The sequence below is a fragment of the Lemur catta genome, chromosome 5 (genome assembly GCF_020740605.2).
Source record: "Lemur catta isolate mLemCat1 chromosome 5, mLemCat1.pri, whole genome shotgun sequence".
NCBI classification, from domain to species: Eukaryota; Metazoa; Chordata; class Mammalia; order Primates; family Lemuridae; genus Lemur; species Lemur catta.
Window position 1 is genome coordinate 48,736,185 of NC_059132.1, and position 121,896 is coordinate 48,858,080.

A 121,896-nucleotide genomic window follows, 5' to 3' on the forward strand; every position below is an offset into this window, starting at 1 on the left:
ATTTTCATCAGCTTCATGAAGAATCCTACCTCCTTTGCCAGACTTGCCCTGTCAGTATGCAGTCTATTTGTCCTGGCATGGTGTCACTGAGTGTTTGTAACACCAGACTGTCACTGGAGATTTTGGGTATCTGGGACAGATGTTTGACTGGAGGAAGATTTTATACATGGCCAATCCACTAGGTAACATTTTCATGCTGTGTGTATTTTTGCTATTTTGTGCAACTAACTCTGTAACTTCAGGAGCCCAGATGATGAGTAAGTACCAAGATGGGGGGGCTCCTTGAATCTGTCATTCCATTTAATTCAATGGAGGGTGTGCACTGTGCACCACTCCAGGCATGTGTGAGGACTTTGACAGTGGCATTCCCCTCACCTGCAGCACACGCTTCCTCCTTTGTGGAAGGAACTGTACACACTGACCAACCCCCCCACACCCCCTCACACTCACACGCATATATAGCAACACCACCTGCCTTGTTCCTTCTAATCATTCCGTGGTAACCGTGAAAGTTTATTTCCAAAAACAGTGGGGACAAACTCAAACTTAATCCATGTGAGAAAGTAGAATCTTGGTCAGGGCACAAGTTCAGACGTGAATGACATCATGAATGAATGGGCCCTGTTCTCTCACCTGACAAATTGGTGGGGTGGGAGGGTCACATTGGGGAGAAAATGAACTCATGCTTTCTCCCAGTTCTTGCTTCCATACTTCAGCCTCTGGCTGTCTTGAGTCAAGGACTGCCTCAGGCTAGACCAAGTTCCCAGGTTATGCCACGTTAGACAGCTGTGCCTGAGCCTCTTACCACGCTGGGCACCACAGTGAGCGAGGAAAGACAGGAGGGCTGTGGCCCAAGCGCTCAAGGATCTTACAACCCAGTTGTGGTGACAATAAAGAACGTTACAGCAGAATGCAGGAGGATCACTTACGAGCATGTTGGTGGCAGGCCACACAGGGTGGGGCAGCAGACCTCCCTCACACAGGTCCCCAGAACCTGAGAGCTCCGTGGAGGCTGGGTTCTGGGCTGGCCCCACCTTCCAAACTTCAACTGCAGCACCTGCTTTTATCACGCTTATGTGTTAGATGCTATTGAAGATGATTTGAAGAAAAGATCGTTTTCAAAGATGAAAAACCAGTGACTTACAGCAGAGGTCAGCAAACTGCAGCCTGGGGGCCGGATCTGGCCCGTCACTTATTTTAGTAAATGAATTTTCATTGGAACCTGCTCGCTACTCTCCTTCATTTACCTACTGTCTCTGGCTGCTTTGTGCTACAATAGCAGAGTTGAGTTATTGCAACAGAAACTGTTATGGCCCACAAAGCCTAAGATATTTATTGTCTGATCTTTTATAGAAAAAAGTTGCCGACCCCTGATTTACAGGAAAGACATCTGAACTTGGACAAGCTCAAATATCTGTGCTTCCGTAGAGGTGGCGAGTTATGGTTTAAAGAGAAGGCAAGCCCAATGGCCAAAACCTTCCAACCATCACCCAATGTTCACCCTGAAAATTTCATTCTTTCAGTCATCAATTAAAGTGCAAATATTGATACCTGCTGTCTACCTGCTCCAGGAATGCTGGGGACAGGGCCCCTCTCCTGTTCGTGTTCCACCTGCACCCTTGCTCATACATGGTTTGCTGTGGGGTAATGAAGTTTACTTTCAGGGACCTTTCAAGGCCTGGTACCTAATTTTGTGTTTTTTTTTAAAGAGGGCTCCAAAAAAAAATGGGATCTGCTCCCAGTTCTGTTTAATATGTTCAAGACAGTGCCTGTCCCTGCCCAGCATGGCCCTCTCCCCTTAGGCCTCGTGAATTGGAAAACAATGAGCTGTCCACCGCCCCCTCCACTGGTACCCACTCCCTCCTGGCCAGGGCCTCCTGTCACTTTGACACTTGCAGCTAGCTGGGTGTGATGGTTAACTTTATGTGTCAACTTGGCTAGGCCACAGTACCCAGATATTTAATCAAAAATTATTATATTCTAGATATTTCTATGAGGGTGTTGTTGGATGAGATTAGCATTGAAGGCAGTGACTTTGAGTAAAGCAGATCACCTTCCTCAGTGTGGAAAAGACTGACCTCCCCCGAGCAAGAAAGAATTCCCTTTAGATAAACTTCTCTGTGTACACACACCCTAGTGACTCTGTTTCTCTGGAGACCCTGATAATGTGGTGGGTAAGTCAGGCCAGGCCCTCCTGTCCACCCACACAGGTTCAGACCGGGGCGGACGTGAGCGGTCCCGGGACAGTCTCCAGGTTGGCATTCCAGGGCCAGGCACCTTCAGGTGAGTGAGCAGCTGCCTTGTTGCTGTTCGTAAAAGGAACGCTTTGATCCCCACTTGGGCCCCTTGTGCCTGTTCTCTACCAATAAGAGAGAGGACGGGGCGAGCAGTCGGTACCCCTAAGCCTTGATCACAGTAACTTCAAGCAGGATCTGCAATTCACTCAGACAAGGCTGTGAAGGAGAGCGGCCTGTAATATTCTTCCCAGAGATATTTGGATTTCAAAAGGGAGCAAGGTATACTGGGTTTCCTTGTGGTTTTATTTTTACTTTTTACACTTTTGTGAACGTTCCATACATATTCTTCACTTGGTAGGTACTATTTTTGTATTGGAAAAATAAAATTTAAATATAAACTTACTGCGGTCTCACCACTTCCTCCCCACCTAAAAATCACTGTCCTTTCCCCCTTGTGTTCGACACTGAGTTGACTGGCGTTCTACTCCAAAGCTGGAGTTTGCCCTCCTTGCTTTTGCAGAGTCCTAGATTCACATATGGACCGTTCAACCCGCCTTCCTCGGTGCCTTCCGTGCTGGGTGGGCCGAGCGGCTTGAGCAGGGCCCGGCCCTGGTCTGGTCCTAACTAGTTGTGGGTACTCAGCCAAGTCGTTCAATCTCTCTGTGCCTTGGGCTTTGCTGGTTGGTTTTGGTTTTTGTGTTTTTAAGTAAAACAGGACAAACAATAGATTAAATGAGCTAGCATGTGAGGGTAGACCTGGCTCCTGGGAGGCCCTCAGTGCGGATCAGCTGAGGAGGGAACAGCTTGGGTGCCGGGAGGTGGAAGAAACTTCTATTAACAGGCCATGGACCAGTAAAAGAAAAAAAAAGAAAGAAACTTCTGTCTATTGGTTTGTATTTTCAGAGTGAAGGGGAAGTGGCCAGGCTGTCAAGTGGAGACAAGGAAAGGAGATGTGAAGAAAAAGAAGAGGGAAGTCAAAGGGGTGGAGGGGGCTGTTTGGGGTCCATAAAGCCCTAGTGGCACCAGGCTGGGTCTTGCAATATTCTCCAGCGCCACAGCACAGGGGCAGAGAGAAGGACTCAGGTGAGTGCGGGCTGCAGCCCCCCCAGCTGGCGAGATGGAAACCATCAGAACCCGGGACATGAGCCACACAGCGGGCGAAGTGACAAGCAGAAGAAGCAGATGGCAGGAATGCGGCACCCTGCTTGCTTCTGCAGGAGGCAGTCAGATTGGTACATGGCCAGAATGACCCACCCACCAGCTTAGGGTACAAGGAAGACAGCATCACTTCTATTTTTCACATTGAAACTGGCTCAGGCTACGACACACCAGATTAGCAGGAAGTTCAACATCTCAGGCTTGTGGCTTTCCACCAGCCTCTTTGCATTGTCCCCAAAACCCCACTGTGCTTATTAGTGTCTCCAAGGCTAGTCCCATCCAGTCACACACAGCAGAACTCAGACGAATGAGCCTGGGGCCAAAGAAAACCACAGCTACCCCCAGAAGGAGGCTGCTCCGGAATTAGCTGCCCTGCCAGGCATTGAGAATTGCAAGAGCTACGATCAAGCACTCTTCTTGTCTGATTCAAAAAGATTATTGGCGCCAGTGTGGGTCTCATGACTTAGTGATTCTTCAAGGCTGCAAAATTCCACTCTTCCAAGGACATCTCTCCCCAGGAGGCTCCACGCCCCCAAGGTCCCACTCACAGGCACGCACTCCACCCAACACTACACCAGAGTCATCTTCCCCCCATCACAACCTGGGCCACCCCACGGAGCCCACGTCACCAGGCCAGACTCCCCCTAATCTCTGCTGCCTGAGGGAGACCTCGGAGCTTCCTCTGTCTGCAGACCTGCCTCAGCAGGCGGGAGGGGGCAGCTCGGACTGTGGAAATCGGAGGACACCCGCTCCCAAAAGGGAGTAGATTGCAGTCTCCATTCCTTTTTTGCTCAAAGGAAGTTCCTGATCTCCCTACACTTTAGTGACCAGAGAGAGGGGCATTCTCACAAAGTCACCAAAAAGACTTTCTCCTGCTCCCTAGGGCAAAGTTTGCTGCACAATTACATGAACAAAGGGTTCACGAGATTCTGCCCTAGACAGAGAAAATCTAACTTGCTCTCTCCATCTAGGCAGAGAAACAATTAGTAATGGCAGCTTCTTTCCATAAAAATAACTAATTAATTAAAAATTGATTCAAGATACTGCTGCTGTTGCTTTAGCCAAGCAGAAGCAGACAGGTTAGAGAGAACCTTTTTTTCAAAAACTGGATCACCGAGGACCCTGGTCTCCATTCCTTCATCTGCCAGATATTTCTGGTGCGCCTGCCATGTGCCGGGCACTGGGGATGCGGCAGTGAGCAAAGAAGCCAAGTCCTGCTCTTGTGAAACTTGTAAGCTCATAAGCTACCTTAGGTTGCGAGGAGCTGGAGGAGGAATAACAGGGATCGGGATGTGGGGAGGAGGGGGAGAGTGCGATTTTAGGTAGGAGGGTCTGGAAAGGCTGCTGTTGCAAGACGACTTTGAGGCATCAGGAATTGCCTGGCACGGCTGAGGAGCCAGGCGGCCGGTGCAGACTGAGCCAGGGAGGCCGCACAGGTGAGGCAGAGCATGGGCTGGCGCAGAAACTTGGACCGTGCTCTGAGCGACATGGGGAGCTCCGAAGGGTCTCCGGCAGAGGAGCCGCACGGTCTTTCTTCCATTTTTATAGGACCATGCAGGCTCCCGGCTCCTGTGGGGGGAAAGGGACAATGAGGGAGAGAAGGTGGAAGCAGCGAGACCTGGTAGGGGATTTTTTTCAATGGTCCGGGATGATGTTCCCTTGAATTAGGCTGATGGCAGGGCCCCGGTGAGAAACGGTAAAACACAGAAGTCAGTAGAATTTGCCAAGGGATTAGATGTGGATGTGAGGAAAAGAGCAATTAGAAGCCATTAGAAGAAGAATGAAAAAAAAAATAATTGCAGTTTACCAAGATGAAGAAAATCAGAGAAGGGCTGGTTAGGGTGGGGAGCTGGGAAGTAATCACAAGTTTGCTGTTGAAGATGTTTGTTTTGAGATGCCTTTAGACTCTCAGTGGTGGAGTCCAGTCTGGAATTCAGGGGGCGAGGCGGGGGGAGTTTGGAGCAGTCAGTGCGTAGAGGGCGCGTGCGACAAGGGACGGGATGAGACGGCTCAGGGGGAGATGCGGACAGAGAAGAGGGTGAGGAGTGAGTGGGGCACTCCAGTGTTCACAGCTCACAGATAAGAGGAGGAACCAGCCTCGGGCCAGAACGAATGGCCTGAGAACTGGAGGGAGAAAGCCAGGAGAGAGGGGGGTCTTGGAAGTCAGCACCAACGTCAACTACAGTTGGGTCAAAAGGAGGCTGAGACTTGACCGTTGGAGTTGGCAACGTGAATGTCCTTTCTGGCCTTGACCAAGCAGTTTGGGTGGAGTGTTGCTGGCAAAAACCTGCTTGGGAATAGACTCAAGAGATAATTGGAAAACAGAAAGTGAGGACAAGCACAGAAAACTGTTTGGAAGAGGCTTGCCATTAAGGAGGGTGGAGAAGTGGGGAGGTAACTGGAGAGAAATGTGGGGTGTAAGGTAAAGTCTTCATTGCTGCTTTAAGATGGGTGACCTACCAGCAGGGCTGAGTGCTGAGGAGAATGAGCCAAGAAGAGAACACGGATGGTGCAAGACAGAGGGAAGCGTGAAGAACATCCTGGAGTTGGAGAGATAAGAATGTTTCCAGCGCATGAGAAGAGGTGATATTCTTAGATTGAGCGCAGAATAATTTCTCCACTGTGCCAGGAGAGACGAGCTGGAGAATGCTCAGGCTTGTAGTTCACAGATCATTATGCCTGGAAGTTTCTTTCCAACTGTTTGCCATAAGGTGGCAGTAGACGGCTTCGTATAAACCAAACAACCCTCCAAGTGCACCTTTGGGAAAATGGCAAAGCTCAAGTCAAACTTGAAGATTTTTTTTTAAAGACACGACCGTATTCTGAAGGACATGCTGCTGCCTCTCGTCCTTCTGGCCTCACCTGAAATATCATCTTCCCAGTCAGTCTTTCCCTGCCCAACTTCAGGAGGTGATACCTGTTCAGATTGTTAAAGGAGCCTCAAATGGCATTAATGAGGGATGAGATCAGGGGAGGGGGCCAGGCAATTACTTACCTGAGAGCCAGGAGGGGCAGAAAGTGCAATTTGGAGACAATTGCAGCACAACCTTTTGCATTTTTAAATTTATCAGAAGAGTCAGACTCTGAGGGATGTCTCTCTGCTCATGCCCTCGGTCTCAGCAATTCTAGAACTCACGTGGCATGGACATAATATGGGCGGGGGGTAAGTGTGGAGATAACGTAGGGGAGGAGATTAAGAGACAAGCCAGACTTCCTCTCTTCTGTGTCCCTCTGTTGCCCCACGATAATCCCCTTACTCCCAAGAGACAAAGTCTTTGGGGTTATTGACCTTAGAAAGAAAATCAGTCCCTTCAGTAACCTCCCTCCATCAGTAACAACTTACTTACCCAAACCATCCATCTGGAGCAAACCTAAATGGCCTTCCAGCACGGCATGATCAATACGGGTCATAACTATGCACAAATAGGAAAACACAGGTACAGGAAGTCACCCTGGTAGACTGTGTTAGAGATGGCAGTGATAGCTTCCAGTTCTGGATTTCTGTCCAGTCATCTGAGATCAGCACATGCCTGGTGTTTCCTAACACTGGTTCAGATACTAACCCAGGAGCAAGATAAAGCAGTGAAGAGGACTTCAATCCCAAAGACACCCGCTGGGAGTGACCTGGCAACAGCATGGCGCATGGCAAGCTCGTGCCTTCTGCGGCAATATCCTCTCTTATAACAGAGAGGCGAGGAAGAGAATGTGTGTATCTGCATGGAATTCCAACCATTGAATGATGATGTGGAACATGAGGAGAAAACATGTTTGTATCCTGGAGCCCATGGCCACAAAGGAAGGGGCCTTGGGCACAGTGAACATGTGGCCTTAACTTGGGGAACAGAGATTTCGAAAACCTCAGAGGAAAAAAAATGTTACTGTGACATGGCTGGAGATTCTAAAGATCAGTGCAACTCAAGGCAAATGGGAAGTTCTAAAAATGAAATTGTCATTTCACAATCACAGCATGAAGAGGGGTCAGCCCCCACTCCCAGCATTTCCTTCTGTGTGAAGGAACAGCCAGAAGAGAAATTCCCTTTTCCCCTGCACACCTCCTGGGAACAGAACTGGTTGATGGATCAGTTGGAGAAGGAGCTGAGGATTCCCAGCCTGCGGAAAGCTTCGCTGTGCCACACAGAACGGGGCCTGAGGGAGGGCATTTCCTGTCTGTGCCACTAACGTAGGATGAGTCTACCCCAGTCTGGACCCCTCCTGCTTAGGCTGTGTTTCCTTAAAGATTTATCATTAGTCGTGAGCTCTCCATCTGCCTGACTCCTCCTCAGAATTGGTTCTAAATTTGGGTGGGGAACAGGGATGTCATAAATCATACTAATTGAGAAACAGTGGACTGCAAGATGGCACAGCTGCTGTGGAAAGCAGTTCGGCAGTTCCTCCAACAGTCAAACACAGCGTTACCACATGACCCAGTGATTCCATTCCTGGTGTATACCCATGAGAAATGGAAGCATGTCTACACAAAAACTTGAATACGAATGTTCATAGCAGCATTATTTTCATAATCAAAGAGCAGAAACAACACAAATGACCATCATCACACGAATGGATAAACAAAAGGTGACATATACATATAATTATTCATCCAGAAAAAGAGATAAGTACTGATACAAGCTATAATATGGATGAACCTTGAAAACACTATATTAAATGAAAGAAGCCAGTCACAAAAGACCACATATTATATGATTCCATTTATATGAAATGTGCAGAAGGGGTAAATGTATAAAGACAGAAAGTAATTAGCAAAAGGGTTCGGGGTTTCTTTTTGAGGTAATGACAGTGTTCTAACATTGACTGTGGTCGTGGTTGCACAACTGTAACCACAACTAAAAACCATTGAACTGTACGCTTTAAATAGATCGATTAAATGGCATGTGAATTTTTTAAAAAAGAATATTATTCAGTGATGAAAAGAGATGAAGTACTGATGCAATCCACACCATGGATGAACCTTGAAAATATGCTAAGTGGAAGAAGGCAGACACAAAAGGCCACATATTGTAGAATTCCATTTATAAGAAATGTCCACAATAAACAAATCCATAGAGACAGAAAGGAGGTTAATATCTGTCAAGGGCCAGGGGAAGGGGGAATGAGGAGTACTATGGACTGAATTGTGCTCCCCTCCCACCGAGAAATTCATAGATTGAAGCCCTAACCCACAAGGTGACAATATTTGTAGGTAAGGCCTATAAGGAGGTAATTAAGATTAAATGAGGCTAGAAGGGTGGGGCCCTGATACAACAGGATTAGTGCCCTTATAAGAAGAGATACCAGAGAGCTCTATCTGCACACACACAAAGAAGAGATCGCATGAGCACAAAGCAAGATGGCGGCCACCTACGAGCCAAGAGAAGAGGCCCTATAATGGAACCTACCTTGCTGGCACCTTGACCTTGGACTTCCAGCCTCCAGAACTGTGAGAAATAAATTTCTGTTATCTGAGCCACCCAGTCTATGGTATTTTGTTATGACAGCCTTAGTAGACTAATACAGAGAATGACTGCTAATGGGTATGGGGTTTCTTTTTGGAGTAATGAAAATGTTCTAAAATTGTGATAGTGGATGCACAACTCTGGGAAAATACTACAAGCTATCAAACTGTACATTTTAAATGGGTAAATCATGTGGAATGTGAATTATATCTCAATAAAGCAGGTTTATTTAAAAAAAAGAAAAGAAAAAGCAGTATTGTTTCACACCCAGATTTCTTTCAGAATTTACAAATAGTGAAACAAAGGTAAAGAGAGTACATGGCAGAGCTACCTATAAGATGTAAACAGGGGGGACTATAGATATCAGGAGGTTTGAGACTGCAAGTGACAATGACTTAACAATGAGGCTGTTTTCTCTCACATATTAAGAAGGTCACATGGGGGCCACTTCCAGGGTTAGGGCTGGTTTATTCAGAGTCTCAACAACATCGTCAGGAACCAAAGTTCTCCGCATTTGCTACAGCACCTTTTAGCATAAGAGATTCCACTCATGATCAAAAATGGCTACCAGAGTTCCAAGAATCACTTTTCACATAGCCACGTCCAGAGGTACAAAAATCCATGTTTTTTCTTATCTCATTTTAAGAGCAAAAAAAGCCATTCCCAGTAGACTGTCTCTCGTGTAACATTGGTCAGAACCGTGTCACGTGGCCATGCCTAAGCCAATCACTGGCAAGAGGAATGAGATCACATGACCAGCTTAGACCAGTGAGGCTTGCTCTCTAAGGCCAGGGAGGCTTTTCCCCCCAAGCGCATCTGTTCTGTAAACAAGGAAGAAAGAGCGAGAAATGGCTTTAGCTATGCAACCAGTGGCGTCTGCTAAGTGAGCCAACTCATCTGTAAGGGTCCTTGCGGCTCACGATTCGTCACTATGTGAAACACCAATGAAAAACCCTGGCTAAGCAGCACTCCTATTTCTACCGTAAACATGTCTCAGGCTTTGCCTATTTGTTTTTTAACACCAGCTCAGATCTTCTACCAAGAGTAGTAAGAGTCATTGGGACCCATTCAAGAGCCCAGCCCGGGAGAGATACTTGGCACCATACTAAAAAAGTTACCTGAACTCACTGTATTAGTTAGGATAACCTAGGACGTGTTGCAATAACAAACTAATCCTGAAATACCAGTGGCTGAACATGACAAATTTCTTCCTCATGTTGCAGTTCCAGTGTGGCTCAGCAGAGGGCTCTGCAGTCACTCAGGAGCCCAGGCTGACAGAGGCTCGGCCACCCTGTGATGCCACCGTGTCAGCACAGCTTCAGAGTGTGATAGGCATGGAGCCTTCCCACCTGCTCCTAAGTACCTCTGCCTGGACGTGACTTGTTGCTTCTGCTCAGAGCTCTTCGGCCAGGGCTAGTCTTACGGTCCTAACAGAGCGAGGCCTGGGAAGGCTCCCACAGGCCCAGAAAGTTAAGGGAAATCAGATACAATAAGCACATCTAGCCTCTATCATAGACACTTCTCAGATCATCAGAATCCGAACACTTACCTGAGCATTTCTAGGTTCTAGTTCTACATTGACATCTGACATTTGAATTATCAATTAATGATTTTATATTTATACCTGATGATTTCATGGATTTATTTTTTTAAAGTACTCCCTCAGTTTTACTTGCTTGGTTTTTAAGTCATGAACACACCACGTGAGTAGATTGCCAAAATAAGTGAGCACCAAACCACAAAATTTGGGCATCCACAAAGAGTCTGAGACTGTAATCAAATAATTGTATATTAAATAAACAGAAGCCGGCATATTCAATTTTAAATGCAATTATTATTTGGCTCCATGGTAATAAAGCATAAAGGGTGGAAGTCCGTATAAAATATTACAATTCATGTTAATTCTGGGCAGTGTTCTGACCCTATTTCTTTGACGCTGACTGGGTGTCCTGCAACACAATTCTTACGCTACCACCTAGAGTTAGAGCCGGACTGCACAGGCACAGTCTCCACTAGACTGCCCCCACAAAAGACACCAGCCACAAGTGGGGCTCCCAGATACCTGCACTTGTGGCTGACTGACACCACCCCTTCAGGTTCAAAAATTCACTAGGACAACTCACAGAACTCAGGAAAGTGCTATCCTTGTGATTACAGGTTTATTATAATGGCTATAAATTGGGAGCAGCCAAATGAAGAGATGTGTAGGATAAGGTCTGGTGGGGAGTGGGGAGTGGGGAGCACAGTTTCCAAACCCTCCCCCTGTGGAACCCAGGTGCTCCACCCGCCCAGCACAGCAGTATGTTCATCAACCAGGAAGCTCCACTGAGCCTCGGTGTCCAGAGATTTTATTGGGGTTTCATTACATAGGCATGATTGATTGAATCATTGACCATGTGGCTGCACTCAACCTCCAGCCCCCTTCTCTCCCTGGAGGTTGGGCTGGCCCCAGATTCCAACACTCTAGCACGGTCACCTCATTAGCATAACACAGTCACTCCTATCACTCATGAAATTACACATTTTTGAAGTTCTGTGCAAGGAACTGGAGACAAAAACCAGACATATTATTTATTATACCACACGAACAAAACCACATTTTCAGTTTTTCTCTTTGTACTCCATTAGTGCTACACTATTTCTAATCAGTACTGTTAATGACAGTTTTCCCAGCAGGCTCATAAACCCAGGACTTATATTATTGGAAGGATCTTAGAGATTCCCCTGCCTTACAGATAAGGAAACTAAGACTCACAGAAGTTACATTATTTGCTTGAAACCACAGCTAGTTGGTGAAAGAATTGGCATTAAATCCTGAGTCTTCTATTTGACCTGTATACCTCACAGTAAACTCTATCTCTTATGCCATGTAACTAACAACGAGTTTGGAGGGGTTTGACCCCTCCAATCCAGAAGTCTCTACAAATCCACCCCCAGAGGGCAAAGCTAAGCTTCTCCCAGTCACACTTGGTAGCAGCCCTCCATCCCCAGCCCTAACCGCCCTGCGAGCCAGTAACCAGGCACAGGGTGAGGATGAGATCCAGGCTCAGTTTCAAGGATGGTAGAAGGCTGGATTCAAAGTGGGTTCTTGGAGCCAAGGAATTGTGAGAGGAAGGAGGGAGCCCTCCATGCTGAGGCAGGGCAGGCCCAGGTCAGGAACACCCTACTTCTGATGCTCCAGCAGCCAAGCCAGCTCTGACTTCCACCCTGGTCCTTTCAAGGAAGTAGAGAGACCGCTGAGAGAAGAAATCTCAGTCCTCTCTCTATCCCTAGATACCACAGAATGACTTAAGTAGGCTTAGGACCAGCCTAAGTAAGGCCGGTATGATTACTGTGATATCAGAAAACCTCTCACCCTGAAAAAAAAATTCCTATACCATCATTTGCATTCTGAGATTTTCAATTCCTTTAAGATAAATCCTTTTATTTTATGATAATAGATAAGTTTCAAAATTTAAAAACCCAGCATAGGGTATACAAACTCTCACTAGAGTGTGATTGACTACTGATTAGGAGTTTTGTTTTGCATTTTCTTTTAAAGTTAGAAAGCATTACCGAGCACAAGGGCACTGAGTACATTAAGTGCATCCGAGCATTACACCCTGAGCTGATCACAGATAGCAACACTGAATGTGCTTGCATTTCCTTTCTAATCTCTTGCCCGTGCTTACGATGGAGATGCTGAGAGTGACGTAGTCTATGGGAGGGGAAGCAGAAAATGTATACCAACTGCAAATTGCCTAATGAGGTCTTTAATTGCCTAATAATAGAGAATCATCACCCAATTACCTAATAATCATGAATAACCAAGAATTCTCATGAATCATTGCTGTCTTCCCTGGAAGACCAATAAATATAGCTTCTAAAATGAAAATAAAACCCAATATAAAAATAACTTCAAAAATTAACTCACGTAAGCATAATGTGCTTTTTAAAAGCACAAACATACTGTGTTTATTCATCTAGGTCTTTCACCAATAGAAACCTTGTCGACTCATTAGATACCACTTGCTCTCTAAGGAATAAATAACTTTTTTTTCTAGAGAATTCTTTCCTCAGCTTTCCCCAAGCCCTAATCAAACAATTGCCGCAAAGTTCAGAATTTTTTAAAGACCCCTGAGGAAAGATGAAATGTATTAAAACCTAGTTGCTTTAAGCAAATGCATGGGGCGGTACATCCCCAATGCTGGTCTGCGAGCTAGGACCATGGCCTGGGGGCTTCAGACAGCGAGGTGCTGGGGCTCCAGTCTGGGGCACTCACTCTGATCCGCGAGATATGGCCAGGGCTCAGAGCACCACACCTCGAAGTACCTTGACACGCGGAGTGCCTTGAAGGGAAGGAGACTGGAGAGGCCTCAGAAGCAAGCAGTTCCCTCTGACCTTTCCCACCCTCCTTTCTCCTCCTTCCATGGCTCCCCAGCCTGGTCATGGGCACTAGAGCTCCTCTCCCCTGAGGCAAGCCATAAAACCCAGGAAGATCACTCTCTGACCGCCCTCCCCTGAGAGGAGGTCACAAGACTCTCTGTGACAGGTGTACCGCCCGCGCCCAGAGAGGAGTAAAGCTACACACAGAGGCCGAGCGAATCCAGACTTTCCGCGTTCCCCTTGGGTCATTGCCTGGACCCTTTGTGTCCCATCACATTCCTCCCCAGCTACCCACTTCTTTCATCAGACTTAGCATAAAAATACAGGTTTCCCTTGATTTTTCACTCTTCATTTCTGAAAGCTCCCGTGTCATGTAAAACTTTGATTAAATAGCTTTGTTATGCTTTTCTCTTGTTAATCTGTCTTTTATTGTCGGGGTGGGGGTGTCGGTGTGAACCTTGCAATGGCTGAAGGGAAAGATGTTACTTTTTTTCTCCCCTACGATGTCAAAATTGTTTAATGAAAGACCAACTGCCCTTCAAATTATGCATAGTTCATTTAATCAAAACTGACTTCTTTTCTTTACCTCTATTACCTCTATGCATTTTTTCCTAAAAATAGTAAACTCGTATGATGCTCAGCCATCCTTCAAAGGAAATGCCATGGAAAAGAGGATTCGGTAAGTCCCTGTATTGTAGCTAACCTCGGCACCAAAAGGGAAATTCAAAAGTTTTGAGCATGTTAGCCTTTAATTCGCAAACTGATGACTTCTTTCATTGCCAAATAAGTATTAAAAATGTTGGTACATCAAAAGAGTGATTATTTTAAAATGCTAATACTGACGATGGAAACAGAAGAGCAAAGACAAGTGCAGTGTCTCCCTTTTTATGTGCTGACATTCCCTAGTGAGGACAAATAGCTCCTTACAGTAATTCAGTAACACCACCAGGCATGAGTCAGAAGGGCAGAGGCGCTACGGAGTTGGAATGAAAAATGAAAATGCAGGCCCCTTGTTCAAAAAGCAGGGGGAAAAAAGGTTTTCCCTTTCTTCTGTGATCTCCCTCTCCTACCTGTCATGGTGGCTTTTATTTGTATATAATGTCACACTCCCTTGGGCACAAGCCCAGCCATGAATGCCCCTCACCTCCTGCACCCCCTCTCAAGCTCCCAGCAGGCTTGGCTGAGAACTGCTCCCAGGGAGGCCTGAGGTGGAAGGTGAAAGGAAACAGGACCATGTGTGAGCCGAGGCTCCTCTGTCCCATGGACTTCAGGGACAAAACACAAGTTCAACAATGAAATCATTAATTATTTCAAGCAGGCAACTGCAGAGCAGTGAGCCCCAAGCACAGGGCCCCCTTCTGAGCTGGCCCCCTGGGAGCACTCAAATTATAGGAATATGCTACATGGTACTGGGACATTGAGAACGTTGTCAAAACTGAAGCGGGAAGACACTGCTGAAAATCATTGTTCAAAAAAAGGGAACAAAACCCAGCTTTTTTGACCAAGGGAGGGCAAAACTCCTTCTGCAGAGGGAAAGATAGGAAAGATTTTTACCCTTGTGGGCCATGAGTTCTCAGTCCAGCTACTCAACTCTGCCCCTGCAGAGAGAGCACAGTCATGGATGATACCTGAATAATGGACATCACTGTGTGCCAATACAATTTGTTTACAATTTTATATGATTTATTTTAATCTTATATGATTTTAATTTTATATGATTTTCCTATGTCAGAAAATAGTATTCCTCTTTTGGTTTTTTTCCCAACCATTTAAAAATGTAAAAACCATTCTTACTTAGCTCACAGACTGAACAAAAACAAGTGGCCAGCTGGATTTACCAGCAGGTGGGAGCTTGCTCTAGACCATTGTAGACTCAGTAAGGAAAATTAAAGAAGACAACAATAATTCCTCACTCTATATGTGTCATTTCAGTGGCAAAATCAAGAGAAGCAACATTGGCAAATACTCAGAAAAAAGAGTGAGAATAAGGGGACACTAGGGGTTTACACCTGGTTCTATTATACACCAGCCAGGCAACCTTGGGCCTCAGTTTCCTCATCTGGAAAATACAGAGGGAGAAATGATCAGATAAACTCCAGAAGATTTTCTGGCTCTAAACACTGTAGGATGTAGAAAAATATTTAATACAGTCTTTTAAAAAAATGTTTTTAAAAGCATTCCTTTCACTCTTCCTTTCCAAGTGAAATCCTTCGGGGTTAAGCACATTACAAGGTCATACGTTGCCACATGCAAAAAATAAACTGGCGCACTCTCTTCTTGTCACCACAAACTGTTCCCTCCTTAAATTTTATTCATTTTTATGGTTAGTCCACATTGTGTCTATGTAGAAGGTGCTTATGTGAACCTCAGTTTTAGTACATAGTGCTTTGAAAACGCAGAGCTCATCTAAAAATTTGCATTCAGTCCCTTCAAAGTCAATAAACTTTAATTAAACAATACCAATAGCCAGGCACCAACCTCACACCTGTAATCCTGGCACTCTGAGAGGCCAAGGCAGAGGATCACTTGAGGCCAGGAGTTCAAGACCAGCCTGAGCAAGAACAAGACCCCATCGCTATAAAAAATAGAAAAATTATCCAGGCATGGTGGCATGCACCTGCAGTCCCAGCTACTTGGGAGGCTGAGGCAGGAGGATCACTCAAGCCCTGGAGCTTGAGGTTGCAGTGAGCTATGATGATGCCACTGTACTCTACCCTGGACAACAGAGCAAGACCCTATCTCAAAAACAAAACAACACCAACAAAACTGTGCAAGCAGTATGGCTGGCAATTATAATAGAATCTTAGTCTCTTTTTCCTTTATGTCTGGCAAATCTCTAACATAAAGTCCAATAAAATAATCATGATCTTTGTACAACCTCCCATCGTTTTTAATAACCATTCTTGTCCTCTATCTGTGATTTCTAAATCCAGTTGGTTTGTACTTTAACTGAGCATCCAAAGCACCTGAGAAATGTGTTAAAAATAGAGATTTCTAGGTCCTACCCCAGACCTTCAAACTGAGATCTCCAGAGATGGAGTCCCCAAGTCCACATGATTTAATAAGTCCCCCATGTGATTGTGATGCAGCCAGCTCAGGACAGGTTCCAGGACCAATGTCTGAAGTGGCACTAAATCACACAGTCCTCACCTTCAGAAACCCCACAACTATGCTGACTGTCCTGGATATTGATACACTGGGTCACAAAAGCATAATAACCAAAGATCATCCAGTATTTGCTAATGACCTACAGACTGTGGGATCAGAGCTATACTGGCCGGCCCGCCCACCTCCAGCCCCTGGCAGGGAATTCCAGTTCTACCGAGAGACGTGGAGCAGCAGGAGATGTAGGTGGAGAGGTGGTAGCTTGGCTTCTTCATCTTATTTGTTCCTCACAGATGCATTGAACCAGGAAACACACAGGATGAGCAGACATCCAGGTGACCATGTGTGTAGCTCATGCAAAGGTTTTCAGATGTGATGACAGAGTAGGGAGGGGCATACCTGGGTTTGCAACCTACCTGCATTCCAGCTGACTAACCAGTGACCTTGGGCAAGTCCCAGAGTCCTCCAAGTTCAGTTTCTTCAGCTGCAAAGCTGGGACGGGTGATGTCTGCCCTTGAGGGTGGTTGTGAAAGTCAAACACAGCAGCGTGTTAACCACTGTTCGGGGGCTGATGGAAGAAACCACTCTTGCTCTTGTAAGTGGACTGTTCCCAGGGAACCAGACCCCAGATGTCTACGAAGCGCCTCATTAATAGGAAGCACTCCACAAAGGGAAGCTACAGTATTTCAAGTCTCAGAGCCATCATAAGATGCACACTATTAACGGAGGAATTAGACGTGCTTCCGAAATCATTGAGAGGGCTGGAGGAGTGGACATAACTTTCAAAAATAATTCCCAGAACAACACCCCACAGCTGGCAGCCAAGAGAACGGGCATTTCTGCCACAGCCAGCGCCAGGGAGTCAGGGAAGATTGACAAAGATCAGGGTCACGCAACTTGGCAAGTATCCAGTGATAAGGAAGCTGCTTCCTCTGCAGCACTGGTCCAGTGCCTTCAACTCAAGAGCACCAGGAAATGCCCCCAAGAACTGGCGCTTCCAGAACCACACCAGCAAAGCGCTTGCCCTGCTGCCTGTTGGGACAGAGGAAACCGCTCCTGGGACTTGCTCACTTGCTCAAAGTCCTCAGCAACAGCAGCACGGGCCTCAGAAACAAGGACCCCACTCCCTTCGCCTACCCAACCATCAATGGGTTCAAGCGATTGGCCGAACCAGGGTCTCCTGTCGTCATAAACCTCTGCTGCAGTGAAACCTAGACACATGGTTTTAAGCCTCCTCCAATGTCTACAGTTCAGGAAAGCAAAGCGGGAGGGCGGAATGAGTGCCAGTCCACCTCACCCACCCACAGAGCTCATACAAAGAACCTCATGCTGTGCCGGGCACCTGGTAAGTGCTCAGTACCGCCACAGCCAGCACAAACAACATGAAAAACCGAGCATGTTTTCTTTGTTAGCTTAGGAAAGAATCAAATAAAAGGGGAAGGCCAACCTGTTTCTTTTCTCCAGGGTGGCTTTTGTCCGCAAACAGGAATGTCTCCCACTGTTATCTACCCAGCAATAACACAGATGGTTATTTGAAGTTGCTGGCTTGCAAAGTAGCTGAGAAAGTGAAATTCCTAGATAAAGCAAGCAAAAGAATGCTCTCTTCCACAAGACAGCTGCCTTTTATGGCTCTCGTAGCAGATTCATTGCAAAGCTTTTGTTTTCCCCTACAAATACATTGCTCCTTCTTGATGATTAATTAAGTCAGTAAAGCCCTAGAAATTTCAGAAAAGTTCCGAAAGGTTTTGCTTCTTGCTCTTTGTGAATGATTGTGAGACTCATAATGTTTGTTTCTTCAAGAGAGTGAGGAAACAAAAGGCATCCATCCGCCAACATCTGCCCTGCTTACCTCCAGGTTCAAGGGAGCGGTGGCAGGGGACTGCCCTGTTATGAAGCCTCCACTGCGATGTTTGGAGCACAGCCAGGAGGGGACACATTTGGGTGCTGGTCACTCCTCTTGCATGATCTAAGCAAGCTACTACCTTCGTAGGCCTCAATATCCTTCCCTCTAAAACAGGTGCTAAGCCTATTTTCTCTACCAATCTTCCATAGATATTCAGGCAAACTGTAAAACACGAGGATAGACCGTATACAAACCTCTTAACATTTTAAAGCAGGAAACTAATTTGCTTCCCTCCACCCTCCACTACAGCATGTTTTGTTTTGTTTTGTTTTGTTTTTTTGAGAAAGAGTCTCACTCTGTTGCCCGGGCTAGAGTGCTGTGGTGTCAGCCTAGCTCACAACAACTTCAAACTCCTGGGCTCAAGCGATCCTCCTGCCTCAGTCTCCTGAGTAGCTGGACTACAGGCATGTACCACCATGCCTGGCTATTTTTCTTTTTATATATTTTTAGTTGTCCAGCTAATTTCCTTCTATTTTTACTAGAGACAGGCTCTTGCTCTTGCTCAGGCTGGTCTAGCACTCCAGACCTCGAACGATCCTCCCATCTCAGCCTCCCAGAGTGCTAGGATTACAGGCGTGAGCCATGTGCCAGGCAAGCCCCCAGCATGTTTTTGTAGACCTATTCTTACTGCTTTTTTCATTCTACTAGGGAAAGTCTTACTATGGCTGGAAACCACACATTGCCATCTTTCTTTCTGACCTAAGGAAACACAATACCAGATGCTAAGAGTGCAGCGCCCACGTCCCACTGGGTGCTGGCAACAGGTGCTGAGGAGAGGAGCTAGTGCTGGTATCAGGATTGGATTTGGATCCTCTGCAACTGGCTGTGGGTGCTTATATGAGCTACCCAACCTCTCCAAGCCTTGGTTTTCCCATCCTTGTTGACAAAGGGGTTGACAAAGATAGTACCTGCTCAAGGGAGACCCTAGCCAAGGTTACAGCCCTTTGGGGGGCTGCAGGGAGGGAGGAGCCTGCACGCAATGAATGGTTGATGTGGGAGCGTGAAGGCCTGCTTCCTGCCCGCCCCAGCTGCAGACGACTCTCAAGGACCATCCCAGCCGCAGAATCCCTAGCCCCACAGAATCGGCCAAGGCCTTCGTCATGACTGCACTGTAGTTCAATTTCTCCCTCTTGTCCTGTTGCTTTCTCCATCCCATAGCTGCAGATCCTGAGAGCACTCCCCACAGACTTCCTGCATTTAAATCTCTGCCTCAGAGACTTTTCCCAGGGAACCTGACCTAAGATGCATATGCAAAGCGCCTCATTAATAGGAAGCCCTCAACCAAGGGAAGCTACCACATTTCATCAAGTCTAAGAAGCATAAGCATAAGACACCCATTACTTTATAGACCACCAAGAAAGAAAAAGTACCCAAGATGGCAAGTCTAACAGGGGACATCCAAATAGAGCTAGAACACCAACAAAAGAGTGTCCTCCCTGCACAACAGGACAGCAAGAAATTGTGCAGGGCTCAACCTTAGCACTGGGTGAAGGAAGGGGAAAAACTACCCTAATAATCTGAACTGAACTGTCTGTGAGCACAGAGTTGAAACTGAATGATCTTGGATCCGTAGCGGTCCGAGGACACTGGCAGAATCAAACACAGATACTCTCTGGAAAAACACAACTTCACTTCTTGCCAACAATGATCGTAAAACCTGTCCAGATTCCAGAGATGCTACAATGAGAAAGAAAGGTATGTGTATTTGAATCAACAACGTTCGGCATTATTCCGGTCAGCAAAGACACGAGCGTGTCCAACTGTCACCCACATACTCCACCATCATCAAAACTGGCCACGGAAGATGACCAGGTTTCCTGTGAACTCTGAAGCTTGTAAGTTCAAAGTAGAAATCACTGAGATAAAGGCACAACCCACGATGACTAGAAATAACATATTCCAATGAGACGGCTAATGGCAGAGAAGATCTCAGAGCAGGAATCGGGAGGGCTGGGCTCCCGTCCATGGTTACTCCTCTTTAGCTGTCTGAACTGAGACGACCCACTTAACTTCTCTGAGGTTCATTTTTCTCACATCATCCCATCAATGAGAGAAAAAAATAGCTGTCCTTCCTGCTCAAGTATTTTATTAGATGAGCAAGTACTTTGAAGAGTTAAATATACATTATTATTCAACAAAATATATTGAAGACTTCCTACTTATTTTAGATCCTAGAGATACAACACTTAAAATAAAACAAAATCCTTGCTCTATGGAGCTTACATTCTAGGGGATTCTAGTGTCGATACTATAAATTGTTTCTTCCTTTCATAGGAGAATTTGATAGAATCCTTGTACTAATGATGCCCAGAGAAAGTTCAGCCCCAAATGAGCAAGGCTTTGAATAACAAGAGTGCAAGGAGTGTGGTCCTTGCCTATTTCCACACCACCTGCACACCTGCAGCACCGACAGATAATAAACCGTTTGCTGCCTGAAGGTCACACAGGGATGGTGGGAATTGGGGAGAGGTGGAAGCTCTGAGCATGGAATTGCTCTAATTGGCCACATCCTGCCCACCTCCATCATCAGGGGCATGGCGTCCAGAGGCCCTTCCCCACTCCTGAGCCCCTCTTCCCTGTCCGGTCCCCTTAGGTCACAATCTCCTTTGAATCTGGACTGAAGCAAGGCAGGGATTCCTTTCAGATGATTGCAGCAGGGCAGCAGCAGTGTAGGGGTCAGGAGCAGAGGTTTCAAGTGCAGGCGCCTCTGCGCTGGAATCCCTTCCCTGAGACCCAGCAGCTCTGGTCGCCGGCAAGTTACTGAAACACTCTAAGTCTCCGTTTCTTCATTGCAACATGCGTGTGATAATAGCTCCTAGCTCACCGGGTGTGGTGGGGATTAAATGAACTAATGCATGTGGGGCACACTGTCCCTGACCTACCCAGTGCACACTGGGTGACAGCTGTTGTTGCTGTGGTTATTAATACCACCACCACCACCACCCCGCCAGTCTAGATGTGCATCCCAATAATGTTATGACAGTCTTTGGAATGTTCCCACAGCTGGAGAAGAATTTTCGTGGAACTGAAGTCGATGCTTCCTTGCGAAAGAACAGTGAGTAGCACTTCCACAGCCCGCTGAGAAATGACAAATTTGGAGGCTTCCCCTGTCCTGCTGCTCTGGGAGGGAGGAGGGTGTCAACCACTTACCTGCTCACACCTTCCTCCCATCCCATCCCATTAGGTGCCCATGTGATACCCAATTCTGCTCAACCCCCTTTTCTTACCCAGACCAGTAAGAGGATGGGCCATTAGCCAAAGAGAGACAGGTAGGAGACAGTGAGAATGTAAGGTGAGTGCCCCTGGGGACAGTAATCCCCTTCATCAGATAACCAATGTTTTGCCAACATTTCCCAATTCAGAAGGTTCAGTGTTCTGAAATTTAGACTTGTTTCTCCATTTTAACTTTTAATGTGGTTGCATCAAAGAAGCCTGTTTGGAACCAGAAAAACATGGTAAATTGTTTCATTTTGCAGACACATTACCCAGGAGCTGCTGACCTCCTAGACTTCTTTGAAAGTCTCAATTCTTCCCCTGTCAAAGCCACTTTTGCTAAATTAAAAAAAAAAATGGTTTTTTAAGATAGACCTTTTTAAAGAGCAGTTTCAGGTTCATGGCAAAATTAAGCAGAAAGCACAGAATTCCCACACACCCCTGCCCCTCCCACAGCCTCCCCCATTTTCAACATCCTGCCCAATAATCGCTTTTAATGATCACCTCTAATAAAATGAACCAGCTAAAGAGCCAGAAGCATTTGTTCATGAACCTCACAGAATAACTGCCTTATATATACAGTCACATTCTAACCTAGGGAAAAAAATTATATGAAATATATCTGTTCTTGATAAAATCATAATTAAACCAAGCTATAATTTTGCCTCCTTGGCTCCAAATTCTACTTTTTCTTCAAAAAATTAAACAAACTCTTCATAACTATAGACTTTGTGGGGGGAGGAGGGAGTTGTTTGTCTCTCAGATGGGTTGTCCACGGACGTCCTCCTAACACGGAGAAAACGCTTCCCTTTCCCCCTCCCCCTCCAGGAGGCGGCATCCGTCTCTAATTCTACCCCTTTCCCGTGGAGGCCTAAAGTTCTTCTCTTTCTGCTTTTTGGAGTTATTATCAGAACTACTAGGTCTGGCACTTCCTCTCCAGTAGACGACTGCTCAAAACCGTGTTTCCCAGGACTGCGCCCACAAATATTCTTTACATGGAATAGCCATATTTTTCTATAGTCTTTTTATTTGTTCACCCTTACTATCAACTTTCCAGTACTTCTCAAGTGTAGTTTTTTATCCACCCGATGATTGCCCTAACGTGTGTTTCTTTCAAATCCCCAGCACCAGGCCAGGCTGCTGTGTGGATTTCAGTGGAAACACAGTTGCTAGCGTGTGGGGGGGTGGGGCATGAAGAGAGGCTGGTTAATGGGTGCAAACACACAGATAGGAGGCCTAAGCGTGACTATAGTAAACAACAACGTAGTGTATATTTCAAAGTAGCTAAAGGAGAACACTTGAAATGTTTCCAATACATAGAAATGAAAAATACTCAAGGTGGTGGATCCCCCAGACACCTTCCTGTGATCATTACACATTTCATGCATGTAACAAAATATCACATGTACCCCATAAATATGTACAAATATTAACTATCAATAATAATAATAAACTCACCGTGGCTTTAAACTGCCTTACACAGAGAAGATTCCAGAACCCTTACAGATTGAAAAAAAAGTGAGACAGGAAACCATGCTGCCTTGTTAACAAGAAAGCCTCAGTTTTGAGTTCCTAACCTGAAGGCAGCTGGACTCGCCTCCCCTGTTCCCGTGGCACGGCCAAGCTCTCCCGGTTACCATGGCTGACCGTGGAGTCACAGCTGCCAACCTTGGGTGTGATCTGTTATGTTTAATTTGACAATATCTGACACCTAATCATACCTGGCCTTTTTTCAGAAGCCTCGCTTGACTCCCTAGGTAGACCAGCAGCTCCTGGAAGGAAGCTCTTTTCTTTTTCTCTGTTAATTACTGAGGTATAATTTTTTTTTTTTTTTTTTTTGAAAAGAGTCTCACTCTGTTGCCCGGGCTAGAGTGCCGTGGCATCAGCCTAGCTCACAGCAACCTCAAACTCCTGGGCTCAAGCGATCCTTCTGCCTCAGCCTCCCGAGTAGCTGGGATTACAAGCATGCGCCACCATGCCTGGCTAATTTTTCTACATATATTTTAGCTGTCATATGATTTCTTTCTATTTTTAGTAGAGATGGGGTCTCGCTCTTGCTCAGGCTGGTCTCGAACTACTGAGCTCAAACAATCCGCCGGCCTCGGCCTCCCAGAGTGCTAGGATTACAGGCGTGAGCCACTGCGCCCAGACCTACTGAGGTATAATTTGCATACAACAACATTCACCAATTTTAAGTGTATGCTTTGATAAGTTTTAACAAACTTATCCGCCATGTAACCAACACCACAATAATGATATGGAACACTCCCATCATCCCAAAAAGCAGTCCCCTCTGCCCACCCCCAACTGCTGGCAACCACATCTGCTTTTTGTCACTATAGCTTTGCTTTTTCTAAATGGAATCATATAGTATATCTTCTTTTATGGGTGGCTACTTTCCCTTAGCATGCTTTTGAGATTCATCCATGTTGCTGCAAGTATCAACAGTTCATTTCTGTTGAACTGAATAGATACATATATAATACTGAATAGATACATAACAATCTGTCTATCCATTCAGCAGCTGATGGACATTTGAGTTGTTTCTAGTTTGGGGCTACTAAGAATAAAGCCGCTATGAATATTTGTGAACAAGGGTAGATTTATGTTTTCTTTTATTTTTGGTAATCTAGGAGCAATCTAGGATTAGTCTAGGAGTAACATTGCTGGAGTATAGTGAGCATGTTTAACTTTAAAAAAACCTGCCAGTTTTCCACAATGTTGTACCATTATACAGTCCCACCAGCAATGTAAACAGCTCCTACTGTTTCATATTTTCACCAACACTTCGTATTATCAGACTTCTTAATTTCAGCCATTCTAGGAGGTGTAGTATTATTTCACTGTGGTTTCAATTTGTATTTCCCTTACTAACAATGCTGAATGTCTTTTCATGTGCTTATTTACCTACCACTTGTTTATGTTTTTGTGTGAAGTGTCTGCTCAAATCTTCTGTCCAGTTTGGAAGGTTATTTGAAGAGTTCTTTACATATTCTGGACACAAATCCTTTGTCTCATGTTTTGTGAATACTTTCTTCCATTCTGTGGCTTGCCTTTTAATTTTCTTAACATGTCTTTCAAACAGCAAAAGTTTTTTGATTTTGATGCAATCTAACTTATTGATTTTCTCTTTTAAAAAGGTTTGTTCTTTATGTGTCTTATTTAAGAAATCTTTGCCTAACCCAAGGTCACACAGTATTTCGGTTATGTCTTCGTTTAGAAATTTTATATTTTAGCTCTTATATATAAGTTCATGATTCAAGTTAATGTTTGTATATTGTATGAGGAACAATTTGAGGTTCATTGTATTCCATATGGATACCCTGTTGTTTCAGCACCATTTATTGAATGGATTGTCCTCTCCTCATTGGATTACTTGGCAGCTTGCCAAAAATGGATTGCTCCTATGTCCATGTATCTGTTTCTAGACTCTCTTCTGTTCCATTCATCTACCCATCCCTCCTTACACCAATACTGCTCTGTCTTCGTTACTGTGACTTCATAATAAATCTTGAAATCAGGTAATGTAAGTCTTTTAACTTTGTTCTTTTTTCTCTGTTCTCTTTTAGGTGCATTGCATTTCCACATAAATTTTTAAATAAGTTTGTCAATTTCTAAAAAAAAAAAAAAAACAAAAGCCTCTGGCATGCTACAATGTAGATGAAGCTGGAAGACATGGTAAATGAAATAAGCCAGACACAAAAGGACACATATTGTATGATTTCATTTACATGAGCTACTACTTTTCATCTCTGTGAATTTGACTATTATATATATTTATGTAAGTCGAATCATACAATGTGTGTCCTTTTATATCTAGCTTATTTCACTTAGCATAGTGTCTTCAAGCTTCATCTATTTTACATAGAAAACAGTATAGTGGTTCCTCAAAAAATTAAAAATATAATTACCATATGACCAGTAACTCCACTTTTGGGTATATATTCAGAAGAATAGAAAGCAGGGACTTGAACAGATATTTGTATATCTATGTTCATAGCAGCATTATTCACAATAGCTAAATGGTAGAAGCAACTCAAGCATTCATAAACCAATGAATGGATAAAGTGTGGTCTGTCCATACAATGGAATATTATTCAACCATTAAAAGGAAGGAAATTCTGAAACACACTACAATATGGATGAACCTTGAAGATGTCATGCTAAGTGAAATAAGCTAGACATAAAAGGATGGACAGTGTCATTCCACTTATGTGAGGTACCTGGAACAGTCAAATTCATAGGAACAGAAAGTAGAATGGGGGTTGCCATGGGCTGGGGGAGGGACCAATGAGAAGTTACAGTTTAATGGGTTTCAGTGTGGGATGCTGACAAAGTTTTGGAGATGGATGTTGGTGATGGTTGCACAACAATGAGAATGTACTTAATGCCACTGAATTGTACACTTTTAAATGGTTAAATTTCTAAATTTTGTTATGTATATTTTATGATAAAAAATATTTTTTAAAAGAGCCTGCTGCTAATGTATTGCAATTGCATTGAATCTGTTGTTCAATCTAAAGAGAACTGATACCTTAACAATATCTAGGTCTTCTGATTGGTGACATGGAATATCTCTTCATTTATTTAGGTCTTCTTTAATTTCTCTCAGCAAGATTTATAGTTTTCAGTGCACAGGCCTTGCATATATTTTGTTAAATTTATCCCTAAGTAGTTTATGCTTTTGTATGCTATTTCCAATTCTCATTAGTAGTATATAAAAATATAACAGAGTTTTGTTTATATTGACTGTGTGTCCTTTGGCCTTGCTAAATATTTATTTATTAGTTTCAGTAGATTTTTTTCTTTGTAAATTTCTTCGGATATTCTACATAGATCAAGTCATCTGTGAAAAAAGATGGTATTTCATCCTTTCTGATTTGTATGTATTTTATTTCTTTTTATTGCATTATTGCCCTGACTAGGACTTCCAGCCTAGTGTTGCATAAAAGTGGTGCTCCCATCACAGGAAGAAATTATTCAGTCTTTCACCATTAGTACACGGTTAGTTCTAGGTTTTTTGTTGAGGGAAAAAAACATAGTAGAAGCACTGTGCTCAGCAAAATTGTAAGTAGACTAAACAGGTACCAAGGTAACTACTGGACCCGGAAAAGTGTCCCACTTTCTTGGATGCTTCAGCATTTTCTTGCCCTTGAAATGGCCAGCTCAAACTGGCCCTCATTGCTTCAAAGCTGCTTTGGTTGTCCTATAGTCCCCTTTAGCTAACTGTAATACTGAAATCCCTGCCTAGTGGGAAATTGTAATATCATTAACATGGCATGGGTTGTGTGACAGTGTATGAAGATGGTACTGAGCCTGTCTGATTTGTTCCACTGTGAACAAGCAAAGATATAATGTAAAAACTTTGCATTACTCCCTGGGAAGAGATTTAAGGAAGCACCACAGGGTGGACAGATGAAGATTTTACATGCAAGAAGGCTGCCATGGAAGAAATTCCTGTGCCATCCAGGAGCAGGCACCCTAGTAACCTCTAATAAACTCATCTAACTCACCAGGGTGGTCTTGTTTGAGTGATTCTTTGATTTCTTAGTTCTCTCTCAGTTGGGGGGTGGTTTTTCTACACTGCCCCGGGATTTTCACAAAACATTTGTAGATGCCCTTTATTGAGGAGGTTTCCTTCAATTTCTAATTTGTTGTGTTTTTCGGTTTTTTAACCATGAATGTGTGTTGCATTTTAACATATGCTTTTTCTGCATCTATGGATGATCATGTAATTTTTTAGTTTGTTAATATGGTGAATTACATTGACTGAGTTATACCAACCTTGCATTCCTGCAATAAAATTCATTTAATCATATTGTATTTTAAAAATACATGCTGCCATCCATATTCACTTGTTTGCAAAAATTTGTCAAAGTTTTGTTAAGGTGTCTATGTTCCTGAGAGATATTGGTCTATAGTTATTTGTAATATCTTTGTCTAGTTTTGGTATCAAGATACTGCTGGCTGGGACAGTTTCCCTCCTCTTCCATTATTCAAAAAGATTTGTGAAGAATTATTATTCTTCCTTAAATGTTGGGTAGAATTTACTAGTAAAGCCATCTAGGACTGGAGTTTTCTTTGTGGGGAAGTTTATGAATTCAATCTATTAAACAGAAACAGGACTATTCCAAGTTATCCATTTCTTCTTGAGTAAGCTTAAGTAATTTGTGTCTTTCAAGGAATTTATTTACTTTATGGAAGTTGTTGAATGTATTGGTATGTCATTCATAATATTATTTTTATCATTTTAAAGTCCATAGACTATATAGTAACATCCCCATGTTCATTTTGATACCATTAATTTATGTAATTTATGTAATTATGTAATCAGTAATTTATGTGTCCGTTTTTTTTTTTTCTTTTACTTTTTTCTGGTTAGAGTCTAGCTAGATCCACCTATCTAGAGGCTGTCCATTTTATTGATCTTTTCAAAGAACCAGCTTTTGGGGTTGATTTACTTTTTCTATTGTTTCCCACTTTTGTTTTTTTCTTTTTTTATTTTGTCCTCGGATCCTTACATCAGTTTTCTATTTCATTTATTTCTATTCTTTATTGTTTCCTTCTGTAATAATTTTGTGTCAAATTGACTGGGCCATGGGGTGTCCAGCTATTGGGTCAAACATGATTCTGGGTGTGTCTCTGAGGATAGTTTTGAATAAAAGTAACATTTGAATCCATAGCCTGAGTAAAGTAGATTGCCCTCTAATGTGGGTGGGCCCATCTAACCAGTTGAAGACCTAAATGGAACAAAAAGGCTGACCACTCTTCCAAGCAAGAGAATTTTTTCTGATGGCCTTGAAATTGGGACTTCAGCTTGTCCCTGCCTCTGGATACCAACTGATACATCAGCTCTTCCTGAGCTGTTTTATGGCCTATTTTGGTGAATATCACAAGGACATTTAGAAGGCATTCTGCTGGTTGTTGGGTGGAGTATTCTACAAATGCCAGTGGGGTCAATTTGGTTGATAGTGTTGTTCAAGACCTCTATCTTTTTGCTGGCTTTCTGTCTACTTGTGCTATGAATTACTGAGGAAGGAGTGTTGAAATCTCCCCCTAAACTATAAATTTGCCCGTTTCTCCCTTCAGTCCTAACAATCTTTGTTTTGTGTATTTTGAACCTCTCTTATTAAGTACATAAAAATTTAGGATTGTTGCATTCTCTTGATGAATTGAATTCTTTGTCATTTCAAAATGTTCCTCTTCATCCCTGATAATATTGATTCTTCTGAAGTCTACATTGTCTGATAGCAATGTAGTTTTCTTTCAATTAGTGTTAGCATGGTACATCTTTTTCCATCTTTTTACTTTAAACCTAAATGTGTCCTCATACGTAAAGTCGGTTTCTTGTAGACAGCATATATCTGGGTCTGCCTTTTGATTGGAGTGTTTAGAACATTTACATTTAATGTTCAATACCATCAAGATGGGTGAGTTTAAATGTACCATCTTGCTATTTTTCTATTTGTTCTCTTCTTTTGTTCCCTTTTCTTCCTTTCCTGTTTTCTTTTGGATTGTTTCTAATGATTTCATTCCCTCTCCACAATGGCTTATTAGCCATACCTCTCTGCTTTATTTATTTAGTGGCTTCTCTAAGGTTTATAATGTACTTTTACCATAATCTATCTTCAAATAATGTTTTACCAGTTCATGTGTAGCATGAGAACCTTAGCAACAGCATACTTCCATTTCCCCTTCTGCTCTGTGCTATATTGTCTACAGACAGCCTTGGCTCATTCAAGTGTATGTAACCATGCCCATGCTCAGTATTCCCACAATACAGCAACCTGCACACAGGGCCCACCATATGTAGGGCAAAGTAAGAAATAGAATAATACATTCCATGTTATTAATATGTATCATTATTTAGGAGAGGCAGACTGCATTGTTGTCAGTCAGAACAGCCCCCAACCAGCCACCACCCATCCCCCCCTTCCCCCTCTGAGCTGCTCTGGCACTGGCCCTTTACTTACTGGATCATGATGGTGTCTAGGAGAGGGTCAGGAATTTCCAGGGCAAAGACGAGAGGGAAGGTAAGGCTTGGGACACCAGTTATTTCCCAACCAGTTTAGAAGTATTCTAATACTTTGTAACACTGGTAGGCCATTCAGGTGTGTACCAGCTGTATACATGCCCTAGAGAGAAGTAACATGAAGCCCCCCTATACACACTTCTTTTTGAAGTCTCCAGTGATGTATGGCATGTTTGTTAATACTATTGTGTGAGAGAATTCTCTGAGGGCACAAGAAGAGGAATACACGTTGGTCCATAAGCAAAACCAGACATAGGAGCCAGAGTAGAAAGAAAAAGCTCACATTTTTGTTACAAACCATAATAATGGCAGGTATTTAGTATATGCCATATGCCAGGCACTGCATGAGGCAAATCACAATATCTCTAAGCCTCACCCGCAACCCTTTGAAGGTGCAACACTTTGAAGGTATATGGTGATTCTCCATTTGCAGATGAGGAACAGGAGGCATGGGGAGATTAAGAATTTGCCCAGGGCCACACTGCTGCGAAGAGGCAGATCTGTGTTGTGCCTGTCTGACTCATCCCACTGTCCCCTTTGATCAAGGCTGTTCCTTCCAGTACGTGAATTTATTACTTAAAAGTGTTTCATTTGTATTAAATAGTGTCAGCAAAACCAAATAAAGCCCAGGCTCCTGCTTCGTTACTTAATTATCTTTCTCATTCTAGACTAGGAATCATGGCTTGGAGGTGGAGGAACAACATGCCTTATGAACAAAGTATTAAAGCAACCCAACCTCAAATCTCTTAATTGGTGCCACAAGATGTGATCCCCATGAGGCAGGATTCTTGGAGCCTACAGCCTTCCTTCGTGCAACATTGTCCCTGTTAGCAACTCTGCAAACTGGAAGTGCCTCCTGCCTTACATTACTAAACCAAAGCACTCAAAATAAGCTTGGGACTTTATATTCTAAGGCAGCATCCTTCTTCTTAGGTGGACTTGTTTTTTGAATGAGAAAGTGACTCAGCTTACCCAAGATAGATCCAGCTCACAGCCCCTTAAGTCCGGCAGATTTTATTTGTTCTTCCTGAAAGGGAGCTCTAGAAATTAGTGGTCTCAGGCCAAAATCCAAAAGCTGTGAGGAATTTCCATAGTGCCCCAAACTCCCAAATTTGTGACCAGAACAGGCAGCACAGTATAATAAAACAAGTGTGGTTTAAAAAAGCTTTAGTTCAATAATTCACCCCCCTTCAGGCTCAATTATAACAACTCAAAAACAGAGCGATGCAAAAGGAAGTTGGCTTGTAAACATACTCAAGCAAATACAAGTGGATTTTCTTTGTTTAATCCTCAGAATGCAACACAGCTTTGCACCAGAACTTAGACCTTCATTTGCACCAGAACTTAGACCTTCATAAACTCACTAAAAATAAAATGTCCTCAGAAGATGGGGGAAAGACCTATGTACATGTTTATAGTATTAAAATTAATGTTTCTACACTATAGGATATATAGGTAATTAGAAAATTTTTTTTCAATGCCAATTTAAAATATTTTACCTCAAATTTGCCTTTTGACAACTAATTTTCACTAAAGCGTTTGAGATTATCCAATTAGCCATACTCAAAAGTGGCAAATATTTGGAGATCATTGATCTACTTGGACTTGTTAAAAAAAGACATTGCCTTGTCAATATTCAAATTAAAGTGAACAATGTTAGACTAAATATTTGAGAAGTTTCCTTAATATCTTTTGCTCTCAAATGCCTCCCCTATTGAAATTCAGCATAAACACTGCTTTCCTACGGCTGACTGACACCCATATCTCTTCCTTCTCAAGATGAATAGGTGTGAATGGAATGGGGTTAAGGAGAGGGTAAAGCAGGTCCTAGTTTTTCCCAGCTGACTCCAACTTATGTTGGTTCAGATTCTGCCAGGAATCTGGCATTTAACTGTCAAGCAGTCTTAATTATAATAGGTTCTGTGAAATCTTGTTTTTTGAGTCTTCATGTAAAATTTCACTATATAAAGTTAACTGATGCAATCAACTCTGGTGTATAATTAAGTGGTATCAAGATATAATGCAAATTTAAGATGATTTGTAGATCAGTTTAACGAAATGGCAGGTGGTAAAATGTTCAAATTTTTTGGACTTTATAAAGGAGTTTAGGGAACTCTGGATATGAAGAAATTGCTATGAAATGGCAGAAACTATTAGGATATGAATCCATGAAAAACAGTCTATAGTCAATAAATGTTTATAAAGTGGTGAAAAGCACACCATTTAATTCTTATCTTTTGTTGTATTACTTGTATGATGCTGGCGAAATAACTAAGCATCTCTAAGTCTTAATTTCCTCACCCATAAACATTTTTTGCCTGTATCATTTAGGAAATTATGCTAAGCACTTTGGGGATTCAAAGATATCATCATGTATCTTACTTTCAAGAAAGTTTAAAACCTAGTTGTGTGACTAGTCTTCAAAAAAGAGTAGGAAAAAACCTAGTTGAGGATGAAAGCAGTACATAAGTAATTATAATATAAGGGGGAAAAAATCGACTGTGGACCTGGGAGCAAGACTGCCTGGATTGGACTAGCTCCACTGCTTTCTCTGAAAACTAGAGCAGTTATTTAACTCGTTGAGCCTCAGTTTCCTCATCTCTCAAATGGTGATAACAGTAGTTACACCTCCAAGTATTATATGATAATTAAATAAGCTTCATATAAAGCGTTCATCAAAACCACAATGAGATACCACTTCAGACCCATTAGGGTGGCTATTATTAGAAAATAACAAGTGCTGCCGACAATGCAGAAAAACTGGATCCCTTGTGCATGCTGGTAGGAATGTAAGATGTACAACCACTATGGAAAACAGTGCAGTGGTTTCTCAAAAAATTAAGAGTTACCCTATGACCCAGCAATACCACTTCTAGTCATACACCCAAAAGAATTAAAAGCAGGGAATCGAACAGATGTTCGAACACCCATGTTTAAAGCAGCATTATTCACATAGCCAAAAGGTAGAAACAACTCAAGCGTCCATCAACAAATGAATGGAAGAACAAAATGTGGTGCATATATAATAGAATATCATTCGACCTTAAAAAAGAATGAAGTACTGATACTTGCTACAACATAAATGAACCTTGAAAACATTACGCTAAGTGAAATAAACCAGACACAAAAGGACAAACATTCTATGATTCTATCTATATGAGGTACCTAGAATAGTCAAATTCATAGAGACAAGAATAGTGGTTACCAGGGGCTGGGAGAAGGGGGAGTTTACTGTTAGCACCCATTAAGACTTTCAGTCTGGGATGATGAAAAGGTTCTAGAGATGGATGGTGGTGATGGCTGTATAACAACATGAACGTACTTGATACCAGTGAACTGCACACTTAAAAATAGCTAAAATGGTAAATTGTATATGCATATTTTACCACAATTTAAAAACTGAGCCATATAATAAGTGCTCAGTAAACATTAACTATAGCCTTTAACAGACTTCAGAAAATTATTTACAGCCAGTAGATAAGAAACGTTGATGAGAAGGTGCTACTGAAGCTAGGACTTAATGGATGGGTAAGATGGATGGGAGCTACAGTAATTATTCATAGCAGCACTCTGGAAATAAAAACTAGATGTTAAGTGACACGGGTGTGAAATGCTTTTCTCAAAATTTAAAATAACAAATCAACAACTATTAGTGCCAGGCACAGGGTTATGATGAAGATATGTTCTCAAGCTCATAATCCAGTGAAAGGGCCAAAACACAAACAGTTGAGGATAGAAAATTAATTCATTCAAGGATCAAACAAATGCCTCTTTTGATCTCATTCTACAGTTTATTGGATAGTTTGCAGCATTTGATACTATACTTAAAAATTTGAATTTTAAAGAGCTCTAGTTATACCTTTAGACCTTTTCCTTTCTCTATGCTATTCCATCTTCCCCTAATTCTTCTACCCCACTCCTAATTTCCATTTATTTCTCTCTTCTATGACAAATTCTGATTTGTGGTTGCCTGGGGCTGGCATTAGAGGAATTGACTGGCAAAGGAGTACAAGGGAACTTTTGGGGGCAATGGAAATATTCTCTATCTTGACTGTGATGGTGGTTACACCAGGGTATAAATCTGTCAAAACCCAATGAAATATACGCTTAAAATGGGTACGTTTTAATGTATATAAATAGTAACTAAATTGATTTACAAAATACATAATGACAATATATTTTCAATTAACATGTGAAACATGAATACCTTCTCATTTAAAAAGAATTAATGTATTATGGATAAAGCTAAAGTTTCCTTTGACTACCCTCCCAATCATGGTTTCCCACCCCTAATCTCTTCCATCTATACCTCCTAATTGCTGTTAGAAGTCTGATATAGATTCTTCTGAACCCTTAAAAATAAATTTATATACATATATAGACACAGAAAATGTATAGTATTTTTATGTACATAGATATAATTTGTATATAACTTTCCACAACTTGCTATTTTCATTTAGATGTTTCTGAGATCGATCCATGTTAATATACGTCTAGTTTATTTCTTTTAATTCCAATACAGTAATCTATCCTATGACTATACCATATTTTATTTAGCCAGGCTATTCCCCTTCAGATGTTTCGATTGCTTTTCCCCAGTTCAATTCACCGGGGTAGTGGTAAAGAAGAGGTGTCACTGGGATGGGTAAAGGGACTGCAGCCTAAGGTTTAATTTTTCACAATGACAATGTATTCATGCATAATTTATATACTTTAAGTATTGACTATTTTTTAATTAAACAATTGTGTGATACATAAATTAGCAAAAAGAACAAAACAAAATCAGAAAGAGGAAGTAAACCATCTATTAAAATATATGGAAAACAAAGTTGTAGGGCATATAGTGTACTCACAGTTTGAATCATAAGTATTTATTGAAAATAATGAGCACTTAAACAGATCATATAAACATATTTTCCTATGCAAAGCAATTACAATTAAAATATTAGCATATTGGTTATCATGGCATAAGCATAATACACACACAAATACTCCATTTATATTTTTTGCTTTCTTCTCTTATGACTATGATGTCTGTCTCTATCCCTGAAATAAAAGTATTAAAAACACTATTATAAATAGATATTTTAATATCAGTTATAAAATAATAATTCAACAGTAATATACTACTTTCATCAGATATAAACCAGAACAAGTTAAAACATGCTTTTGGAACTGAACAGTGATTTCTAAGAGTAAATATGAAACATGAATTATTAAAACTAAAAGAAAAAACTGAAATAGGGATAAGTAAAATGATTTTTTAAAAATTATGCTTTGAAATTAACTTAATAAGTGTAAATGACAGATGAACAGAGAATTCACTTCAAATAGAATATTAAAGTCATAGAAAGAATTAAGAAATTGTCTGATTTCCTTATTCTCTTACAGGCTCTTATCTCAAGTCCCTATAATTCATTCCACCTCAAAGGTGAATATCAAAGATTATCCTTGCCCTATTGAGAAGTATTTCTTGCTAATAACCAGCTTATCCTCTTTAAAGAAAATCATTTCACATTTAGATTTTGAGGACTTCTAATGTATTTAAGACAATGGGGATTGATTAGAGATGTCAAAAATTACTTAAGTGGAAGAAGCACTTACAAAACTTGAAAGAAGTGAAAGAGCACGATTTCTAACAGATAATCAAGAGCCAGTTTGGGTATGTATAATTATAAAATATCATATGAATCAAGAGCTCACTAGGCAAATGTTTCATTTTTATAAGAGAAGGACCAAGTCACAGCTACCTTTAAACCTATGACCCAAATAGTAGATGAACAAAATTATCAAACCAATGCAGTAAGTTGTACTAATTCCTGATTACCAGTGGCCCTGGAGACTCACAGGCTATCACTTGTGAGCCCATTATTTGACAAGCACTGTGCATATAAAACTATTAATAAAAAAAAAAACAAAGACTCTGCCTTCAAGGAGCTCATAGTCCAGTAGGGAGAACAATAAGTTCAAGAACAAGTATGTGCTAGGTAGGGTGGTGACAAAATGGAGATGATGATCAGTTCTGCTTCAATAAGTGAGAAAAGGCTTCAGGACATGACTGAGCTGGGTCTTAAGAGGACAAGGAGGAGTTTACCAGGCTGGCTTTAAAAGAAAATTAAGCAGCAGAGCACAAAGTGGAAAGGCATAAATGTGGCATCTGTAGGCAATTCAAGCTGGCGAGGACACAAGTTATGTATTTCATGAGGTAGTGGCAAAATAAAAGGAGAAATAGGCAGGAGCCCTGATCCCAGAAGTCTTCAGGACCATTCAAAAGAACACAAATTTGGCCACTGAAGAGTTCTAAGAGCTGAATAGTCACTCTGGCAGGATATAGCAATGGATTCATATGAGATAAGCTTAGAGACAAGTAGAACAATCAGGAAAACTACCATCATTTTCCAGATGGACAGCAAAAGGGACAGAGAAGAGGAAGTGAGGTATCTTAAGACAGAATTGACAGCAATTAGGAACTGACCAGATGATAAGCAACAAGAAAGAAGTACCTAAAATGACTGCTTGATTTCTGACTTAGGTGACTAGATGAAGGTCATCTCTTTAACCAGGATAGCAATACAGGGGAAAGAGCAGACTGAGGAAAAGTTAAAGACCTGATGAACTTGAGATCCACATAGATGCCTCATAAGCAGTTGGAGTACGGGAACAGACCTCAACTGATTTAAATTAATTATTTTAGTATTAATTCACATATCTCTGGCTACCAAAATTTTACTAACAGAATTTATTATTTTAGTATTAATTTACATATCTTTGGCTATCAAAATTAACTGTCAAACTCTGGACCTTCTCTCTCACACTACCCTTTAACTGAAGAATTATCAGGAAAAAGAATGAGAAAGAACAGGCCAGGCGCAGTGGCTCACGCCTGTAATCCTAGCACTCTGGGAGGCCGAGGCGGGTGGATCGCTCGAGGTCAGGAGTTTGAGACCAGCCTGAGCAAGAGCGAGACCCCGTCTATACTAAAAAAATAGAAAGAAATTATCTGGCCAACTAAAAATATATATATAGAAAAAAATTAGCCAGGCATGGTGTCCCAGCTACTCGGGAGGCTGAGGCAGTAGGATCGCTTAAGCCCAGGAGTTTGAGGGCTGACGCCATGGCACTCACTCTAGCCCGCGCAACAGAGCAAGACTCTGTCTCAAAAAAACAAACAAACAAAAAAAAAGAACGAGAAGAAGGAAGGTACAAAAGAAAAAGATCTAGGCAAACACCTTTTATTAATAAACATAGTTAACTGCCTCCCTAGATAATACTTTCAAATATCCTGGTTAGGAAGCAAGCAAGTAAGTGATAAAAAATGGAAACCAATATCCAATCACACATATAATTATGTCACTACAGCTGTGGTCATTTGAACTATGACAAATGTTAACAATCTTTTCATCAATTACTTACTCTCCTTACCCTTATTTTTATAACCTATTTTCTCAGCATGGTCTATAACAGAAAGACCTATTCTGCTTTTCAAAAGTAAACAATCCAATGTTAGATGATGCAGTATGAGACTCACCTCTCTTTCTTTCTTTTCGACTCACAGTTTTTATCCTTATCTTTATTTCTTTTTCGTTTATGTGGGCTCCTACTCCGATCCCTTCTATGCCGTGAACATTCAGCATCCAAATAACTTCCAGCAGACTGTCGTGAATCTACAGAAGCTGATCGCCTTTCTTCATTCCTGAAACAGAAAAGTTAATCAGTTCATTTTACCAGGGGTCTCCATTACATTCACACAGACACACCAGCCTAAAATGCAATATTCTATATTATACCAATGGCAGACAGGGTCTAAATAAATATGCACAATCTCACATTCCATGTAAGAGGACAAAGAAACACAGAACAACTCTGGTATAACAATACTGAGCACTGACTACAATACACAATAAGCATTTAAATGAATATACAGCATGCTATCAAGGATCTTGAAAATGCTAAAATTTAACAATTATAGGTAACAGACTATTTTTACCAGTAAAGACAATGACATACTTTTCGGCATCATCCTCTGCTTTTTCCTGCTCTTCTTGCCAATGATGACTGAGTTCTTCCATGTGCACGTTTATTACATCCCGAATCACCTAGGGAGAGTTTAGCACCAAGTTTCAGACAAGAAAGCTATTCAAAAATTAACACTATATGGGTAGGCGTGGTGGCTCACACCTGTAAGTCTAGCACTCTGGGAGGCCAAGGCAGGAGGATCGTTTGAGCTCAGGAGTTCGAGACCAGCCTGAGCAAGAGTGAGACCCCGTCTCTACTGAAAATAGAAACAATTAGCCGGGCGTGGTAGTGCGCACCTATAGTCCCAGCTACTCGGGAGGTTGAGGCAGGAGGATTGTTTGAGCCCAGGAGTCTGAGGTTGCTGTGAGCTAGGCTGATGCCACGGCACTTGCCCAGACAACAGAGTGAGACTCTGTCTCACCAAAAAAAAGAAAAAAAAAAAACTCACTATAAAGCTAGAAAAATTGCTGCTAACAAATATTTAGTTAAGACCTAAATCATAATGGACTGTGACATGTGCAATTTAGAGAACATGAAAAAGGCAAGGGTCAAGCTGGAATGTGAATAGTAGATAAAAGTATTATATCAGTGCTAAATTTGAAATTGATAACCATACTATGATTAAGAAAATATCCCTATTTTTAGAAAATACATACTAAGTATTCAGGAATAAATGGTCATAATGTATGTTATGTAACTTACTATTAAATACTTCAGGAAATAAAATTACGTACAGATAGAGATTGAGAGAGTGAAAAATATGCAGATAGAGAAAGAGAGAGTGCAAATGATAAGCACATGCAGCAAAATGTTAACGACAGATGGCCTGGGTGAAGGATACACAGGAGTTGTTGGTACTACTTTTAGTTTTACAACTAATCTCTCTGTTAGAGATTATTTGCAAATAACTTTTTTAAAACCTTATGACTTAATTATATCACTTAATTATTAATTAAGATGACTTAATCATATGACTTAAGACAAAATATGAAACACAGTCACTTCACAGACACCTTTCCAATGAGACCATAAATCCTTTACCTGTGAGAACCACATGAAAGTTTTTTCCTTCCTATTTACCCATCCTCTCAAACATGGGGCTAGTCGCTGAGGAGGCAAAGATGAAACTACAACAGAAACTTACACTTATCTCATGCTTAAACAGGAAATGTTTTAAGGACAAAGATATAGGAGACAAGGGACAATCTCAAGGAGAGACACTATAGCTCAGGCCTGGCTGTGTTTCTTCCCACGTTAAAGAAATGTTCAATGGCTCCCAAAGTAAAATGGAACAATATCCTAACTCCTTAGTGAAGGAAGACTTTCAAAGCCCTCCAGGATTTTACATCAGGTAGAAACCAGCCTTATCTCTCAACGGATAGTTCCTCAGAAGCCCTCAGCCCTGGATTACTAATAGGTCTCTTAAAAGCTACTGTACTTTTAGGAATGTGAGTCCTTCCTCCTGGAAAATCCTTATCCACCATTTCTCCTCCGCACTATATTCTATGTGGAAAACCTACGCCATGCCAAGGTCTAACCCAGGAGTAACATGAGTCACACACACTTGCACTCAAATTCTAAATCTCGCACTTCCCTGGAAACCCCACTCGACAGCCTGTCTGGCAGCTCTATGTAAGTGGCCTGAAGCGCACTGTCTGCACAGAACCCATCTAGTGCAGGTCAACCACACGGGAAAGAGTCAATAAGGGGACGTTCCTTTACTTCTCCCTGCTTCTCCCTTTCCCTCAAATGCACACTTCTCTATGAAGCCCTTACCAATCTTATCTTTCAAAAAGAATCACTCCCTCCTCTCATACTCTTCAATTTCACCTTTATTTTAGCACTTAACACAATACATATTTTGAAAGGTCTGTTTCATTTAAACTATAAGCTCCCTGAGGGTGAGGTCTGTGAGCCATTTATCTTTGCATACCCCACAGCAGTTTGCTGTGCATAGTAACTACAGTATGTAATAATATTTTGCTAAAATTTGTCAAAGTCAGTTTGTTCTAATCCAAACAAAAAATATGTAGGACATGAAGGAGGCTAGGAATGGATAAAATGTTGAAAAAGCCATGACCAGAGAGATATGATGAATCATTAAAAGATCTATAAACACTGAAATGGAGATGAAAGATATTTGGGATCTGCTTTCAAAATTACCAAATGTGGGAGTAACAGGAGATAGGTAGTGAGTAGGGGTGTAAAATAAAACAAGAAAGCCATATGTTAACAATTTTTGAAGCTGGGCAAATGATGGGTACATAAAGGTTCCTTAGACTGTGCCAGGGGTGGGGAACCTGCAGCCTTAAGACCACATGTGGCCTTCTAGGTCCTGAAGTGCAGTCTTTTGACTGAATCCAAATTTTACAGAACAAATCTTTTTATTTTTATTACTACATTTTTGTTCATCCTTTAAATTTATTTATTTTTTATTTTTTTGAGACAGAGTCTCACTGTGTTGCCCCAGGTAGAATATAGTGGCATCATCACAGCTCACTGCAATCTCAAACTCCTGGGCTCAAGGGATCCTCCTGCCTCAGCCTTCTGAGTAGCTGGGACGACAGGCCCACGCCACAACGCTCAGCTAATTTTTTTTTTCTGTTTTTAGTAGAGACAGAGTCTCACTCTTGCTTAGGCTGATCTTGTATTGCTGAGCTCAAGTAATCCTCTCGCCTTAGCCTCGCAGAGTGCTAGGATGACAGGCATGAGCCACCACACCAGGCCTATTTTATTTTTAAAATGAACGTATTTAAAATACCAAAGAATAAATAAGTTTCAACAAACTAATCCTTCTGGATTGACCGGCACAATTGGAACATTAGTGAGCCATAAGAGCTAAACTGATGGCTGCTAAGCTCATGATTTAGTTCTAACTTTCCCCGCCTGGCTGGCGCCACTACCGCACGAGACTGGCTCGCAAGAATTTATGGGGGTCTGTTATCAGCTTTTGACAACGGTGCACTGTATTTCTGTTTGAAGCGGAATTTGTAAATAGTTGTACAGCTGACAGTATTTTTAATTGTGTCTGTTTAAAAGCCCATCATGTCAAAGAAGACCAAGAGAACACTGAAGAAAACAGAATTTTTAATGAGGATTAGGAATTAAAATATTATCTTGTTTCTGCAGTACGACTATTTGCTTGATTTGGATACTGCAATATCAACATTAAAGAAATTCAATGCTCATTAGCATTATAACACTCATAAGGACCACAAATATTTTAAATTAAAGGGAGAGGCGCAAAAGGTTGTACTACAGACATTAAAAGATGAAAAACAAAAGCAAAGACAATTCTTTCAAGCAGCAATAAGATCTGGAAATAATGCCATTGAAGCAACTTATAGAGTACCTTAAATACTCGGAGGAAAAAAGGGAAGCCATTCAGTAATATAGAAATTGTGAAAGAACGCATTGCCGGAAGTTGTAGGATGCTTAGACTCCGATAACGTTTCAAAGTACAAACAACCATAACAGATTAGCAGCATGAATTGACCTTCAACTTAACAGAACAATTTCATGCAATACTTCAAAAGGAAAATATATGTCATCCAATCGTTTTGGATGAATCAACTGGTACTACCGACTTGGCCCAGGTTTTGTATTTCATTCAGGTCATAACAGAAGATTTTCCTTGCTACAAAGAGTTACTCACTTTGGGCACTCTTCCAAACAAAACATGAGGAATAGAGGTATGTTCAACAACTTTCAAGATAAATGTTGTGAAGTTGGACTGAATTTGGAACATTTAGTGAGTGTATGTACAGATGGTACACCTTCCATGACAGGAAAACATGAAGGGTTTATTGCACAGATTAAAGAAAGTATTAACTGATCTAAACGCTTTCATTTCTTTTCATTGTATCTCTCTTGTGCTCAAGCTTCTATTTTAAGTGGCACTTTGCAACAAGTTATAAGTATTGTTAACTATATTCCTGCAAATGCAAGATGGCATCGTCAGTTTCATAACATGCTAAAGTTGAACTATGAGGTATTCAGTGTGGATTTGGTGTATCATTTTAAAGTGTGTTGGCTATCACAGGGACAGGTGTTAGCCAAAATTTTATCTCTTCAAGAACAGATAGTTACATTTTATGAAGAACAGAATCAGCAATGTGAATTATTGAAAGAAGATTTCCATAGGAATGCAGCACTTCTGTGTGATATCATGTCAAATTAAAACAACTGGAATATTTCTTTATAAGGTAAGACTAAGTCTATATATAACTGGCAAAAAAAAAAAAAAATCAAAGCATTTTGAAAAAAGCTATCTTTTTTCAAAACACTTCAAAAGGACATTTCTGATGAACATTTTCCCCAGTCAGCAAAGGTTACTGATAAGCAGGATGATATATGCTAATCATTGGAATAATACTCAGCTGTTATAGACCTATTAATTGCAGAATACAAGGAAAGGTTCAATGACTTTGAGAATCATGACATCACACTCTAATTAGCATTTCAGCCTCACCTCGTTGATATCACCAAGGCACCTAAAGAACTACAGATGGAATTGATTGAGCTCTCAGTAGATGTCACTTTAAAGCCCTTGTTCAATACTAAGAAAATACAACTGAAATATGGAAAAATGCAGATTACCCATGCCTTCAGCAACATGCCTGAAAAATGCTTTCTTGCTTTTCAACCACTTGTTGCAAATCTACATTCTCCTACCTAACACCCAATCAAGATGCCCTTACGGTCACAAATGATGGATACACATCTAAGGAATCAACTGAAACTGCAGACCTCCATGCTGCAACCAAATATTCAAATGCTTTTCAACAAAAACAGGCACAACAAAGTCATTAAAAGATTAGTTAACTTTAAAATTAACAAAAGTTTTCATTTTTTGAAATTATTAAGTACATAGTAGTTAGATTTTTATAAAATAATGGACATTTTTAAGTATTAATATATGTAACTGAAGTTTCTTGAATGCAGTCTTATTTGATTACAGCTAAATTAATGCAGCCTTCCAACATGACAAGGTTCGCTACCCCTAGAATATGCCATTCACTTTAGTGTTATGTTCAAACATTTCCATAATAAAACATTAACCATAAAACTGTAAAGAACACTAGCAGCAACACTAAAACTTGATTACATGGTTACGAGACCAGAAAAGAAACAAGTGATAAACCGAGTATCTGAGGGATTGTAAGAATCACCAGGGTAGTGTGACATGGTCCCAGTCTTCTACTGGGGGAGGCAAGTCTCACACACATACTTTAATTATAAAAAGAACAGCATAAAATTAAGTGCTAAGCTGTGTGGTACAGAGTAGTAGTACAATAAACCAGTGATGGTTCAGAGTCAACTAGTACCTCATGGAAACAGTGGCCCTTAAACTCAACAAGATGTAAAATGGCAAAAACAAAGAGAATTCCAGGTGAAAAAATAACATGTATTAAGGCATGGTGCTAAGAATAAATATGTATAATCAGATGTAGTTTAAGAGACATACTTAACTAAAGCAAAAGAAAGTACTTGGTACAATGAGACCAGATTATGGAAGGGCTTTGAAATCAGAAGAAATAATGTGGGAATAATTAGGGAATCGATGAGGAAATTATTTGCAGAGTCTGGGCAAGGTAATTCATGAACCAGAAAATTAATCACTCTAACCAGCCATTAAATGACATCTGAAAATAAGTCTAGATATACACCAAGAGACCAATGTATAAATAATTTATACCCACACATTCTTAAACCCAAATATTTAGTAGAACACTTAAAAGCACACTAAGATTTCTGCAAAAAAACCCCCAGCTAATATTTATTGAGAAATTTCTGTGTTCACATACATTATCTCAATTCATTCTCATAACAACCCTGCAAAGTTTGTAAAACAAAAAAAAAATTGAATCTAAAAAGCTCAAATTATTTACCCAAATCAAACAGCCAATGACAAATAGCAGAATCAAACCTTGAGCTGAGGTCTGTCTAAAGCCCAAACCCATGCTCTTATCATGATGCAATACTACTCTCTCAAAAGCAGATATTATTTTAAGACTGTCCAACTTCTTTATATAAGGCTTTTCTACTATGGAACCCTTTGCCTTGTAAAGGGTGGGTCTAGAGGTGATGGAGCAAATACAAACCAGGTGTGACCATCCTGAAGACTCTTTCAGAAAACTTCCAAGGCATTGTGGAAATTCATACAGGAAATTTAGAAAACTACTTAAGGGAAATTTTTGTACATCTCAACAAAGATGTACAAGATTATATAAAACTCACCTCAGTATATGATTTCTTCGTTATATGAACATTCTTAGCTCTATAGGATTGGCGTCTTCTTTTATAATCTCTCACTTCTGCTAGGATTTCAAGGTAGGATTTTGGACTTTTTCGACTATTATCTAATAAAATAATAACATAAAATTATATTCTTAGCAGCTTTTAAATTCTTATGAATTAGCAGGCAGAAAAACCACAATCCTCTACTTCAACATGTTTCAAGGCAGCACACAAATATCACAAAAATAAAAATTCTACATTGTATTTATATATGGGCTAAATTTCTTTTTTAAACAGAGTCTCATTTTGTCGCTCCAGGTAGAGTGTGCAGTGGCGTCATCATAGCTCACTGCAACCTCAAAATCCTGGGCTCAAGCTATCCTGCTGCCTCAGCATCCTGAGTAGCTGAAACTACAGGTGTGCACCACAACACCTGGCTAATTTTTCTATTTTTAGTAGAGATGGGGGTTTCGAACTCTTGAGCTCAAGCAATCCTCCTGCCTCAGCCTCCCAGAATGCTAGGATTACAGGCATGAGCTACCACGCCTAGCCCATGGGCTAAATTTTATATATTCCTTTTTTCTAGCCATTAGAGTGGTTAAGTACATAGATTAAAGTAACAGCATGGTTGTAACATTCTTACAGAAGGAAGGTATGATTAATGTAAAAGTCAGAGTAAAACTTCATGCACTGAGTAAATATCTTCATATATATAGTCATCCCTCAGTATCTGTAGGGGATTGGTTCTAAGACCTCCCAAAGATACCAAAATCCATGGATGCTCAAAACCCTTATGTAAAATGGTGTAGTACTTGCATATAACCTACACACAACCTCTCAGATACTTTAAGTCATCTCTAGATTACTTTTAATAAATAATACAATGTAAATGCTATGTAAATAGCTGTTATATCATTTAGGGAACTGTGACAAGCAAAAAGTCTCTACATGTTTAGTACAGATGCAACCACCCATTTTTTCCAAGTATTTTCAATCCACAGTTGGTTGAATCCATGGATGTGGAACCCACAGATATAGAGGGCTGACTATATGTCAATATTAAATGATACAAAACCATTCTACTTCAACTCAAAGTAGCCTGACAATTAAATCATCTTAATAACACTCATAAGATAAAATAACAATTAAGAAATGTAAAGCTGTGATAGTCATCTCAAACCTTGATTGACTTTGGCAGCCAAGTCTACAAAGAGATCACTGTCATTTTCAATGATTTGAGAATCAGAGCGCTGTTTCTTTGTCTCCTCAATTACAAAATCATAGAGGGCAAGACGATCAGCTTGCGTTAGATCACAAACAAACCGTTTGTGATTCAGAGGAACTTCAACAGGCAATGAAGAATAAATCCCTAAAGTAAAAATAAAACCACAAGAATAAATAATACATGAAGCATTATGGACTTAAAATCTACTACTTATCTTTAAACATATGCTCTAATAATGCAATATTAACACAAACTATTTTCATAGTAATGCCTAAATATACAAAATATCAATCTATGCAATAAAAGGTAAACATTGACTCCATCCTGAATGCTATGGCCACACAAAGGATATATTACAGATGCTTGCTATTCTCTCCAACAATATTAACATGGATCCCATGAAGGCAGGCAGTAATAACCAGACGAGGCAATTTGCTCTAAGAAAACCTTTGGAGTAACAATTTTTAAAAGGCGACCCACGCTACCAAAGTAGATATTATCTATTTACATGCTTTTCCCCATAAAAGCTGAAAAAAATATTTTTAATAGGTAATATACATTAATGTTCCTTTGAAAATAAACTATGGAAACATTTTAAAAAGTATAAAAAATTTCTTTTTTGTATGAGACATCAGGCTAGATGGCCAATATTCAAAATACATTCCATTTGTGTAATGATTGAGAGCTAGCGGCCAAAAAACAAGTAAGTAGCAGAAATCCCATGCTTCCTCAGACCAAAGAAAGACAGATTAAACTGAATCTAAACTCATTTTAATTTCTTAAGGACGAACTATACTACCTTAATCAAATTAATTGAAAAAAGTTAATAGCAGTGCCCCCCAGTAGTTATAGACCGTTCCAAAATCTGCTCATTAATGAAAAAAAGCAAATACAATACCTTGGTATGATGTATTAAACATTGAAGAAAATTTTTGTTTTGAGATTCAAATTTTCTCAAATAAAAAAATGATTAGAACTGTAAAAAAAGCAATTTAGAACAATTCTTTCTAGACTTCGTTATTCACTAACGCAAACAAAGAACATGAGCCACCAAAGGAATCCTAACTGCTTCTTGGCATTCTGGCTAAGATTAAGTGTAAAGGAATCCTTTCAGTGTTTGCTAGGTTATCCTAAAGTAGTAACTCTGGTTCATGGAACAATGTAAAATCAGTAGCTCTTTCCAGATATTTGATAGTCTAACCTTGTTAACTTCTTAGGTAGAGGCAAAAGAAGAATTCAAATAAGAACATAGTATAAACTAAGCTTTACAACAAAAAAGAGATGACTTTACATTTGTCTACAAATTAAAAGGAGAGCTGCACTTGAATCTGAGGCTGTGGTTTAACAGCTATGGATAACAATATATGGCCATTTTTACTAGATTTTGATTTACTGAGGAAGAAGGGCTCCTTTCCAAGTCAATCAATTTTATTCTAATTCTGGTAGGCACTAGGAAAAGTCCATTTACATAGCCAGGTATAAAAACATTTAATATAAAATTATAAAAATTAACTTTGATAAGCCCAATTTTTTTGAATATAGGCTATAAAAATCTGGGAGAAAAACACAAAGATTAGAAAACAACGATGTATGACAAACAAGCTCCACATAAACCTTTGCCTGTTATTTTTGAACAAATATAATTTCTTCCTTAAAATATTTTGGCATTTTCTTTATCTCAAATTTCTTCATGGTGAAGACTGATACTTGAATTCCTTGTAATTCAACCAAAATTCCAAATCAAGACTATAATATTGTGACAGCTATTAAGATGAAGTTTAGAAATTTGAGGGATTCTTTTAAAAGGATATCATTTGCAAAAAGGATACTGCATATCTTTAAATAAGGAGTACATTCAGGTTCCTAATTCCTCTTTATACTCACCCCAATTACTGAAAAAGAGAAAGTACAGGAAAAGTTAAGCAAAAAACTGCACTCAAATCATTCAGAACACAGATATTTCTAGCAAAAAGGATAAACACAAATAAGCTTACATTACATAAAATGTAAATGTTCAAAATGCACATTTCTATATAAGTTAGAGGTACATCTCAGTGTGCTGTAATCATAATAACTCGTGACTCTGTGGCTGCCTTTTTTTGCAGTAGTTTTAATTATGGTAAAAGATAACATAAAATTTAACATTTTAACCATTTTTAAGTATACAGTTCAGTGACATTAAGTACATTCGCACTGTTGTGCAGCCATTATCTCTATCCATCTCTAGAACTTGTTTATCACCCCAATCGAAAGCCTACTTTTCTAATAATGCCAATTCACATTCTTCCTTGTTAGTCACTGTTACCATCACAGGGCATCTTAAACATATGATATACAATATTGAATAGAAGGAGGAGGTACTGTCACAGATATAAATTCAGAATTTTAGGAAGAATTCATAGAGTCAATTCCTTAACATTAGAGATAAAGAAATTAAGGCCTACAGAAGTAACATAACCTGCCCAAAGTCTCAGAAGTGAGAAGAACAGATCAGGTCTAAAGCCACTCTACCCTGATTCTTTAAGGTTCTTTTACAGTACATTGATCTTCAAATCATGGCCATGACTCAAATACACTTCATGAAATTGAAGCACAGCAACTTGAATATTTAAGACTGAAGGAAAAAGATGAACTACTCAATATAAAATGACTGCTTTGATTAAAGTATCTTGGTTTTGAAATTAACCAAAGTAACTACATCTGAAAATAAGTATGTAGATCTAATGATTGTTCAAGCTTTTATAAAGGTTAACAGATTGAAAATTCCATACACTGAGTTTAGGCCTAATGTGAGTGATGAAATGAAAACATTCATAAATCTTGCCAAAAACCTTACATTTTAGTGTATAACAAAATATGAATTAGATGGGAAAATGTAAAATTTTTCATGTTAGTCATTCTCCCTTCAAAGTAAATACATCAATAAGATATTCAAAAAGATTCTTGTCCTGAGGTAAAAGACATAAGTGGGCCACAAAAATAATCTCTGTTGAGAAATCTCTGTGTAGAACTCTACACAGGATGAAAAGAAAAATTTTAAAGAGGGTTACAGATAATATAAAAATAGTTATTCTTAACAATTAAATCTTAATTTAAGATAGTATAAGAATTCAAAATCAAATAAATGTTCCTCTTAACTATCTATTGAAAGAACTATTCAAAGTAATTCTTTACTTTTGTAAAGAACTAAACTCCATGTCCAAATCTGCCTTATTAGCCAGTTATATAAATTTAAAAAAGAACATTTTCTAAATTACTCATATATATAAACCTCTCACTCTTTTCATTATCTTAATATTGCTTTCTGCACTTAACTTTCACTGAGATAATAGTAGCTACCAATTACTGGAGCTAGGACATGTTTAGCATTCATTATCTCTGTTCCTCTAAACATAAAAGACAGCTTTATATTACAGATAAGGAAAGAAAAACTCCAGAAGTTGTCATTTATACAAGGTTAAGCAGCTAGTTTATTTCTTTAAAATAGGCTTACACAAAGTAGAATAAGAAATGAACGGCACTGATAGTAGCAGTGAGTATGTACAGATTTGAAGTTTGTGATATTCTTCTACTTAATCATGGTAAATTTAATAAATAAATAAATTTAAGCAGGATCTAGAATCCTAGTCCATAAATTTCACTAAATGTGGAGAGTTTCTAACAGAAAATAGAACAACTCAGTTCAGAGTTTGTGCCAAAATTCAGAACTTGGCTCTGGATCCAGCTTTGCTATCATCTAGCAGAGGCAAGTTACTTCACTTTTGTGAAGCCTCTGTTTCTTCACCTAATATGGAGGGAAAATACTTGTCCAACCTGTCACAAGTTTGTTGTGAAAGAGAAATGAAATACACAAAAGGGCTTTGAAAAAAAAACCTTTTAAAAAATAAAAATATTGAAGACCTTTAGAACAAACACACCACAACTTTATCACATGTAAATCAGAGTGTTTCCTTATCTGTAAAATGCAGATGCTGGATCAGATGATCTCCAAGTTCTCTTTCAACTCTAAAATAAATTCAGGAAATCTACCTAACCAGTTAAGAGTCTAAAAAGGCCATTATCAACCCCTTCAAAAAACAAAACCTTTACTTTTTTATGGGTGCACTAAATAAACAGGGGTCTTGGGTAGAACCAATAACAGAGGCCAAAAAAGCCTTGACTTAATACAGCTCAGTCATCTGTCCATGTAAGATGAGAGTCAAATGTCTCCCTCAAAGAAAAAACCCTGGAATTTAGCTGACAGGCACAAAAGTGGGAACTTCAAAACAGGAAATACAAGAAATGTGCTTGTAGCTGTAGTAGGGAACCCATGTAATGCACAGGGCTAAGGTAAGATGGTTTCCCTTCTGATGCCATAGTGCAACTCAGAGAAACCAAGTCCAGATACTGGCTTAGAACAATGTTTGGTACAGACCCTGAACTTCAACAAGGGAAAAAACCAATCATGACTACAGGCTGGTGAATGTAGTTTAGCTAGAAAAAGGCAAGATGTCCAGAGAAAGCTACCTATAGATGGTTCAAAGAAGACAACTCAGAAATCCTTGTAAGAGGAGCTGGTCAGACTTTGGCTAGATGTCATACCTAGATTCATCAGAAATCTAAACTCTTATTAACTCATTTCCTTCTATTTTTGATATATTAAGTTTTCCTTCAATTTCCTTAAAGCTTATGTTTAAAAATTCTAACCTAGTCTCTGTTGAAGTCCTAAGCAGAAACTCTCTAACCCGGCTCCAAAGCTGGGCATGAAGGGATCCATAAATTCTCTGAAATTATGTATAAAGCTTGTGTCTGTGCTTTTTTTCTGAGAGGAGGATCCCTAGCATTCATCATCTCAAAGGGATCCAAGATCCAAAATGACTAAAAACCAACTCACTTAATGGGTAATACTCTGAAGGAAGCTGAGAGACTAATCTCTTTTAGCCTAAACTTGTCCTTTTACATTGCATTTCAACATTCTAGAAGAAATCTCAGGGTAAGACAGTCTTATTTAATGGCATTTAAAGATGTTTCTCAACTTCTGACGTGGAAAAGTCCTAATAAATCCATCATAAGTTGAAAATATCATTAAGCTGAAAATGTAGCCCAAAGAGTCTTTGGTAAAAGAATCACTAGTGCTTAAAGTCTTAAACCTTGTGGTTGTGTATCACTTTCACACCATAACGAAGTTGAAAAATCCTAAAATGAACCATCATAAGTCAGGACAGTCTACATTTACTAAATAATAATTTTTTTAAAATTATCCTCAAGACAGTCTCATCTACAAAATCACCAGGTAATTCCAAAGCATGAACCCCTAGCTAAGATAATGTCCTAGTGAGACTTCGGTCTATTTGAGTAGGCAATATCTAAAAAATTAAGTTGAAACAAAGCAAATTACCTCAATGTTAAATGTAAAACTTAACCTTTCCCATGTAACTGTATTCACAAGGTTTTTCTTGTGAGAAAAAAAAATAATGATTCATTAATTAGCTCAAATTCTGATGTTACTTACTTTGATTGTTATAATCACCATCTCTTCCAACTGCGGTTCTAGCCTGTTTAATTATCTGGAATTGGGAGTCCTTATCTGTCAAAAAAAAAAAAAAATCCATAATTACACTATGAATCATCAGTGTCGACAAGTAAATGATTAACTAGTTTCTAATCCAAACTCTTTGGGCACATAGACAAACCTTCCAGAATCTTAAGAGAGGAAACATTCATATTGCTGCCTACATAATTGGAACACAGAATTCTTTCAGATTGATCTAGAGCCCAATAAATAACCCAACTTCAAGCAGTTCAGAAAACACTATAATTAGGAATGCAGCCGCAGCAGCAGCTACAAATTTCAGCAACCAATAATAGCTAACATTTCTTGAAGCCTGTATGCTGTAACTCTGTGACCCTCTGGTTGCCTCCAGCTAAGTGTCAGGCACAATTCTAAGCATATTAAATGTATTATTTAATCCTCATAAAGTGCTAATATCATCATCCCCATTTTGTAAAAAAAATTTAGGCAACAAACAGGCTAATTACCTTGCTTAAAGGTACACATCCGCTAGTGACAAAACCAGGAGTTGAATCGGGGCATTCTGTTTCCAGAGCCTAAGACTTTAACTCTGAATATGCTATGGATCCCTGGTACACATTTCCATTCTCAGTCTTACCTTCCAATCTATGTTATGTGCTCAGATTTTTTTTATAACCAAGAAGGAAGGCACCTGCCTTATTGTACAAGCTTTGTAGGGTTTTCACTGCCTTTCTCATATAAACCTGGTCTCTAAATTTTAGGTTATACAAACTGGTTTCCATGTATATTAATTAATCCTACATTCTCTTAAGGTATTAAATGTCCCTGTTAATCATAAACATGCTTATAAAATCCATTCTTTTAATAATTTAAAAATGAAGAATGAATACCTATACTCAGATATTCTAAAATTATTATCTAATAACTTAATACTTACTCAAAGTAACTGAAGGTATCTTCACATTCTCATAGAAAAAATCAGGATTATACATTTCATTCTAAATGGTAAAAAAAAAAAAAAAAAAACAGTGTTCTTGAGTATGAGATAATCGACTATTTTAAAATTTGACATAAAGTATAGATTAGTACCGTTTAAATATTTCTAATGATAACTTGTGAAATTAGGCAAGTACCATCCTACCCTACAAATAAAGGCTATTATTTTATTTCAGAAAACCTTATAGGTTTTGAATATTGTGAATTTATTAAGGCATGAATTACATGACATATATGTAATATAGTAAATATATGGTACCTCTTCTTCTTTGGTATAGCCCAGTTTCCTCAATTTACAAGATACCATGTGCTTTGCTAAAGACCTTTTAGGCATATGATGATTGGAATCATAAGGACATATCACAACTTCATCCTATAAAAATCAAACAAAAGCAAAAAAAATAGATACATAATTGTTAAAGAAATAGTTATACCATTAAATGTTTACTATCTTATTAAGTAACAGTACTATCCAGACCTCCTAATCTGCAGGCATCTCCCAAACCCCATGTGGGTATGTATGTATTTTAAAAAACAAAACCTCTCTCAACCTTCCACCCCATTAAAAAGCCTCTGCCCTCTTTCCATCCCTTCAAAGACTAACTCTTTGGAAGATCTGTTTATGTTCACTGTCTCATCAACCTCACCTACAACCATTCCTCACTCACTGCCACTGTTCTCCCACTGAAACCAGTCAATAGGTCACTAACAACCTTCTCATTACTAAAGCCAAAGAACATGTCACAGGCCTTACAATATCCGAACTCTTGGAAGGTCACACTCCAGTTGTCCATTTCTGTTATTCTGATACACCTTTCATGTTCTTCCTACTTCTCCGGCTCCTTCTTGGTCTCTTCTAAAGATCTGTCTTCCTTGCTCTACTCCTTCCCTTTAAATGTTGTGTTGGTAGGTATAAACCACTGACCTTTTGCAATTCAATGTATGTTTACTGAAAGATCTCATGGCTTCAATTCTCACTATATAGTGATGATTCTCAAAATCTAGATCTTTAGACTTTGCTTCTCTTTTGAGTACCTTATACTAAAGACACTAAAAGTTCAATTTGAACAAAAATAAATTCATTATATTCATGGTCTGCTAACTCTCAAACCTGCTTCTCTTGTATTTTCCTATTTCAGTGAAAGGTCCCACTTGCTCAAACCTCTTTTCCCTCATCACCCATATCCAATCAATCACCTAGTCCTAAATTTACTCCTAAATGTCTCTGAAATCCCTTCACCACCTCCATCCCTCACTGCCATTTCCCCAGTTGAGGATATCATCATCTCTCTCCTGGATTACAATAGCCATTTCCAGACTGTGCCCTCTCTGCTTCCAGTCTTGCTGCCCTCCACTCCATTCTCTACACTGTGGCCAGTCTGAATCCCATCCCCACTACTTACTGGCTATACAAAATTAGGCAAGGTACTTAACTTCCTCATCAATAAAATGGAAATAACCACAGGACCTCTTTCACAAAGTTACTGTGGAGATTCAATAAATTATACATAAGTTTATACACAGAAAGCAATTAGAACAGAGCCTGGTACACAGAAAGTATTCAATAAATGTAAGCAATTATTATTAAAAGGCAAATGTGATCATGATATGCCTTGGCTTAAAATATTTCCAGGCCTTGCCCACTGACCTCATTAAAAAAAAAAAAAATCTAGATTCTCCAATATGGCCGACAAGGACTTTTAAGATCTGGCCCCTGCCCACCACAATCACTGTTCTCCAACTCTACACTCCATGTTCTAGCTGTCCTTAACTACTTGAGGTTTCCTGATCTAGTCACAACTTTGTCTCTGGACTTCTATATATGTTGTTCATGCTTCCTCTGCACTTCACCTAGGTAATTCTGCTCCCTTTTATTCATCAGCTTAGAATTTATAATACTTAGTCCACGAAGCCTTTGCTGACTCACCACAGCCTACAATAACCTGTACCACAGTAACTCCAACCCCACCCATCATAGACTTTATCATATGGTAATGTAATGGCTGATTTCTCAGTATTGCCACTCACCACAACCAAACAATAAGTTTCTATGAGAATAGGAATGGTGACTGTTGTCCACTAAACTTCAGTATTAAAATATTAGTAGACAAGGAAAGATTCATTAACTATTTGGACTGCACCTATTCTAGGAATTACGGATGTCACTTACTAGGATTTTTAAACCAAGTCATTCTCTTGACTAGCTGATAATTGGTTCTGTAAAAGTTAGATGTACACCCATAGCTGACTGTCAGAATTGTGCGATTTTACAAAAAAAGTTGTAGAAAGGCAGCACAGCAATTAAGCACACTCAATAGCCAGAATGCCTGGGTTCAAATCCTAACTGCCATTTACTAGCAATGTATCCATGGACAAACTGCCTTTCTGTGTTTGTTTCCTCATCTGTAAAATGTGGCCAACAGTACCTATTTCATAGGGTTATCAGGAGTTTTAAATGAGGGAATGTACAGTAAGTGGCATAATACAAAGCATTATTTAAGTGTTGATACAAGGAACCGAATGTTACTGCAATGCTTAGCAAACAATCTCATGGAAAGGTTTGGTACCCACACACAATAGAATTCAAGCTTCAAATAAAAATTTTTAAATTTTCACTGCACTGTTCATAAATAGTGAACAGTGTATATATAAATCAAATATACTTTAAATGCCTCTGGGGAATCAGTCTAGTAACTTAAACCTGGGAAAAATTATTACAGCACAGTAAACCCAAAAAGATATTAGAGATCATGAATTACCCTATGTTGGACCACTTCTCTTCCTTTCATCCCATCAAAAAAACAAAAACAAAAAAACCCCAAAAAGCAGGATTGTTCACTTTAATATACTTGCCTACATTTTTTAAAAAGCAATTCTAGGCCAGGCGCGGTGACTCACGCCTGTAATTCTATCACTCTGGGAGGCTGAGACAGGAGGATTGTTGAGCTCAGGAGTTGAAGACCAGCCTGAGTAAGAGCGAGACCCCCATCTCTACTAAATACAGAAAAATTAGCCAGGCGCGGTGGCGCACACCTGTAGTCCTACCTTCTTGGGAGGCTGAAGCAAGAAGATTGCTCAAGCCCAGGAGTCTGAGGTTGCAGTGAGCTATGATGACGCCACTGTACTCTAGCCCTGGTGACAGAGTGAGACTCTGTCTCAAAAAAAAAAAAAAAAAAAAAAAGCAATACCATCTTTTAGTAACATCCTTTAATAATCCTCTAATCGGCGTTGTCTCAGTCATAAGAGTCCAATTTTAAGGCTAAGGAAGGCGAACTGGCGAACTCCCAGCTCTCCTGACACCGAATTTGGTGCAACTGCAGAATCCATATGACAAATGAAAAAACAAACCGCCAATCCCTCGGCGAGCAGCACACTGAGACCCCTTCACTTGTTTTCTAAATAAACACCAGATCTGCCTTTCCCTCCCCATCCACAGCATCTTCCCGTTATCCTTAAACCCGAAGTTCCGCGGAAGGAGCGCCACACCGCAAGTCGCTGTGGAACTCCCGAGGGCCCCAGCCCCGGACTCGGAGGCGTCAGGGCTGCGCCAGGGCCACGGCGCCCCTCGGGTCCCGGGCGCCCGCTACAGCTCTGCTCACGGACGGGGCTCCTCGCCCTTCCCTTCCGGCACGCCGCGCGTGTTCCGCCACCGCCACACAAGACCACCGGCGGCCCTCCCCAAACGGGCCCCCAGCGCTCCTCACCTCCGCCGCCTCTTCTTCCCCGGGATCCAGACTATCCAGGTTCCAGCCCAGGGACGCCGTCACCTCCTCCAGCGTCCGGTAGCAGCTCTCCACGAACTCGCTCAGCTCCTCCTGCAGCCGCCGCCGCTCCTCCACAGGAGGCGGCTCGCCCTCCATAGCCGCAGCCCACCACCACGGAGGAAGCGGCGGAACTGCCCGCGACGCGCGCGGGCTTCTGGGGGCTGTGGGCGGGGTCATGCGCCACGTGACTGGAACTGCCTATAGGGAAGAGCCCCGGGAAAGGCGGGAGCTGTCATTTTAAGAGGCGTCTTCGGATCTGTTCCAGGCGCCGCTCCTGTTCCGCTCTCGGGTGCGTTTGCCCTGGCCTGCCTTAAAAGGCATTCCACCTCCCCCTCAACTTTTTTAGAAAAAAATGGTTTATATCCACAGAGAAGTTTAAAGCATAGTACAATAAGCATTCCTTTAGCCGTCCTTCTGCTCATTGTTACCATTTTGCCACATTTGATTTCTCTGTCTCTTCACATTCACAGCCCCACATGCTCATTTTTGCTGAATTCTTTGAAAGTAAGTTCCAGATTCTTCACCCCCAAATATATTAGCATGCATGTCCTCAGAATAAGAACATTTTCCTATGTAACCACAATACGTCATCAAGCCGAAGAACAGTAATAATTCTATAAAATCATTTAATGTACATTTCATATTCAAATTTCCCCACTGTCCCCAAAAGTCCTTTTATAGCAGTTTTATTATTTTTTCAACCCTTGAGCTGTAATTGGTTATTGTCTCTTTTAATCTAGAACAGTCTCCCTCACCCTCCTTTTTAAATTAAATCATTGAATTTTGTGATGAGCCTAGGCCAGTTGTCTTGTGGAATGTCCCTCATTCCGGATTTGTCGGAATTTTTACACTCATAATTAGATTCAATTTAATCATTTTTGCAAGAATACTACATAGATGTTGTGTACCTGTTATTACAACCCATAGGGACACGTATCTTAGATTCTCCTATTAGTAATGCTAAATTTGATCACTTAGTAAAGGTGGTAGCTGCATTTCTCCACCCTAATAGTACATTTTCCTCTGGTAGTTGGTAAACAATCTGTGGGATTCCATCCTGAGGCCATAAGAATATACTGTTCCCCATCCACCTCATACAATCCTTCACTGAATCTGCTATTACATTGGGAGTTACAAACGATGATTCTCTAATATTATGCCTTCTGCATTTATTAACTGGCATTCTTTCCACACCTCCATTTTGTTGTTTGTTTCATCATGGAATCAACGGTTTTTAAAAACAATTATTGGTTTAAGGTTTTTAAACTCAGTATTATATATCCATTAACATCAAAATTCTTGTTGATGCTCACATTGTTCTAAATTTGGCCAGTGGAAGCCGCCTTAAGCCACCACTGTGTCTCTTTGACATATCCCCCATAGTCCTCGAGTGCTTTCTTGCTTTGATAAGTCAAGCTTACTTTGTATATTTCCTACCCAAGACCTAGAATCAGCCCTTTTAGTTTCCCCAAATGCTTTTAACTCCCAGAATCTATAATCACTTGTATATTTTTATTTTTTCAAGCCTGATTATCAGTTTTGCTTCTCCTTGCACTTTATTTACCCCTGACAAAGAAACTGGAGTAAATTTTTGTGAACAATTATTGCCAAAGGCAAATAGCATAGTTCTCACCCTTAAAACACGGCACAGATAGGCAGCACCATAAAATACAAAAGTGGGCCAGTAGCTGCAAGCAGATGTGTGGTATGAGAGTAGTTCTATACTCTCTTAATATATTCATACTCTTTCCACAGTATCTTTACTTTTTATTTGCATTTCCAAGTGTGTGGAAAATGTAAGACTATTTTTGCATGTGCCATGATGACTCTCATTGAAAAGTTATAGTAAATATTTCCCTTTTCTGGGGATGCATCATGCACCATGATTTGAACCAAATCAAAATTTAGCCAGTGGCAAACATGTCCTCTCTCCAGGACAGGGTCCCATCTCATCTCAGAGCTTACTTTGGAAGAAGCTTGGAGGGGATAGGAAATATTTGTCATTTGTACTGTAGTTACTGTTTCAACCTAAGGAGCAGCTCTACACTGAAGCTGTTAACTTCTCTTTGATCATCACTTTGCTGGAGAGGTCTCCAGACACCTGTTCTAGGCCAGGCTTCTGTTATGGATGGAAATGAGCTGTCCTCCCTCCTCCAAATTCATATGTTGAAGTCCTAATCCATACTTTAACTGTATTTGTTGACAGGCCCTTTAGGAGGTAATTAAGGTTAAATGAGGTCATGAACGTAAGGCTCTAATCTGGTAAAACTGATGTCCTCATAAGAGACAGAGATCTCTCTCTCTCTACCCCCCCCACCCCCTTTGCATAGGCACAGAGAAAGGGCCATGTGAGCACACAATGAGAAGGTGGCCATCCACCACCTGGATGGCCAGGAAGAGGTCTCACCAGAAACCAGCCCTGCCTGCACCTTGATCTTGGACTTCCAGCCTCCAGAACTGTGAGAAGATACATTACTGTTTAAGGTAGTATCTTATCATGGCAGCCTGTGGTGACAAATAGTGTCCCAGCTCTAGCATAAGGAACTTCCTTCATTTCCCCCAACACAGCATTTACAGTTTTTCTTCTTCTTTTTAGATTCTGAGGGCTATTTCTGTACCACGTATTTCTAGCATGTGATTCATGGCTTCTTGCACAATGTATGGCACACAGAACTCAGTATTTAGTGAATGAAATTAATTTCAAGTCCTCCAAATTGTGAGGGGGGACAGGGAAGAAAAGTAGAGGGGAGATAAGGAAAAAATGAGTGCTGTGGAGGAAAAATGGCCCATGCAATGAGAATAGAGGTAACTTTCACCCTAAATACCAAAAGCCCCTGATAATTTAAGTATCTCATCCTGAGGATCATTTTTGTTCTACACAATTAGCCATTTCACTTGCTTTCCTATCTGTACTATGAAATTTGTTTGATTGTATTACTATATACTGCTGACACAGGAAAATTGTCCCACTGATTGCTTTGTGTCTTCTGGCCCCATCCAGACTGCAAATGCCTTCCAGTCAGGGAGCTTGTAAATTCTGTTGAATCTTCATAGCACCTAACCCAATACTAGACATAGTAGGTATTCAGTAAAGTCATGTTAATTTAGTGAAAAATGTCTGAATTTCAGTAGTTTTTCTTTGATCCAAAGGAATAGACATATTTCCTTGTCCTTCAACAGAGAGCCAAGAACCCTTCAGGAATAATCTTCATAAATAATTCCAGGACAATTCTTTCCTCTTAAGGGATGTGAAACACCATCTATTTTGAGGATACCCCAAAAAGGAATCTTAGCCACCTCATGTTTTTTCAGTGCTATGATGGTGACTTTGCCAATGCTACTTGGTACTCACTGTCCAGAATAAACTACAACAGGGTATTTACTTCTGGGCTGGCCTCTTTACACAGGTTTTCTCTTCAAAGACTCCACCTGGTATACAACAGGCACTAGAGAAATGTTGAAAGGACTAATATAAAAGATCACCTTCTAACAAAAATTTTTAATACTTTTTTGAGACACAGTCTCATTCTGTCACCCAGGCTAGAGTGCAATGGTGTCACACCATAGCTCACTGCAACCTCAAATTCCTGGCCTCAAGCAATCCTCCTGCCTCAGCCTCCCAAAGTGTTAGGATTACAGGCATGAGCCACTGTGCCTGGCCAATAGTCTTTCTTAGTAGGTATTTAGTAAACAAATAGTTTTAAGTCTATTTTATGATAAACAAAAAGCTGCTCCTAAATGCCCTTGTGTACATATATAAACATGTCATTAAATTAAAACACAAAAATTTCAAAAGTCTAAAATTTTATTGCCAGAATAGCAAACTTCATAAAGACACCTTTTTTAAGTACATAGAAAATGACAAGCAAAATAAACAGAAAACTTTGACCAAAGAAAAGCAAAGATTGCTGTTATCATGCACATATAGTCAAATTAATACCAAACCAAACAAGTACATTAAAGAGTATATGGGTATACAATCCACATTCTAAAACTAAAGGAGACACATTCCAAAATTCTTGGGTTTGGGGTGGGATTTTTGTGGTGGGTAGAGGAGGGCAGGTAATATTCTCCTAATACAGAAAATGGAAATATTTAGATGAGAATCAGAATGACTAAAATATCAGTGATTTATTTTTATTTTCAAGAATAGAAATCTGTATCATAAGCCCAAAAAAGTTGAAGAAGAATTGATCAAAAATCTAAATACAGAAGAGAAGAAACAAATTCTACGTTCAAGTTATGCTATCCTTACAAGTGATTACCACTTCACACACGCTACAGCCAAGTGTACTACACGAGTCAAAATGAGCTAAGAAGATAAGAAGCCAGAACAGCCTTTACTATTTGATTACAATCATGGCTATGTTTTTCTGTAAGCAAAAAATGTTCTATCACTATATTGCAAGCACCAGGTTTTCTTTTTTATTATTTAATAAAGTGGAAATTCATATAAATGAACCCAAGGTACAGCAACCCTTCCCAACTGACTACTAGTGCCCAATAGAGCTGCTGCTAAATGAGTAGGAGTAAGAGTAGGAAGAATTCCCTGTGGCATCAAAGCTTCCCCTCCGGGACCCACTGCGGGAACCAGAGCGAGAGCCTGAGCGAGATCCGGAACGAGATCCGGGGCGGGAGCCAGAGCGGGAGCCTGGAGCAGAAGACATGTTGTAAGGGCTAGGTAAGCCCTTAGAAGACACGGAGGCAGCTTCCAGAAGGCGCAACCCAGTGATATCTTCAACCATGCAGCGATTAATGGCATCCCTGTAGGATATTTTTAACTTGGTTTTGGGGCAGGTCAGGATTTTGGCATAGCTGCTGGTGTCTTGCAGCCTCTGTGCTGCTCGGCCGTCAATGAACCCCTTTCTGATGGCTTCTTCCGTGCTTATCCTCCCATGAACTTCAGGATCAACAAGGCCTCCTGTGAGGTACTGGAACTCCAGGAAGCGCTGACCGGCCTCGTAGGGGAGCCATTTTTCTTTCACTGCCTCTGCTGCTGACATCTTCTTTCCCTTCACGCCCTCGAAGCCAATGAAGGCTTTCTGAGCAGGCTTCAGCCTGGTGGCCATATCTTGGTCAATCAGACCCTGGGACACTGCATCCTGAAGCAACAGCTTCTGACCTGTGGTAGGGTGGATGATGCCGCCCGTGCAGGCCTGAGCCTCCAGAAGCCTCTGACCAGTGATGCTATCCACGATGCCCCGCTCTATACCTTCTGTAATGGAGATTTTCTCTAGGTTTTCTGTGTCAAAGATGGCTGCAATGGGGCTGGATTCTTCCAGGGGGTCAGACAGAGAGCTGCTCCTGATGGTTAAATTCCTGATGCTGGATATGGTAGAAATCTTACTTACTGAATCATGTCGGGAGCTGCTGAACACATCATCACTGACACTACTGCCCATGCTGCCGCTACTGCCCACACCATTTTTCAAGGAGATCATGTCAGCAAATTGAGTGAGGCTGAGGCTGCCAGATCGGTACTGATCAAAGAACTTCCTCTCAATAAGGCCCTTGTCAATGGCATCTTGAATATCATACTGACTGCCTGTTTTCCTGTCTACTAGGACCACTCTGGTGGAGCCATCTGATCCCGTGATGGTTATTTCTTCCCACTCACATTCCTGCTCACACAGTTCTTTGAAAGTATCATAATCGATAAGGCCCTTCTTGTAGGCCTCCTGAACAGACATCTCCTTATTGGTTTCTGGGTCAACTATAACCACTCTACGCTTCCTGAGGGTATTCTTTTGTGATGTCTGCACCTGTTTCTTCTTTTCTTTCAGGGGCAGAAGACAGAGCCCCGTTTCCTCATCCTTAATGCATCTCTCTTTTAGTTGCAGATAGGTAAGATTTTCTTCAGTGTTGGGGTCAAAAAATCCTTTTGTATCATCACTCGGATCTGAAAGAATCTCACTGAGCTCCTCATTGAAATAGCCCCTCTTGTACGCCATGTCAACTGGCAAACGATGGCTCTCCTTCGGGTCAATGATCCCACCAGTTGCAATCTGAGCTTCCAATAAGCGAATACCATGGCCCTTTTCAATGAGTTCCTTGTTCATGGCTTGGAACAAAGAGATGATGTTTCCTGTTTCAGGATCATTATACCCAGTGACAGCTCGTTCTGCAGACAGGAGCTTCTCTTTGAACTCAATGCCCACCAGACCTCTTTTGTAGGCTTCCTCCACTGGTAACCTCAAGTTGCTAACAGGATCCACTATAAAGCCAGTAGCTGCTTGGGCTTCCAGCAACTCCAGAGCAGTACCAGGTCGGACCAAGCCAATTTTCATGGCCTCATAAATGCCAAGCTTCTGTTTTGTGGTCTCATTGTATATGCCTGCTATGCAGCTTGAACCCTGAAGGAAGTCCTTAATTCTCTCACCAACCTCATCATAAGAAATCTGACCTGATTCCAGTTCGTGGACAGTGGACTGTCTCAATATACCAGAATCTACCAGCTCACTGACGGTCACAGGTTGACGGATTCCTTGGAAGGACATGCTTCTCTTCTGTACTGTCAGCAAGAGCAGACCAGTGTGTGGTTCGATTCTGCACCGTTCCTTCAGCTGCATGTAACTGACCTTCTTTTTGGTGACTGGATCCACAAAGTTTTTCTGACTATCTCGAGGATCATTCAGAGACCTATACAAATCTCTGTCAATCAGCCCACGGGCCAAGGCGACATCTTTTGGCAAAAAGACACTGTTCACAGGGTCTACTACACCCCCTGAAGCAATCTGGGCTTCCAACAGGCGCATTCCAGTTTCTCTATCAATCAAATTCTTCTTGATGGCTTCTGAAACAGATACTGTCTTGCCTGAAAATGGATCATCAAAACCCGTGATAGCTTTTTCTGCTGTATATATCTGCTGGCGGTCATCAAAGTCGATGAGGTCCCGAGCTATGGCACTGTCAACAGTCAGCTTCTCATTCCGATGGGGATCGATGATGCCACCTGTAGCTGCCTGGGCCTCCAGAAGCATGACTGTGGATTCTGGGGTGATTAATTTCTTTCTCTTGGCCTCTACCAAAGAGTATTTTTCCTTAGGAGAAGCAGAAGCTCCAGCAATAGCTCCTGCACCCCTAAGGAAAGGCTGGATTTCAGAAGCAACTTCTTCCACTGACTTCTTCCCCTTCAACAGTTTGTCCAAGGTTGTTTTGTCGATCAGCTGGCACTCATAGAGCTGCATCGCTGTCACCTTCTTCCTCAGCCCATCAAAAACCAGCTTGGAGGAATCGACAGTCCACTCGTACTCAGTCTGGGTCTCCCGGTGGGACCCATATGGGCGCTGTCTGAGTTTGTCGATCTCCCTCTGAAGTCGGCAGCGTTCTGTTTCCAGCTGCGACTGTGTCTCCCTGGTGGAATCCTCCAGCTTGCGCCTGCACCTCTCTTCAATCCTCTTGATCTCCGCTTGGAGTCGTTCAATCTCACTCCTAAGGCCGTTCTTCTCTCTCTCACTCTTTTCTCTGTCTGACTCTATCTTCCTGATAGCCTCCTCCTTGCGAGAATATTGAGTTTTCCACTGATTCAGGTCATTCTGGATTTGCTGCTTCTCACACTCCAGCCGCTGCTTCGCCCTGCTTTCTGCCTCAAGAGCTGCTTTTGCGCGATTCAGTTCATCCTCCAGCCTCTGCAGCCTGGCCTTGTCTTGCTCCAGGACTTTGATTTTCACCAGAAGACTCTCTCTTTCCTGCACCACCTGAGTACACTGACTCTTTGATTCCTGGATCCTATTAGATGCCTAAAATTTAAAAAGAAAGAAATGGGAGGGAAAAAAATAATGTTTTGATTAGATCATAATTTAACCTCATTTCCTGTATCTTAAAAAAAACTTTGTTTACTTATTTTTCCTTTCTATGTTTTCCCTGGATATACTGTGAGCTTGTTATCTTATAAATTCATGGAAGAAATTCTATCAATATATGTTGCCAGTTTGATTAATGGCTTCACACTTACTATTTTTTTTCCATAGAAGGAATTAGGAAAAGTAGACTTGTCTTACTCTTAACAATAATTATGGTTTGAAAAAATATGGGGAGTTTTATTCCAGGTCATCATACGTGCTACACCTACATCTCACCTGTTATAGCTGTACTAACATGTTTGATAAAGCAATACAAATGGATGGATATATATACACAAGCATCCCACCCAGCCCCACACAAATATTGTCTATAGAAGTCAAATTTATTAGAAGTTAAAGAAGTTATTTTAAAATTAGGGGTTAAAAGAAGAAGAGCCAAACAAAAACAATGATACGAGGGCCATGATCAAAAGAGAACACAGAATAATGTGTGCAGAGAAATAATATAAGCCAGCATGAAAAGTATTTTCAAAATTGCACAGAGAAGCACTTTAATATGGCTTCTATTTAGGAAAACTTTCAGTACAAATGTGCATTGCAGCTCACTAAACAAGAGCTATCCTCTAGGAAGCAGAACGAAACATTCAGAGAAAGTGATCACAGATGTGAAACACATGCTAAAGTTCTCAAAAGCAGGGCCACACACATGCTGCACACAGACTGGCATTTGATGCAGTAACAGAATAGCAGGGCACCCAGCACTGAAATGACTTTAAGGCAGTGATGTGAATTGTGACTGGTGCTAGTCATAAACGGAGCAGGAAATAGAAAGGTTAGACTTTCTGTAAAGCATCTATCTGAGCAGCAAGAGCACAGTTCAGATTAGATGATAACGGGATGAATAATTTGAGAAACAGTGAAGCTGCGATCAAATATTTGTGAATACCTCTAAAGCCTGCTTTTGGAATTTCTCAATTTCCTGTCTCAAATTTTCCCTCTCTCTCTGCAAATCATTAATCAGCCCTTGCAGTTCCAGGGTTCGGTTGTTGCTGATCTGCAGTTGGCTCCTCAGCTCAGAGATGGTGGCATTTTTATCACTATCCGCTTCACTCCGGCCCCTCCTCAGGTCGTCATACTCCAGCCTCAGGTTCCGCAGTTCTTCCTCCAACATCAAGTGCTCCTTCGTCAGGTTCTCTGTGAGAGACTGCAGCCTCTCAATTTCTATTTTGCTTTCGTTTAAACTTCTGCTTTTATCTTCTATGGCCTTCTGGAAATGCTCATTCCTCAAGTGCGCCTGTTTGACATTGTCCTGTTCCTGGAGCAACTGCCGCCTCAGGGCCTCAACCTCAGAGGACAGCCTCCTCAGATCTTCCTGGGTCCTCTGCTTCTCCCTCAGGTGGCCCTCCAGGACATCCCTCTGCTGCCGGAGATCATCCTCGCTCCTCTTCTTAACGATGTACGCCTGCTCCAGCTGCTGGGTCAGGTTGGTGATTTTGATGGCTTGCTCCTTCAGCGACTTCCTCATGCCCTCCAGCTCTTCCTCCAGCTTCTTCCTCTTGGAGGAGTCGTCAGAGGCCGTCCTCTTCAACCAAGTCAGCTCCTCTTCCACTTTCTGCTTCTGCAGTTGCAGCTCTTTCAGAGAGTTCTGGAATCGTGTGATGTCCTGGTCCTTCACGGTCCTCTCCTGGAAAACCCTCTCATAGTCGATTCTCAGGCGCGTCAGTTCTTGCTCCTGACCCTTCAGTTTGGTTATCGTCTCAGTCGCGCTGCTGTTTGCTTTCTGCAGGTCATACTGGGCCCTCTGTAATTTCGCGTTTTCATCTTCCAGGCATTTCCGTTCGTTTGTTTCTTTGTCGATCAGTTGCTTTAACCTTTCTATCTCCTTGTTTTTATCCTGGATGGTTTTGGCAGCATCATCAAGAGACTGCTTATATCTCATGCTCTCTTCCGTTCGAATCTGAGTGACCTGCCTCAGCTCAATCTCCAGCTGCTGTTTCCTCTGAGACACCTCGGAGCCAGCAGCCTTTTGCTGTTGGACATTTTCTTCCACCTTCCTGAGATTCTCCGTGGTCTGGGCTAATGTGTTCTTCAGCCTCTCTATTTCTTCAGATAAGCTCCTGTTCTCTCTGGTGAGATTGTCTATCTGGGCACGGTAGCCGCTGGTGTCCTCCTCCTTCTGCATGGTGAGCTGGTGGATGGTGGTCTTGGTGATGTTGATCTCCGTCTCGAACTGGTTTTTTAAGCTAATGATCTCCTCATCGTAACTGTTTCTTACCTTACCCAGTTCATTTTCATATTCCCAGCGGCGTTTGGCCTCCTCCTGAAATTCAGCTTTGAGTCTTTCGATCTCCTTGTTTTTGTCCTGAATGGTCTTGGCAGCCTCCTCCAGCGACTGCTTGTGTCGCGCATTGTCCTCCGAGCGCTGCTGGATGACCTGCTTCAGCTCTATCTCCAGATGCTGCTTCTTTTGCATCATCTCAGAGCCACAGGCTTTCTGCTGAAGGGCATTTTCTTCAGCCCGCCTTCGCTGCTCGGTGGCCTGCAAGATGCTGTCGTTGAGCCTGACAATTTCATCCTTCAGATCTCGGTTTTCCCTACAGAGTTTATCAAGCTGGTTTCTAAGATTTTTGGAATCATCCTCTTTTTGCATGGATATTTCCTTGATGGTGGTCTTCGTAATGTTAATCTCTGTTTCATACTTGTTCCTTAAATTACTCATCTCCTCATTATAGTGGTTTCTTACCTTTGCCAGCTCATTTTCATATTCTCTCTTCCGGGCTCCCTCCTCCTGAAGAAGAACCCTCAACCTTTCTATCTCATACTCCTTCTCCTTGATGGCTTTCTCAGACTCTAATTTCTGCCAGCCGAGGGTCTCCTTTTCACATTGCCTTGCTTTCTGCAGTTGGTCGTAGTCGTTCTTCTGCTGGTCAAATCTGTCTTCCACAGATTTTCGTCTCCTCTTTTCGTCTTCGATCTCATATGTCAGTCGGGTGATCTTCTCATTGAGATCTTTTATTTGGCCGTAGCATTTGTCTAGATTTTGCTTGGCCGACTTCCCATCCAGCTCAGCCTGCCTCTTCAGCTCCTCCAGGCTCACAAGCTTGGCTTTGAACTGGGAACACTCTGCCTGGTATTTCTGCAGGTTCTGATCCAGGAATTTGTTCTTATTGCAGTTTTCCGAGTTGGCATCTCGAGCCAGTCTGAGCTCCTCTTCCAAAACTTCAATCTTGGTATTTTTCAGCTGTGGAAATGAAATCAGAAATTAGGTTAAAAGAAAAACACCTCAAATCCCAAGAAAGAAGCAGTGCTTTTCCTCTCACGGACCAATGTGCATTCTCATTTCTCTTTATAAACCTGTGCGTGTGCACGCATACATACACACACACACACACACACACACACACACACACACGCCCTCACATACATAAAGAGTGATCTGAGGCAAGAACCACTACACAAAAATTCAAGAAATCTGGATTCTCGTCATAATTCCTCCATCAGCTGCTCATATGATCTTAGCAAATGATATATTGTCTTTGAGTTTCAGATTCCTCATCTGTAAAATGAGGTAATTTCTTTCAAGATCAGAAGCTTATGATTTCATAAATTTGTTCCCTTTATTTCAAGGTATAAAGTAAGTTTCCACATAAACTCAATTCGAGTACCAGAAATGAGGATTAAAGTGAACAATCACTCAATATGAAAAATTCAAATCCAGCTAGTCCAAGATGTTCTTATCCTTAACACAAAGAAATGAAGCAAATTCTTTAAAGTTATGTCCAAATCCAAGTTATAATAAGGCAGTAATAATAATGTTTTATTCCGTTTTCTTTCTTGATGCTCCATGTAAATAAAGTAAGTAAATTACCTTCAAATCTTCCAAACTCTTCAGCATCTCACTTAAGAATCTGTAATAGTCTCCGGACCTTGTAAGTAGTTCTATGTACCGAGCATGAATATCTGCAGCCTTGGAGAGAAGGAAGGAAAGAAAAAAAGATATCACATTCAAAAAAAGTCCTATTAAGATGACCTTTTGTTTTCTAAAATAATAAAATAGTGAAATTATAACTTAAAGAGTGAATTCCCTTCTTTCAGGCATGCTAATTCCAAAACCTAGAAGTACAGCAAAACAAAGGGTTAAAAACATTGTATCCCATCCTCATCCCACCAGGCTGTTTCCCCTAAACCATCTGATAGTTGATGTTCTCTGACATCTTTGGGAAGAAGTTCTTTCAGAAATCTATATATTTTCCACTTTTTAGAAATCTCCTTCATTGAAATTTAAGCTCAATTTCTGCAAAGACTCTAAATGACAGATTTAGACTTCCCTTGATCATTTCTGAAAATGTATCATCAATGACTCATACTGGAGGGAGCATAACCTGCTATTAAACTTTTTTGAAAGGACCCTCTACAAGGGATGAATCCAGGGACAGGAGGGAAGATAGGCAGGAGACAGAGCAAAGAGAAGAGGCAGAAGGAGAGACAGGTTCTAAGAAATATGCAGCGATATGTATACCTCTTGCAGAATCACCCCAGAAGGGGACTGAACCATGGCTCTCTTGATAGGTATGTTCAGTAGAGTCTCCAGTCCTGAGGTGTACGATGCCAGCTGAAGCTCATAATCCTGCAGAATAATAAAGTTTAAGAAAAACATCTACATGGACTTAAAAGGAGTCGCTAATGGCTACAGTTCCAGTTTTAAACCATCAAGCTGTATTTCTAATGACCAACCCCAAAGATAATGTGCCATTAGTGTCCAAGCAGCTAATATTGTATTACTAATCCAAGCAGTACACCTTTGTGTGCTAACTGCAGAATTTGGCCCATACCACCAATCTAAAGAATAGAGACCAGCACATTGGTGTGGACAGTGACAGTATAGAACGAATTCAAGTCAACGGATAACAAACTTTTATGGTTTGTTCAGGAGAGAATATATAAAAGCCATAATCATTATCCTCAAGAAGTTTATAATCTTTAAAACAAATCAGCAAGTAATGCTGTTAATAATATTCTTGATGAAACACCAACATTCTTTATGCAACCCACCTACCTTAATTGAATTTGCACAAAGTTCAGCAATTTTTTGTACTTCTTCTGATTTGTCTCGTTTGCCACATATCTCATTGTGCAAGTTCTATACAAAAAATAAAACATTTACAAATGGTAAGGTATACAAATATTTTTTAATAAATGTTATTTCACTCTTCTACCACTGCTATTTTTTTTTCCTTTAGTGTATTACTACATGTACTGGCCTCATAATCTCATAGTTACAGCTTAAGACATGAGCATTTTTTTCCATTCAGAAAACTGAAGGAGGAAAAGAGGTTATTTTCTAAGAAGTCAGCACTGTTTTCTGGTCTTTTTACCTCAATTTATAAAGATATTTTACTATAACATGAGAAGAACATTACATTATTTCTATGTTCATAATTGTATTTCTTCGTAAATACCTCAGTTGCTTTTCCTCTGGGCATTCTTTATGTATTCAAAAATGGATTGATAGTATTAAATACTCTTCATTTGAAATCTAAGCACTGCTGTGAAAACCAGAGGAAAATACAGCTTACACCCAATTAATCTCAAAACAGCTATGAATGACAAGTTGGCTTATACCTTCTGGTCATTCAAAAATCGCATGACTGTGTTGGAATCTCCAAATTTCATAGATTCTAAGGAATCCTGGCGGCGTTTGGCATCATGGAGCCACTTGCAGAAAGCCTGATAGTTATCGCGATAATTCCTCAGTTGCTTGATTTGTTTTTCCAGATCCCATAATCTGAGGGAAAATATATAAAATAAAATCATTATTTTATTAGTTCCTAAAATATGTACATAGTCATGAAGCAATTCACTAGGCATATACCCGAGAAAACTGAAAACACATGCCCACACGAAACTTGTACATAAATGTTCACAGCAGCACTTTTCATCACAGCTAAAAGTTGGAAACCACTCAGATATCTACCAACTGATGAAAAGATTAACAAAAATGTGGTATAGCCAAATGATGGGATATTATTCAGCCATAAAAAGAAATGAAAAAAATAAAATAGAAAATGAAGAAATGAAGACTGAAACATGCTACAACATGGGTGAACCCCGAAAGCATTATACGAAGTGGAAGAAGCCAGTCACAAAGAATCGCCTACCGCAGGATTCCACTTAAAGGAAATGTCTAGAACAGGCAAAGCCATAGGATAGAAAGTAGACTGAGGATCGCCAAGGGCTGGGGAGTGACTGCCAATGGGAACAGAAGTTTCTTTCCAGGGTAATGAAAATGTTCAAAACTCGGGTTGTCACAACGGTTGCACAATTCTGAATATACTTAAACCCACTGAATTGTACACTTTAAATGGGTAAGTTGTATGGCATGTGCATTACATCTCAATACAGATGTTTTCTAAAAGCACTGCTAATAAAATGGACTACAGACAAGACAATTCTGGAGACTTTTTTTAGACCCTCATTTGTAGTAAGGCATTTCTTTTATATAAAACTTCGTTTTGATAAATTTTTGGAGAACGCTTACTCAAAGCAGCCATTCCTTCCAACAGTATTAACAAGAGTTGATGGGACACAAAGGTTGACTAAATGGCTTCTGTTGTTTCTCTAAGACCCTGTGACACACTCTCTTTCCATCTGAAACAAAGCTGCCAACAGGCAGTCCAGGAAAAGAGCCTGCTAGGCCTAACTTCAGCACAAAACAAAACCTGTTTTTTGCAGCGCTCCCTTCAAGTGACATTATCATGCGAATAGCCAAATGGGAAGAACGTGGGGAAGAAGGTTGGCACACCTGTAGTCTATCTGCTTATCTATCCTTTGCCAGCGATCTGTCAGCTGTGTGACTTTTTCACTGAACTTGCCCAGATCCAGGTCATAAAGTGGATACTGCTGTGAAGTCTGAGAGTGGATCTGCTGGGCTTTCTGCAGTTCTGTCTTCATAGTGGCCAACAACGACTTCTTCAAGTTCAAGTCGTTTTTTATTTTCTGCAAGAGGAAAAAAAATGACTACAAATTAATCCCTTCTCCCACTGTGTGCTATACTACGAGTCACCAAATATGGAAAAAAAAAAGTTATGACACACTTTAGAATATTCATATTTTTAGGTGAAAACACATTTATGGAATTGCATTTCCCAGTATTTGTTCCAATGATCTAGTGCCTTGTGCTACTCTGTTAGAAAAGGATTCAATGTGTAACTTAGTTTGAGAAATGCTAACTATCACATTTCATTCCTGAATAATTCTAATGTATATTAACATACTAAAGGTACTGAGAAGTCCTGTAGTAAAGAAACCAGTTTAACTCAGCATTCTTCAAACTAATCACACTGCAAATTACTTTCTCACATAGTTTCTGCTAACACTCTGGAAAACAGAGTTCTAGAGATCACTGATATCAACCATGTGTGGCCAACTGAATCTAGTAATCCTCAAAACTCACGAAAACCTACTGAGGCTCTATATTACAATTGGGAGCTTAGTCCTGTATTATTTCCTATAAACGGAGCCATTGGTATGACCTTTCAAGTTACCTTCAATCCACAGCGGTAAGCTTCCACTTTATCCAGGTCCAGGTAGACAGTTTCTTCCTCCGTGAGTCTGGCTTCGTAAACCTTTAACATGTCCTCTGTTTGGAGAATGGCCTGGAGTAGCGCTCTCACTGTGCACAAGCTAGAAAGAGCAGAAGAGACACAAAATTGCTGGGAACATAACGAAACTGTGAACATCTGGCTTGCGTCACTACTAATGAAAAAGACTAATATTAATATGAATAAAAATTTATTTTGTCTATTTATAAGACACAAGAGCAGTAATTTTTTTTCTCTATCATGATTCAGACCACTATTTCGCATTCACTGAAGAATTCTCAAGTTCTGGCCCTTGGAGTTTACCTTGATTCTAAGATATATTAAATTCCAGAACAGTGGAATTAACATGCTAATCTAGAGGACATTCTCTCAAAACCACAGGATAATGTCAGTAACCCTTTAGTAATAAGAGAAACTGCAAGGCAAAGGTTCCAGCAAGCTAAGCATCCAAACAAATGGAGTTTGAAAAAAATGAAGCTTGAGAAAAGCAAAGTATTTCAGATTTTAGTCGTGTTTACCTATTTAAGTAGCCATCTGTAACGCCATTGATATTTTCCAGTTTCTGAAACAGTCCGAATACCTCATTCTGTAAATAGCAATACTTTTCAGAACCTCTGAAGTTAGCAAGCATATCTTTAAGCTGGTTGAGAACTTCAGCAATTCCTTGAGAATCATTCTGCACACTCTGTCAAAAAAGCAAAGTCCTTTTGATTTAGCTGTCAATCATTTTTTTTACTTTTTTATTGTAGACTTTTAAGGTACACAACATGCTGTTTTGATATATATACACAATACACACACACAGTGAAATGATTACTACAGGTAAGCAAATTAACTTTCCATAGTTATTTTTTTTTAATATGTGTGTTAAAAGCACCTAAGACCTACTCTGAGCAAATTTTCAATATACACTACAACATTATTTCTTATAATACCTCCCGTTGTACATTAGCACTCTAGACTTATTCATCCTACATAACTGTAAGCTTATAGTGTTTGATTTACCATTTCCCCATTGCCTTCTCCTTTCTGCCCCCTGGTAATCATGGTTCTACCCTGTTTCTATGTACTAGACTTTTTTCTTAGCTTCTGCATATAAGTGAGATCATGCTGCATTTGTCTTTCTACGTCTGGCTTATCTTACTTAGCATAATGTCTTCTAGGTTCAAGCATGTTTTTGTAAATGGCAGTTATCTTCTTTTTTGAAGCTGAATAATATTCCATTGCATACATATAGTCACACAGTCAGGCGCTCTATAATGATGTTTCAGTCAACAATGAACTGCATGTACGATGGTGAGCCCGTAAAATTATAATACCATACTTTTACTGTATCCTTTCTATGTTTAGATATGTTTAGGTACACAAATACTCATTGTGTTATAACTGCCCACAGTATTCTGTACAGTAACATGTTGTACAGGTTTGTAGCCTAGGTGTGCAGCAGGCTATGCCATCTAGGTTTGTGTAGGTATACTCCATGATGTTAGCACAATGGCAAAATTGCCTAATGACACATTTTTCAGAACATATCCCTGTCATAAGCAACACATTACTGTATGCCATCATTTGGCACACCATGATTATACAGAAGTTAACACTCTGCATTGATTATTTTTGCCCTTTAAAAGTCCATCAAATGTAAAGAATTCAAGAAAGAGACAGTTGATGTTTCATCTATTTCTTTAGCATGGCCATTTTAGCACTGTGTAAATGTGACCCTCTTACTTAGAATATACATATCTTGAACATTTCAATGCAGTGCCCAGGCTTGGCTGAGCAGAAAATATCACTGAGTTAGGGGTTGACACATCTGGGCTATAGTGACAGCTCTGTCTATGGCTTTGAGATCTTACCTCAACAACCAAATCTCTTCGTGTCAGAGTTCTGTCCGTCTATAAATAAAGATAATCTCATCTTTTAGCCCATGCCACAGGTTGCTCTACATAAGAAGCCCAATTAACGTTTGTGAAAACTTTTGAGATGGACTGTAGCCTGATTCAGCAACCCACAAACTTAATAGCAAAGATGGTTTAGCCCCCAACCTAATAACCTTCTACAAATTTAGAAACATGGGAAAGAAAAAAGACAATCCTACCAGAACCCTGTCTTCTTGAAAAGTAATATTTCTTGCCTATGAACATTTAAACCAGGAGGGTTTTTTATTCGTTTGCAGATAAACATAAATACACAGAGAAATCAGGCAAAATACTAATGTTCACCAACCTTCAGCTCATTTATTTTCAGTGTGATGTGGTGTGTAGACCCCTGGTCTGCTAGAAGGAGGTTTTTCAGAGACATCCTGCCCTCACAGTGCTCCATCTGCCTGCGAATCTTCTGCAGTTCTATCAGCATCCACGTTTCTTGCTTGTCATTTTCTCTGTTGGTTTCGATTACTTTATTATGGTTGACATCTTGGCAGGTACCAAGATGAGTGATTTCAGTTGTGGTTACTGGAAAAAGAAGTGAGGGCCACAAAAATCAGAATTTCTAGCTAGCAAGGTGGTAGGGCTCAAAAGGCATCCTTACTGGATAAAAGTATATCTACTTCCTTTGATTTGATTCTGAACATTTAGTGCGTAAATGACTTTGGATCTCTCTCTTTCAAAGAAATGGTTCTGAAACTAGTTTTATGTAAGCTATTTTCTCTTTTAAATTGCATATGCAGTTGATACAAAGAGAAGAATGTCCCAAGCTCACCTGTCTGGTGCTGGGGGTGGCCAGGAAGCTGAATGACCAGGGTCTGGTAATGCTTCTGGGCATCAGTGAACTGTGACTGTATTTTCCTCTTGTCATCATCTCCAAACATCTCTGAGCCTTGACTGTTTCTGATAAACTCTTGGTAATGTAACTCAAGGTCCTGTATTGTCTTCAGGTAATCTTCCTGCCGCATGGTTTTCAGCTGGAGGCAAACCAGGCAGAAGTGATTTGAGATTTATGATGGCCCACCCATTGTAATCCAGAAGAGTCAGCCAAAAAATGTCCCCGCTAGATTGGGCTCAAGGCAACACTCATCAGAGGCCCATTAAGATATAAAAGGTCTGCAGGTTTAGACTTTGCTCCCAAGAACCAGAGCAGTAGGATGCTGATTGTTTTTTCCTGCAGAATTTTTTTCTTCAAATGAAATATTACTCAGAAGCCCCAAATATAGAGCAGAGCACAGCAAAGCAGCTCTAACTACAAAAAGAAAAGAGTTTGGAGGACTCCAAAACTTACTTATCCTGTGCCCCTCTCCTCATCTCCATCATCCCTACCACCCCTAAAGGACACAAACACACCCCTAGGATTCTTCAAACCATAATTTGAAAACCACTGATTTAGTGTAACTAATGCTTGGGGTGCTCTTCTAAGAATTGCATCCCACCTTTTACCCTTGTGATATCCAGTTGATTATTTATGACCTAACTGTCCATTACATCCAAGGAAAACAGGACCCATGCCTTTTCCACAGGTACTTCTGGCTTCTCAGGCCACTTGAATTAGTATAACTTCTGTGTCTCATAACCAGCCATGTGCTAATTCTTCCCGTTCTCCCCTCCGCACAGACCAAACCCTCTAAGGAAGGCTAAGCTGACTCACATAATGAGACACGAAAGCATTAGCAGCACAGCTATAGTCTAACCGGTGGGAACGAGCACTTGCAGGGGGCAGCATGGCACTCCCTCTGGGCAGCCTGAGCGGTCCCGAGGACGTACCTTGGCGATAGTCATGGCCCTGATTTTCTCGATGTCGATCATGCAGTAATGCCAGGACACCAGGCTCTTCATGTTGATGTAGAGCTGGTTCCACAGAGCCAAGATGGCTTCATAGTACTGCTCAATCCTAGGAGGCACAAAGCGAAAACACACTAGAGCCAGCCTTTCAAACGTCATCCCACCTGGGAAACCTGGACATGCCTACACAACTGCACAAAACTATTAATACAATAATCACTCAAAGAGTAACTGGTATATGTATAATTAATTTTCACAACAGTCACCATTTTAATGGATTTGGATTCATTTACTCTCCCAAAAGTACATTCTCAATTTATCTATTATACATTATTGGCTGAAATACACACTACAATTTTTTATTGTCATCTTGTCAGCAACATTTTAACTGGCAGAGGTCTAACAGGATGGCAGGTGCTGTAGACGCTGATGACCTCCCCAGCCTGGTCTTGCGCGTGCGGGAGCTCATTACACTACTCTCCCTGTTCTGTGTGTGGTTGAAGATTTCCATACTAAAAGCTTTAAAAGAATCTGCCACGGACAATCTGTAAAATGAATGCTCTACCTATTGATGAGCAAATATTGATATTAAAGGCATTTTATATTTGTGGCTACATGTAAAATGACTGATTTTCTAAGAAGGAAAGAAGAACCTTAAAACAACACCTTCCAAATGTGTGACAAGTATTATTCACTCCCGCCCTCCTACACTGTCAGACATTTCTTTCTATCCTCCAATAAGGATAGTCTCTTCAACATACAACTGCAAGATAAAGTGAAGGTGACCGTCGCAAGGTTCCTTTTTTGAGGAGGTGATTATGGCAAGGAACTGTGTGTCTAAGCTTCTTGTGTAAGCACTTGCCCTTTCTCCCCACTTCATTCGTGCCGTGGCTATTAGGAACTTACTTGCCAGAGAGGTCCACGGCCAGTGGATTTGGAGGAGGAATAATCAGCCCAACAGAGGGAACGAGCATGTCAACGCCTCCTGGGCCTGTCACGTACCACTTGCTGCGCTCAGTGTTGTCCTTCAGGATGCACTCGTCCCCCTTGTGCACAATTTTCTGGAAGGCAAGCACCCCATGGTTTCCCTTTATTCATAAGTATGTGTTTTTATCTTTTTTCTCAAAGACAGAGACGAAAACATGCAAATTGTTAAAGCTTTTATCTTATTTTTTCCCCTCAAATGAAGCACATCATACACAACCCAACAATACTGATGCTGTAAATAATACACAGAAGCCCAAGAGGTATATATAAAGTGAGCTACCTTTTAAGGGAACTGTGGGAAGTGACTTTTCAAAGATAGCCTGGGGAATCCACAATACAAAATCCTTTTGTAAAGCAAAATCTCACACCATTATTTTCCTATTTTTGTGCATTCATTTTTATATATTAGACTTTAATATAAAGTGTCACTTGTCTCATTTATTTGCTCTTAAAATTTAAAAATTAAAATTAAAAAAATTCTGTTATCAGTCTCCAGGGAAATAATTCTCTAAATGAACTCCAGCATCTAAAATCCTTCTCTTCTAAATTGACTCCAGCATCTATATAGGTTCTTAAAATGACTACCTAAAATATGACAACTATCTTACCTAGCAAAACGTAACAATCTTGATTTTTAGGTATCTCAATCTCCAATTCAGCTTACTTCTTCCTTCTCCTCACCACACAAGTTCTTAACGCATTTCCACATGGTAGAGTAAACCCTACTGTTTAATAAAGTTTATGTAACCAACTAATCACATTTTGTATTTGTTAAACCCTACATCATTTTATAATAAAAAATAGAGCCGTGGGAATCATATAATTACTAAAAACAAGTAATTTTTCTACATAAATGCTTATATTTACCAGTGAGCCTGAAGAATTGATACGATACTCAATTATCGCATGAAATTTGCAATGACATTCACTTTATATGCAGCTTAGTAGTGTCACTTCTCATTTCTTTAGTCAGAAATTTAAAGATGAGAGTGATCACAGATAAGTAAGTTTTAAATACTAGACAAAGTATTAAGCTCTAAATAGAATTTTTTAAAATTCTAAAAATAACTACTGTCCTAATTATTGACAACAATCATATGATTCAGAACAGAACCGCTGCATTTGTTCAACAGCTTGCTTCTTTATTTATAAAAAAAAAGACACATTGAGCTATGGTGATTACTGAAACCCAGATTAAATTTTGTTCTCTTGATTAACACAAATCCAATGTAAAGAAAGGGCCAACTTTTGTATGGTTCTGAATGGCGAGTACACACCTGGTCCTGTTTGTAGTCGCACAGAGCCCTGAGGATAATGGGTTTGTTGCTTCTGTAGTCCGGGTTACGTGGCTTCAGCTGCACAATCTTCTTGGATTTGTTTACCAAGTTCTGCACCTGACGCTTATATTCAAGGATTTTCTCTCGTTCTTTCTGCAATTGCAAATAAAATCATACTTTAACAAAGATACCCTGTGAATTTTAGAGGTGATCTTCAAATGGCATTAATGTAGCTACTATGACATTACAAATTAAATCACTATAGTTGCATTCGCTGTAAAAAGCCACAAATTCTTCAGCACAAAATATGAGAACCTTTCATGATAAGACTCTTCAGAAGCTGCACAGCTATAAAGTAAGTGGATAGGAAAGAATATCCTTGTGTGAAAGGACAACGTTGATAAAATTTAACGTCTGCTTTCCCTAAGGAACTGTTGTGTTAAGTAATCAGTGTTCTCTCTGTTTTTGTGCCAAGCAAATTACCACAACACCAAAAGTAACTCTCAATAGTAGCTGAGCATGTCAAGAAATTCATTTTGAGAAAACCCACTGCAAGATGAAGAAAACGCTTGCTCGGGCTCTGAGTGTTCTTGTACAACAGCCCCAACCAGCAGCGTGAGCTGCGTCAGGGGTGCATTTTATCTCCCACCCCAGGTGCACTGCCGAAGTTCTAGGTCTGACACTACCTCCAGCTCCTTGATCTGTTCCAGCAGGTGCTGCAGCGGCATGTTCTTGTCGCAGGGGTACTTCTTCCTGATGGAGTCTTGAAGCCCCTTCAGGTACGCTTCAGTCGACTGGGCCTCTTCAAAAAACTGTTAAGGATGAGAGTGATCCCATGCCAATGAGAAGCAACTCAATAAGCAATTTCATCTAGTAGTTGTGTTTTAAGGACTGTCATCCCTAAGCCTCTCTTTGCTAGGTGGCTAAAGGAAAAGAAAGAGCAGAAAGTATTTACGTATGTGATAGCAGAAAACTATTTGAGTGTCTAGTGGCCAGGTTACAAATCTATGCTCCTCTACACTAAAAACCAGTAAAGAGGATTTATGCAATATTTTCAAGATTATTTTCAGTGCTTTTTAAGATATACTCAAAAGATATGGTATTACCACATAAAAGACAATGAAATTATTACTAAGTATAAAAACCTGAAAGTAGGCAGCATTTTCTTTGAGGTGAACATCAATACATTTGGTGATCTGAAGAATCCAACTCCACTGTGTCTGCAGAGTGTCCATGTAGGCCTGAAATGAGAACATGCCTGCTGTCTTGGCCCCGCTCAGCTGCAGGGATGCATACATTCCTCCAGAGATATGTGAGACAGAAGGAAAGCTAGTAAATAGTTTTTATCTAATTCTAAGTCAGGCAAACTTTTTTCATTCTCAATTACAAAGAGAATGAGTTCTCTCCCACCATAAAACTGTTCATATGGTCAAAATTAAATTTTAAAATCACTTTCATGAATAGATACCATTAGGAGTATTCGTCAAAATATACATTATCCAAATAGCAGAGCTACTGACCAATCAGAACAGACATCAGGGATAACCCTGGAGCAGGGTCTAGTGTCAAGCCCCATCCCTGGACAGTCACTGGATCGTGGGGAGGGGCGAGACATCCAGGTGAAGGGCTTGGAAGTGCTTAAAGCAGTGATTCTTATTAACTGATACAGAAGTTTCCATTTTTTAAACAACCAGTATGGCCGTATCAGTGTTACCAACTAATGTCATCCTTGAGCACAGCCCACAGATGGCAGCCTAGGGCAGAGGGTCAGCAATCTATAGCACAAAGGCCACATCTGGCCACTTCCTGCCCTTGTCAGTAAAGTTTTATTGGAATACAGCCATATTCATTCATTTACATATTGTCTGTGGCTGCTTTTGCATTACAATGGCAGAGTTACCTAATTATGACAGAGACTAATGACCCGCAAGTATAAAACATTGGCCTTTTTCTGAAAAAGTCTGCCAACCCCTGACCTAGGGTATTGATCCCAAAATAGAAAATAAAGTTAGCATAGTTTCATGATGGATAAGAATCATACATTTGGGGCCGGGCACAGTGGCTCATGCCTATAATCCTAGCACTCCGGGAGGCCGAGGCGGGCGGATTGTTTGAGCTCAGGAGTTCGAGACCAGCCTGAGCAAGAACGAGACCCCGTCTCTACTAAAACTAGAAAGAAATTAGCTGGACAACTAAAAAAATATATATATAAAAAATTAGCCAGACATGGTGGCGCATGCCTGTAGTCCCAGCTACTCGGGAGGCTGAGGCAGCAGGATTGCTTGAGCCCAGGAGCTGGAGGTTGCTGTGAGCTAGGCTGACGCCACGGCACTCTAACCCGGACAACAGAGTGAGACTCTGTCTCAAAAAAAAAAAAAAATCATACATTTGTAGAATCTTACTTTATGAAAAGTTTCCTTTTTTTTCCTAATAAAAATATAAACCTCAGGAAGCCTACCTCAATTTTATCTGAGGCTGGATGCTGATTGAGGACAAGTTGGTCACTTTCTTGCTTAAGCTTATTGAGCTCCTTTTCCTTAACTTCCAGTTGACTCATGCGTATCTGTGAATGGAAAAATAAATAAATCAATCACTAAGTCACCACTAAGCTTCCACCACTCCCACAGCATTTAAAGGAAGTTAAATACAAAACTGCACTTTGGAAAGGAACAATGCCAAAGAATCATGCTACGTTTTCTTCAAGAATTATAGCATTTTTTAAGGCTGGAAAGAATGTTTGATACAGGATAGAATGTGACTGAGGTCAGACCAGTGACAGGGCTTATCCAAGGTCACATAGGAAGAGAGACAGACCTATGATTGATCCGGAGATTTTCTAAGTCCAGGCCACCCTACTATGGTGCCACACAGACCCTGGGGTATCTGAACAAACCAATTCTTACCCTGTCTAAACAAACTACTGTCTTCTGGAACATTAAACAATGTATCACCCCTCTTAACTCACTGGAAAGTGTCCAGGAAGGGTTTCCCATGACCATTTCACTGCGGGTGAATTACAAGTGGCTGACTAAATTACTGAAAGGCCCTCGTATCCCCCCAAGGCAAGCACCTACACCGTCTGCAACTACACAGGGGGGGCTTACGGAGAAGGCCTCCTGCTTCTGCGCGATGTTGGTGTTCTTGTCGCTCCAGTCGTACAGCAGCTCCTCCTCCTCACAGTCATTGATCCACATGATCTCCCGGGATGTGGCCTGGATGATGTTCTGCAGCTGTCGCAGGTGATCCATTCTGTCAAAGGATGCTTTCTGCACAGGAAGTTCAATAGCAGCATTAGAATAACAATATGCAGGTGAGTGGTGTTCTCTGCAGATCTCATAGATTAACCCCTTTCCCCTCAAAAAAAATCACAAAAATAGGAAAAATATTAATCTTGTGCATTCAATGACCACCTGGTATGGAAAAAAGATCCATTCAAATTTGCAGTGAACAAGATAGCAATTTTAGATTGAGTGGAACAGCCTATTCCCAAAGGATCATGATTCATCTACTGATGTTTGGGTTCAATAATTAGGTTTTTTTAACAATTTTTTTTTTAAAGCTGGTCAAGTGAAGCAGTCTGAGTGGAGAAGGAACAAAGGAATCTGTAACTGGTTGTGATCAATTAGTTATTAACACCACTGCACTCGGACCAACCAACAATATTTTCTATTCTTCTAAATAAGGTCTTCTTATAAACTTTTCTCTTTTTTGTATTTTTTATTGATATGCCATAGTACATACTTTTAGAGTACATGTGGTATTTTGATACATGTATACAACATGTAATGATCGAACCAGAGTAATTGGGGTATCCATTCACCTCAAACATTTATCTTTTCTCTGTGTTGGGAACATTACAATTTTTCTCTCTTCTAGCTATTCTGAAATATACAATAAATTATTGCTAACTATAATTTCCCTACTGTACTATGGAATACTAGAACTTACTCCTTCTATCCAATTGCATTTTTGTACCCATCAATAATTAGTTTTAACTATGAAGGGGAAAATGGACTCTTAGATAAATCTTTTCCTACCCTTTTCCTTCCCCTAAAAATTCAAAGTGCTATCAGTCACACCCCAGCCCTAATAGGAAAATTTGCTGTGTCACCACTAGCCATGTTATTTAAAAAGTGTCACTGCCAATAAGGAAACATTGAAAACGTGAAGGCCGGGCGCGGTGGCTCACGCCTGTAATCCTAGCACTCTGGGAGGCCGAGGCGGGTGGATCGCTCGAGGTCAGGAGTTCGAGACCAGCCTGAGTGAGACCCCGTCTCTACTAAAAATAGAAAGAAATTATCTGGCCAACTAAAAATATATATAGCAAAAAAAAAATTAGCCGGGCATGGTGGCACATGCCTGTAGTCCCAGCTACTCGGGAGGCTGAGGCAGTAGGATCGCTTAAGCCCAGGAGTGTGAGGTTGCTGTGAGCTAGGCTGATGCCACGGCACTCACTCTAGCCTGGGCAACAAAGTGAGACTCTGTCTCAAAAAAAAAAAAAAAAAAAAAAAAAAAAGAAAACGTGAAGACTGGGTGACACAAATAGGCAGAGGAATGGAAATCTCTCTCTAATTATGAATCAAGAAATTGATACAGTCTATCACAAAATGGTGATGGTGGTCTGGCAGGCCTCCATCTCAAGAAAGTAAGTTTTATTTTTGCTTATACTTCATAAAAAAGATCACAATTCACAAGTGGCAAAGATTTATTGCTTTAACTGCAAGTATTTAACAAGTGCCATTTATGTGATGCAACTTGAAAACAGAACACATAAACACACTTCCCGGGCTGTTACGTTAGCACACTTTCTAGGGTCCTTATGCCAAGCAGGTGCCTCAACCCCAGGAGGTGCTTGGTATTTATGGCACTGAATTGAATTGAGAACAATGGAGCCTTTGTGCACTGCAGAAATAAACTGACTTACCAGCAGGTTTTCATATTCCTCCTCCAACTGGTAGATCGCAGACTTCTCACGCTAGAAGATGAGGAAAAAAGCAGGTAATTCTTTAATTCCCCTTGTAGATTTGTATAGCAAGGGCAGCCCTTCTAAAACTCCTTTTTGTCAGATATTGGCCTCAGATCCCTCAGTAGAAAGAAGCATTTGCTCTATGACATTTTTCACCCCCCAGGGACCTTTTCTCAGGGGGTTTGAAGGCAAACCCTTGCTGGCCTGGGAGTGCCATCTCCACAAAGGGAAGGCTTGAACACAGTCACTTAAAGACTCACGTGTTACAAAATTTTTTAAGAAGTTTGGAAATATGATTTAGGATTCCCCAGATACTAAAGAAACAGGAAGGAAGTTGGTCAGGTACTCAGGTGGACCAAAAAAAAAAAAAAAAAAGCTGGAAGAAAAAGGAGGAGGAGTAGCTTTGATCTAAGTAAAAAAGTTAGTGATTTAAAAGTGTAGAGTTCTGGGGGGAAACCAAGCACTTAAGATCAGATTAATATTTTATGCTGTAATTCTCAACCCAGCTTTGAGCCTGACTTTTTTCAGCATGGTAGGGGCATCAGGATGAGACCTGATTTCCTTCAATAGAAATATGTTTTAATTTCCATCTAGGAAAGGATTCATTAATGACACAGACTACTGCATGTGATTGTTGCATTTTCTCTATCAGAAGAGATGCTCTGCTTTCTACAGAAAGGAACTACCCCTTCCCAAAGATATTTATTTACAAACTGCAAACGAATGCGTGCTTGCACACCCTTGGCCTTCTGTTTAACTCCTCTTCAAGGGTTAATACGATCTCTAAGCGAGCTATCCGATTCCACTTACCCATTTATAAAATGCGATCTTATAAAATTTCCAGTCTCTTGGGAAAAAATTGTAGCCTAATGTTTCAGACCAAATTGCCTAGGATTTAACTGTAATTAAATTGAAATTACACAGTCCTTCAGTATGCTTTTTAAAAAACCTAAAATGAAACATTGAAAAGTACCAGGTCGGCTTTAATTTTGTCCAGTTGCCAACGATAGTCTCCGATGGCGTTGTGGATGCTCCTGTGGCTGTTGATGTGCTGCTCCACCGAGGCCAGGTCCACGCCCCAGGCCACCGTCTCCATCTCTGCCTGCGAAGGGACAGGGAAAGAAAGGTGCCCTTTGTTTTCAAGCCTTTGCATCTGACTCACCTATGTACACATCAGGGGTCAAAAAGCAGCAAGGGACATAACCTAAGATCATGTCTTCTGAAGAAAAAGAAATCTATGTGTGCACGTGCAGGTGGGCATGCACACAGATATTAGTATGTGTGCACACATATGTATGATATAATGATGTTGTAAAATACCCATAGACATTTCTTTATTCAATCATTTTTAAATGTGCATCAAAAATTGTGAAGCACAATCATACACTGCTTCCCAAGCTAAATACCTAACCCAAAAGTATCTTTCATTGTTTATTTCTTTACACTGTTCTGATAAATGTAATTGTTGGCTCTTTTAAATTCAGTATTTACCTTTCCCTTTCAGGATGCAACACTCTCTATAGCCCATTTTAAAGGGAAGTTACTATACACACTCAAGGTCTTAACGTTGGCAATATTAAGATTTTGAATTTATATTAGTTTTTTAAAAAATTAAACCTGACTAAATTTATTTGAGTCTCAAATTTAAGAATGTCACATAGTAAGAATCAAACACATTGTTCCCCAAGTTTCACTCCGGGGCAAATCCATTACCTCATCCCTCTTTTGCATGAGTACATGTAAATTTCCAAATCACCTGTGTCATTTCATGGACATGCCAAGGGCAAGCATTCCGGTCGGGGATTGCAACAAAAACATAATACACATTGTTCTAAGCCACATCCATGTTCTAATATACTGGGCAGGGCTCCAGAAAAGGAGGCCATTTCAGAGTCAGACGACTGGCAGTTACCAGGGACTTTGGGCCTCCTTTCCTGCAGCTGTCTCGGCTTTAAAACAGAACCAGCCAGGTGTGTACAAGGGGAACTTAGCGAGGTGACCAGGCTCCAGGCAGGCCTTTCATTACCAGCCAGGTGTATAGTATCTGACCCGTCCATCAGCAAACACAAATCAAGGCAACAAAACAAAGCCTGGCAGCAGATGCACGCTGGCCTCCTGATTGTGCTGCTGGGGCAACAGCTCCCTTATCAGCTGGGCCCTGCAGCCTGGTCTCCTGGGAGCAAGGCAAAGCATGCAGGCCACAAATGGGGGAAGAAGAGACAACAGAAAAAAAGCCAGAGCCAATCCCACAGCAAACCTGCAGCAGGCGACCTAACATCTTTTAGTTTGTTTGAAACATGAGGGCCGCCTGCCTGATCTGAAAAGCATCGCTCGTCAATTGCTTCTGTTAGAAAATGACTTACAACTGAGTTCCTGTGATAATGCCTTTTTCCAAAATTTAAAAATTGAGTCTTTGCTACAAAATATTCTTAAAAAGCTATGCCCAATATGCCTAGCACTCTGGGAGGCCGAGGTGGGTGGATCATTTGAGCTCAGGAGTTCGAAACCAGCCTGAGCAAGAGCGAGACCTCATCTCTACTAAAAATAGAAAGAAATTAGCTGGACAACTAAAATATAAACAAAAAAATTAGCCGGGCATGGTGGCACATGCCTGTAGTCCCAGCTACTCGGGAGGCTGAGGCAGAAGTATCACTTGAGCCCAAGAGTTTGAGGTTGCTGTGAGCTAGGCTGATGCCACGGCACTCTAGCCTGAGCAACAGAGTGAGACTCTGTCTCAACAAAAAAAAAAAAAAAAAAAAAAAAGCTGTGCCCAATATGAACACAGAAAATGACAAATTATGGGCTGTCATTTTATATAACTGTCATGGTAACTAAGAAAACATTAGGGGATGTGATATTTCATAACTAATTTGGTTCAAAGGCTGTTTCGCCTACCATCACGGATCATTAAGGTGTAGTTCAAGCCCCATGAACTCTGCCAGGCCCTCCTTTGACCCCTCCACTCCACAAGGGCTGGAGCTCCATCTCTCCCCCACTCCCAACTAAGCAAGATTTTATTACAGCTCTCACATGGCAATTACTCACACACTGACCTAGACTGAAATTTGGCATCTGGGTGTATGTATCTTGTTTTCTTCAATAATCTCAATTTCAAAACCATGGATAATAATTTTTGAACCCTCAGTTTCTGGTACCATGTCAATACACATAAAATCCTCAAACAATGTGTGTTCAAAGATTAGAAGGGAATTTGAAAGCACACAAATAGGTTTATATTTAGGTTTCTGGGATTTTAACTGACTTTTCTCCTCTGTCAGTCCCACCTTCTGTGTTCATAACCTTTATAATACATGGGAGAAAAAGTTAACGGAATAAGTGAGTGAGTGAATGAACGAATGTCACAGAATTCCTCACCATCTAGGCAAAAATACACCCAAAAATTTTAAAGTAGTTGACACATTTTAGAACCACTGCTAAACTGGTCCAACCACAACTAATCAAACCAAGCTTTCTCACAACCACAACTGTACTGTGTAACAATCTCGCCACAACTTATCATTCGAACACATCCACCTTCTCAAGGGAAGGACAGCTCATTAGTAGTAGGTTTTCATTATAAAATTCCCATCTACATGATTATGGCATATTTCTACTGCCACCTGTTCATTATAGGACATAATTACTACATAAAACAACAAAACAGTAATTAGCATTGAAAAATACTTTGTAGAGAGTCCAGTTCTAGGGAAAAGATCATCATATACTTCTGCCATTATTTCACATCACTCCCACACCAGTAACATGATGGTTGCACAAGACAACTGACACTTCAGAAGTGTAAGATAAGCAACCAATGAGCCCAAACCAGAATGGCCAGTTTTACTGTTCCCAGCTCTTCCAATTTTTTAACATTTTAAATGAACCACCACAACTTGCTTTTTTTTCCAGTACCTATCAGTAATACAGATAAAGTCAGTTGCCACTGGAGTAAAAAAATGAAGTTTTTTAGCACATAAACTCCCACAACAGATTTTCCAGTTGTGAAGAGTAACGGCTGGATATTCAAAGTCCACAAATTAAATGATACATCTTAAATATTACCTGTGTGATAAAGTATGACCATAAAAGAATGAAGCTAATTCCCTAAGCCACAAGGAAACAAAAAACTATCTGAAATTTCATTATTTCAAAACAGAAGACCACTTTCAAATTGTATAGGAGGAAAACTCTGAAAATAGCAAGTTGCTGTTGCCACCTGCGGACCAGAACAGCACCTGTGATCAGAACACAGGGCTGACCCTGTCATGCTCTATGCACCTGGCCTCCACAGGTTTGGGGTGTCATCCATCAGGAAGCTGCTTACCCTCTGCTGCCTCATCCACCCCAGACAGTCACTGGTGACACGCTTGGTGAATTCGTCCCACCCAGAGCCACTCTGACAAGTGTATCCTCCACCACCCTTGGAGCTGGCCCTCCGGACTCGGGGGACGCTGATGGCTTTATAAAGGGCTCGCATCTGCTCTTGGAGCTGCAGTAGTCTGAAATGAAAGAAAAACAATGACCCCATTGCAGGAAGACAGCCTATGAAAACACATTCTGGGCAGATTTTCCCTTTGCTGAATCTCCCGTATGTCAATACAGAGGCCACAAGTGTCTTATGGTATTTGAAGATTTTCTTCTTTATCCCATGACTTGAATCTTGATCATATACAAAAAATTAAATCTTAGGAAAAGGCCCAAAGCCTGAAACATCATGGAAAGTGTAATTGGCTGTGCCAAACCTGGTAGCACCGTTTACTCTCTCATGAGTTTTGTCCTGGGGATTTTCCTAATACCCTGGGCCCTGGGTGGCAGGAAAGTAAATTCAGACTATACCTTTCTGCTTTAAAGTCTTTGTTTCTGACTCTGAGAGTCTCATTTTTTAAACTAAGCTTGACTTGCTATTAGATTCTAAAGAAGCCAAATGCTGGGCCAAAGGCCTTTGCTGCCCTCTAAATGGAGGTACAGTTAACATCTCATAATGAACTGGCCAGTTTGTATTAGAGATACACAAAGCTGCAAAATACCACGTAAGCAAGCCCTTCCTTGGGAACATCTGTGCTGCCTGCGAAGGCAGGCCTGGCTCACGGCACTGAGTGCAACGGTATCCTTCTGACCCACGCTCTGTGGCAGTACCTTTTCTGGTAAGCGTCACAGGGCTGGCCCATCTGCCGCATCTCTCTGATCAAGCCGTCAGCGATTTCCATGTGATCGTTGGCCTGGGCAAAATACTCATCCAGTTCTCTACTCCGAGCCAGCTGTATTCCATCTCCATATTTCAATTCCTAAAAGAAAGAAGTCACTTGAAGGAAAATACGTCATACGGGGAAGAAAAGCTTCATGTGCACTAACGGAAGCAAAAGCTTCTACTGTAAACATAATAAATATTTTAAATTCCCCCATCTCAATGCAAAAGATTTCCAACTGAAAAATCATTAATTTGAGACAAGAAGGTAAATAGATAAGAGATTTGTGAACCAAAATTTGTAGACTATCTTTTATATTTTCACTTGGCTTTTAAAAGCGTATTTACAGAATGCTAATCTTTGCCTTGCTCCAATATTTTAAATGTGATCTTTCATATTCACACACAACTCCCATCTAATGGGAATTTCACTATAAGGACACTGTACCACTATACCAGATAGGGCCTTGTGCACACAAAATGAGCTTCACCTGTATCTTATGGGCTAGTTCTTTAGTTCTTTTTTTTTTTTGAGACAGAGTCTCACTCTGTTGCTCAGGCTAGAGTGCCGTGGCATCAGCCTAGCTCACAGCAACCTCAAACTCCTGGGCTCAAGTGATCCTCCTGCCTCAGCCTCCCGAGTAGTGGGGACTACAGGTGTATGACACTACGCCCAGATAATTCTTCTAATTTTAGTAGAGACGGAGGTCTCACTCTTGCTCAGGCTGGTCTCAAATTCCTGAGCTTAAGTGAACCTCCTGCCCCGGCCTCCCAGAGTGCTAGGATTATAAGCACGAGCCACTGCGCCCAGCCCATAACTTTAGATCTTAAAAAGAAAGCTGTCTGGTTAATTGTGCTGGGCCCTTCAATGTCCTGGTTTTGACGATGCACTACAGTCACGTGAGATGGCACCACTGGGAGAAGCAGGGTGCTGGGTACAGATTGCTCTGTACTATTTTTGCAACTTCTTGTGAGTCTATAATTATTTCAAAATAAAGTTTTTTAAAAAAGAAAAATAGTAAGCATCCTCTGCTGCTTCAGTGCCATTTACGAGCTTTCTCTAGAATTTTACATTTGCTGTTTTCATTCAGCTTCAGCCAAATGAACCTCATTTCTCTAAAAAGAAATGTTAGCAAATACACTATTTCCCTAACATGTTTTTATTGCACTTCCATGCATAATAGTAAAAATAAACTGAGAACATGATGCCATGTAAATTTTTAGAACTACATTTAAAACGTATCCACAGACATTACACACCCCGTCCAGGGCTGGCGTGAGCATGTGTTCCATATGAAGTCACTGGTGCCTATTTTGCTTTATGCAAAGGAATCAAGGCACTTTGTTGAACATTTAGAGGAAAACATTTCAAATCAGATACTTGAAAGAACCAGAACTGGAATCAAGTTAGTTTGCTGAGCCCTAAAATACCTTTGTACATTGACTAAAATGACATTATTTTTTAACTGGATGAAATAAGCCAGAACTATAACCCACACAATATAAATTAAGAATCAGAACATTAAGATCGTCTCCAAACAGCACCCGTAAATTCACTTGGTTAAGATCTCTCTTTCAAGTATAGACCATTTAACAGGGGTACTCGGGATGAGGCAGTTCCAGATGTAACCCCGAAGTTAATGTCAGCATCAGGGAGCCTGGAACTCAGTTCCTTTGCTGAAAAGACAAAATAACCCAGGAAAGGGATAGAAAAGGTGGCTATGGCCCCACCATTCTCTAGTCTGTTTTTAAGCAAACTCGGAGCAAATGTGAATGCTACAGTGTTTTAAAATGAAAACTTTATACAGCAAATATCATGGAATCCATGATTTCTAATCCTGACTCAATGAGATCCTAAGATATCTCAGTTATCTCAAGAAAGTTCATGAGGTTCTCACAAATGTCAACATTTTTCCTCAATTTTCAATTGCTTATTTGTCCACATTTTTATGTTTCTCAAATAGAGTTATTCTTCCAATATGGTCATTGGCCTTGGAAAAAATCTTATTATTAATAAATGAATGGTGTGCATGACAATCCATCCCAATCCAAGGACAGAAACATGTCAGGTTGCACTTCAAAGAAGAGAAAGTATTACGAAGTCACATAAATAACAGAAGGTTGCTCCAGTTCCAAAAGGGTGGAAATCTGTAGTGTAAACATTTGTCAGGGGTGAAAAATCCATGTTTGGCTGTACGTGGTGGCTCACACCTGTAATCCCAGCATTTTGGGAGGACGAGACAGGAAGATTGCTAGAAGCCAGGAGTTGGAGACCAGCCTGGGCAACATATCTGAGAGAAAAATACAAGTTCCCCACCATTGGCTTTTAATATTTAACAGATCTCACGCAGGTGTCTTTTTGACTTAGAGCTATAGATCAAAATAAAAAAGCTGAAAGAAATACAAAGCACAAAAGGTATTCTTAAGTAGCCCCTTTTGCACACATGGTTGTAAGTCTTAAGACCAGTTTTAACTCTTTTAAGCTGCCTTAGTTCCCTTAGTACCCTTTAGTTCCTTGTAATACTAAGGCCCACGCCTAATGGGAAGTATTGTGCATGCTCCACCTGCATCATATGTAAATATACAATCAGGCAGAGGAAGAGTTCTGCCTCACTTGCCAGAAAGAAATTTAAGGCTCCACAAACAGGCTGGCAGTGCAGATTTTACTCTCCAGAGAACTCCTGCTGTGCCCAGGAGTGACAGCCCTATGTATGTAACCTCTAATAAACTCATCTAACCCATCAAGCTGGATTTGTCTGGGTCACTTCTTTGGTCTCTCGGCACCATCTCAGTTTGGAGAGTAGTTTTTCTATATCATCGTGGAATTTTCCCAACACAATAGTGGAACCTAGTCTCTACAAAAAAAATTTTTTAAATAGCTGGGTATGGTGTCACACACCTGTAGTCCCACCTACTTGTGAGACTGAGGTGGGAGGATCGCTTGAGCCCAGGAGTTCAAGGCTGCAGTGAGCTATGATCATGCTACTGCATTCCAGCCTGGGCAACAGAGCGAGACCCTGTCTCTTTTTTGTTTGTTTGTTTGTTTTTTGAGACAGAGTCTCGCTTTGTTGCCCAGACTAGAGTGCCCTGTCATCAGCCCAGCTCACAGCAACCTCAAACTCCTGGGCTCAAGCAATCCTCCTGCCTCAGCCTCCCAAGCAGCTGCGACTACAGGCATGCACCACCATGCCCAGCTAGTTTTTTCTATATATTTTTAGTTGTCCGGCTAATTTCTATTTTTTTAGTAGAGACAGGGGTCTCGCTCTTGCTCAGGCTGGTCTCGAACTCCTGAGCTCAAATGATCCGCCTGCCTCGGCCTCCCAGAGTGCTAGGATTACAGGCATGAGCCACCACACCCGGCCAAGACCCTGTCTCTTAAATAAATAAATAAAAATAAACCTGTGTTTGAACACTGGTTCCCATTGTTAAACCAACATTACAAATAGGTTAAGAGACATATTTCCTCCCTTGTCCATTGTGAAAAAGACTATCTCCAAAATGCTAAGTATGTGAAAGGTCAGCGAACAGGGACGTACAGGTTGGGCTTAGGACAGTGGAAGCTAACTAGGAACACAAGCAGGTGCGGACGGCACTTTGGGAGAGGCAATGAGAAGAAAGCTTACGGGCTGCACAATCAGCTCAGCTCGCATCAGGCAGTCCGAGCAGTTCTGCAGAAGCTCCTGGATGGTGTTCTGGTTCTGGTGCCTGGACATCGTACCGGTTTGACTAAGAAGGCAAACACAAAGAAGCCTAAAATGAAGTAACTTTTTTCAACTTTGAAATAATTTCAATCTTTCAGAAAAGTTGCAAAAATAGGACAAAAACACCCCTGTGAGACCCTTCACCCAGATTTCCCAATGGCCAGCATTTTGCTGTCTCCTTTATCCCCTTTCCCCACCACATATACGTCTGCATATTCATTTACAGGTGTGTATATATACATATATTATTTTTTGTCTCAACCATTTAAGAATAATCATGCCCTTTTACCCCCCAAATATTTTAGCATACATTTCCTAAGAATAAAGACATTCACTTATACAACCACAGTATAACAAACAAAATCAATAAATTTAGCCAGGCATGGTGGCTCATGCCTATGATCCTAGCGCTCTGGGAAGACAAGGCCAGAGGATTGCTTGAGGCCAGGAGTTTAAGAACAGCCTGAGCAAGAGCAAGACCCCTTTTCTACTAAAAATAGAAAAAGTTAACTGAGCGTGGTGGCATGTCCCTGTAGTCCCAGCTACTCGGGAAGCTGAGGCAAGAGGATCACTTGAGCCCAGGAGTTTGAGGTTGCAGTAAGCGGTGATGATGCCACGGCACTCTAGCCTGGGCAACAGAGCGAGACTCTGACTCAAAAAAAAAAAAGTGATATAACACTATTTTCTAATCCACAGAACGTTTTCAAATTTTACCAATTAGCCCAATAATCTTCTTTGCAGCAAGTTTTTTTGCCTCCTAGGTCCAGGATCCAATCCAGAAATATTCCTTGTGAGTTGAAAAAACACACTTCTGGCAATGTCAGTGACACAGCGTTATTTCAGCTTATGTATCTCTTCATCCCACAGGTCCCTAATGCCAAGGCCCCACAAGTCCCTCTGCAGCAAGACTTCACAGCATCAGACACAGAACGTGAGGATTTCACCAGCAAGTCTGGCTGAAGGAAAAGGTGGGAGACAGGAGGAAAGCTTATTTTACGGAAGTATTTTCTGCAATTCTAATAAAAGACGATAATGGTATAAAAATCATAGTGTGAAGAAAGTGATGGAAAATTTACGTACAGTATCTTTTACGCAAAAACAAGCCCCTTGTCCTTTCAAGATGTTCCTAGAATTAACATTTTTCTCTACAATGAGGCTCATTCAATGTGCATTTCAAATAAGCCACTCTTCTGGAAGACATGTGGCAGAAACCTTAAAATAACGGCGATGTTGAAGAAAAACGTTGCAGATGGTCCGTATTTTAATGGTCTTTATTTTAAAGAAAGAGATGGCAGGAGTTTAATTTGCTCCTCAACAGACATAAGCAAATCCAAGAAAGAGCAAAGCATAATAAAACAGTTCTTCAAATTTGCCAGAATACATTATACTACAGCGCAGACTTCTGTAGTTTGCTTTAAGAGAGAGTTAAAGCATATCGAATTATTATTTAATGTTTGCAAAAAATCCTCATGAATGTGCTACAAGAAGCTGGAGTTCCTCACCCAGCCCTTTAGCCAGGGCCAGCCTATACCTGCTTTTATCTGTTTGATGCCTGTCTGACCAGCTGGATTTCCTCTTATGTGTGTGTGTCTTTGTGCAAAGAAAGTCTTTATTAAAAAAAAAAAGTTTAAAAAACAATGGCTGTACTATGCATAGATGGGACAGGATCACAAGAATGTGGGAGCTTCTCCCACAGCGCCTGACTTCATCATCTCACCATAGGGAAGCACTTTCTTCTTCTAACTATTTGGGGTCCCTCCCTGCAAGCAAGGCTCCCCAACAAGCCAGCACTAGCTGAATGTGGGTGAGGAACCCAGCCCTCCCTGGGAACCACTCCCAAACGATGACACAGGCTCCGCCAGGCAGGCCCAGGCAATGTTCCTGAACTGTCCACCCATCAAAATCAGGACAGCCTCCCCTTCTGCCCAAGAAATGTAACTAGTCTCTTTCTTCCACTGGGAATTATGCAGGAAAGTGGGCACATTTTTCCTACTGCTGAGATAGAAACAAGACCACATCTGTTGTCCCAGAGTGTGCAAAATTCCACCCAACTCAGAACACTTTGCAAAATGTACCTGTTACAAAATAAAGGAAAGAAATTCAAGAAACAAAGGAAAAAATTAAGAAATTCAGAAACCTCACTTAGAACCCTAGGATGGGCCGGGCGCGGTGGCTCACGCCTGTAATCCTAGCCCTCTGGGAGGCTGAGTAGGGAGGATGGCTTGAGCTCAGGAGTTCAAGACCAGCCTGAGCAAGAGTGAGACCCCGTCCCTAATAAAAAAAAAAATGTACTTAAAAACAGGGACAGGGAGGTCAAACTCAATTATGAATGAATACACCAAAGTGTACATACAAGTCTATTTAATATGAATTTACAAGACCAAATTCATTTGACCACAAACTATAGAACTCACCAGCTTCTTTTTTCCAACTACTAGAGTAGTTAGTTATACAACACTTAGAAATGAATTGCATCCAGGAAAAGGGGATAAGGCCATTGAACGCTGACAACTAAATGCTGGCTTAAACCATTGGTGAGTTTTCTCTATTTTTTTATTCCCTCCCCCTAGTTTTCTATTAGAAGACATTCCTAGAGGTCAGCTGACATCTCTATTAAGACAAGACACCTAATCTGCTTCCCCCCCACCGCCCACCACCCACTCATACCTGAACTTTAAAAAAAAAACCACGTAACTTCACATACTGTTAGTAACACTAAAAAAATTCTTCATGCTTTTCTAAAGGACTTGCATATGTTCACCATATGCCCTTGATAACCGCTAAAACCCTTCCGTGTTTTGCACGGCACTTTAGTAAATAGATTAACTGTATGGGAAAGGGGAATGCACAGAAATTTAATCTTTTGAAGGGTCAAAAAAATGAAAAGCTAAAGTGTTGGAACAGTGAAATTGAGAGTCTTTGGTGTTGCTATTTGTCTTCAGGAAAGTATGATCTGATTAACCAAATTTCATCTGCGTCTGATCCTTACAGCAAGGTCTACTCATTCTTTTATTCATAAGCATCCCACTTCGGTCGGACATATGGCCAAGAATACCCCCTGGAAATAGACCCAGGCAAGAAAGGGAGTGTACACCTTGCGAATGGCTCAGTCCCCAAAACAAGAGGGAGGGAGACTCAGGTCCACTGAGGTGTAGTGACTGGGGAAAAGAGAATCCACCTTGAAATGTCAGTTTGCTTGTCTTAGCGGGCCCAGTGAAGAATCCACACAGAACTGGCTGTACTTAAATCAAAGAAGAAGTGCAGGTGCAAATGATTTCGGCCACCAAGTCAGTCTGCCGTCATTCACCAGCCGTGTGTGCGTGCTGGACTCTTCAGCACTAGAGCCAGGAAAGCTTGCTTCAGGGAACATGTGCATTTTTAAAAAGTTGTGTGCAATTCAAAACTTTCTAAGATTACATGTATCTTTTATTGACCACATAATTTTAGATTTTTTTGTCTGAGAAATTTTCTAGACCTCCATCTGTTGGGCTTGATGATATCCAAGATTTCTTCACCTCACTCATTCTGTAACTCAATTTTAAGAAACCACCAAACTCATTCTTTCTTTACTGAAAACAATACAAAAGTCTGTGTTCTGGTAACTAAGTTGCCTCTTTAACTTATATAGTGCACTTTGGGAAAATGTAAAATTCTATCATGCATGAAGAAATAATGTTTAAATAGACGTACTTATTTAACAAGGGTATAAGGATATTAAAAATCCCTAGCCTCAGCCGGGCACAGTGGCTCACGCCTGTAATCCTAGCACTCTGGGAGGCCGAGGCAGGTGGATCGCTCGAGGTCAGGAGTTCGAGACCAGCCTGAGCGAGACCCCGTCTCTACTAAAAAATAGAAAGAAATTATCTGGCCAACTAAAATATATATAGAAAAAATTAGCCGGGCATGGTGGCGCATGCCTGTAGTCCCAGCAACTCGGGAGGCTGAGGCAGGAGGATCGCTTGAGCCCAGGAGTTTGAGGTTGCTGTGAGCTAGGCTGACACCACGGCACTCACTCTAGCCAGGGCAACAAAGCAACACTCTGTCTCAAAAAAAAAAAAAAAAATTAGCCCAGCAACTAAAAATAGAAACAAAAAATTAGCTGGGCGTAGTGGCTCACACGTGTAGTCCCAACTACTCGGGAGGCTGAGGCAGGAGGATCCCTTGAGCCCAGGAGTTTGAGGTTGCTGTGAGCTAGGCTGATGCCGAGGCACTCCAGCCCAGGCAACAGAGCAAGACTCTGTATGAAAAAAAAAAAAAACCCTACCCTCAAAGAAATTTTTAATACTGTTACATACGGGTGTTAGGGGTAGGGTGATTTTAAACCATATTAGGAATCAAACTAACAAGTCACAACTTTCAATTCTTAAATCTCATTTCAGTGGCACAGAAGATGGAAAATGCACATGCTTTAAAAAAAAAAAAAAGAAAACAAACTCATTTGGGTCAAATCAATCAAAAGAATACTGACTTCTAAACTAAAACTAATAACTATCCTTGAAAAAATAACATTAGGCCTTAAAAATGTTTAACTCTTCCAAAATTCTATTTTATCTTCAAACTCACAAAGACAAATGATTCATACTACAAAGAACTTGCCTGCTCAAAAGTTTTTGTTTTTAATTTGTTCTAAAACTGGTTTAAACAAGTAATGGTTCCAAATGTTTGCACAGAGATCCCTTCATCAGTGGCTAAAAGGAAAATGCGTTCTGGATTTTACTCCAAGGACGGACCACGTGACCCTGTGAACACTATTATAGAGCTTCCTATGTTTTATTTTATTATCTTCAAATGACACTCTTTTCTTTAAAAATAAGCGTACAAAATTAGCTATCTTAAAGCATTAGTTTAACACTTATTGCCAAGAATATTACAGAAAAAAGTATAAGACAAATGTTTTGAAGAGGGACGTTACAAAGTAAAAATATTTTTTAAATAAAGTTACTCTTTGTTTTATAAAAATAATTTTATAATAACCTATACTGTTTATTAGACACTCGGTCCCTGCCCCCTAACTCTGTTTCTTTTTGTTTACATACTTTCTCTTTCATCGGATTCCTTCTTTCCTTCCTCTCTCCATCTCTCTCTTCCTCTCTCCTTTCCTTTGTTCATTCAATCAACACAAGCTCTTGTACGTGTGCCAGAAAGAGTCATATGTCTCTCTGTATTCAAGTTCATGGAATAACAGCCTACGAAAAGCTCAATGTGTGTTGGAAATTATGATAATTATGTAATGCATTCATATTGATCTTAAAGCCTCTTTGCTTAGCTCTTTATAATTTTCAAAGCATTTTTCACATATTTTTTTCGAGTTTCTTCAAAAGATCTTATGTAAAAAGAAAAAATATATTTTTACTTCTTCATTTAAGGATGATACCTTACCTCTAAGACTCACTAAACACCCACACATCAGCTGAAGTGTCATGTATCCATCCTTCAAAGGTACAGACCAAACACTGTATGGAACACTATGGAACTTTCCTGACCACATCTCTGCCCAACTGCTGCACTAGTTTTTGCTAGCTTGGCTACCCCACTCCTAGAGAGCAAAGTCCCACATCTTCAACTCTTACAAGCCCCTAACCTTGCAACACAGAGTTCTGCACACAGCAGGTACTTCATGCATGTTTGCTTGGCTTAGTAAAGCAGAACAACGAAGGCAAACGGAAGGCGGAACAGAGGATATTACCACTCATCTCATTACGCTGATTCCAAAAACTCCATCAGGGAGCCCATCTATCCTCTTATTCCCCCATCCCCTCCCCAAGAGTGAGCAGAAAAGGAGGGTTTTTTCCCTATTGATTTTAAAAAGAGGGCCTTCCCTAAGTCTTCATTTTGTCCTCACCCAGGAACTGTGGAAGCTCCACTTCCTTTCTGGCAGGATGGTTCTTTATTTTCACACTGTGTGTTTGGCAGATTGTGTTAGGGGTTTCAGGGCAGGGAGGGAGGGTGTGTGAAAAACTGATCACCTATCATTAACTTCAGAAAGACTTTGAAGTCAGGCAGAGCTGGAGTTTGTTCTCAGCTCTGCCACTTCTAGTGGTACAGCCTGTGACTTGGAGCACGTTAAAGTGACATCCATTTCTGGTGCCTGGAGTTCTTGCATTTGTGAGAGGTAGAACACCCACCTCTCGGGATGCAGGTGAGGCTTAGACAGGGCACTGCAGAAGCTACCTCCTCGCCTTGTGGCAGCTCGTACTGCAGAGGCTACTGCTGTTGTATGACATGATTCTGCAAGTTCATTTTTTGTGTTTTTATCTTTGCTCCAGTCCATAATTTTAAGGATGTTTTGCAGCAAATTGGGGGTGGGATTAGAAGAAAAAAAGGGAAAGAATAGAAGGAAAAAATGGATTGGGTACCAAGTATAAGGTATTTTCAGGAGTTCCTAAGATTACCCACAAGACTCAAAAATGATGGTTTGGGACAATCCAAAGAGAGTGATACATTTTAACAGCATGAAAGAAACTTACTGAAGGGATAAGAAAATTCAGATTCCTTCTTATTTTTTCTTTCATTAAGTGGGCATGACATATGGATATTTGGTCAGTGCCAAATTCAATACCAAAATAGGGATTTCTATTCTGAATTACTTCCTCATGTAAAAACTTACAATTATTTTACTGAAAATTAAAAAAGAATCACTTACAAGCTATCTGGTTATCCATCAAGATGCCAACTCCTTTGTCCCCCCCGCCCCCGGGGGTGCCAGATGAAGCCAGGGATGTTGTTTGTGTGTCAAAAACTGTCATTTCAAGCAGAACCTTGGATCTGTTTGCTGCAGCTTCTAGCTAAAGTGTCCTCATTTTCTTCCAATGTAGACTTTACATTCATGAGGTCTTTAAAGGACCTGGGCCTTTCCAGCCCAAGGTATCGGTGATGAGGCATAAATCACTGGACTGCACTAGCATTTTATAGGATGTCACTTCCAATGAGTGGCTCATGCCTGAGTCTTAGGGTCTGTGGGGCTGTGGCTTCAACATCAGAACCACACCTGACCGTCTGCAAAGCGGCAGGGCCACTGGGACAAGCCCAGCAGCAGGGAGAAGAAAATCAAGGGGCAGGGCAGGGCTCCCAGCTACAGCACCCAAGCCTGGGACTGAAACGCTCCTCCTCTGGAAAGACTGGTTAGCTGAGAGTTACATTAGATGCCCCAAGTCACACCCAAGCCCTCCTTTGCTCCACCCTAAGAAGTCAGCACTGAGGCATCAGAGGCATCAGCAGTTTTTTCCTTCCCAAGACATTTCAGCCACCTGAACCACAATGAAATTATGCCCATATTTAGAGAAAAACATTTACTACTGCTGAAAGCTGTTTTGTTCCATTACATAGATCTGGCCAACAATTAGTTGACTTATTGCAGAATCAAAATTTTTTTTTCCCTAAGTAGATGGAAACTCTATTAGTGAAAGCATACAATGGTTATGAAACAAATATTTCACAGGCATATAGACTGAGAAATGCAATAGATTAAAAAGAAATAAAAGCTCATATAAGATACAAAAGAGTTTACAAGTAGAAAACAGGACTTCTAACAACAAAGGTTTGATCTTTTCTTCAGTTCTGCTAGTACACTGGATTCCAATCCAGCTCAACCACTTGGTAGGTGTGTGACCTTGGACAAGTCTTTTAACTACTTTAACCTCATTTCCCATCTGTAAACTGGGAAGTTTGTCCTGAGGCTTGAGATAACATATATAATATACCTGGCACATTATAGGGGTTTGCCAGGTAATGGTAACTATTATTAACCACAGATCTGATATTCTTATAAAATACACAACTTACTCAAATTTTATAACCATGTAAATGTCATCTGCCAGATATTACGCTAAACTGAATCTTACTCTGCAATCGTTTCCCAGAAAAAGTACTGAGAATACCCATTCCATAAGTCACTCCAGCTGAGCCTGTTTTCTCAGCCTCTGCCTTGCCTCTCACATCCAGTTCTAAGGTGCAGCTGTCACTCCACCTTGGCAACATCTACTTTCCCATCCTACTACCACCACACTCGCCCTTGTTCAGACTTTCATTCCCTCCCCCTCCATTGGTGCAATGCTTCCTTAATTAAGCTGACTCTGTCCTGCAGTCTCTCCCCACTTCACGCCACCCTACATAGAGCTGCCACAGACATGGGCCTAAAGCTCAGCTGTGATCATCTCGTTCCCCTGCTCCTTCGCTGGAGGAGACTTTCACTGACTTTAAGGAAAGTCTGCAATGGCTCCCCTCTGCCTGTCCAAATCCCTCTCCCTACATTAGAGGCCTCCTGTGCTCAGCCTGAGCGATCCTTCCTTCTCTCTTCTTACTGCCTCCACAGTTAGAGGGAATGCTCAAACAGGGGACTACTCCCTAGGCCTCTGACTTTTCTCATGCTCTTCTCTCCCCCAGAAAGTCTCTGCCCACCCATCTTTACCAACTGAAAGACTCCAAAATCTAATTCAACATCACTTCCTCCATACAGTCTTACCAGTGCCCTAACCACAGAGGTGTTACCTTGTCAAGCCTCTGATGCCGTGAATACCCCTCCTGTGTGTTACCCTTTTGAGTTCTAGATTTGAGTTCTTAACTTCCTTTAAAGAGAACAAGCTTCTTCCAAGTCTTCATGTTTTTCCCTTGACCTCCTTGACACCTAACACAGTGCAAGCAGCAGATGCTCAGTAAATACTTGCTGAATAAAGGAATAAATGGAATTTGAGATACTTTCATTGTGTAATTACAGGCCTGGCCAGTCTAGAAGTCAAGCTGGAAGGCACAGGGAGGACCAAGGTGAGGTTCTTAGGCCAACCCAGTTGCGAGTAGACTCTGGGATCTTGGGCAAGACTTTAGCTCCTTGTTGCTAATGTGGGAAAGTGGGGTTTCTGGAGGATAAGTGATCCTTAGTGGTCCCTCCTGCTCTAAAATTCAATGCAAACGGACCTGTTTAACTCATGCTAAGAAACAGGCTTCTTTTAAAAGGTAATTTAAAATAAACTTTAAAATGTATATCAAATAGCGATCACATGTATTTCAGCTTTGAAATCATGAGATCTGAAGAAAATAAGCATTAATATTATAACCACATATTTCTGAAGCTTGTGAGTATATCCTGCCTTTAATCCTGCAAAATGCACACTTTGATCGGTGAAATATCTAACTGTGGGACTTTGTTGCTTTGGTAACACATTTCACTACAGATTTGTAATTTGTTTTAACTACAGTAATAAGACTAGAGTAATTCTGCTTTAACTGAAAACAGTATTAATGTGACATCCTATATAAGGAAAATCCCAAGTTTGTATTTTCAAAACTATGCTATAATATTATCAAGCATGTAACATTTACCAAACATTAACAAAATATTAAGTAGAACAGCAGAAAAATAAAGTTGTTGCACATTTCATTCAACCTAAAAGACACAAAGAACAGGCAGATGGTGGGGGAATTTACAAAACAAATGAGATTTAATACTGTCCTAAAAATGGACCAGTGTTATCTGTGGAAAGGACAGACAGAGGAAAGGTGTTTAAAGTCATTTTAAAAGGAAAATAAGAATTGGACTCTCTGCACATTCAAATTAGTTTATTTAGGGAAGGGTTAAATACACTCATTTCAAAAATCGCCAGTCTAATTCAACCAATAAAGTAGCAGATTTTTTTGTTGTTTTGTTGTTGTTTTGAGACAGAGTCTGCTCTGTTGCCTGGGCTAGAATGAGTGCTGTGGCGTCAGCCTAGCTCACAGCAACTTCAAACTCCTGGGCTTAAGCGATCCTTCTGCCTCAGCCTCCCGAGTAGCTGGGACTACAGGCATGCGCCACCATGCCCGGCTAATTTTTTCTGTATATATTTTTTTAGTTGGCCAGATAATTTGTTTCTATTTTTAGTAGAGACAGGGTATCGCTCTTGCTCAGGCTGGTTGAAGTAGCAGTTTTTAAAGTAAATGAATTTCGTGCTCCCTTCCAAATAAAAAAGATAAAATAAAACAAAATAAAATCAATGAATTTAAATTCAACCAGTAGTTTTCATACCAGTTTTTGTGCTTTAAAAGAAAAAACCAAAAACCTTTATTTAGAAAAAGTTTTGGTCATAAAAATACTATTAAGTTCTTAATCATCACTCATTTAGCAGAGGGCAGTGGCTCCCTTGGGCAGAGAGGGTACCCTGCTTCTACAAAGTGCATGCCGTGGGCAAAACCATAATGCCACCAGAAAAACTGGTGCCGGTGCATGCCCTGTCTCTCTTTTCAGTCAGTCACTATTTGAAAATGCAGAAGTCAGCATTTGTGGGCTATTTTGTATTCAGCAGCACCCCTACAGGCTGGGACAGGCTTGGGAGAAAGCTCCATTACCTGGGTGTCGAGAAAGAATAACCACCTGATGACTCCAGCCCAGAGCCTGACACTTGGCTGCTAGGCAGATCTTGGCCAGTGAGTAGAAAAAAACATCCTTCCTCAAAGTGAGGTAATTTTTCACGAGGGTCTGTTCTACCTTCCCAGAGAGATGTAAAACTTGACAGGTTTCTAAACAGGCTTTAAGTTGGAAAAACAGAAATAAGAAATGATACCATACAAAAAAAAAAAAACACAGAGCCTCCCCCAAAATTAAATGTTTCAATGAGGAATTCTAATGAAGCACATGTTTTTATGCAGTTCATTAACCAACTTATTAATTAAAATTTTACTTCTCTACAAAATGTAGGGGCCAAGGGAGTGAAATATTCAGTTAATAGTACTGATTATTTTCAATTTAAAAGAAATCGAGCTAGCAAAGCATATTAAATAAAAACTAATATTTAAAATAGTGCTCGTTTCGGTAGCACATATACTAAAAATTGGAACGATACAGAGATTATCAAAATTAAGAAAAAAGAAAAATATTAAAAATAAATAAATACTTCGTTCATAAAATACCAAAAAAAAAAAAAAAGGCTACTAGAGAATCCTTACACATTCTGACTTTGATTTAAATTGTGTGTAATCCACACATTTAAAGATTGTGCTTCCCAAATCCTGGAAGACTGCGAGAGGAAAGCAAAGTTTCAGATACACATGGCTAACAAAATTTTAAAACACACTTAAAAACCCAAGTTTTCACTCCTCCTACTGCTTGGCACATTTTTCCTGGAAATCCCCAAGCCTGTTGTGTTCAGAAAACAAAGAGCTCCAAGAGACAATTTTTCGCTAACTCAAAAAAGAAAAAACAAATTATCAAGATGCTCCAGAAATAAATAACTAAATCTAAGCCGAAAACAGGTTGCAACTCGAGCAGTCTCCACCTTCACAACTGATTGCAAAACAAAACTCCCCTGGAGCGTATTCAGGTTGCTCCTCCCCAGCCTAGGGCTACAACGCAGGGTAAATAACGTCCCAGAGCTCAGCGCCCTCTTTCCCAAAAGCCCGACGTGGGAAGGGCTGGCAGGGGGCGGGGAGGCTGCAGGCTGCAAAACTCTCACGGCTCGCGTGGGCATCCGGAGTCAGCTCCCGGGACCCGGCGAAAGGAAGCAAGGTCATTGTGTTTCCCTCCCACCCAAATGACCCCCCCCCAGTCAGTTTCCGTGATGATCGGGAGAAGCGCACTTAGCCCTCTTCCCGGGGGTGCTTTTCCGGGGCACCGCGGCCAGGGCTGGCCCCCAGCCTGGTCCTCCCTTCCACAGCCCCCTGCCCACACTGTCCGGACCAAGGGCCGACCCTGAGCCGGCGCTCTGCGACCAAGGCACTGGGGTCGTTCCTCCGGCACTTTTTAAAAAAAGAGGAAACAAAGGGCTCAGTCACGAGGCCAAAGGTGCGCTCCCCGGCGGGAGCTGCGCGGCCGAACTGCGACTCCCGGGCCCGGCGGCCACGCCTGCGGCAAAGCTTTGCTTGGGGGACTGGAGAGGCCCAAGCGGGTCCCCCTCAGGACTGGGACACATAGCGTTCACACAGATGCCCTCGGTAGCCGAGTAGCCCAGGCGCCGCCGCGGTCGTGGTACCCGGGTGACCAGGAAGTCGGGGTGAGCTGGTGGAGACGGCGGAGCCCGGAATGCCATTGTGGCCGCCAGACACGGCCGAGTCCCCCGCTCCTATACTGCTAGACTTTTGAGTAAAGTTAGAGAGGTTGGGTTTTGAGGTCGCAGCCCCACCCCTCCTGGCCTCCTACCTGCCAGTCCGAACAAAGGCCACGGCAGACCGGCCCCGCCGCGCGGGGAGCAGCGGAGAGCCTCCCGGGCCGGGCCCGCACCCCGCGCGCCCTCCTCGGCCGCTCGCCGGCCCGTGCCACCCGCCCGAGTTCGCGGGAGGGGAGAAAGGTGGGACCGAGTTGCCGCTCCCAGAAAAGTGGTCGCGCCCGTGCCCGCACGCAGCCACACACCCACCGGGTCAGCGAGGCGCGCTGGGCGTGAGGACACCTGGGTCCTACTGCCAGCGCTGCCAGGAAATGCTCTAGTGACCTCGGGCACAAAGCCTCTCCTCCTGCTGGCCCCGGGTTTCCTCGTTGGCCGAGGCGGCCCTCCCGGCCCCAGCTTGTTAGGATTCTGCTAGAAAGTGGAAACGCGCAGCCGGCCGGAGCCCCGCGCTCTCTGGCCAGGTACCCACCCGTAGCCGTCCGAGTTCTGGTCGTTGGTAGTGCAGCGCCGCGAGTAGTACATCCTGGTGGTGGTGCCCCCGTAGCCGCCCCCGCCGCCGCCGCCGCCACAGGTCACCTCGTAGCGCAGGTCGGGGCCGGACTCGGCGCGGGTCATGCGGCCCAGCGTGTTGATCCTCGGGTGGGAGCCTCCGTTGCAGCTCATGTCGGCGGACACTCGGGAGAGCGGCTCAGCGCCGAGGCATAGGCTTGGCCCGCCGGCTCGGAGAAGGCTGAGGGGGCGCGAGGACAGGCGGACAACCAGGAAATGGGGCGAGGGAGTGCAGAAGTGTAGCGAGGACGCTGCTCTCCACCGGGACGTCCCGGCCGCTGCGAGCGGGGACGGCGACTGGCGGGGGCAGGAACGGGAGGAAGAGCTGTGGCTTGGAGGGCGGCGACGGCGCAGAGGAGCTGGGTCGGGGCAGGGTGTTGGTGTTGGTCGGCGGGGGCGCGAGTCTCCTCCCCGCTGGCACCGGGCGCCCAAGCCACACCTGGCCGGTCTCTTCCCAGGGTGGGGTGCGGCCGCCGCGCCTCCCCCGCTCCCCGCGGTGTCACTGACGCGCTCGGCCGCCCCTCCCCACCTGCGCCCGCCGGCTGGCGGCTCCGCCCTGCGCCGCCGAGGCCTGAGTGCGGCAAAGAGGGGCGGGGTCCCCGCGACCCGACAGCCTGGCGCGGCGACGGCGGGGAGGACGTGCGCTCGCGGGGACCACTGCACTCAGCGTTCGGGCAGCCCTGGAGAGGAAAGCGTGGCCCGGCTTTTGAGGATTTCTTCGGTCCCCGGGGTGGAAATAAGCTGGAATGGAAGGGCCACTTGATTGGACAATTACTTATCAAACATTTACCTTTGTTCATCCCTGGAAACGCTGCCAACAGAGCTTTGAATGGAAACACGGTTGAGGAGAGAACGCTTAGTTGATGGATTTTGTTTGGGGGGCCTTTTTGTTTGTTTTCTTTTATTCCAGTAATTCAGGAATTTGCCTCAGAAGTCCGATTTCCGACGTGTAAAAGCGACTTTTACAGAGAACCGCCACTTTCTGGCAAAGTGTTCACTATAAATAATTCATTTCTTTGGCAGAAAGATAACGACGGGAACGCCTACAACTATTGTTTTCACGGGATAACATGAAAATATAAGTTGCGATTTCTTTTATTTTCCCTTTTGATGGTCATTTTAAGTGAGAAATTGTAACACTTCGACCCCCAGACCCGGTTTCCAAATTTTTTAAAGGAACTTTGGGGATGTTTGTCTCTCGTGGGCCCCTGAGCACCTCCCCGTGCCGGGTCCCTTTTGGAACTCAGAGGTCTTTGCACGGGCAGTGGCAGAGGCCCTCCTGCGGCTTGAGCTTCAGGGCGGCAGAGAACGCTGGACCGATATCATCCGCTTGGTACAGACGAGTAACTTTGAGCCAGAACATTCCAGCAACCTACTCGGGGGCCACTCCCAGTTAGTGGCTGAGTGTTAACTACACCGCAGTCTCTTTGAACTGGTTTTAGATAGAAGCTGTTGCTATTAATATAATGTGGGAAACTTAAATTACTCTTTATTATATACCCTTTAAAAATATTTGTAATAAGTATTTCTCATCTTCCTAGACAATGCCAGCTACCTTACCTTTGTATACAATGTATTTCAGAAATGTTTATGAACTGAAAACAAAAAATAAAAATCAAACTATTAATCCATTTGCATGTTGTAAACAGAGTTGGGGGAGTTTTCTAAAATTTGCCATATTATAGCACTTCTAATGACACCTCCATTTTTTTAGCCCGATCTTTGACAAAATGTTTCTTTTTCTTCACAGTTGAAGAGCTTAAATTCAAGGAGTCAAACATACAATGAGATAAAGTTTAACACTGTTCGAACACCCAATAATTTCCACCATTGTCTCAGTTTCCTCTAATCTTTAATAAAGGGAAATGTGGTCAAGTGTTTAAATGATTACACAGGTTGAGTATCTCTTATCCGAAATGCTCGGGACCAGAATTTTGGACTATTTGCACATACATAATGAAATATAATATCTTGGGTATGGGACCCTGGTCTAAACATGGTATTCATTTATGTTTCATATATACCTTGTACACATAGCCAAAGATAATTTTATTTTATTTTATTTTTTTTTTTTTGAGACAGAGTCTCGCTTTGTTGCCCGGGCTAGAGTGAGTGCCGTGGCGTCAGCCTAGCTCACAGCAACCTCAAACTCCTGGGCTTAAGCGATCCTACTGCCTCAGCCTCCCGAGTAGCTGGGACTACAGGCATGCGCCACCATGCCCAGCTAATTTTTTCTATATAGATCTTTAGCTGTCCAAATCATTTCTTTCTATTTTTGGAAGAGACGGGGTCTCACTCTTGCTCAGGCTGGTCTCGAACTCCTGACCTCGAGCAATCCACCCGCCTCGGCCTCCCAGAGTGCTAGGATTACAGGCATGAGCCACCGCGCCCGGCCGCCAAAGGTAATTTTATATAATATTTTTTATAATTTTGTGCATGATACAAAGTTTTGACTGCAACCCATCACGGGAGGTCAGGTGTGGAATTTCCCACTGCTCAAAAAGTTTCAGATTTTGAGGCCGGGTATGGTGGCTCACACCTGTAATCCTAGCACTCTGGGAGGCCGAGGTGAGAGGATCACTTGAGCTCAGGAGTTCAAGGTCGTTGTGAGCTATGATCACACCACTGTACTCTAGCCAGGGCGACAGAGTGAGATTCTTTCTCAAAAAAGAAAAAGGTTTTAGACTTTGGAGCATTTTGGATTTCCAATTTTCAGATTAGGGATGCTCAACCTGTGCAAACACTGATGTACAGACAAGACAGTGTTTTTTCTGAAATGGAATCAGTGGCTGGAAGTCAGCCCCTGTACAGACAGCCCACGGTATTCATTGGTTGGAGGGCAGAGAGGCCATTTCACGGTGTTAGTGCATAATGTACAAAATTTGATTTACGATGTTTTCCCTCTACACACCTCATTTGTTCAGCAAGTAATTATAACCTACTATATGGGAGGACCAATGCCAAACTCTGCAAAATACGAAGATGAATAAGGCACAGCAATTGTCCTAAAAAGTGCTATAGTAAAACATCGATTTTAAAAATTCAGGGATTCCTCTTTTCTAATAACGTGTAATAAAAAGGGCATGCAATTGCACAGTAGAATTCTCCTTAAAAACAACACACATATCTATGAACCATCTCCAAGTGGTGACGAAAGCTCTTCTCCACCAAGGGGCCCCCTAAGAGCTCACATTTAGTAGTAGGAACCAGGCTCCCAAACACCACCCAGACTCCCAGAGCTGTTGGAATCTGTTTACAAAGCAGGGGAAGAGGTGAAAAGCACAACCCACCAGTCACATGCCTCTGGCTGCCATCACTTCCTGGCCAGGTCTTAATTGCTTCCTGCACTTGTCCAGGCATTCCCAAGAACCTAACAGGCCAGGTCTGAGAAGACAATGGCTTTTATTTATCTTTTTCTAAGGGTGATAAAGGAAGATAAGAGGATGAAATAAATGGATTGGTGTGCTAAACAGATGGAATTCTCCCATACACACATCAGTCACTAGGTTGGCTCATCTCATGATGAAGACTGGGGCTCACAGGCCCATAGTCCTGCTATATAGTCCTACTAACTACTTGGGCAAGGGCTCTTTTTCTTCACGTGCAAAATGGAAATATTTAATAATAATACTTGCCCTACCAACTTTCCAGATCTACAGTGAGAGTCGAATGAGTTAAAATATGTGAACGTTCTTGAAAACTGTGAAGCTAAGGTACCATCCATTAAAGCAAAAGCTCTTCGTTGGATGTGAGATTTTCCTTTTTTTTTTTGAGACAGAACCTCACTCTGTCACCCTGTGTTCAGTGCAATGGTGTCATCATTGCTCACTGCAGCCTCATACTCCTGAGCTCAAGCAACCTTCCTGCCTCGGCCTCCCAAGTAGCTGGGACTACAGGCACATCCCAGGACACCTGGCTACTGGGCTACTTTTTCTATTTTTAGTAGAGACGGGGATCTCATTCTTGCTCAGGCTGGTCTCGAACTCCTGAGCTCAAGCCATCCTCTCGCCTGGGCCTCCCAAAGTACTAGGATTACAGGCGTGAGCCATGGCACCCTCCCTGTTGGATGTGAAATTTTAACCTTTAATGTTTCTTCCCATTCTTATCCCACATGTGAATCAGTAAGCTTCCCTCTTGAAGACATTTAACATGCATTGATTTAAAATGTAGTTATTGAGGCCAGGCGCGGTGGCTCACGCCTGTAATCCTAGCACTCTAGGAGGCCGAGGCCGGTGGATTGTTTGAGCTCAGGAGTTCGAGACCAACCTAAGCAACAGCGAGACCCTGTCTCTACTAAAAAAATAGAAAGAAATTATATGGACAACTAAAAATATATATAGAAAAATTAGCCCGGCATGGTGGCACGTGCCTGTAGTCCCAGCTACTCAGGAGGCTGAGGCAGGAGGATTGCTTGAGCCCAGGAGTTTGAGGTTGCTGTGAGCTAGGCTGACGCCATGGCACTCTAGCCCGGGTAACAGAGTGAGACTCTGTCTCAAAAACTAAAATAAAAATAAATTAATTAATTAAAAGTAGTTATTGAAAATCTACTGTGTGCCACACAATAGGCTCAGTGCTAGACATACAAAGATGAATAAGGCACAGCTCTTGGTCTGTAGGATATGAAATTCTGCAATAGGAAAACAAATAATTACAACACAATGTTAGGTATGCTATAATAAAGGTATATTTATAGAATTGTGGGCGCACAGCAAAGGGGTTTAAAAGTAGTTTCTTTCTCACAAGTAGGTTTTAAAAGTTCAGAATCCAAAGTCTGGCAAAGTTTTCACCAGCTGCCCTGCCTAAGGTCAGCTATTTTTTCCCTGCCACTCATAGATAGCTCCCCTCGTGCTGATAGAGACAGATCACTGACAGGCAACTTTCTCTCTGTCTGACCTTAGAAATGACCTTGAAGTTAGAAAAGAGGTATTAGTCATACTGGAGCAGATTTTAAAAGCTAAACAGAACACTTTGATTTCAGCAAGATTAAGGGGAATCATTTACTTGCTCAATCCCATGGGAACTCTGCTATATCTCTTTGTTGGTGAATGATATTCCTTCATCACACAAAGATTTACAGCCTGTGAGTTAAAATAACTGTTCTGCCTGTCGGGAAAGTAGCATTTTTAATAAATCAGAACTAAAGAAGTTAGGATTGAAACCATAAGGTGAAGTAAAGAAAATGCCTAATAAAATGGCAGACAATTACATTTTTAGTGATGGAATACATATGTGTATTTTACTCTTTCTTTCTCTTCCATTTGTATGAATAAATTAGAATCCTCCAGAAATAATGAAATCTAGGATCTTGTTATACAAAAATAAGACTGATCTCTCCTAAAGTTGTTGAAACTGTTTAAAGCTTCCATTGAAGAAAGCCTAGAACTATCTGTATTTTCATTGGTTTAAGTGTTCTTCAGGAACAGGAGAATTTTTCTGTTTATAGTGATTTTCATTCTTGCTATGGGAGTGTGGTTAACTTTTTAGAAATAAATAGCCAAGGCGAACATCTTATTTTCTGTCACTGCAGTGATGAGTTTGCTTTTTTTTAATTGCTGCCGCTTGTTTTGGTTTTGCACAAATAAGTTGTGCTATCCTTTGTGTTTTGAGAGTATGTTTTTTGACTGCCTTTACCTGCGTAGCATGGATGCTGAGGATTTAACCACCCTTTCCTGCCTGATCCTCTTTTTCATTAAGAGTCCAAATTTGGCCAGGCTCGTTGAGTCACACCTGTAATCCCGGCACTGTGGGAGGCTGAGGCAAGAGGATTGCTTTTGAGCTCAGGAGTTTGAGACCAGCCTGAACAAGAACGAGACCCTGAGACCCCCTCTCTACTAAAAATAGAAAAAGTAGCCAGTAGCCAGGTGTCATGGGTCACACCTGTAGTCCTAGCTACTCAGGAGGCTGAAGCAGAAAGATTGCTTGAGCCTAGGAGTTTGAGGTTGCAGTGAGCTACAATGACGCCACTGCACCCTAGCCAGGGCAAAAGAGTGAGCTCTGTCTCAAAAAAAAGTCCAAGTTTGCTAGATGGGAGGCTGGAGGTGAAGGGTACCAGTGATGGCTAGCACAGCTGTGACTACACAGGGGTGACCCACACCCATAGTAAAGTGACTTTAACCCAACAACCTAAACAATAGCTCACATTTATTTTAGTGGGCGAGCCACACCGTCAATACATATGATACAAGAGCCAAATAAGTTAACCTTTTTAATGTACTCTCAAAGTAATTTTCTAAGCTTTTCATGATTGTGAGGGACTGTCAATCTATTTAACATGCTGGGATTGAACACATACTCAAACTTCTATAAATATAAAGTCAAGATGCAGATTATTGCCGGTAAACTCAGTTATCACCAAACACCATGTGACTATATAACGTGCTAATAGCAACATGAAGAATCTTATGAATAGCTAATCAGCTTTTACTAAAGGACTTCAAAATTTATATTCTATAGAGAATAACAGAAACAAAGGCTGCCTTAAAGAACTTTTCTACCAGTTGTTCTAAAAACTTGTAGAGCCTCAGAACTCTTTCTCCAAATGAAACCCTAGGAGAACAGCCAGTAGCGGGAACAGATCGCGGTGGTACCAGACTGGTTGTAGGCCAGTCCCCACCCACTGCACCGGGACCAGGCCTGCTCCGGCCCCAGAGGCATTTCCTCAATCTAAGCACCAACATAAACCAAGCCCCACCTTTTAATAGAAAGAAAATAGTAAGTCCCAGAGAGGTTAAGAAACTTCCCTGAGTTACTTGATATCTAAAATAGCAGAATTCTGTCTGTGTCTAATCTCCTGCCCTTTCCACTATGTCAAAATTCCTGTCCCGTCAGGCATGAAAGAACACATTTCTTCTCTTTCTCGTGGCGCCTCAGAGGCGATCAGCTGCTTCAAGATGAAGCTGAATATCTCCTTCCCAGCCACCAGCTGCCAGAAACTCATTGAAGTGGACGATGATCAAAAATTTCATACTTTCTGTGAGAAGCGTATGGCCACGGAATTAGCTGCCGACGCTCTGGGTGAAGAATGGAAGGGCTACGTAGTCCGAATCGGTGGGAATGACAAGCAAGGTTTCCTCGTGAAGCAGGGTGTCTTGACCCATGGCCATGTTCACCTGCTACTGAGTAAGTAAGGGGTATTCCTGTTATAGACCAAGGAGAAGTGGAGAAAGCAAGCGCACATCTGTTCGGGGTTGTATTGTGGATGCCAACCTGAGCGTTCTCAACTTGGTTATTGTAAAAAAAGGAGCGAAGGATATCCCTGGACTGACTCATACTACAATACCTTGTCATCTGGGGCCCAAAAGAGCTAGCAGAATCCGCAAACTTTTCAATCTGCCTAAAGAAGATGATGTTTGCCATTATGTTATAAGGAAGGCCTTAAACAAAGAAGGTAAGAAACCTAGGACCAAAGCACCCAAGATTCAGCGACTTGTAACTCCATGTGTCCTGCAACATAAATGCAGGCGTATTGCTCTGAAGAAACAGCATACTAAGAAAAATAAGGAAGAGGCTGCAGAATATGCTAAACTTTTGGCCAAGAGAATGAAGGAGGCCAAAGAAAATCACCAGCAACAGATTGTCAAGAGACGTAGGCTGTCCTCTCTGAGAGCATCTACTTCTAAGTCTGAGCCCCGCCAAAAATAAGATTTTTTGAGTTAAATAAGACCATATCCCATTAAAAAAAAAAAAAAGAAAGAAAGAACACATTTCTGAGCAATGATTTGGTACAAACTTGAAACCACAAAATTCGTTGTTATTTTCCTGTGCCAGAAGCATGGGATGTCTGGATATGCAGAAACTATAAAGTAATAAGCCTGAAATTATTACTCTTATTATATATATATATATATATTACAGACAGGGGCTTACTCTGTTGCCCAGGCTGGACTGGAACTCCTGGGCTCAAGGGACCCTCCTGCCTTAGCCTCCCAAGTAGCTGGGATTACAGGCTCTAGCGCCCCTTTTGCTATTTTTAGTTGTATTGCTACCATAAGGTGATTGTCTTTCTTGATATCCCCCAATCATAGTGCATGTATTTGAACGTAGCTGCCATTGTTTAGAAAAAGTGAAATTGGGGATTCGTATATTGAACAACATAAAAGAAGAATGAAAAACTATGCCATAAACGATCTGACATCTAACTTTGGGTGGAATATAATGCAAATGATGTGTAATCCAGTTTCTAAAGTGACCATCTCCCAAATCCTAGACATTCACAGGCAATAACAAGTTTCTGCAAGCATTATCATCTTAATCATGAAGTATCTACTGCACACACATGGTCTCCCTGGTGCAGAGAGAAGTGTCAGCATAAGAGAGATTAAACAAGAAGGAAAATGTCTATGTTTCTATCTTCAGTGGTCCTAACATTTAAAACAAGAGATAAAATGTGAAACAGCCCCCTGTAAAATACTCAGAAAAGGCAAAAGGGAATGGAGAGAAGCTAAGAGAATTTCATCTGTAATTATACCAACCAGACAAGGCAATTATGCTAAGCATTTTTGGTAGATTTCCTTCCAGTTTTTCCCCTCAGTGAGTTTTTTACCTAACTGATATTAGATTCTATATACAGGTTTATATTCCGCTTCTTAATTTAGTATTATATCATGAGTATTTTCTAGCCTCATGTAAAACATCCTGTTAACATTACTTTTAAAGGTGTACACTATTTTCTGGTGGCATTTTTTGTTTGTTTTTGTAGGATTTGGGGAGAGGGAATTTGTTATAGCAAGCATTTGTTTTTTTTAAAAAGGCTTTTTGAAAGGGGCAAGGTGCAGATCCTGGGGCTTTCCATGAGAGTGATCCACTCTTGTTCTAGAACTTTTCACATCAATGGCAAATAGCATTCATTGTGGATGGGAAACAATCACTTAGTGGAGGGAAGTTACAACCACCACCAAATAGTACTTAGAAAGACGATCCTGCCCTGTCACGTGCTGGCAACTTTCTATAGGGTCTTCCCAAGAATCCTTCGATCCTTTGGTAACCTGGAGCACAGGGCTGCAGACCTCAGAAAGAGGGGAGTTTCCTCCTAAAACCTTCAGTAATACATGGGCCATTTGTACTTGGGAAACTCTAAGAGAACTGGGCTGCTTCATGTTTCTTTAACAAGCTCCTCACAATTTAAGTAAACTGACTGCAAACCTCCAATGGAGAAAGCTTCCCTTTAGCAAGAGTTGGATTCAAGAAAAAAATCATGCAAATCAGCAGAACCCAACAGATTCTCTTCTCTTGTGATAAGTCAATGCCCACAGCAGCAGATCTAACTTATTTTCGTATTTTGTACTCATTTGCAGAATGTTAATCTGAAACATTTAAACCATGCTGGCATGAGATAGAAACATTTCAGATATAGGAAAAAGTTATAGCACCGTTTCACAGCAGTTTCAACAAACCCGTGAAGCAGTTCTGTCTTGCAAAGGTGGGGGTGGAGTGGGACACATCATTCTCGTTAAACCTGTCTGACTGCTCCCTGAGTTTAACTGCTTAGCAGTTTGGCTGCGGGTGGAGTTGAGCAAAGCACCTTGAGTCCTTTCCCACCAAGGCAAGCAGAAGAAACATCATCTGTCATCTCTAAACAAGCTTTTATTTTGCTTTACCGAATAAGGAAAAAAATAATCTCACGATTTAAAATTGGAATTACTTTGTTCTTAAAACAAAAATCAACAACATTTAATGTCTCTGAGAAAATATGAAATACAGAAGTAGGCTTTTGAAAACCTTTTTAACTACAGAGGGACTTGTCTTTTTAAGAGGCACTTATATTAATATGAAATATATCTTGATCCTAGAGTTATTAAAAATCAAAGTTGAGAAAATGAGTGTGTTTATATAGACAAAGATGTGAAAAAAAGGCAAAATGTGTTGTAAAGTTTTTTTAAAAGCAACTTTTAAGCCATATATGTAGTATGGTCAGATTTTTTACACTAAAAATTGTATGTTAGAAGAGACATATAAAGTAATCTTAAGGCATATTAGTTATCCCTGGAAGACAGATGCACAGAAGATTATTTGTTGGGGTATATGTTTCTAACCACAAATTTTAAAAATAAAGATATGTAATTTTATAAGAAAAAGGTAGTTTTTACACCTGGTTTTGAAAATGAAAGTGAGATCCTAACACCTGATTCTTTAAAATCTGATATTTATCACTATGAGAAAAATAATTATAATTTCATTCATTTGTATGGCACCTTACAGGGTATTTTTGTTTGTTTTTTTAAAGATTTTTTTATTATGCTAAAATACACATAAGACTCATCCTTTTAGTCATTTTTAAGTGTACAACTGAGTGGTATTAAGTACATTCACATTGTTGCACAACCATCACTATCATCCATTTCCAGAACGTTTTCATCATCGCATAGAAACTCTGTCCCCATTAAATGCTGACTCCCCATTCCCCACCCCCATGGCCCCTGGTAACCACCCCCTGCTTTCTGCCTCTACAAATTTGACCACTCTAGGTACCTCACATAAGTGGAATCCTACAGTACTTGTCCTTTTGTGACTGGACATTTCACTGAGCGCAATATCTTCGAAGTTCATCCATATCATAGCATGTATCAGAATTTCCTTCCTTTATTCGACTAAATAATATTCCATTGTATGACTATATCACATTTTGTTTATCCATTCATCAGTTGATGGATATCTGGATTGCTTCCACCTTTTGGCTATTGTAAATAACACTGCTATGTTTTTTTTTTGTTGTTGTTGTTGTTTTTTGAGACAGAGTCTCGCTCTGTTGCCCGGGCTAGAGTGAGTGCCGTGGCGTCAGCCTGGCTCACAGCAACCTCAAACTCCTGGGCTTAAGGGATCCTACTACCTCAGCCTCCACAGTAGCTGGGACTACAGGCATGTGCCACCATGCCCGGCTAATTTTTTCTATATATATTTTTAGTTGTCCAGATAATTTTTATTTCTATTTTTAGTAGAGACAGGGTCTCGCTCAGGCTGGTCTCGAACTCCTGACCTCGAGCAATCCACCCACCTCGGCCTCCCAGAGGGCTAGGATTACAGGCGTGAGCCACTGCGCCCGGCCTGCTATGTTGTTTTTAAGTAGTAAAATGATCATAAACTTTTCCTTTACAACTTCCCCATCCCCTAGAGTTAATACATCTTTTTTTCCCCCCTGTTTTCTTAGTTGTCTGTTATTATTCTTAATTTATCCCCACACTGTCCCTTAGTTGAGTATTTTCTCCATACAAACATTCACATCAGTTATTCTATTAATTTAATTCCTGGAAGGAATCTTTCCTAGAATCTTCTGGCTTGCTCCAGTCTGAGTTGATACCCCCCAGACCTGCTTCTCAGCTGTTGAGGTGGGATCTCTCTTCACCATCATCTCCTCCGCCTGCCGTGTGTTGGCTGGACCCTCTGTCTTGCGAGTCCAGTGCCTTTCAATTTCTTGGTTTACTTCCTCATTTTGGTGGCACACATCTTCCACCAACTCTACTCACAAACAGTACATGGGTGGTAAATTTTTTGAGAACTTACGTGTCTGAAAGTGTCCTTATTCCATTACACACTTCATTGATCATTTGGCCAGATACTGAATTCTAGTTCAGAAATAATTGTCCCTCTGCTGGGCACTGTGGTGCACGCCTGTAACCCCAGTTACTTGGGAGGCTGAGGCAGGAGGATGGCTTGAGCCCAGGAGTTGAGCCTAGGCAACTTAGTGAGACCTTACCTCAATTAAAAAAAAAAAAAATTGTCCCTTAGATTATTGGAAACATTGTTCCGTTATCTTCGGTTTGCAGAGTTGCTGTTGAGAAGTCCAAAGCCACTCTAGTCCTTTGTACATTTTACAGAACCTTCAGCAGTCAAGATGTCCCATCATTTTACAACATAAATTTTCGGGGTTCAACCCAAGTGCCATTCGTGCTCGGTCCCAGTGCAGGAGAAATAGAGTACATTATTGTCCTCAGAGGGTTGCTGCCGCCAAGATGAAGGCTTGAAAGATGGCACCGCTGGCTCACTGTCACTTCCACCACTACCCAGTCCTCTTCTCAAGTTGAAGGCTCTTTTTCTCACCAGAGAAGAAGTAAACCTCATATTATGCTGAAAAAGCAGCTTAAGTTTCTTTCCCTGGGCTCTCAAATCCTCTGGGGCAGCTTTCAGTCTTGACATATTGGAAGTCACCCACCAGGCTATCTTCAGGCCTAAAATAACATAGCCCTTCCCACTTTCATAACCCTGGAATCCCTTCTGCTATTCGGGGACCTTTTCCAAGTTAAAAGTTTCCATCTTTTAACTAAATGAATATCACTGCCCCTAACCTGACACATCATTTTAATAATAAATCACAGCTCTCATTGAAGGTTGACTGTGTGTCAAACACTGTAATTGCTAATTGCTCCGTGTTTCATCTCGGTTAAGCCTCAGAACAAACCCAGGTGTTACCATGACCTGGCTGAGGGCTAGGGAAGGTAATTGACTTCCCAAGGGAACCCAGCTGGTATATACAAAGCTGGGATCCAAATTCAGCTCTTCTCACTCTAAAAGACCCAAGGTCTGAATCATTTTGCTGGGTTGCCTTGGTCAGAAAATATACAATGGAGGTTGGTTCACGTCTGTAATCCTAGCACTCTGGGAGGTCAAGGCGGGAGGATCACTCGAGGTCAGGAGTTCAAGACCAGCCTGAGCAAAAGCGAGACCCCGTCTCTACTAAAAAATAGAAAGAAATTAACCGGACAACTAAAAATATATAGAAAAAGTTAGCTGGGCATGGTGGTGCATGCCTGTAGTCCCAGCTACTCGGGAGGCTGAGGCAGTAGGACTGCTTGAGCCCAGGAGTTGGAGGTTGCTGTGAGCTAGGCTGATGCCATGGCACTCTAGCCAGGGCAATAGAGTGAGACTCTGTCTCAAAAAAAAAAAGAAAATATACAACGGAAGATAGTGCAGTGGTTCTCACCCAACAGTAGTCCACAGGAGGCAAGTGCATTGAAAAGTTAACAGTGATGATCTCTGGGTTTTGGAATAATGAATAGATTTTCTTCTTCATACTTTTCGGTATTTTCCAAATTTTTGTCTTTACAATAACTTTATTGTCAGAAAAATACAATAAAAACATTTGTTACAATAACTTTATAGTCAGAAAAATACAATAAAAACAACAGACTCCAGAGCTGTAATACTTAACTCAGATTCAATGTCTCTATTGTTTTGTCTGGAATGGGCTGAAAACTCCCTGGAGCAAGAGTACAGTCCTTCATAGCACTCATTATCCTGCCAGACACTGGATAATAAACTCTAATAATGTATCTACTCCATTCCTCTGTCTACTCAGCCTGTAGTTCTATCTGAAAAGCTATCAGGTCTGTCTGTGTCCTGCAAGACCTATGACAGCTTGCCTCCAACCCGACCCCACCCAGATGTACAGAAATGGATTAATCATACATTAAGTTCATGACACACACCCATCATTGGTCCCTGTATGCCCCCATTGCCCTATTTGTAAAATAATGTGTAGAACATCCACCTACCCACCACCCGAACAGGTGTAATTTACGTCCACTGACCTGAGCTAACAATCCTGAATGTTGACTCTGCAGTTTACCAATCATTTCTTGGTATGTCTATGTGTGTTATGTAGTTTTATCACACATATACCCATTCTGGAAAAGTTTCTTTAATTTTATTGTTTCTAACATTGTAAAAGGACTTAATGTTGCATGTAACTTCTTGTGTTGAACTTTCTCACTCAGTATTGTATTTTTAAGATTCATTCATTTTGTTGCAGGTTGCTATAGTTCATCTTCCATTTTGTTGGTTTAATAACGTTGGGTTGTATGGACATATTATAATGGATTTATCTTTTCTGCTGTTGAAGGACATTTAGTTCATTTATAAATTTTTGCCCTTACAAACAGGTCTACTCTGAACATCCTTCGATGTGTTTTCTGGTTTTCCTTGTAGGTTCATCCAAGGGTGGAACGGCTGGGCCACAGGGTATATGAATCTTCAACTTCCCCAAAAAAGGGCCGAATTGTTACCTCAAATGTTTGTACCAACTGAAGACACCAGTTCTGTGTAAGAAAGGTGAAAGGCCACCTGCTTTTCACATTTGCGTACAAATTCCCCAGTGCTATTTGTTACATCTTTACCCAAGTTTTCAAACCAGATTTATGCTAAATTTCTAGTTCTGGCCTAGAGCATCTTACTTTTGGTAAACTTCTTTAGGAAAACACTACATGTGATTTTGTCCCTGTGTTCTTGGATTTATCTAATTCTCCAAAGAATTTTTAAAAACCCAAGAAAATGCCTAGCCCTAAGGGCATCTTCCTTTGTCACAGGAAAGGCATTATTGAACTGGGTGTTCTTACCTCATCCCTGGTGCTCACACAAACTCTCAGAGGATGTCATGTCATCAATGGAAGTTGAATAGGCAATGAACATGGTACTTAATGGAAGAAGACAGTAGCTATTTTTTAATTCAATAAGTATGATAAATGAATAATGAAATCCCCCTAAGAGTGTGGAAGAAAAAAGTCCTTATTTTTCTTCTTTATTTTTTTTTTCAGTCTGTACCTTTTTTCCTAGACATGGTCCCTTTAAGAAACAATAACTTCCTCCAGAAAGACAAACCTCTATCCTAGAAATGTAACAAAAGCAGGCACCCTGCTCTGTCTCCCCTGGCCAGGCTCCACTAAGTCCTCCCAGTCTCCGGACAGTTGACAGGGAAGGGAGGTGTCCTTGGCAAGTGAGGAGGGGGAGGGGAGGTGTCCATGGCAAGTGAGGAGGGGGAGGGAAATCTCCAAGGCAAGTGAGGAGGGGGAGGGAAATCTCCAAGGCAAGTGAGGAGGGGGAGGGGAGGTGTCCATGGCAAGTGAGGAGGGTGAAGGGTGGTCTCAATGGCTAGTGAGGAGGGGGATGGGAGTCTCCATGGCAAGTGAGGAGGGGGAGGGGAGTCTCCAAGGCAAGTGAGGAGGGGGATTGGCAGTCTCCATAGATAGTGAGAAGGGGGATGGGAGGTCTTGGGGGGGGAAGGGAGGTCTCCATGGCAAGTGACGAGGGGGAAGGGAGGTTTCCATGAGAAGTGAGGAGGCGGATGGAAGATATAGGAACAGGAAGGGAGGTGTGCAAGGCTAGTGAGGAGGGAGAAGGGAGGTCTGCATGGAAAGTGGAGGGGGAAGGGAACTCGGAGTAGGGAGGTCTCTGTGAAAGATGAGGAGGAGGAAGGGAGTTCTCCAAGGAAATAAGGAGGGGGCAGGGAGGTCTCCATGGAAAGTGGAGCGGGGAGGGAGGTGTCCGTCGAAGTGGAAGGGAAAGAGGAGGTCTGCATGGAAACTGGAGGGTATGGGGAGTCTCCATGGCAAATGAGGAGGGGGAAGGGAGGTCTCAAAGGAAAGCGAGGAGGGGGGAATGGAGGTGTCCATAGAAACTGTAGTGGGGGGAAGGGTGGTCTCCGTGGAAAGCGGAGGGGAAGCGGATGTTATGTTGGGCCCTGGTTCTGCGGCAGAGAATGGGGAGTCGCCAAGCTGGCTCTGCCCCACAGGCCTCGCCGCAGGTAAAACCAGCTGATATCCCCTCTCCGTGTCCTCTCCGTCAGTCCTGCCCCTATTGCTGGTCTCCCGGTCACCTCTGTCCATGCAGTGAGTGTCTCTCATTGGCAGGGTAGCCACCCGTGTTCGGTTCCACATTTTATAGATTATTCCCCACGCATTGCCTATCGGAACCCTCACCACTCTTGATCGTCCCAAGTCTCTAGGCAAAAAAAAAGACTGGTCATCAAATCGCTTGTACTTTTTGTCTCAGTTCATGCCACGTGCTCCACACTTCTCATGTATCAATCCCTCCAACTTGAGGTGGTTTCTTCTCCAATTGGATATTCATCCACAGTGATTTTCAAAATGTTATCTTGTAATTCAAGAGTCAGTGTGCACGTTGGTAGATGGGTTACATCTGCAGTCCCCGGGAGGTGAGTGGCGGCAGCCAGCTAGCGCCAGCGAGGCTCCGTCCCTCCCCGCTCCCATCGGTGGCATAGCCACCTACGCCGCCTGCGGTCAGACGAGCCGCGGTTAGATCTCAAGGCACCAGCCCCACCGTGAACTGTGCACGCGCGGGATCCAGGCTGTGTCCTCCTTATGAGATTTGTCCGAAACCATCCCCCCCTTGCCCTGCCTCAGCCCCCCACGCCCGTCTGTGGAAACATTGCCTTCCACGACACCGGTCCCTAGTGCCAAAAAGGTTGGGGACTGCCAGTTTAAATGGCCACATTAAGAATTCAGAGAGGATAGAGCAGATGTAGGGACCACTGCCCTCCCCTTAACATCCTCGTGCCCTCTTTCTTTCCACGGTTGTTCCCCGCACTTGCCGGCTTCATGCTTAGAATGGATGGTCCCCTTCCTTTCTGCCATCTGCACCACACACGCTCTGAGAAGGCCTCTCCTCATGTCATTCTCCACCTCAGAAATCTTCATTGATTCCCCACTGTCGGCAGAAAAGACCCGCGCTCCCCGGCCTGGCACGCGGAGCCGGAGTCCTCCGCACCTGACCGCCCGGGCACCTGTGCACCCGTCGCATTTCCTGCCTCGGCGACTGGTTCATGTCGTCTCTCGGTGCAGTCCCCTCCCTCCTGCCTTCTCCCCGCATTGTTACATTTGCCTCAAGCCTTGCTCTCCACGACACCCTCCTAGGCCACCAAAGCCCATGGTTCATTTTTTAAAATTCATCCTACCTTTTTTTTTTTTTTTGAGTACCTATGATGAGCCAGGCATTGTGCTAGATTCTGGGGAAACAAAAATAAGTCAGTCAAACTTCCCAACCTGGAGGGATTTACAGTCTAACAGAATAAGTAATAGCTACCATTTGGTTTGCACATACTGTATACTAGGTACAGTACAAAGCATTTACTACACTTTGTCATAAATTATCTTCATCTTAACATGTGAGAAAGGTAATATAATCAGGATTTTATTGATGACAAAACGGAGGCTCAGCAGGGCCAGGTATTCCATCCGTGGTCACTCAGGTGACAATTAGCAGAGACAGGAATAAGAGTCTATAAAAACCTGCCCTGGTGTCCAGACTCCTGGGGGACACACTCCCTCTCACCACCCTGCCCATCTCTCTCTCCTTCCCCCTCTCTCTCTCCCCTGGCTGCTCTCTCTCTTGCTTTCCCTTCCCTCCCATTCCCTCTCTCTCTCCTCACTCTCCCCCTCCCTCTTCCTCTGAGCTAAAAGCATTTGAGCTGTGATACATATATACATATATATACATATAATCATGTATATGTTTTCTCCTTGCATTTTCTTGTTATTTAAGTTTTTGTGTGCTTATATCCTATTTCCCCCAATTAGACTGTACATGCCATGAGACAGAGGGCGTCAGGAATGGATGCAATAAGAATATCGTGACTTGTGCAGAGTGGTTCTCATGTTTGTTCCAGTTATAACAGTTGGTGATGTCAACATCTCAGTACTTTATAGAGCTAGCAGGAGGTCATCCATGAGTTAAACGCAGATCACCAACACTCTCAACAACCGTCAAACTTTTAAATCACGAAGACCATTTTATTATTAAAAACTGCAAATCTGGGCCAAGTGTGGTGGCTCACGCCTGTAATCCTAGCACTCTGGGGGGCCGAGGCGGGTGGATTGCTCAAGGTCAGGAGTTCGAGACCAGCCTGAGCAAGAGTGAGACCCCGTCTCTACTAAAAATAGAAAGAAATTATATGGACAGCTAAAAATATATATAGAGAGAAAAATTAGCTGGGTGTGGTGGCGCATGCCTATAGTCCCAGCTACTCAGGAGGCTGAAGCAGGAGGATCACTTGAGCCCAGGAGTTTGAAGTTGCTGTGAGCTAGGCTGACGCCATGGCACTAGAACCTGGGCAACAGAGTGAGACTCTGTCTCAAAAAACAAAAAAAACTGCGAATCTGTATCTAGGCAAAGTTAAGCTTTGCAACCGGTGGAGGAAATACTATTAATAATTATGCATTAGTATTATTAAAAAACTTCCATGAATTTAGCAATGCCTTTGTGCAAATTTGCATTTTGTTAATCATAATTACACATCTCCATGCTTTCAAAAAATAGTACGTGTAGGCATAAAACATTATTTATGCAGTGTATAAATAATCCTTGCAAACCCAGGATTAAAATACCTCATCTAATCAGGCGACCACGTCCCATAGATTAGGAACCACCAAGCTAGAGTTTGCTGGCCTTGAGCCAAGAGTGGACAGGGTGATGTCAGCTTCCCTTCTGAGTCTAGAATTCTTTCATGGGAAGGAATCTTAATTTGGGGCAGAGCGCTGACATTTATCTGTCTTCCCTATTCAATAAGAATACACAAGGGGGAGAGTCTCTACTCAGTGATTATACAACATAATTACTACAGGTGTGAATGGGATTAACAGTCCTAGATTCAGTGGAAAGAACTGAAACACGATTCAGCCAGTTCATTTGCAATGCCTCTTACTTCTTCCCACTCCAGGTCTCAGAGAAATCTCAACTAACAGTTATGAGTTTGCTCAAAGCTGGATGTGTGCAAACTATCAACTGATAACAGAATACTGGCCATGGAAGAGAAGAATTTTCTCCCCCTGTGCCCTTTGTCGAACACTTTCTGTTACTCATCTTTGTTTTTTATTGAAGGTCAAGACTATATTATCTGAGTAGAAAATGTTTCTGAATGAGCCTGGAAGAGATCATGTGAAACACAAAATATATGACTTACTGCATAACACAAAAAGGATATTCAGTATTCCCTTTATACATCTACCTAATGCTTCCTTAAAGATGCCTAAGATCCAAGCTGGACATGGTGGTTGGCATCTGTAATCCCTAGCAACTTGAGAGGCTGAGGCAGGAAGATACTTTGGG

General features: G+C 41.4%; 2 protein-coding genes and 1 pseudogene across 4 annotated transcripts; 1 reads left to right on the plus strand and 2 right to left on the minus strand.

Annotated features, from left to right (window-relative positions):
• Positions 1–33,261: 33,261 nt before the first annotated feature.
• SNRNP48 (small nuclear ribonucleoprotein U11/U12 subunit 48) lies at positions 33,262–55,372 on the minus strand. Its single transcript, XM_045551717.1, has 9 exons — positions 55,160–55,372; positions 51,715–51,828; positions 51,397–51,457; positions 50,439–50,513; positions 44,903–45,091; positions 43,723–43,844; positions 37,474–37,562; positions 36,995–37,159; positions 33,262–34,512 (listed from the first exon to the last, which is right to left on the minus strand). Exons 1-9 carry the CDS (start codon positions 55,313–55,315, stop codon positions 34,464–34,466), a joined length of 1,020 nt encoding a protein of 339 aa, XP_045407673.1. The 5' UTR covers positions 55,316–55,372; the 3' UTR covers positions 33,262–34,463.
• Positions 55,373–59,006: 3,634 nt separating this feature from the next.
• Positions 59,007–103,657, minus strand: LOC123638245 (desmoplakin). 3 transcript variants are annotated; one of them, XM_045551720.1, is made up of 24 exons: positions 102,989–103,657; positions 90,374–90,476; positions 86,702–86,850; positions 85,890–86,064; positions 82,539–82,667; positions 81,524–81,574; positions 79,704–79,865; positions 79,058–79,162; positions 77,745–77,840; positions 77,286–77,411; positions 76,600–76,752; positions 75,242–75,396; positions 74,318–74,444; positions 73,323–73,524; positions 72,849–73,075; positions 71,141–71,307; positions 70,566–70,704; positions 69,824–70,017; positions 68,644–68,806; positions 68,078–68,161; positions 67,541–67,648; positions 66,890–66,988; positions 65,765–66,262; positions 59,007–62,958 (listed from the first exon to the last, which is right to left on the minus strand). In XM_045551720.1, the coding sequence occupies exons 1-24, from the start codon at positions 103,180–103,182 to the stop codon at positions 59,713–59,715; spliced, it is 6,852 nt and encodes a 2,283-aa protein (XP_045407676.1). In that variant the 5' UTR covers positions 103,183–103,657; the 3' UTR covers positions 59,007–59,712. The 3 variants fall into 3 exon arrangements, with proteins under 3 accessions (XP_045407676.1, XP_045407674.1, XP_045407675.1); XM_045551718.1 differs by having other exon boundaries at positions 63,968–66,262; XM_045551719.1 differs by lacking the exon at positions 102,989–103,657 and adding an exon at positions 91,166–91,261 and having other exon boundaries at positions 63,968–66,262.
• Positions 103,658–109,900: 6,243 nt separating this feature from the next.
• Positions 109,901–110,709, plus strand: LOC123638246 (annotated as a pseudogene).
• The last annotated feature ends 11,187 nt before the right edge of the window (positions 110,710–121,896 follow it).

Coding starts and splice junctions, on each gene's coding strand:
- LOC123638245 (XM_045551718.1), bottom strand. CDS start 103,182: ATGAGCTGCAACGGAGGCTCCCACCCGAGGATCAACACGCTGGGCCGC. Junction 81,575..82,538: donor ACAAAATTAAAGCCGACCTG/GTACTTTTCAAT, acceptor CTCATCTTCTAG/CGTGAGAAGTCTGCGATCTA. Junction 77,841..79,057: donor CAGCCTCAGATAAAATTGAG/GTAGGCTTCCTG, acceptor TTCTCATTTCAG/GCCTACATGGACACTCTGCA.
- SNRNP48 (XM_045551717.1), bottom strand. CDS start 55,315: ATGGAGGGCGAGCCGCCTCCTGTGGAGGAGCGGCGGCGGCTGCAGGAG. Junction 37,563..43,722: donor CGAAGAAATCATATACTGAG/GTGAGTTTTATA, acceptor AACTCTCCCTAG/GTGATTCGGGATGTAATAAA. Junction 37,160..37,473: donor GCAGAGGATGATGCCGAAAA/GTATGTCATTGT, acceptor TTTCTGTTTCAG/GAATGAAGAAAGGCGATCAG.